Here is a 144179-nt window from a genome sequence, read left to right on the forward strand (position 1 = left end):
AACAACCTAATTTTGACTCTCCGGCTTTTTCCTTTCAGGCATCACACTTCCTGCCAGCAGACCTACGTCTTGTGCATCCTTTTTAGGTCAGATTTTGCACCTTCTATATTAATCCAAATAAATGGGAAAAATGTATGAACTGCTAGTATTTAAAATAGGTAATATTGTTTCATTTTTGTATGTTATCCTCTATCTCATTTGCCAAACAAATATTTTGGCTCAAAGTACAGTCATTCATATACAGTGTATGTGAATAAATAGGAAAAGAAGGAATCTTGCAGAGAAAAAGGTACCACAAGGACGGTTAATTTATTTTAGAGTTCTTTTCCCATTTTATTTAGATGGTCTTATAGCTGAAATCTTATACATACTTAACTCAGGATCTGCTCCCCCCCCCCCTCCGCCCCGGGTGTAGGCCTGATGAAATGGATTTCTTAGAATGGACTGCAGATATTAAAAAGTAATGTAGAATTGGAAGCCTCTTAAAGATCATTAGGAAGGAAAGCCAGCCACCGAAAATGTTATTGCTATATTTTCTGGAAAAGCTTGAATAAGATGTATTTCAGTTTTAGTAATAGATGCTCTTAGAATGAGTGGAAAAAAACAACCCAATTTCTTATTAGAGAAGATATGGATGGGTTTATTTACTAACTGCTGTTGTGCTAACAAGCAAATTTCTGTCTCTCAGAGGTTTTGCTTCCTGGTTAAAACTGAACATATATTTCAGTTTTCCTTTTAATTTGGAAAATGCTTAGGAAAAAAAAAATTAGGTCTGCTTATTCCTTCTAAATGACTAAAAATCCTCTGCAAGAACTTGAGTGTAAAATTATAAACATATGCAAGCATGCCCATGAAGGGAAAGATGTGGATAAATAGTGTGACCATACAAGCTACAATTACTCACTTCTATACTGTAATGCAGCTTCCTCAATAAACTGGAAGTGGAATTACAGTGTTGAATCTACACACTGGGCTAGCCCCTGTCCACAGAACAAATTATAATAGGGTGTGGCATAGTATTTATAAATATATGTAGTATATTACAGATATGAACTAATCACATGTTTTTCCTCATCTGTAAAGATCTGCAGATGTTTCAGTTTGTAGTATTTGCGAAACAATAGAAAAGTGTGCAATCTGAACTATTTAAGCATGGATTGTGGCTCCAAAAACTCAATATGTGGAAACTGCTGTTTCTATCCATATCATTCAGTAACAGTAACAGAGTTGGAAGGGACTTTGGAGGTCCTCTAGTCCAACAAAGCCCCACATACGTCTTTCACTGGAGGCTATGTATGCTTTGCTTTAGTATGTTCATAATATTTATTTTTGCATTGTGTTCTGTAGCACCTAGTCGATACACTCGTTTCTTAAGCCAAGCAGGGTTGGGCATGGCTAGTATTTGGATGGGAGAACATTTAAAAATTTCAAGTCTCTCTAACAAAATCCCAGAAGGCAATTGCACACCACCTCCACGCTGCTGTGAAGAAAAGTGTTATGTTGGCACAACCCTTGGAGGTAGATTGCTAATTCGGAGTGTTTTGTCTCTATCAGCAAGAGACCTCTATGTTAAATAAAAAGAAACCAGCAAGTGCAATATAGCAAATAATGCAATACAAGGAGAGGGGAAAAAATGAGGAAAAAGGCATTCTCTTTTCAAACCTATTATTTCAGACACTATTATGTCATTATGAAACCTCTCAGGAAACTTTCCTCCAAAAGAAAATTAGTCATGTTATTCCCATATACACATTTAATGTTATGTCCATCCTTTAGTTTTTTCGCTTACGGAAAGAGTAACTTTCAATCTGATCTGAAGTCCAAAATAAAATTGCTATAATAGAGCAGGGAAAGATAAAGAGAATTGTTTTGAAAATATAAGGTTCCATTTGTGAATAAAGGGCTATTATAGATGCATCCATTGTAATATGCATGTACTGTCTTACAGGAAAGTAATGCAGTAAGGGCCAAACACATTAGTTGTCCTTCCCACTTTTCATCTTAGTAGCAACTAAATTATTCTGGTGGATGTCTCTGGATATAATTATTGCAGTATTTAACCACAGGAAATTGGAAGCTATTTGTCCTGTTTTGACAAGTGTTGCATTCTGGCAAATAATATCAAAAACACGAAATCTGATTTTCACTTTTTTTTTCATGGGAAAGACAATTACAGTTTTACTTATTTTGAACTAACTGCTAATCATTCACCAAATCCATGTATATTTTAAATATTTATCCGTGATAAAACAACAAGTACTTTCCCAGTAAACAGGCTTGATTTTAGTGGCCAGCAACACATTTTTGTAGGCAGCTGAGTCTCTACTGACGTATCTCCTCCCTTCCCCATTCTTTTTCCTTCACAGATAGCCCAGTCCCTGGCCTACATAGAAGAAAACATGGATTGGGTCTCTGGTTTATTAGTATTCTTATCAAATCTGAAAGAATTCCATATTGGGAATTAAGCAACAGTCTTCCAAGCCATGGAAAAATACCTGAAGTATTTTTTTAGCATGAGTGGTGGGGTTGGTGGCCTTCATATATTCATATTTATTTTGAAAATAGAATATTCTTATTTACCAACTTCAAACAATTTGGAATGCTTGAAGCTCTAGATTCAAATTTGTTCCATCAAACAACAGTAACTAAATATTGTCCATCTTGCAACTACTATATTGAAATAGACAAATGGTTTGCAGGAGGTATCTTAGACCAAAATCAGATCTAACAGGGCAATCATTTATTATTCATCTCATTTACTTATAAAGGATATCGGGTACATTAGCATATAAAAAGATCATGATGGAGAGACTAAATTTTCCCCTTTTCCATGTCTTATCTTTCCTCTCTCTATTTCTGAATTGCTTTCAATAGTGGATCCAATAACAGAGAAGAGACCAAGTATAAGAAGGTTCGACTTAAGACCGAGAGATCATAGTTTTTGAGTCTAATGCATTCACTTACATTTTCAGTTATGTTACATTACTTATATGAAGTGTGAGGGGGAAAGGAAATATGAGTTTAATTAAGTTTCATCCCCAATGCAAGCATCTTTTTTGGCCATGGAATACAACTTAGACATAAGAGTTTTGCCCCCATAATATGAAAGACTGTAAGGTTTTCTCTTTCAGCGAATAAAATTTGTACATTTGTGTGTTTGACAGCAGCAACATTTTTAGCATGTATCTTTCTGCAAGAGAAAAAAAAACCCATACAGATGCTTCCATTCAAAATTAAATGTTTAAGAAAAATATAATAATAATAATAAATTCAAAACAGTTTTCTAAAAATCCACTATATTTGATTTTACAGTGACTGCAGTACCAAAATCCACTGGATTGGAATCAGAGTCTTCATAGTTTTTGCTCTTAAATTAAAAGTGGTGGAATCCAGATTTCCGTTTCCTATGTTAGTAGACAAGCAAAGAAAAGGGGGGGGGGAAGAGTCCATTATTTTTGACAGATTATGAAATGCAAAGAGAAATATTTTGGTTGCATAAGGAGGATTCTACTGTAACGTGGCAAGGTATGTATACCAGGGGTGGGTTCTACTTACCTTTACTACCGGTTCGCATCGTGCCTGTGCATTTCTGCGCATGCACAGATTGCCTATGATAACGTCCAGATCAGTGGGCGGAGCTTCCCGCCGGTTTTACTAGCGATTCTTGCGAAGCGGTCTGAACCAGGGGCAACCCACCACTGGGTTGATGTATACCTCTGAAACCAGGCCTTTGTACATATATCACAACCTATGTGACAGTGGTGAAATTCAAAATTTTCCCTACTGGTTCTGTGGGCGTGGCTTGGTGGTCATGTGATTGGGTGGGTGTGGCTTGGTGGTCATGTGACCGGGAAAACCAACTATCACATTTTACACAAAAATAGCACAAAAGCTACACAACTGATTCACACACAATGCAAAAACAGCTGGACTTCCCACAAACTGGCCCCTGCAACAAGCAGGAACCTCACAGAGTTACAGAGAACTCAGAAACAAACTATCACACTTTACAAAAAATACTGGTTCGGGCAATAGGTGGTAAAAAAAATGCTTTAAAAAGTAAAAAAAAAAGTTATGATGATCGCGTGGCACAGCGATCGCGTGGCACAGAAACAGTAGCTCCCAAAGGTGCTTTTCCAAAAGGCAACTAGACTTCCTTGGTTTTTTCCTTGAAAACATTTTGCTTCTCATCCAAGAAACTTCTTTACTTCTGAAGAAATGAACTAAACTGATAGCCGAAGAAGCTCCCTGGATGAGATGCAAAACGTTTTCAAGGAAAACAACCAAGGAAGTCCAGTTGCCTTTTGGAAAAGCACCTTTGAGTCAACCATGACCTGGATGATTGAAACAGAAATAGGAGCTTTGAACACTGTTCCTTATTTTAAGGGAAAATCTCTTTTTACCAAGCGGCAGCTCAGCACATTCTCCATTAGTTCCAACATATGTTTTGTTCAAAGTGAATATTGAATGGAGCAGAGCTCTGGCTTTAGTTGAACGTATAATAAAGTATATATAAATTGGCATGGGACTAGCATGGACTCATTTTTGGAATTAATATCATGGGTAAATTGTAAATTAAATTAATTAATAACATGGGTAAATTGTAAATGTAAATTGGAGCGAGGCTACCATGGACTCATTTTTGGAATTAATAACATGGGTTGAAATGAGGCCAACACTTCAGGAAAATATCTTGAATTAGACTACTCTGCATCTTTGGTTTCAAGGCTTTCTTCAAGTCAACAGATTCTCTTATAAAAAGCCAGGTCTCCCAGATGTTCTACTGCTAACTAATTCTCTGGGATTAATGCTCAAGTGGGAAATTGCAAGCTGGTCTGCAAGACAGATTGAAAGAGACCAAAAAAGGTGAGTAAAAAAAAATCCCTGGTAGGTTATACATCTCACAAGAAAATGACAAGTATACCTAGAGCAGTCATGTCCAGTCCATGGTGAAGTACAATGGCATCGATTTGGTCGTATACATTTCCCGCCATTTAAGCATGGAGAGTGACAAACAGCTGCATTGGAAGATCATAGAGAGGCATTACCAAATTATGCTCCAACATTTGGGATCACATTTTTTACTGTTTATATAAATAGTACCTAGTAATACTGAAATAGCATAGCTGTTTGTGTTTACCTAATGAGTCAAAATAGCAAAAGATACTACTAGATACTGTACAGTACACAAGGTATTTAAGCAATTCATTTGACAGAAGGTATACAAGGCGAACAGAATACAGATAAGTTTTCATATGCAAATTGAGCTGAAGAATATGAAGAATGTTAAGAAAAAATAGAAAAATATGTCATACTGTCTTTATTGAACAAAATTACCTTTGCAGAAATTGAACTTAGCTATGTATTTTTTAAAGATTCTAATTCTTCATAACTTTCCATTTTAAAATCCTTTGTATTTGCCTTTCAAATATCTCAGAAAACAAGTATGTCCTTTCAAATATGAATGCAAAATAAATATTGTCGGTACACATGGAAATTTTCTGGCATACAGTATTATTTGGCTTTAGAAATAGAAAAAGTTACATATGAAGTAAAATGGTGTCTACATGACACCATGGTACTATTAAGGGCCTTTTTTTTGTCCAACTATTTAGGACTGAAATAGTATTAACAAATAGCTCCTGATTGAAAAATGTATATTGCTTGGCCTGTTTAGCTAGGGAGATGTTCCTGTGAGTGATTTATGGTTTGTGAAAATAATCACATTTTGTGCCAGAGAGCTTATTAAGAGAAAGGTTTCAAACTTTCTCCTAAACCACTGATTTCAAAGAATCGTCTGCTTTAAAATATGTAATGCTTGAAAACCACAGCAATGTATCATAATTGCCTCCAAACGTCCAAATAATATGTAGGTATTATTAGCAAAGACATGCATTTCCAGACCAGACATGTTAAGATATACAGGCAGTCCTCATTCAGAGACCACCACTGGGACCAGCAATTTGGCCATTAAGTGAATGGTCGCTAAGTGAAATTACAACTGTGCTTTTGATCTTATTTCAGCTTTCCTTTGATTGACAAGCCTGCAAAGGTCTTAAATTTAAATTTAAACAAGCTCAGGACCAGGGTACTTACGAGACTGCCTCCTGCCACCAATAGCCTCTCACCGACCAGTTCGCTCCCATAGAGAGGGACTCCTCAGGGTGCAGTCGGCCAAACAATGTCGACTGACGGCCCCCAGGGGGAGAGCCTTTTCTGTGGGGGCACCTACCATCTGGAACGGGCTTCCCCCGGAGTTACGAAACATCCAAGACTTACGCATATTCCGCCGAGCCCTGAAAACATTTCTATTCCAACAAGCTGGTCTGGCCTAACTCTCCCTTTTTAATTGGCTTTTAAACTGTCTTTTAAATTGGGTTTTAAACCTCTTTAGATAAATTTGGATGTTTTTTAATCTTTGAGCCTAAATTACTTAATCTGTTTCTTAATAGTTTTTAACTTCTATATGTATTTGTATTTATTATGGCTGTTCACTGCCCTGAGTCCTTCGGGAGTAGGGCGGTATACAAATATGAAAAATAAATAAATAAATAAATAAATAAAATTGAGGAATGGTTGCAAAAGGGTTCTTTCTGCCATCATTGTAACTGCAAACATCACTAAATGAGGACTATTTGTACTGACTGGTTCTTTTTACTGATTTTTTTCCCCAGAACTCATTGGTTAACCTGCATTTATGCTTTGTACTAAAGTGCTATTGGGAGGTTGTAGGAAATTCTGAATTAAATGTGCTTACCCTGATGGCAACGTGAGCCAGTCCATCCAGATGGGCAATCACATTGGTAAGGGGCCACGCATCGACCTCCATTCAGACAATGCAGGATGCAGATGGCTGAAGGAAAAAAAAAGGAAGTGGGGGTGAAAAGAAGAAGAAAGGTTTCATTCAAATAAATAAACAACCCTGGTCCTATTTCTCAAGAAACTAGAACAATTATCCCCCCCACCCCCAATCACTTTCCAAAGGCTTGGCCATATTGGTCTTCATTAAAAATATCACAAAGAGCCTCCTAGCATCATAAAAATTGATACATTTATTATCACATATAATAAATTGATTCTAATTATTAAGGAGTGACTGTTAGTGTGCCACAAATCTTCTTAATTTTATAAAATTCTTGATATTTCTAATCACTCCAGAATAGATTTTAGGTACAAGTGACACAAAAGAAAAAGAAATTAAAAAAAAAGGCTCTTTGCTTTCAGTCAATGGAGTATTCATTTAATATATTACACTCACAGAAACTCAGTATTCAAAGCATAAATCTTCACATTTTTATTAGAATAATGCCCTGATTTCTGTTTGTTAACAATGTATTTCTTCTTCATTCTATTTTTAAAGTAACACCCTTCAAAATGGAACTCAAAATACATCCTGATTCTGTAAATAATAAATTAGAGGTTTTTGTATGGGTGAGAAAAAAAGTACAGCCTGGGTATAATAGATACTAAGTTTATAAATAAATCTTCAGTTTTCTATACCACAGTGACTACTTTCATAAAGATTTCAATCATTCTACAACTTTTCAGAGCTGCTACTCATCAATATGCTTTCACCTTGGAATATACAATATTTTAAAATTAGATAACAAGATGCTCCTGACCACACTGATTGGAAAGCAGTCCACTTTAAAATTTGTATGATTAGGATCTAATTAACACGTGTAATGTGAGTTTCAAGTTAACTCTATTAAAATAAAGAATGTTTTCCTTAAAGTTCACCCTATTTTCCTTCTTCTAATGGCTTCTACCAATAGGATGTTTCATTATTCTGGATAAAAGACAATATGACATACTGCATTTCTAATATATGACTAACAGAACCCTTAAAGATAATAATAAAAATAAATAACAATGAGGAACATGTCATCTTCCTTTGTCTTTGTAGCTGGAATTCTTAGTGCATGCTAGCAGGTCTCCCTCTGAAATGTAAATTCAGGCTTACATTTTTCAATCCCTTTACATTTTGTATATAATCAGTTTGGCTGTAAAAATACTAGCAAATGAGAATAATGTGGAGCAGATGCTCTTTATATTTTTATGTTACTGTCTATTTCAGTTGAATGTGGTCATAGCAGGAGGTGGAAGAATGGTTTTGACTGTATGTTTTGGACTACCATATTGCATACAATCTCCAAATCAAATTTCTGATGACCACAAATAATGGTAAAGAGGTCAGAACTGAAAAAGTTTCTTGGATCAGAAGCAAAATGTCTGCAAGGAAAAACAAAGACCAGTTGCCTTTTGAAAAAGCACCTTTGGCAACCAGGACCTGGGTGACTGAGAATATATACAATAAACAACATTTATTTGGAGAACTGTGGTGATACTTACTGTTCTATACTTATCTACTCTATGACTATGGGAGGTTCAACTGTGAGAACAAGGAAGATAACAAAGTAATGCAACATTTGAATGCTAATTTGCTAACTATTGCAACGCTCTCTACATGGGACTCCCCTTGAGGAGCACCCGGAGGCTCCAACTGGCGCAGAGTGCGGCCGCGCGGGTAGTTATGGGAGCGACACGGCGCTCCCACATAACACCTCTCCTGCGCGAACTGCACTGGTTCCCGGTGGTCTTCCGGGTGCGCTTCAAGGTTTTGGTCACCACCTTTAGAGCGCTCCATGGCTTAGGACCTGGCTATTTACAGGACCGCCTACTACCACAATCAACCTCCCACCGGCCGGTACGCTCTCATAGAGAGGGGCTCCTCCGGGTGCCATCAGCCAAACAGTGTCGACTGGCGGCCCCCAGGGGGAGGGCCTTCTCTGTGGGGGCACCTACTATCTGGAATGAGCTCCCCCGGAGATACGTAGGATCCCGGACCTGCGCACTTTCCACTGCGCTCTAAAGACCTTTCTATTTCAGGAAGCCGGCCTGGCCTGATCTTTCCCCCCTTTTAATTTTTAAATTTTAAATTTAAATTGGAATCTTAAATCTGTTCTAAATTGTTGGGATGTTTTAAATTGTCTTGGGCTCAAATATTTAATTTGGTTTTAATTTTGCTCTTAACTTTTGTATCTATGTGTTTTATTTTGTGCCTGTTCACTGCCCTGAGTCCTTCGGGAGTAGGGCGGTATACAAATTTGATCAAATAAATAAATAAATAATTTAATTTAATTAATCATATTTCTATGCCGCCCAACTCCCAAGGGACTCTTGGGAGTTGGATATTTAGTCATAAAATATATGACTAAACTCATAGAGGGGATATAAGGAGATATTTGGAGAGCTTCCTGGACTACCTGAACGTCTGATGGAATAATCCTGGGACATAAAAGAACTGTGACTATTGTATTCTTTGAGGAGCAACATTAGACCTGAATATATGGTTTTTGGATTATTGAGTAAGAGTGGACTTTACCAAAACAGAAATGAGTGGAAGTTCAAAAGAAATACTGTTGCTGTTCCAAAGCATTAAGGATACTATGACAAAGAACTTTTGGGAGATAAACAATTTAATGCAAAGCATAGATGGGAAAATAGAAAATATTTTACAAGGGACAATGAATAAAGATCAAGATGTCCAGGAAAGGGAGAAGACAATGGAAAGAATAGAGGAAAAGATAGAACAGACAAATCAGCAAACAAAACAAGAAGATAAAAAGGAGAAAATAAGGATTATAATGACTAATGAAATAAATCAGGGAAAAAGTATTTTAAGAGATTTAAAAATGGAATGGGAAGATACCTTTGAAAGAGAGATAGGGGTTTGGGCAGATACTCTGGAGGCTTGGCAGCATAAGGTGATAGAGATGGGAGGGATACTCAGACTAAATAGTAAAATGTAGATGCAGATAGAGACAAAGATCCAAGAGAGGAGTATGGGAGGCATGCCAAAAAACAAACAAGAATTGAAATATTAAAACGGGTGAGAGATAATGGATAGAAAGAAAATGTTTTTTTAATATAATGGGGGCCTGATTAAAAGTTAGAATAGAAGTAGAAATAAGGTTACACATCTTTAAATAATAGAATAAAAGCAATAATTAGAGGTTGAAAGATGGATTTAATATCTATGTTTAAATATAGATCGATGTCAAGATGGATATTGGGATTATATTTTAATATTGCCCTAAACTTGTAGAGAAAGGATAATTTTCACACCATTTACTTTAACACATGGAAGATAGATGATGAATGACAAGCGATAAGACCAAAGGGGATGGGACAACTGATGCACCTTTTTCTATTATTTATCTCTCCTCACTAAATAGCATGAAAATGAGCAGCTGATTAAGGCTGGAGACCTACAAAATCATACTTAATAATTGCTGATTCTTTCTTGAGATTGTTGGTATTCCAGTCACAGGCACATTTATACGTACAAGTCTTAAAATGATCTCATCATATACAAACTAAGCAGAATCAACCTTTTATTGGTCTTAATGACCAAAATAACTTTTATTGAATAATTTGTCCCACCACTAGGCACACATGACATCTAACTATTTTTAAAGGAAAACTAGGGTCGAGAATCCCAAACGTGTAGAAAAAATGTTTGTCAGCCTAATATATCAGAATTATAAGAAGCTGCAAAAGTGTTACTCTGGATTGCTCAGGAGAACAATTATGAAAGTAAATATTATATTGTTAAATGAGAGATACGTACGCTCTTCACAGAGGCGTCCCATCCAACCTTCAAGACAAGAACAAACATTTGGCCTCTCACAAACACCACCATTCTGACACGGGAACCGGCAAACAGCTAGACAGGGCAAAAAAATCGAGTTTGAACAGGAAATTATAAAACAAAAATTATTCATCAGAAAAATAAACACTATAAGCTGATAAGGAAAAAAACACACAAACGTTTATTGATTATAAGGAAAGCATCTGGTATAGTATTTTAGAATTACTAGGCAAAAATCCCTTAGTTAATGTTACTTCAGCTATGTGATTATGTAGTGCCAAAGTAGGTTGACCTCAGAAGGCAGATTTCCCTTGTTATATTTCTGAGGTTTAATTTTTTTTTAAAAAAATTGTCTATTTCAGGAGTGTCAAACTCATGGCGCCACGTCATGTGACCTATTGCTACTTCCCCTTCGCTAAACCAGAGGTGGGCATGGCCAGCACGTGATGTATCCGGCCCACAGGCTGTGAGTTTGACACCCCTGGTCTATATCATTCTGGATGTGGGAATCCAAGGAATCGACTGCCCCTTGCCCGGCTGCCAAAATATCTGTATCCACAATAGAAATATTTCTGGTAATAAATCTGCATCTGTAACCCTTTTAGAGGCATCCCTGCATCCATCCTCTGCTGCCCACAAGCTCTTGTCTGCCAGCTGGGAGGTGTCTGGGCTCCATGTTAAGCTACCTCACGTAGCCAAGGAGGTAATTGTTTGTTGTGTGTAATATCTAATTGTGGATCCACTGGGCAAATTCTATAATAGGATGAACAGAAGCCTGAATCTGGTATACTGTTTTTACCTAGAAACAGTTCTGGATTATAAGGCTTGAAAACAAAATCTATGCTTATAATTATATAATACTCTTTAATGATATATCTGTAATTGGTTGAGAGCATATTAGTTTCACAAACCCAGGACATCTGCTAATATTGCTCATACTAAAGATTTACATGATCTGCTTTCATGCTGCCTCTGATGTAAGCCCTTCAAAGCAAAATGCTGGAAATCTTTTGTTAGTCAATAAACCTACATTATTTATAACACACTTTTAAAAATGAGTAAGGAGAAGTCCATTATGACATCAATCGGGAAAATACAGGCCATTTCTGCTACTTCTGCTTTTTTCTGCTACCCGCTTTGAGGCAGGAAGATGAGAAAGAATACTATACAATACAAATAGTTATTATTTAAATATAAACTTCTTTTTCTGAATAAGTGGTGTTCGCTAGTGATAAATAATCCATAAGACACTGTACAAATAAGAGTGTTATAACAATATAAAGACTGTTGTCATTGTGTAATCCTATACCATTTGGGAATAGATTAATTACATATTCAATATTATTTGGAACTAGCTCCTATTGATTTTAAATTCAATGGAACTTTTTTCATCCAAGAGGAAATTGTACAAATTGTGGAGAGTGGGATGCACAGCACACCAAGATGAGGCCAAAATTACATACATATAGTAATACTATTATGCAAATACTATTATTATTTATGTCCTGACATTTGATGTATGTAAATCATGATACTTGTAGGACATTACAGCATTAGCATCTGTCCCCCCCCCCAAGGTTATTTTGCCACAAAATGTTTGGTCTACCAACTTGAAATCTACCCACGTTCTGAAAAGAAAAAGTAAGAATATTTATTTTTTCTGTAATAGAACTGAGATTTGCATGTTGTGGATGCTAAATATGGACTATACCTACTTCCCAAATTGCTTGGAACAGTTTTCGACCTCATATGATCAGTTTTTCTCTACTATTCATTAAGGTTTCAGGTTTTTGGGAAAAAGATGATGTTATTTTAAGAGTCACATTCAGAATGGACTTCTTAAAGCAGCAGTATCTTTTTTTTTAAAGCTCATACATACTACCTGAAAAAATAATTATGTTGTAAAGAAAACAGAGAAATGCTGGCCCTCATGGGGTGTCTGAATCGCTTCCTCTGAAACATCTTTGCGGTGTGCACAGCATTAATAAGTACAGAATGTTTCTGGCAAGTCCCCAAGTCCTTTTGCCCTATAAGAATTACATAAGAAGGTCATGTGAGAAGGAAAAAGAAAGTCATGTAACCCCTGTAGGTAGTCAGTGTTATGGGGTAGAAAAACCACTGTTGAAAGACAAGTATGATTGACAGACTTCCCTTTCTTTGAGGTCAGAAAAGGCATCTGCAAATAAACTGCTTACTTTCTGGCTGAAAGAAATTGGGAAGGGCCAGTTCCCCAGCAAGGGATGAAGAGAAGGGAATGACTGGACTCAGCTAGCAGTCTGCTAAATTCCTGGCTGCTGGTTCTGTTTATTGCACCAAACACAACTGTGGATATTTTAGTGTATTAAAATCTAAAATATTTATTAGGGTATAAAAAATTATAAGTTAAGTGTATCTTATGAAGGAGGTCCAGTTCACAAAATCCATACTACAATGCATTTGTTAGTCTTTAAGAGGTCTGTAAATTTCTTTTTAAGGCGTCTCTTTAAGCTGCTAAAATGAATGTTGCATCTCTTTGCCCTGAATCTATAACCCCCTAGGTGTAGAAGTAGAATATGTAGCACAATATTCATAAACCAACCAATATTCAAAACCGGAAGCAAAGGACAAGTAGATTTGTAAAACAGGGTTCCATTTAGAAAAAGGCTCCTAAATGCAAAACATTTGTGACAACAAGAAATAGGGGTACTATGGCAGTCCCCCAAAATATCCTAATATAAAACTAGGTCAGAATTGTCAGATGTTTCAAACTTTTATGTATTTAATAAGCTTTATTTTATCTTATATTATAAGCTCTTCTTTATAATATCTACCTGAAGATTGCAAGTGGTTTAATCTTGCTGTATATTGTTACTCCCTACTAATTATAGAAAGCAGAAGTGGAGCAATATACTAGCACAACAGTGTCACACTATATTGGGAGTTGTGTTTAACAAGATGTTGGTAAATAGAGTTTTAATCCAGAGCTCATATTTAATCTGCCTGCCTGCCTGCCTGCTTTTTCCTTTTCCTTCCTTCCTTCTTTCCTTCCTTCCTTCCTTCCTTCCTTCCTTCCTTCCTTCCTTCCTTCCTTCCCTCCTTCTCCCTTCCTCTTCCTTTTCTTCTTCCTTCCTTCCTTCCTTCCTTCCTTCCTTCCTTCCTTCCTTCCTTCCTTCCTTCCTTCCTTCCTTCCTCTTTCTTTCTCTCTCTCTCTCTCTCTATCATCTCCCTCTCATCTAATTTTTCTTTAATTTTAGGTAGATGTTGGCATTTGCCCAAGAATAACTATTTAATAAAAATAATAATGGCGTACAATAATATAGAGATGTTTTGAAAGAATATAAACACATACACACACACACAAGTCAACATAAGTTATTTCCTGGCAGATGGTTCATTATGGTTCAGGACATCAAAAACATGCATAGTGTTATATGTTGTTTCTTTCAGACTGAATGCCAATTTTGGCAAATTTCTGGAAAATGGTCTTTGAAGGATACCATTAGCCCCGTAGCTCTTGTATGGAACACTGCCTTTGCATAGTTGTTGTTGAAACTGCTAATTTACCTTTGCAAGCTGGTGTTCCCGCCCAGGTTCCATTCTCTAAGCAGACACTTCGAAGGGAGCCCTCTAGCATGTATCCACTGTAGCATGAGTAGGTCACCATATCTCCATATTGATAAAATGTTCCACGTACCAAAGCATGTTCTACATGAGCAGGTGGCCCACAAGAGATTCCTTAATAGAAATGGCAACAAAGAATTTATAATGGTAAGTTGCCTTAAAACACGACATAATGCATAAGACATCACAGACAACAAATAACTACAAAATTGAACTGTGTCAGTCTCTCTATCTTCCAGAAAGCTGTAGATAGACCCCAAAATCTCGATATGTGAGCATGGCTATCTGTAATTTTCTGTAATATCAGCTGGTATATTGGAGCAAGGGAAGATTTTATTATCTCCTTAAATATATACCATTCAGTTACAAGAAAGGGACTGTTGATAAAGAAACCTACAATCAGGAAAAAGGAGGAACAACTGCAGTTATAGTAGCATGAGCCGCAATGGTGCAGTGGTTAGAGTGTAGTATGCAGGTTACTTCTGCTGACTGCTGGCTGCCTGCAATTTGGCAGTTCAAATCTCACCAGGCTCAAGGTTGACTCAGCCTTCCATCCTTCTAAGGTTGGTAAAATGAGGACCCAAATTGTTGGGGTAAATATACTGACTCTGTAAACCGCTTAGAGAGGGCTGTAAACCACTGTAAAGCCTAAGTGCTATTGCTATAGTAGCAGCAGTGCCATCTGATTTGACTGAACATTTTTACCTGAAGGATTGCCCTCCTGTCCTCAAGGATTTTTTCTTGTTAGCCTAAAGGCTGTCCATTTTAAGGCATCTCCAGATGATAGCTGCCCAGCCTTTGCTTGAATTTATTTAGCAATTCAGTACCTCTTCATGTATGAAAATTGCATTTGAATATGTCTGAATGAATATGTGTCCGCTTACAAAACCTCTTATTTCTTGGTTTTGTTTCATAGCTTTCCTGATGACACAAAAAACGATTTTAAACAAAAAAAGCAAAATGAAAGCCATTTTTCATTAACTACTTACTCTCACATTTAGCTCTGGTTGGAGTCCAGACCTCATCGGGATTACAGCTAATCACAGATTGTCCCTGAAGCTGATAGCCTTCTCTGCATTTGATAAATACCTCTTGCCCAACGTAAAATGTTGTTTCTGAGAGGATGGCATTTTCTGGGATTATAATAGGTACGGGGCACGGATTTGCTGCTTAAAGCAAAGAAAAGCGGGGGGGGGGGGGGAGGGAGATAAGATTTTAAAAGATTACTGAAATACATCTCGACTGCCCTTATTTACTTACATATTTCCATTCCTTCTTTTGTTTCTGGGAAATTTACTCATTATTCATTGTACACAATTTCTCCCCTGCCTTTCCTTATCAGAACAAAAAAAAAAAAAAAAGTGAACTTCCAACAGATATTACCAGAGAGGAAAAAAATATATGAGCCATTTGCCACTTTATTGTTTTTCTATTAAAGATTCCTTCTGCTGCTGTTTTATTGTGTGATGGAAAATATAGGAAAACATGGCTCTTTTTATGTTTCTAGAGAAAATGGCTTGAAGGCGAACACAATTTTTAGAAGAAAAAGGTGGAGGAAAAACCTTGAGATAAACCCTGTCTGGAATTCTGCTGTTAATTATTAGGAGATGTGAATGAAAGGGTTTCTGCTGCTTCCACCAACGAGGAATTGCACATGGATGCACCTTTTACTGTTTTATTATTCTGCTTGGTGGGAGTGGGGCAGGAAACAATGCAATACTGTCTCTTCATTCCAGTCATAGCCATCACTGCCAATGCAGCCATTACCTTGCAGGCAGTACTAGCCGATAACAGACATCACAGCCAATCACATCTTCCTGCTTCGCCCTGTATCCCTCCTCCAAACAAAAACTTTAATTTTAGAAAGTTATAAATGGATTAGGGTTCCTGATAAATTTGAAACAAGATTCTGGAACTGATTGTAAAGAATCCTTTCTGTGGGAAAATGCTTTTGTTTGAATTCTTTTATAAAACACACAATAAAACAAGACTATAAAATTGGACCTTAGAAAAAACTCTTAAGGAAATAAAAATTACAATCGAAGAAGAACATTCAAAATTGACTTGTTAATAAAGAATGAAGCAAAATATTTTAGCATTGGAAGAATATTTTTAATATTCTTCCAGAAGTTAGTTTTAAGAGTTTGTGACTCTATAGAAAAACTGTGTAAAAGATGCTATGGAAGAAGAACAAGTTTTAGCTGACATAACTGAGACTGATCTGAAAGTGGATTTAAAAATGACAGGCTACAAAAATGACATGGAGACAAACTGGACATACAAAAGAAACAGGCTGATCTCTTAATTAAAAGGGATATACAAATAACATACCAAGAAAGTGACCTGGATACTTTTAAATATTGTATTTAGAAAAGAGGTTTATTAAAGCTTTGAAGACTTTTATGAGAGGAAACAAAGAAAAATTGGGGAAAAAAATCAATTCTAGGACATTATTTGATGTGTCTAAAGCAGGGGTCTTCAACCTTGGCAACTTTAAGCCTGGAGGACTTCAACTCCTTCTTCTGGGAGCTGAAGTCCTCCAGGCTTAAAGTTGCCAAGGTTGAAGACCCCTGGTCTAAAGATCAAGATCGTTAGAAGTAAAAGGAAGGAATATAAACTTGTTGTACTTGATCAAGGTTAAAATAGATATAATGTTATTTCTGTTAACACTTTATAGAATTTTGCAGACATCAGGACTAAAATGATGAGGCTTTATGGATTTGTTAACAGATAAGATATGGAATATGGGAAGAAGAGATCATTGGCTATATTTCAAAAGAGGGTGATAAGTTACTAAAATTGCTTACATTTGTTATGATGAAGGGGGAGGTCATATATTATTTCCTTTTTCTTTGCTATATTCTTATTTCTTTTCTTTCCAGAAGTTATTAAAATGAGGCTTTTGTGAAGAACATTTGGGGATAATCTGGGGTGATGGCATTTGCAAATTCTTACTGCTCTATACTTACTGGATTTTTAAACACTATTGTTGACCACTGAGAATCCTTGAAAATTATGGCTATATACAAATCAAGCCAATTAATCAACTGGAAGAGGGATTCCATAAATGGGATAAAAGCACTGAAAAGCTCTCAATAGATTTATTACTTGTCTTACATAAGGCAGCAGGCAGCAGAAAATCTCCAAAGATAATCAAAACTTACAGGCAAGTTGACATTATTTTTTTCAAATACTTAGAGACTGTAAACTGGTCAGGGCTTGATATTTAATTCCAGCAATTCAAATGGTATTTGAACACAAAGAAGAATGTCTGAGTATTTTCCCCCTAGTATCAGTGAGATTATGTTCTATCTTGTTCTAATTGAAAAAAAATAGTTTAATTTTTTACTCAGATCTTTTAAATTATTATTCTAAATATTTTTTTTTATGCTGTTGGTTTGCCTTATGGATGTTTGTATGCCACCAATGTCATAAATGTGATTGGATGCATGCATCCACACCTCTCAGGTTTCTGAACAGACCTCAAAAGCTCAATTTTTGATTAAAAATATTGGGTAAAAATTATTTCTGTTTCCTCCTCTAATATTGTTTTTAAATATCTAAATGTTGTATGGGTCTTACAGGAAAAAGAATTACATCATGCCTTGCTTGGTTGTACAATCTGACTCAGTGTATCTTTGCTGCCACCTTAAGGTCAATTAAGACATTTATAGCAAATGTTATTATATAGTAAACACTTTGTCTTTCTCAAAAGTGAAATAAATATTTTAGAAATATGGTTGAAAATTGTAAATATGTAGGATGCATAGAAACAGATGTACACTGTAGACAATTGTCCTACGGTCAGTCAGCAGTATGGTCTTCTACAGAAATAGAAATGATAATTGCTTTACAATAGTCTTCTAAAGAATTGATAGTTATATTACAGCTTCCGCTGTGAGTCTTGGTGACTTAGGACATCTTGAAAAAGCAGAGATGATAACTGCTGTGACTGATGAGTAGACCAACCCTTAGATACTCTCTGGAGGAGGATAGAATGGGAAATCTATAATTGCCCTGAATGGCAGTTCCTGTTTTATGGCAGGGGTGTTATACTGGCGGCCTATGGGCAGATGCGTCATACGCAGGCCACGCCCACCCCAGCTCCACAAAGGGGAAAAACATTGTGATATGTCATGTGATGGCAACGTGACGCCGTGAGTTTGACACCTGTGTTTTATGGTCTCCTGTGGGACTGAGCACCAGGAGCTGAAGGAGTTGATATCGTTGCTAGAGCACTGGAGTTTTAATAAGGACATGAGGCCAGTCAAACTCATTTATTTAATCACATTTGGAAATGTTCAATTTAATCAGTTTATGGATATTAGAAACTTTTAAACAGTGAGCTTAATATGACACCTGATGAGTTTTACCTTCTTTGGATTTAAGAAATTTTAAACAAAGGCACAATAATTTAAAATAATATATAATTGGCAGAAATTAAAAAAAGGATTTAATCAAAATAATACAGTTGGAAGGAACCTTGGAAGTCATCTAGTCCAGTGGTCCCCAACATTTTGGCTGCATGGACCGGTGGTGGTGGTGCATGGTGGGGTTGGGGGGACAGTGGGGGAGGTGATGGGTTTGTGCTCTGAACCTAATCCTGTGCATGTGCAAATGAAGCTTTGTGCATTCACCCACAGCTTGCGCGGCCCAGTTCCCAACGGGCTGCAGCTTGGTACTGGACCATGGCCTGGGGTTGGGGACCCCTGCTGTAGTCCAAACCTCCTCCCCCCATCAAGCAGGAAACTCTATACCATTTCAGACAAATGGCTGTCTAATCTCTTCTTTAAAAACTCCACTGGTGGAGTACCACAACTTCAAGTCATACCATTGATTAATTATTCTGTCAGGAAATTTCTCCTGACAGAATAATTTCCATCAATTGCTGGAAACCAATCATGGAGAGAACCAACCTAGGATTTTGATTTAAGACAGTTCTAAATGGACTGGGTGACCAGAGAGATTTGGAATATCGATTATTTTTGCTCTAAGATTTGAAAAACTACATCATTAAATAACATACTTGGTGGCAAATGACTGAAATGAATTAAATCCATAGAACTGAGGTTTGATGAAGGTTGCAAATGGACACTGGAGGGAGCTAAAGCACAAAGTAGAAAAAAATTAATAATGGCTAAGCCAGCTATAACTTTTTATTATCTTAAAACAGCTGTTGATAACTGAACTGAGATATTAATAAATTATATTTCAGGAAAGATACAGATAAAAGTTTAAATAGATAAACTTTTAGAAGTTTATGAGAAAAAAACCTTAAAATCTTTTATCAGAACATAACAGAGTTTGGAAGCGTGGAAGAGAATAATACTGAGATTACCAAAATGGGAATACAAAAGATAAATCAAAGTCATGTGATAGACCATTGCTGTTTTAACTCGAGGACTACCTCAGGGGTGAAATCCAGCAGGTACTAACAGATTCTGGAGAACTGGTAGTGGAAATTTTGAGTAGTTCGGAGAACCGGCAAATACCACCTCTGGCTGGCTCCAGAGTGGGATGGGAATGGAGATTTTGCAATATCCTTCCCCCAGGAGGAGAGGAAATGGGGATTTTGCAGTATCCTTCCCCTGGAGTGGGGTGGGAATGGAGATTCTGCAATATCCTTCTCCTGCCTTGCCCACCAAGCCACGCCCACAGAACCGGTAGGAAAAAATTTTGGATTTCACCTCTGGACTACCAGTATAATTATTAAAAACTTCAATAAAAAAGGAATAATGGTTATAATGTAATATATATTCCAGAAGTTACTTTCCCGACTTATTGAATTCAAATAGATCTATCTCATGAATTTGAACATTTTGGGGGAAAATAATATCCAGAACTCAGTTTTTGGATGTTTTAAAGTAAAGACTGCTGTCTATTATTAAAAAGTAACATACGTTTGCATGAAGGTGTTGGGTGGCTCCATGTTCCGGCTTCTGTGCATTCTGCAATTGGTTCGCCTTCCAAACTATAACCCCTATTGCAGTAATATGCAGTTCTGCTGCCAACTGTATTATTTTCAGAGACGACGTTTCCATTCTCAATCAATTCTGGATCTTCACATCTGGTTTCTAAAAAGCAGGGTATGATAGTTAAGATAGCTCTTCTCCGTTCAATCACTAATTAATACATGTAGTCCTTAACTTATAACAGTTCGTTTAATGACCATTCAAAATTACAAAAAGGCAGTAAAAAAAGTGAGATATGACCATTTCTCACACTTCCCACCGTTGTAGAATCCTCATGGTCATGTGATCAAAATTCAATGCTTGGCAACTGATTCATATTTATGACGGGTCCCAGGGTCATGAGGATCACCTTTGGCGACCTTCTGACAAGCAAAGTCAATGGGGAAGCCAGATTCACTTAACAACCTTGTCATCAACTTAACAACAACAGTGATAAATAACAACAGTGGCAAGAAAGGTTGTAAAATGGGGCAAAATTTACTTAACGAACAACTCACTTAGCAACGGAAATTGTGGTTGTAAGTCGAGGACTACCTGTAATCAGAGAATCTTCTGGATGAATTTTCATTGTCTAAAAAGGATTTAAAGACCTATAACTACTTTCGATGTGGAATTCTGGGGCATTACTACACATATCTTGGAGTTGGAATAAGGGGTGGTGTATTAAATTTAGGAAATTGGCTCGGAATAGATTCCTGCCACAACAAATCTAGAAGAACCACAAGCCCCAAACAATACCCTATAATCACCCTCACATGTTGGAAAGGGTTGACTCCAGGATCCATTGGCCAAACAGGTGATGTTCTCAGGTCCACGAAAGTGATACCCGAAATTGCATACAAAATATATATTACTTCTCTACATATTTTCTGTGGCTATGGAAAATGCATTTGCTACTGTTGGAGAGGCTTCACATCTTATGTCTACCCCCCCCCAAAAAAAAGAAAGAAAAAAAGAATCCTTATGTCTGTAATTTATTACTTATTCTATTTCTTCTTTGGTTGTATGCTCAGGACATGATTTTCCCCCCCAATGTGCATGGATTATTGTTTATTCACACGTCGGAGCTAATAGCGTCCGCTTCTTGTTAACATGACAGATCGTTCGAGTTGGCCCCTGTAACTCATATCCCTGATTACAACTGTAGAGAACTTCATCTCCAGGTAAAAAGTCTTTGCCAACAACAGATCCATTAATCTATTGGTTTGGGGGAACCCTAGGATATTTCTGAAGAATGAACATATAGATTGTTTTTCTGGCGAAAATGGGATTGTGACAGATTCATCCAAAAGCGTTTTGCAGATATGTGTACAGGTAGTCCTGGCTTAACGAACGCAATTGGGACCGGCACTCCATTGCTAAGTGATGCAGTCATTAAGTGAGATACTATGTGACTGTGATGAACTCACAATGTCGTTTCTCATTTGGTTGTTAAGTCACTCCAAGTCATTAAGCAAGACATAACCCTGATTTACAATTTCACTGCATTTTTTCTCCACTGATTCTACTAATTGGAAGCTAATTGTGAAGCCCGCAAATTGCAATCACTTGAGTGCAGGTCACTATGATAATCATAAACAGATAATGGTTGTGAAGTGCACTAATCTCAATCAAATTTGTCAATGCTGTTGTAAATTTGAACGGTTACTAAACAGGGCAGTTATTAAGTGAGGACTACCTGTAATTACTAAAATCATAACCAATCTATACATTGGATTTGATAGGGGACAGTATAATAGAACTTTTTCCAAAGGTACGTCCTTGTTCAATAGGACCTATAGGTCCTATTTTTTGCTTTCATAGTGGCGCAATAGTTAGAATGCAATATTGCAAGCAAACTCTGCCCACAGTCTGGAGTTCAATCCTATCCGGCTCAAGGTTGACACAGCCTTCCATCTTTCTGAGGCTGATAAAATGAGGACCCAGATTGTTGGGGGCAATATGCTGACTCTGTAAACTGCTTAGAGAGGGCCAGACAGCACTATGAAGTGGTATATAATCTAAGTGCTGTGGTTATTGTTTCTTTGCCACAGGAAAAAACTTTACCACTTCTATTTGCAAGTCTTTGTATTTTTCTCTAATTCTTTCTCTTCTATTATTATTATTATTACAGTTCATTGCACAGTGAGACTGATGTTTAGACTGGATTTGGCATTTTTATCTGTCTAGCATTATTATTATTATATTATTCTCATATAATATAAATATTATTTAAATATAATATTTATATATTTATATATTAAATATTGTTAAACACTGTTCAGCTTCTGCAGGCAAAATCAACAAATACAAAATGTCTTTCTATCTTTCTTTAAATCGTATTCAAGCTAAGCCTGAGAGGAAATAAATGAATGCATCACTTACTTTTACATACTGGTGTTACTCCACTCCATAATTTATCTCCTTGACAGATGCGTTCTGCATCACCCTATCAGACATGAGAATGGTTCAGAAAACACCATGATATATCCATCATATTGTCATACTCTCACAATCTTTAAAAAACAGATATGCCTTTGCTTTACATTTTGCATGATTTAATGAAGAGGAGAAGCCAACATTTGATAATAGGATATCCATTTTTCTCTTAGCTGTTATTTAGCAGTAACTTGATCTGTTCTCTCCTGAATCCACCGTCATAATAAATAAAAAACAGATTTAAAGGTTAAATACAAGCTAAACCTTTGTTGTTTTGTTGAAGCATTGGGGGCAGGGTTTTTCATTTGTATGGGCAGAAAACAATGTCCATTGCTATATTACTTTTAAAAAAACCCACTACAATATAATGACTATTTTTTTTTTTTGATACTACTTACCACTTTGCTGGTCCATGGATAGAAACATGAGGAAAACATAGTATTAATGGTGGAATCACATTTGTATATGAGAAATACAATTTCCTTAAGATAAACCTGATCTTCATTTTTCCTATGGTATTTTCTTAATTTCTTTTATTGAAAAAAGGGCTGGATGATCACAGGTATATGTGACAAATTTCCAAATGAAATGTAACTCTTTCCTATTTCTAGTATGCTATTTTTAAACAACATGTTTTAATTTTTAGAAGTAGATGTTGAAATGCTAAGAATTTGATAACCACCACAGCTCATACTGAAAGCATTCATGCAAGAGCTGCTGCTGTGACAGAATTAACTGGTAGATTTGTATGCAATAATACTAACTTAACACCATTCAGACAAGTATGTAACATGAAAGTAACACTGGGTTGTTCCTTTTTTGGTAAAAAAAGGGATCTTTCATCTTCCATGACTCTTGCTTTACTGCCCCCAATGCTTTACTAGTCACATAATCTCTGTTTTGCTCTCTTTAAGATGCACAATGATTTCATTTAATAAAACAAATCCATGAAAATTAAGGAATGACCATTGCACAATGGAAAATACAGGACCATATTCCTATATTTTATGATCAAGGCTAAATACTTTCTTGTGTCTCTCTTTCCCCCCAACTTCTGAACATAAGCAAGCAATGCTTGAGCATTTTAAACACTGTTCTCCTGAAGGAGTTGCATTCATGGTGACTGTAAATTCAGTGCGATTTTTCTTTTTACATTTTGTTTCTTTAAGATGAGTCGATCTTTTTCTTTAAGTGAGACAAGCAGCAAGTAGAACCTAAATGCACCCTTCATAATCCTGAAGCAAATCTGTATTTTATTTTCAGACTTTCTACCCAAGAATGGAAAAAGCTATCCTAAGAAAAAAATTATTATAGTGAAAAGGTTGATGAATTAACTTTTTCCTGACATGATATTGCATGGATGATACACAAGGGAGCAGACTATAGAAAATATTCCACAGACTTACCTCTAATTCATAACCCAAATTGCATTTATAAAGGACAGTATCTTTGTAATTGTATTGGTTGCCAATCACAACTCCATATTCAGGAGCTTCAGGTTTTCCACAGGAGACCGGAGTGCATATCTCATTAGAAAATAATGGTACCCAGGTCCCATTATGCTGAAAGAAGAGGAAAGTATCTTTGGCTTCGCTAACCAATGAAAATAATTACAAACAAGTTAAATTATACATAAAAGAGCGTGTTTAGTGTAGAGATTATAATGCTGGCCTAAAAACCGTTAAAGATCGCAAGTTCTGATTCTCCCCTAGGCATGAAAACCAGCTGGCTAATTTTGGCCCAGTTATCCTGGAGCCTGGGGAAGGCTCAGACGAGGGCTCTGCATCGGAGGCAGAGATGGGGCCAGGGCCATTTGGGAGTTATGTGCGGACTCCAAAGCCTCCAGAGTCGGACATCAGTGAGACAGAGGAACAGGGGGAGCCTGTTCCCAGTGTGCGCATGCGCAGAGCTGCCAGAAGGCAAGAACAGTTAGAATAAAAGGGTCAACTCGGGAGTAGGGCTTGGAGATGATTGGCCCCTCCCATAAGACATAAAATTGGAGCAAAGGCACGTGGGCCTTTGCAGGAAGCAACTGTTGTTTGTGCTGGCCGGTTTCAAGACAGCAGCTCTGTGTTGACTCTGTGTTCCGTGTGGCCTTGCAAAGTTAATTGCCAATTAGGTCTTGGCAGCGTGTCAAGGGAGATAAAGGTGGGTGTTTATCAGCCTTATCAGAAGGAACTGTGGCAGACTTCTGTCAGACTCTTTACAACTATTTGGGACTCATCTGTGAATGAACAGACTGAGAATGAACAGGCTCTGAATGAGCAGAATTCACAGCCATTGAAATAAAAAGAGGGTTTCTGGGACTCATTGTGTGCTTTTACTGTATCAGGAAGCCTAGGTCAGAACACACATGTTGTATGTGTTGTTACATTTCATAACTGGGTTGTAATGTCAAATAGTGTACTCCAGCTATCTGCACTCCAGCTATAGCCAATGTAGCATGGCATTTGTTTGCTGCCAATTTCTTATATGTTACTTCAATTAAAAGTGCACTGATGGGTTTGGAAAAGGGGAAGAATGCAGAGTTGTATAAGAGGGTATACAAGAATATTTACAGAAACATTGAGGTATTTCAGGAACTATGAATATGCAGCACAGTAATGTACAGAGGTCAAAGATCTACAATAGATTAATACAAAAGGAAGTATGATTTCTGCTTTTCCTGATAGCATACATTTCAGCAGAACAAGATTATTTCACACAAGGTTACTATTGGGTTGAATTATTATTGAAACATTGCAAATGTCAAGTTTTAGAAACAACTAGTCTGCGATCATTAGGAACAAGTTTTCCATTAAATTATTAAATCATATTCTATTTTCTTCTGAATCTTCTGAAGCTTGGGTCATTCCATCCTAAATAATAAACTGGGTAATCAGTAATTTGTTGATAAATGCAGAATCACTACAAAGGATGAAATGCATTGACAGACAAAATGGATTTAAAAAAAAAATCACTGAAGGCAGGCTCATACAATTTTAACCATTTTTATCCCAAAGCAAAATAAACAAATGGCATATATTTTATGGTAAATATGATCTCTGTTACTGAACAAATAGTCCGAGGAATATGACCTTCTGAATGTTCTTGATTTTTAACTGGCTGAAGAGACATTTCAAAATATTCTGTAAGATCTCATGAAACAACAATTGTAGTGAATCCAGCTTTTCTCTTACTGGCATTCAAAAGCTTAAAGGGCAGAATAATTTTGAAAACAGTTTTGTGTTGTCCTTTATAATAAACACAACATTAGTGGCTATACTATTGATATATGGCTATAAGACGGGGCTTTTCATAACCAAAACAAAACAGATTGGAGGAAAAAAAATATTTACCTGGCAAGTGGAGGTGCTGGTACCCATCAAAAGATAGCCTTCTGGACACGATAAGGTGATGCTTTTATTCACAGTAAATTCAGTACCAGAAATAATAACATTGGTTATATTTAGTGGCATTGGACATTTTCTGGGACAACAGGAAATAGTGTTAGGGAACCAATGCCCATCTTCCTGACAGGTGCATATATCCACTTCTGTCTCTATCATATAACCCTCCAGACATCTGAAACAAGGTAAACTTTTGTAACCCATATGAATTGTTGTACATTCCACATTAATCATTCTTCTCCTTTAGTTATGTGCCCAGAGATGCATCAACTAGCAAAAAAATAATAAAAAGAATTTCAGGGAACTGCTCCTGCAAATGTTTGTTTGGTGGAAGAATAAGCTTAGTAATAGTCACCAAAAAAAGGCTCCTGACAATTAATATGACTGTTAACTGGTAACCCATTGACTACATCATTCATAAATTTTATCTTTTAGCTGGACAGAGTATTACAAAACTTCCTGGCTGTCCCTCACTTCTGTTTCAGATAGTGCTCTGCAGAATTGCATCTTATTGATTCAAAAGCTAATTACTGCAAGGCAATTGTGGATAACCTACCATGTTTTCACGAAAATAAGACCCTGCCTTATATTTTTTGAACCCCGAAATAAGTGCTTGGCCTTATTTTTGGGGAGGTCTTATTACTTTGGGGCGCGTGGAGCAAGACGGGGCTCCTCTTGCCGTCTTACCTGATTTCCAGCTCTGTCTCCCTAACCCTAACCAGAGGAAATGGTGGGGACCATCTGTGCATGCAGTTAAATATTTTCAGGGAGGGCTTATTTTTTTTGGGGGGGGCTTATTTTAGCGCATGCGCTCAAATGCCCGATTGGGCTTATTATCAGGGGATGTCTTATTTTCAGGGAAACAGGGTACTTAGTTGTATAAATTCTGATTAATGGAGGGGGGGGAACTCCTGGCAGTGTAATTCAGAAATAATTTTGTAAATTTTATTAGAAATTATTTCATAAGTTTTATTAGAGAACTCTAGATCTCTGTGAAACTCTTAGCCAGCCAGCCTTCTTCCCTCCCTCCCTCCTTCCCTTCTAATGTGAAACTATCAACACTTCTTACCTGTATTGAACTTTACTTCCATAGTCTTGAGATTCTCCAAAAGCAACTGCATGAGGAACAATAGGTGCTGGTCCACAGGTCAGTAATGTGCAATTTGGGTATGGCCTACTCCAGACCCCTTTTTCTGTACAAGTCAATTCCGAGCTTCCTTGCATCACATAACCCATCTCACAATTATAAATTATGGTGTTTTGATCCACTGAACTGCCTCCGTTGATAAATGCATAGGGAATCACAGGTGGAGGGCCACAGGAAATCAGCCCACAATGTGGAAAGCCAGAACTCCATCTGCCAATAGCTTCACATGTGATTTCTGAAGGTCCTAGCAGTTCGAAACCTTCTAGACATTGAAATTCTATCTTCTTACCACAGCCAAAATGGTTACCTATAACTATCCCATTCTGAATGGTGGGTATAGGGCACTCACAAAGCAGGCAAGAAGGGGGTCTTCCACTCCATAAACTATTTGACTGACATTGCCTCACTGGATTACCTTGCAACTCATAACCAGGGAAGCAAACATACTCTACGTATTCCCCAAAACTAAAGACAGAACCATTCAGGAAACCATGAGAGATGTCCTCAGGAGGCCCACAGTTGACAGGTTCACAGAATGGAGGTTCTTTATCCCATGTTCCATTAGCCTGGCAGGTACGAGAGTGTGTGCCACGCAATATATACCCTTCATCACAGAAAAACTTAATTCTCTTTCCAACACCGAATTCTGATCCAATTATCTGGCCATGAACAAGTTTCACTGGTTCAGAACACTGGACTGGCCTACACACTGGAGTGTTCCCGCTCCAGTATCCATCTGCAAGACAAATTCTCTTCCGATCCCCTTCCAACAGGAAACCTTCTTTGCAGCTGTACTCAATATGGTTTTGGAAAGTGTATTCTTCTCCGCTCACTTCACCGTTCTCTAAATAGGGAGCTTGTCCACAGGAAATGGGAATGCACAGTGGCTCATTTCCTTCCCATTTTTGATCAGACTGGCAGGTTCTCTTACGCAATCCATTTAGCTGAAACCCATGATCACAATCATATTGGACCACACTACCATAGGTGTAAGATTCTCCTTTTACTATGCCATTCATGGGTCTGCTAGGCACTGCACATGATATTATCTCGCAGGTTGGTGCTGAATCACTCCACTGCCTACCAGACATACAGTGTCTTGTATCTGATCCAATCAGCTTGTACCCTGGGTTACAGGTATATTTCACTGTACTACCAACAGTGTTCTCTGTAAAATGTACAAAGCCATTTTCTGGGAACAGTGGTAATTCACATTGAATGGAAATGCAAGCAGGAGCACTACCATTCCACATTCCATCTTCTTGGCAAGCTAGCACGGAATTTCCTAAGAGTTCATAGCCCGAATAGCAACTATACAACACTGTAGTCCCATATAAATAGCTCGATAGTGGCAAACTATTAATGGCTTTTGAGGAATGTTGTGTTTCTTTTGGAGATAAATGTGATTGGCTAGCCTTAAGGAAGCTCTCTTCAAATACATCTTCTTGGCCAAAATGCTTTTCTTCACTGCTGATTGTTATATATCCCCCAAAGTCTATATGGGGAGGAAGGCCACAGTCTGTTGGTAGACAAACTGGACTAACACTAGACCATCCTGATTCCTCACAGATCTGCATAGCAAGACCAGAAAGCTGGAATCCTGGAATACAGCTGTATATAACCATGGCACCATAGCTGTAATCTGCACCTTCTACAAACCCATTCTCAATAGGCTGAGGAGGATCACAATTAATTGCTCTACAAGATGGAGCCTTTGTATCCCACTCCCTTGTTTCCAGGCAGGTTAGGACTCTCTGTCCCTCAAGCCGGAATCCTCTGTCACATGAATAGGTAACTGTGTGTGTGTAGTGTAGATCAACATATGAATACCGACCATTCTTAATCTCCCTGGGTTTGGAGCATTCAATGGGCTTGCAAGAAGGCTCTCCTCCAAGCCAATGTCCATCTTCTCCACAAAGAATCGTTGTGTTTCCCATTAATTCAAAACCTGGTTTACAACTATACAGTGCCGTGCTGAGATAGGTGAGGCCTTGCACATCTACAATACCATTCTGAATTTCCTCTGGCTGAGGGCATTCCACAGGAATGCATTCTGGAAGTGGAGAACTCCATGTACCATCTGCTTGGCAAATAATAGTAGATGTTCCCTTGAGCAAAAATCCATCCATACATGTGTAGCTCACTGTGCTACCAAAATGCAGAGAAGACACCACAGGGTCCCCAAAAGGAATATAAGGAGGTCTACGACAGAGAACCAGTTTGCAGACAGGAAAAGAGTCATTCCACTGTTGGGATGACAAACATCTCAGGATGGAAGCACCATACAAAATAAGCCCTTCTCTGCATGACAACTGTACTATCCCTACTTGATCAGCCATCTCCTTCAAGACAAGTTGATTCTCAGTTAATGGTGGCTCTGGACACTTAGTTGGGATGCATTGAGGGCTTTGTTTTTTGCTCCACATTCCTGATTTCTGACAGGTCCACGAAACATCTCCAATTAATTCATAGCCTTCAACACAGAAAAAACTGACTTTGGCTCCCACTTCAAATTTTTTCCCCTTGCTGAATCCATGCTGGAAGGTAGGTGGTTCTCCACAATTGAGGATCACACAAGAAGGTTGTGCTTCACTGTACCATTGACGATTTGACTGGCAAAATAACCTTGAACTTCCGATCAACTGGTAACCTTCATTACATTGGTATGTCACTTCACTTCCAAAGGAACGTCCTGTCATATTCTGTAAAATGGATAAAAGAAATGTTGTATCCGATAAAGTGATATACTATCAAAATCTTAACAATCTGATTTTATGGAACAATACTTACCGTATTTTTCGGAGTATAAGATGCACCTTTTTCCCCCACAAAAGAGGGTGAAAATCTGGGTGCGTCTTATACTCTGAATGTAGCCCCGTCCAGCTTCTCAAACGAAGGTTTCAGAGGCTGCAAAAAGCATCAGAAAAGAAGCTTCAGAAAAGAAGCCCCCAAACAGAGCTTCAGAAAAGAAGCCCCCAAACAGAGCTTCAGAAAAAAAGCCCCCAAACAGAACTTCAGAGGCTTTTTTTTCTGAAGCTCTGTTTCAGAGGCAGGAAAAAATGTTTTTTCTGAAACAGAGTTTCTGAAGTTTCAGAGGCAGAAAAAAAAGCAAAAAAAGGCAAGGCACAGAGCTCACAACCAAGGAACCTGTTGCTAAAATTCACCTCAGGGAACAGCTGATTGGGGGTACTCTGGGAGGCCTATCCACCTGCCAATCAGCTTTTTTCTTATTTTCCTCCCCAAAAACTAAGGTGTGTCTTATACACCAGTGCATCTTTTACTCTGAAAAATACAGTAACTTATCCCACACTTTTAAAAAAATGGCAGAATGTAGGCTTTCTGCCTCCAATTTATGAAATGTTAGTTTACAAAGTTTTGACAGACATGAAATATGTATCTATATTTAAAATGTGTCTCTGTATATGTATATGCATGTGTATACAGACTTAGTTCCCTCTTAGTGCTTATGCCGAATAACCAAATATTTCTGGCACTACTGCAAATCTTTGTTTACCTATTGAAAAGTTTCCCAGATTTGGAAGTATCAGTGCGGTAAATATCGCAGCTATCATATAGCACCAGACTTCTGATTTTCCTTAACATGAATACATTCCCATAATTACAAAAATTAGCTCACTTTTAGTAAGGTTTCGGGATATTAGGATCTATAATAAGCTTTCAGACAGTGTTGACTGCACCTAATGCACAAAACATTATTTTGCTTATGTTCAAGACTGTACCAATACCTTAATCATTCCATTTGCAAGTTTTAGTGGCTCACCACAGGACACTGGATGACAAGTTGGCATAGTACCACTCCAAGTTCCTGTTGCTTCACACGTTCTCTTCTTCTCTCCTTTAATATAGTAGCCTCTAATACAGCTATAAGCCACAATGGCACCAAAACTGTAATTGGTGCCAATTGAATACCCATTTGCAATGCTTGCTGGTTCTCCACAACGAACGGGGATGCACTGGATCGCCAAGGGAGACGGGTTCCACTGACCACCTCGGACACATTCTATTTTAGCAGAAGTGTTTAAAACGAAACCTTCCGTACACTTGAAGCTAACAACTGACCCAGCTGAAAATCTGGCCTTGTTTGAAGATTCCAAGATGCTGTATGATACAGACTCTGGTCTCTCGCAGAAGTCAGCTATGCATTCAGGAATATCTTGGTCTGCAGGGGGCATCCATTTGCCCTGGGCATTACAAAGTAACTGGGAATTGCCAGCCAGACTGTACCCATCAGAACAATAGTAGATTGCTATATCACCAAATAATCGATGACCACTCTCTGGAGAAGCATGTTCCACGGGAGGTGGCTCATCACAGGATACTGCCACACACTGTTGTTGACTGAGGTTCCACTTGCCATTGGACAAACATGACACAGTGTCAGGGCCGAGTAATGTGTAGCTATGGGTTAGAAAAAATAGCAGGGATAGATTCCTAAGGGCTGAGTAGACAACTTTTATTGCCTTGTACAAATAAACTTCTAACTCACAAGACTACAGGGAGAAAGTCACATTTCAAAGTCACTGTCAAATTGGCTAAAATCCAATGTCGTTTTTTTTTAAGTGCACTAGCAAGAACTTTATTTAAGCACTTTGAACTCCAATAAATTTCATAGAACATTTTCAATTGTTTTTAAAGAACTGAGACAACTTTGGCTGCACTATATGTAATTGTCAGCCTTCTCAGATATACCAGACAGGAAACATGACCAGATGAGCTAATTCTACTTTGTTGTAAGGCCGTATTAACAGAATCTTGCAGGTTGGCTTGTACAAATCTCCTGCCATCTTTTACAGTCTGAGAAGTTATGGAGGCTCCTTTCTGAATTTCTTTCTTTGTCCTTTAAGCAGCTGCAAGCTGTGCCCCCCCCTTCCCCATAATTTCCTCTTACCATTACAATAATAATAGAAATTGCAATAAACACACACACACACATATATAGGGGTGTGATTCAGCTGGTTCGGATGAATTGAATGCTAATTTTAGTCTGGTTTGCCAAACCGGTAGTTACAAGGTTTGGTTGACCCCGCCCACCGGGAGCCCGGGGGAGGCCATTTTTGCCCTCCTAGAGGCTTGAGGAAAGCCTCTGGAGGGCGAACCCCCCCCCCCATGGTGCAGGAGGTCACGCCCCCATAGCAACCGGGCAGCGAACTTTACAAAACCTGCCCTAGGTGAATACAGAAATATGGATTTAGAAAAAAAAAAGCCACAATATTATTAATAACATTTCATCAAACGATACGGCTAGAGTTCGAACTTAATGCTGATTTACGTACCCTTCCTTACATGTGTAAGTGACAGTATTCCCAAAGGTAAAGTTGTTTCCAGTAACAGCAGCATCTTTAATTACTGGAGGAAGGCCACAAGAAATGATTTCACAATCTGGAGGTGAGCTGCTCCAGTTACCTAAAGCTTCACATACAAGTACAGATGGCCCTTGTAGACTAAAGAACAAATAAATAAAAAACATAGAGTAGATAGTGGGTAAGATAAAAAGTAGGGGGGGGGGAGCTCTTTCTGTCCGAATAGGACAACAAATATTCTTTTTCATTTAAGGATTCGTTGAAATTGTTCAGCTTTAATTAACAATCAATCCAGGGATATACACAGGTAATTCTCAACTTACAACCATTGATTGAGTGACTGTTCGAAGCTACAACACTGAAAAATGTGACTTATGACCATTTTTCACATTTATGACTATTGCAGCATCGTTAACGGTCATGTGATTAAAATTTGGATGCTTGGCAGCTGGCATGTATTTCTCTTGGTTGCAAGTGTCCTGGGATCATGTGATCACCTTTTGTGACCTTCTGACAAGCAAAGACAATGGGGAAGAAAGAGTCACTATCCACCATATTACTAACTTAACAACTGCAGTACTTCACTTAGCAACCGTGATAAGAAAGGTCACAAAATGAGGCAAAAGTCACTTAAAGTCACTTTCCTTGCTTAGCAACAGGAATGTTGGTCTCAATTGTGGTTGTAGGTCAAGAACTACCTGTGCACCATTTCTGAATTATAAGTAATAACCTTTGGAGCACAAATCTTGAATAACCATGCTGAGTCAGTCAGAATGTGCATGCTTCAAAAATGATTAGGAAACAGTATTTTGAAACTCATTTGCTTTCCACTGTGCAATAATATACGGCACCAAATAATAAAAAGAAGAGCCTTTAGTACAGTGGACTAAAGCACTGTTATTAACATCTGCTGCTTGCAATTACTGCAAGTTCAAATCTCACCAGGCTCAAGGTTGACTCAGCCTTCCATCCTTTCTAAGGTAGGTAAAATGAGGACCCAGATTATGGGGCAATAAGATGACTTTGTATAAATATACAAAAGTATGAAGGCTATTGCTTAACGCATTGTAAGCCACCCTGAGTCTCCGGAGAAGGGCGGCATATAAATTAAAGCAAAAAAAAAAAAAAAGCAGTTTAAGTTCCATATGGAACATTTTGTATATATTTTCAACTCATGAATACATGTTAGTTTTTCTTCTGCAATTTTAACAAGGACGTAGTATATACCAAATAAAATCTGGTTTTCTGATTACCTGTACCCCACGTCACACGTGTAAGATACATTAGAAAGGTACATCACACCGTTCGTGATATATTTTCCATTCTTTATTTCTTTTGGGAGGGAACATTGTACTAATTCACAAAACGGGGAAGAATGGTTCCATCTGCCATTCGCTAGACATGTTGCTTCTGCTTTACCCACTAAAACATATCCTTCTTCACATCTGTAGGTAGACAAAAAAAAAAGATATAAATATATTTTGGTACATGTCTGTTTCACAGTATTTCTCCTGATGTATTAGCATGAATTCTCAAATATAAAGCTGCAACTGAAATAAGATAGCTGTGGTCATTTATCAGCACAAATCACTACACTATCATTCTAACTATGTAAAACATAATATTCTATAGCCAGCAGTTATGTTTTTAAAAGTTTATAATTCTTCCCACTTTTCCAGATTTCTGACCAGCTACAGAGCAATCAGTGCATGAGAGCAAGTATAAAGGCTACCATCTCCTCTGTAATTCCTGCTACAGCAAAATAAAGTATCAAATGAGTATCATGTGATATTTACATGGCATTAACTGTTTGATTTCAATTCTCTGTGAAATATACTGTAGGTTAAGTAGATATTACTGCGTGAAATCTGGATAGTCCCTCATTTAGTTACCACCCATTTAGTGGCTATTTGAAGTTACAACAGCACTGATTGAGGTGATTTATGACTGTTGATTGTAATTCAGATGCCTGGCAACTGGCTGACATTGATGATGGCTGCAGCAGTCACATGATCACAGTTTTCAATCTTTACTGCCAGCTTATGACCAACAAGTCAATGGAGAAGCTGGCAAATGGTGATTATGGGACCATGGGACTCCGTGATCACACAGGATTCACCTAACCACATTAACTGGGGTTGCTGTAACTGTTGTAAGTCATGTGAAATCATGCCTTAAGGCAGGGGTGTCAAACTCATGGTGTCACAGAGGTGTCACGTGACATATTGTGACTTTCCCCACTTTGCTAAACTGGGCATGGCCAGCGTGCGACGCATCTGTCCCGTGGGCTGCAAGTTTGACAGCCCTGCCTTATAGTCATGTAACTTAGCTATGGACTTGCTGGTCCGCATTACTATTGTTAAAAATGGACTACCTCTACTATGTCAAAGATAAGTAACAGACAAAAGTTACTTTCCAAACTGAACTATTTTACAAAAGATAATTATTAAATATTTGTATTTCTCTAACCAAGCCCATTCATATATAGTTTCAAAGCAGGTTAACATTTAGAACACTTAAAATATTTCATAGTCATTGACAGCAATACAATTTCATTGTGTACATTATTATTACAAAGTAGCTATTGCCTTGTTTGCAAGAATTCCCCCCCCCCATGCAAGTATCAATGTCCAGCTTCTTCCCAAATACAAAATATGCGAATTGATAATTTCACAGATGGAAGCAGATAGTTTCCCCAAACTTCTACAAAATGCACTTTGGTATTTTCCCTACTGCAGTCCAACCTACCTCCCAGCTTTGTTGTGGAGAAAATAGGAGAGGAAGGTGTGTTGGATATATTCTCTGCCTTGAGTTATTTGTACAGGTGGGATATAGATAAATAAATACTTTGTAGTATTTCTAATACAGACTAAATGCATTACATACATCCTATTTTTTTTTTCAATGATTATTATATATTTTCCATATTTGTTGCAAGTCCCAGATATAATGATCTCCTACCTGAACGTTACTTTACTACCAAATGTAAATCTGGAGCCATCGATTGCACCATTTTTAGGGTGGGGTGGAAGACCACAGGAAATAGCTTGAAGAAAAAAAAAATTAAAAACATCATTTGGATTATGCAAAATATATTGCTATAACATTACTGCACTCCCAAAACGGAAATGGAAATCACATTAAATGCTAGTATTAAGTAGCTGGAGAGCATAAAAATCTTATGTTATTAGAAGGTAAATTTGGAACAAAAAGGAATGTAGAAATTCATAAAGAATTTCACTGTTACTCCATTTCTGGAATGCAAGAGAGTTGTCCAATATACAATAGTTTTTACATAATCTCAGATAAACTTGTGTTCCATCACCGCTTCACTGAATGACTTATGAATATTTCCCTTTCCTTTATGAGAAGCTCAACCATCTTAAATGTGAATTACTGATATATGTCTGCAACTAAATAATCACAACTGAAAATAACACTGGAAGCCTCTATCATTACAATTCAATTCAATTTATTACAATCATAGACCAGAGACCAGAACAAATAAAAACATTTAATAAATATACAATTAAAAAAAATCTAAAATAAAGTAATAAATAACAATAAAATCTATGATAAAATCCAATCTGTCGATTATACATGGTCTAACTATAGTAAAATTACAATCCATAAATTGTGAGGCCCATGGTCAGTTTATTATTAAAAGGAAAAGGAATAAGCAGTGCAAAGGATTTGCCACATTTGTTGTATAAAATAGCTACAGTGGATTTGACACATGTTACCGACTAATCCCCAGTGCTGCTGCACAGAATCCAGACACCTGTTTTGGACTGTTCTTCCTTAAGCAGCCACTGGAGATAAGCATTGTCTGAATGGCCAGGATATAGTCTCTATCAATAACAACATCTATTTAAGTTACAAATCCAATATTGGCACCTACGGAAGGAAATCTATGAACTCTTAAGTATCATGTTTTGGTACATTTTTTTCCCCTGAATAAGCAATTCCTATAAATTTTATGCTGAACTGCCTACCCCAGGCAGCTATAATTTCTATCTATACAATCATAATAAGTATTCAAAAAAATACCTTCGCAGAATGGTATCAGATGGCTCCATTCCCCAGATTCCAAACATGTAACTTGACTCACTCCTTTTAGCTGGTAGCCCTTTTCACATGAAAACCTGATTTCGCTACCAACAGTGTAGCTGACACCATGCGAGCGACCATGTTCAGGATCTCCCGGGTGTTTGCATTTTACGGGTTCTTTGGAATCAGATATAAGGTAAAACAGAGCTTACTGACATCAGGTGTGGCTCATGTGCTTAAAAATGAAAACAAATCACGCAACATTGAAGTAGGCAACTTGGCAGGGTAAAAGCCCAGACAAAAAAAAAAAAAGCATGGGAATGCTCATCAAACTCTTTGAAGAACAAGTTTAGATCAACCTTTGAGTCATTTTTTCATTACTTGGATTTATACCACTACTGCAAGTTGGTCACCTTGCATCATGAGAAATTTTCTTTACTATTTTCAACACTATTCTAGTGTCAGGCTACAAAACCAAGAAAAACAGTTATTTCTAAGCAGTTTCCTTACCTATAGATAGAACTCTTACCAAACCAAAGCAGCTACTTGCAGCGTTAAAGGTATATTTTGAGAACTTCTAGGAAAGAGCTATCTTAATCCGCTTGCATTTTTTTTTTTGCCTTTTTGCCAATTCTGGGTTATAATGCTAGCTATCTGTGTTAAATTTATGACAATTTCCCCAATCCAAGGGACAAATGAGAAGTTACCAGGTCTGAATTTGCTTGGAAATAGTGTTATTCATTATCCATTGAATATATCATTTAATAGACCATGTAATTTTAGAAAAAAAATATTTAGTTTCAAGATAAATAAGGTGTAATGTGGTCTTAATAAAGGATTACTAATACAAATGTTAATAAAATCTTTAAGTCAGCTCCATTTAAAGCTTATGCTGATTATACTGGTGTGGTGGTGCAATGGTTAGAATGCAGTTCTGCAGGCTACTTCTGCTGACTGCCAACTGCCAGCAGTTCGATCCTGACCGGCTCAAGGTTGATTCAGCCTTCCATTCTTCCAAGGTCAGTAAAAGGAGGACCCAAATTGTTGGGGGCAATATGCTGACTCTATAAACCGCTTAGAGAGGGTTGTAAAGCACTGGGAAATCAAAGTGCTATTGCTATACTACAAATTTTGGAAGGCTGGTAATCTGGAATTTCAGTGATGGATTTCGAGAGGAGGACTAAAATATAGCTATGATTCTATAGAATACAAGCAATTTTTCATATGCCCATCCAAACTGTTCTCCATTCCGGCTTCTTTACCTGCACATTTCTTGCCGTCTCCTGTATATGGGTGAATGCAGGTACATATGTAGGATCCATTTGTGTTAAGGCAAGAAGCATGGGAGTCACAGTCTGAACCAACTGCACATTCATCAACATCTAGAAAAAAATACAGTACTTCATGTTACTAAGAAAATGTAATTCTCTTTCTCCTCATTTTCCTGTACTGCTTCTAACCTCCCTGTATCTTTTTCATTTCAGAATATCTTCTAATCTCCCGAAAGTCTCCTCCCATTCTCTTTTGCTGCCTCTTAAGCCTGGCACTCACAGAAAATACCAAATGCTGCTAACATTTCTCTGTCGCTCTCGGTAAACTTCAGTCCAACTATGTAGCTCGCCTTTTCTAGTTCTCCCTTTGAACCAAACAGCATCTAACTATGTTTTCTCCCATTCATCCATTACTGTCTTTACCCTTTTCTTCTTCACAATTTTTAATTTTCTAGGCCATTCTGATTAAAATCCTGGCCTATCTTGTCTTTCTTATTCTCTGTAATACCATGAATTGATGGCATTAGATTCATAAATCATCTTGCTGTCTGGGCTCATCAGACCCTGGTTTGGAGGATGAGGAGTTGGAACTGGGATAGTCTAACAGGGATGGCACCTCTCCCTTGGTATGATTGGAGAGGCCAGGGGCTGAGGAGGATGCTGTCCCAGGCCCCTCAGGCACTGGGGGAGGTGGTCGACCAGATGGAGAGCTGCCTGCCTGCAGAGATATAGAGGAAGGTCAGCTGCTGACAGGCAGATCACCTTTGAAGAGAAACATCTGCCTCTTTTACTGATCAAAATTCCAATTCCAATTGGGGGTCATAAGTCAAGGACTAACTGTACCAGAACTTAAGTGTTCTACTTCCAGAAATTAGCTTTCTAGGAATGATACTAGCTCTGCTCCCTTACAAAATATTAAAATGCTGATTATTTTAAGATCTTTTGAAAGCAATCTGTGAAAAAAATGTGGATGCCTGCATTTTTCTTTCTTTCTATACAAAGTACACATGGTGCTTTATAAGGATATAATAAAACTTACGAGAAACTGCTGACTGAGGCAGATTCTGAGTGATGACAAAAATGCAAACAGACATTCTTTGTACTGTAAGCAATTCTTGAAAGTTATCAAACCAAGTTCTGTCAAAAAATGTAATTAATGTATATAAACCTATATATGTGGAAAAAAAGCATGAGGGACCACATACCTCCTCCTACCAGAAGAGTCACTGGTGTCCCGCCCCTCCTCTGGCCTGAACCAATGCACCACGCATCAGAGCAACAACTGGAAGATAGTTCAACCTCCCACATAACAATTTTGTTCAAATATGAAGGTTGAATCTGTACACTATTATCTATAGACAGTAACTATTAAAATTTATAACCCTAATGATTGCAGTTTTATTTTTCTTATAATAAAGAGATCATTTCTTTCCTTTTAAGTCACCTATTCCTAAATCTATGTAAGTAAAGGAGTCTGTATAGATTTTACTCTGCTAATCAGTTGACCTTAGGGGGCAGTGCACATCTCCATCTCAAGGTCATTGAGCCAATGTTGTCCAAAGACATTCCCATGGTCATGTAGCCATCATGACATCACGCTGTAGTGTGAAGCGTGCAGCAAAACACAGAGCACTGTTACCTTCCTAGCAAAATGGTACTATTTATCTACTCTCTTTTGCATTCTTTTGAATTGCTAGATTGGCAAGAGCTAAATATATGTAGGGCAGAAGTGATTTTTTTTATCTGTAGGGAATTGGCTGGTACCTTCCTCAAAGATTTGATTGTTTTTGATGTCTACGTAATTTATATATTTAAATGGTTAAACTACTATATATGTTTTAATGTTTGTTGGTTTGGTCTTGGACCATAAATTAATAAATAATGATTTCTCCTTTCTACCAGAATCCAAAGTCCCACAAAACTGTATATACCGCTGAGAACCTGAGCTTTAAACTCCTTCACAAGTTAAGTATTTTTATAAATCCTATGGAACATGTAGGACTTGAGAAATCCCAAGAATCTTTTTAGGTATCCATCGTGATAAAAGAAATGATACTTGCATGCCTGTGGTCACTCATAGTCACAAAATCCTTAGAATTGGACAGGAAAGCATAGATTTAGCTTTTGATATTAACCATGGGGTCTATGTGGACTTACCAAGGCAAGATGGTGAAATAATATTCCAGCTACCATTGTCTGTACATAGCATCCTTGAGTCTCCCAACAAGTAATAACCACTGTTGCACTGGTAGGTTACAGAACTTCCAGCAAAGAAATCCTCAGCCGAATAAAATCCATGTTCTAAAGGTGGAGGTTCTCCACAACTGATTCCTATACCCAAACAGTATATAAATTCACATATAAACCTATTAGGGAATGAGGCATATTTATTTAAACACTTCTTCAAATGGATTTCATGAGCTTAAGTTCTAGTTCCTGGTGGCAATATAATTCTATTTTTAGTTATGTTAATAATACAAACTTCAATGTCTATGGCTGAAATCTAAAGAAGAAAGTGTGCTTGTGTGCTTTCCTTTGCTTTTCGAATTTCATCTTTTGTACCGATTGTAGTCAAGCAGCAACCGCTTCCAAAATTTGCTGCTAAAAATACATTAAAAAGAATGTGGAAACAGTCTCAACAAAACATTGAAAAAGCTACAATGGTCATGAAGAATAAATCCAATAAGCCCTCAAGAATACGATAACATCTCATCTCATGCACCATCTAACACTGCGGTCACCAACTGGTGGTCCATGGACCACTGGTGGTCCATGAGAAAATTTTGGTGGTCCGCAGAAAAATTATTTGCATCTTTTATATTGCACTAAATACTATTTATTTTTTAAAAAAATTCATATTAGTGGTCCGCAGGATTTATAATTATGACTTTAGTGGTCCCTGAGGTCCAAAAGGTTGGTGACCCCTGATCTAACATATACTCATATATATGTATATGCATACACACACACAAATTTATTCTGTAAACTAACAATACATTTAGATTATATGAAAACAATTAAAAAAACTACCTTGGGTGTCCCTAAGTGACATCCATTCAATACTTTTTTTTTTTTTTAGCTTATGTCCAGGAACTTCTGAACAACAGTGCTGTATATCCTTAAGTTAAAACTGTTACAAAAATAGCTGCTTACTTTCACAATGTGGAAGAGGTTGTGCCCACTGTCCTAAATTTAGACAATGCAGGACAGAATTTCCCACTATGTGGAAACCTGGATCACAGTAGAGAGAGATTTTTGATCCTGGCTTTAAAGTAGCGGATGAAGTTTTCAGGTGGGGAATGGATCCTTCTAAAGGTTGACAATCTGTGAACAAATCAACATATATGCACAATTTATATATAATATCCCCATAGAGCAATTGAACCATTTACAGTGGATTTTGCAGGCAACTGACCCAATTTCTGTGATGATAATTTGTGTGATGTTATAAACAATGTAATTTGTGTACTGCAATGATCTAATCTGACACAATTATGTACATTTTTATTTAACAAATCCCCCTTCCATTAGAATGAAATTCCACTACACTGTACTGCCAAATCAACACTCCATTTTTTAGAGAAAGAAGATTCTGAGGATTATATTTTATCTATGTGATAAGAGAGAATAAGGGAAACATGACTGAGTTGTGAATATTTATACACACATACAAAAATCAACTTTAAATCCTGCAATTCTGTACTCATCATTCACGATCCTCATATTGTACTAAATAAGCTACCTGCTTAAATCTCTAAATATTTCTAAGCTCTCTTAAAGTAGGAAGTGTTCTACATTTCAATACTTAAGTTAAAACAATGTTTATATTTAAAAATGACAAAAAAACCCAGTAACAACAAAAATCAAATAATGAATCAAGAAAAAATTGAATGATTGTTTCATGAAGGCCAAGAAATATTTCCCTATGACCCAGTCCTAAATTTCATGCTTTCAACATTCTTAATGCAGGAAACCATAAATATTTTGCTTGAAGTCCCAATGAACACTTATTACACAACACTGGAATTTGAGGAATTAAGACTGAATGTTCCAGTCATTGAATGATCAAGTGTATCCATGCAAGGCCATGGGGATAATTGTATTTTTAGCCTCATGCCTCAGAACTAATACCAGTAAATTTAAAACATTTTTCTATGTGCTATCAGGGAATTATTTTCCCTAACGCTCCTGTTCTGAGAACTCTGTGTAGTATAAGAATGTGGAATGACAGACAGAATTTCAGGATGCATTTTATAGTTAATAGGAACAATTGGAATAATTAAAAACCTACTATGCTAGAATTTATTCTTGAACCACACTTACATGAAATAGAAAATCATATTCATAATTTATGTTATTTTAATTAATTTATTTGAAATTAAATAGCTTATTTCACAAACATTTAACTTAAAACATATTCAACTAAGCTAAATATTTACTACAAACTTTATAGAGGAGTGAATTATATTAAAATGTTATTAGTAATATTTATGTTTTTAAGCTGTTCCCTTAAATATATTAAACTATGTTTCAAAAATATTAATAAATCTTCTTGCCCTTAATAGCTCTCCCTTTCTTCCATTTTTCTACTGTATAACATGACTGGTTTCTTGTTTCCATATGAAATATTGGCTACTCATTATAGTCTAATGAATTAAGAATGTATGCTATTACAGGGGTCCTCAATCCCCAGGCTGCCAACTAGTATTGGGCCGTGGCCCATTCGGAACTGGGCCGCACAAACAGTGGGGCAAACGTCTGTGTCTGAACTCAACTTGCATGAGTGGTGGGTGCACATGCTTGCGCTGAACCATCCAATTTCCCCCTCCCCCTCTGCCGGTCTGCAAAGCCGGAAAGGTTGGGGATTGCTGTCCTAGAATACAGGTAATCCTCAATTTACAACAGTTCATTTAGTGACCGTTCAAAGTGGCACCACCACTGAAAAAAGTAACTTACGATTGTTTTTCAGTTCCGACCTATATAGCATCCCCATGATCATGTGATCAAAATTCAGATGCTTGGCAACTGGGCCATACTTATGACCATTGCAGTGTCCCAGAGTCAAGTGATCTCCTTTTGCGACCTTCTGACAAGCAAAATCAATGGGGAAACCAGATTCACTTAACAGCCAGGTTACTAACCTATCAACTGCAGTGATTCACTTGACAACTGTGTCAAGGAAAGTCGTGAAATCGAGCAAAACTCACTTAACAAATTTCTCACTTAATAACATAAACTTTGGGTGGTCGTACATTGAGGACTACTTGTATGCTTTTTGTTGCAAGGGAAAGTCAGAAATATCAATATTGTTGATTTTCTCTTTCATTATACCTGCCTGTTACAAGATAAATAATTTTCATTACTGATTTTCTGAGACATTCCCGAAATCTTTCATTCAGGGCCACAGTTTTTCTGAACATGGTTTGAATGCAACTGTATGATACTTCTATTAAGGCTTTAAAAGAGAACAAAAGATCTAACCAGCACAGAATATGCTCCTGGGATCTATCTTCACTCTTCCAACAACCCCAGGAAGAAAATCTGGCCAAGCTAATACGTTGCCTTTCTGGAGATCCTCTGGACATGATGTAGCCAAGGACTTCACCTTAGAATTCAAGAAAAAATAAGATACACATGTATTTGTCTGTGTTGTTAGCAATTAGTTGAAGCAAATGCAAAATACACACATACACACAAAATGCTCAGACAGAAACATTTTTCCATTCAAACACTTTGTAGCAGTTTTCAATCTCAGATACGCTTGAAAAACTCTACAACTGAAAACAAATTTCCTGATAAACTGATAGATTTTATTAAGAAAAATGGAGGATTATCATATATGTATGTGTGTATGTGTAGACATCTATATATATACACATACCTAAAGACACATAAGTATATGAAATTAATTTCATTTTAATAATTTATTATTTTAAAATGGCTGATCAGGGTTTTGCAATGACCCTTGCTTTAAGTTTTTACATGTATTATTTTAGAAAAAGATGAAAGATATAAAACTATATTATCATGAACCACTCTGTTTTGCAAAGTATGTTGTGTTTCTCTCACATATCTTAATTCAGTTCAATTCATTTGTTTGCCTTTCTTCCAGAAGCTCAAGGTGATTTAGTTAACCCCTTCTTCTCCGTTTCCATTTCCCCCTTAATAATAGGCCTAGGATTTCTTGCTCCAATGCCATTTAGTGAAAAGCCCTTTTATTGCTAAGAAGTACATCAATAGCAAATTGCTTTTGGTCATATCAGAGGGGCCACAGCTGATCTGGAAGCTATAGAAATTGACAAAATAATTTTCGGTCACTAGTGAATCAGTGGTGGGTTTCAAAAATTTTTACTACCGTTTCTGTGGATGTGGCTTGGTGGGCATGGCATGGCATGTTGGGCGTGGCTTGGTGGGTGTGGCAGGGGAAGGATACTGTAAAATCTCGATTCCCACCACACTCCGGGGGAAGGATACTGCCAAATCCCCATTTCCTCCCGATCAGCTGGGACTTGGGAGGCAAGAATAGATGGAGCGGGGCCAGTTAGAATTTTTACTACCGGTTCTCCGAACTACTCAAAATTTCCACTGCCGGTTCTCCAGAACTGGTCAGAACCTGCTGAAACCCACCTCTGTAGTGAATGTACAGTTGAATGCATCATGAAAAGGAAAATAAGACAAAAAGGCCCATCCTTGTTCTTTTCTGTTTGTAATGTTCACCATGAACACATCCCTTTGAAGAATCTTCATAAATGGATTTACTGATTATTCTGTATTTAATTTTAGTTTTATATAATTCATATAGCTAAAAATTGGTTGTTGGCACGTATACTCCAATACTGTTCGACCCATAGCAGGCAGCTTTAATAAAACAGAACTTTCAGTAAAACCAAATTAGAGTCAATATATTACCTGTTCAGGAGGCAGAGCATAGCCCCAAATGTTTAGCTGGCTAATTGAGCCAACAAAAGATTCAGCTGGATTAAAGCCTTCTCCTCTTTGATCTTGCTCCTGTCCAAGTACTAATGCACCTCCACCTATTTATAAGGAAAGCAGAATAAGGAGCTAGTGCATTTGATAACTAAAAACTTGAATTCAGCACTGTCATTCTAGGAGAAACTTCATACCATAAGGCAGATTGCTGAGGGGGGCAGAATATAGACATTGTATATAAATGTTAAGCTCTTCAGATGTGGTTTTCACAATTCATTCATTTAATCATAGATGTCCATGGGGAGAATAAGCAGGCCAAGAATGAAATTTTGCAATGCAAACTCCTCCCTTATGCCCGTGTTTTCTATGCAATAAGAGAATGGAAAGCTGGAGCTTGTGACGTTACAACACATATTTGTTTATTTTGATATAATCTGTAGTTAGGAATGGGTGCTTTCATGCGTAATTATATAAAATTAGAAGAATGTGTTGCAGTTTGAAATAAAAAAGTTGAGATAACTATTTGTGTCTAAGCAGATAGCAAATGCTGCTTCCTTCTGCATCCTACGATAGCTACGTTTGGATTGATTTCAGATACTACATTTTTCATACAGGTTCACTCACACAAATGCAAGGAATACGGCTATTGATTATTGCTATTGTACATAATAGTTGGCACTAGATGCTTGGGACAATAAACTAGTTTTAATATAGCTTTAAATGATTCATTAATATTGTTAGAATATTACTATGTTGCGTAGGATGTGAATCTTACATCCCTTCAGTCAAATGTCTCTCAGAATAACATGGCAAATAAATACAGCCAGATAAATAATGAAGGGAGACATACCAGGGATTTCTGTTCCCACAGATAAACCATTGCCTCCATCAGACAATTTTCCATCGATGTACACTCCCCAGGCTCCATCTCCACTTGCCCAAGTCACAGCAATATGATGCCAATTGCCATCATTCACAGAAGGGCAATCTGTAATGCTTTCCTTCCCATTAACATACAGAACCCATCTATATCAGAAGAGAAGAAAGAGAAATGGAAGTGACCTGCGTGAAACAGCTTAGCTGCACACCAGATTTAATAGTCTAATGGGGACAAGACAAATAATAATTCGAAATACTTCAGAGTAAGAGTGAATATAATCAAGCAAAGGTTGATGGCTGGCCTGAGCATTAGTGACGTTTCTGAACTTCAATAGAAGAAAAAAAGAAAAGAAAAGAAAGAAAAGAAAAGAAAAGAAAAGAAAAAGAAAGAGGCCAAAAGGATTTGGATGGGCCGTGCAAGATAGTATAAATTGTAAGCTACAGTAGATTTCCCTCTATTGGCATGGACTGGAGGAATAGTTCACAAATCTATAGGTTCCTTGCTTGCTGAATATAGAATGTGTAATGCTCTATTGTGTAACTGGAAAAACAAGTTCTAGAGCAGGGGTGCCAAATTCAAGACCCGCGGGCCGCATTCAGCCCATGGGGTACTTAGATCTGGCCCACAGGGCTGCCCTGGAAACAGCAAAGGACCTGCCCGAGGTGCCTCTGCCAGCAAAAACAGAGCTCGGGAGGGCTTTCACAGCCCTCCCGAGCTCTGTTTTTGCTAGCAGAGTGCTGCAGGAAGCTGTCACAGGGCCCTCCCAAGCTCCGTTTTCACTGGCAGAGTGCTGTATGAGGCCGTTGTAGCCAAAAACGGAGCTCAGGAGGGCCGTTCGTGGTCCTCGGCATCCTGGCCACACCCACCCCGGCCATACCCACTTGGCCCCCCCCCAAAGTCAAACACAACCCTGATGCGGCCCTTAATGAAATCGAGTTTGACACTCCTGCTCTAGAGGTTAGGTTGAAAAAGCAATTAAATACAGTTTGCATCTCTTCCCCAAGCATATGATCTGGAAGCTGTAGCTACTTCATATACCCATTGTAATCTGTAATCAAGAATGCATTGTCACTTCCATTTTCCACTGCATAAGAAATTGGAGTCCCATAATTTGTAGTATCAGAGGATTTCATCCAAAATGCACATGTGATCTCATTGAGTGAGGGGAGGACACCATCAAGCAAAACGTAGCCATAAATTCCAGAGACTTCGAAATCCAAGTTAAATCCAGAAGACTGCTCTGCAACAGATAGGGAAAATGTTTAGTTCTTTGACAATATCAGAATACCTTTATGGTGGCTAGCTGTGTTCCTTCTCCAATTTTATACCCTAAGAACTTGCACAATTCAAATTTCCAAGATCAGCCTTTCAAATCCCAAACTGAAGGGTAGTCTCAAATGGTACCATGAGACTAAAGACCAACTTCATGAAAGTTGAGATTAAAATAAGTCTGACCATAATCATCAATTGACTCAAAGCATCCTTTCCCCCACACTTGGCCTTGTTCCATTAACTTTGAGGGATGATTTCAATCCACAGGGAAATAGGCAGTGGCAACTAAGGTCTCATCTTTTTTTTTGCTACCGGTTCTGTGGGCGTGGTGTGGCTTGGTGGGCGTGGCACGGGAAGGATACTGCAAAATCCCAATTCCCTCCCCACTCCTGGGGGAACGATATTGCAAAATCTCCATTCCCACCCAACTCTGGGGCCAGCCAGAGGTGGTATTTGCCAGTTCTCTGAACTACTCAAAATTTCCACTACCGGTTCTCCAGAATCTGTCAGAACCTGCTGGATTTCACCCCTGGGCCAAAGTACTCACTAAATAGCATATAGCAGAAACAGAACATCAATTGGATCTAGCCAGGACCCCAATCGGTATTGCCAGTGAATACAGATACTCTTCTTCCCTATGGCATACTTAATTAAACTCAAAGTACTCAAACACTGGAGGGCCTTTACTCTACCACAATGTTATGCATTCAATTCAGCTGCCCCTGAACGATATAGGAAGATTCCTTACTTGGAGAAAGAATGCCCCTGTGTCTCTGGATACAAAGAAACAATAGACCATGTGCTTCTCCAGCACCTGTACTGCAGAGACATTCTGTAGCTTCATCTCACCACTGCTGAATAAATATCGAGGGCACATAGGACAATTCTATACCTCCCCATTTTTAGATACCAACCTTGCTATAACATAGAATATTGCCAGGTTCTGCACAATAGCACTCAAAGTTCCTTGAATTATAATCTCTGCCATAAACAAGCCTTGATGAATATCTAGTTTGCCATATTAGAGTGCTCTACAATTGGTCAAATATAGACTTCTACATCTTTAATGCTCTCTTATAATCAGCTAATGCTACCACTTCTTTTAGAGTCTTTTAAACTAATATTTTTATGTCTACTTTCCATTTTAATACATATATCTTTTCTATCTTCTAGTTCTGATTACCTTCTAAGCTTTTCAATTGACTATACTCCACCTTCCTTCCTGGGCTAGGACCAGGGGTTAAATCCAGCAGGTTCTGACAGGTTCTGGAGAACCGGTAGTGGAAATTTTGAGCAGTTCGGCGAACTGGTAGCAGAAATTTTGAGTAGTTCAGAGAACCAGCAAATATCACCTCTGGCTGGCCCCAGAGTGGGGTGGGATGGAGATTTTGCAATATCCTTCCCCCAGGAGTGTGGAGAGAATGAGGATTTTGCAGTATCATTCCCCTGGAGTGGGGTGGGAATGGAGATTTTACAGTAGCCTTTCCCTGCCACGCCCACCAAGCCACACCATGCCCACCAAGCCACACCCACAGAACAGGTAGTAAAAAAAATTGGATTTCACCACTGTCTAGGACAGTAATAAATATTTGATTTAAATGATTCAGTTCTTTGAGCTATGTTTTCCCATTGCACTGGTTCAGAATAAAAATGCTTATTTTTAAACTGAGCAAGACAGAATTTGGGAGGCTCTTGTTTTTCCAATTATATAGCCATGTTAAACAAAATAGACAGGTTAGTTCTAAGAAAATACTAAGCATCACGTTTCTATAAAAATGATTTATATAGAAATGTCCAATGTAAAATATCCACTATTCTTCTGTCTAAAGACACTTGAATCTTAGAAGATATACCATATAATTGGATACTTAACCCTGATGGATGAAAACCATTCCATCTGCCCTCAAATCTCTAGTGCCGTCATGTGATATTAACATTCCATGGTGCACAGTATTACCACATAGCAACTAAAATGCGTGAACTTGCTCTTTAATATTTTTTTTTACATTTGCTCCAACTTTTATTCAGGAGTTAAGCAAACCTATCTCTTCCAGTTTACTATAGACAAAAGGAGAGCTTCAGTAGAATCTAGTTCAGTAAGGAAAATTAAGTTAAATTAAAATCAACATATCTTTGAATTCCATTGGATTCCAACACAGTTCATGAAACAAAATATTTTATGACAGCGAATTAGAGAAAACTTTTCCCATTCAAAATACCACTAAAAATGGTAGGAGATTTAACATGCTTTAGTGATGAGAATATTTAGTACACTGACAATAAACTTTTCTCTTCTCCAGAGCCAGGACAAACTATATTAATTTTACAACTGATAGAATATCTACCTCAAGCCAGTGTTGACTCTTAAAAACCACATTAGGTAATATAGTCTGACAGAAAATCAGCATGGATTGATTTTCTGCATGACTATATTATTTTTAGTATTTTTGAACAATAAAGTATTTAGTTTAAAAAATAATAATAATATATTATTTTTAATGATTTGCTAGTTGGCCACAAACGTTGCTACAATTCTTTAGCATAAAGCAAGGAATGAAGAAAATCTTTTCCATCTGATTAACAAGTACTTGAAGAACACACAAGAAATACTCTGTAACTTTATAGAAAATGAAATTGCAATTTAGGAAATAGTAAGATTCTAAATATTATTATTTATTTAAATTTAGTGGTCACCCAACTCTAATGGATTCTGGACAACATTCAAAATATGTTTTTTCAGTGTCACATTTATATTATTGGTTTAAAATTGAATTTATAATAATAAATCCAATATTGAATTACTGTAGTTATTTACTCTATACTGGGATTTGCAAAGTCTGCTATATTCTTGGGAGTCATCTGGTTTCGGTTTAAGTCTGCAGAATTGTTGCCAAGATAGGTTTGCTATTGTATGCTAATACTTTGATCCTGGGTACCTGTTTCACACCTGTTGCCTGTAAAGCCAGGAGGACATTTACAAACGTACGAGCTCAAGGCATCCATACAGGTTCCTTGATTTTCACAGGGATTGGATTCACATTCATTGATGTTCACTTCACATTGGGGCCCTGTATATCCTGTAACACAGTGACACCTTTGAGAAGACAAAAGAGAACGAATAAGTTTTCTTCACTACAGTCTGAACAATTACATTTTAGCTGTCTTGAAATATGAAGTAAGTTACTTAAGTGAAATGAAGAACCAATATGAGGATAAGTGAAAAGCTTAAGTAAGTAAGAAGTTGAAAAAAAAAGATCAATTGTGGAGTCTGAATTTGAAATGCTTACAAGTTCTGGCAATTCTGGATCTTGTTTATTTTTGCAACCCTAAAGAATGTTGGAAAGACATTGCATAAAGCGGCTGAGGAGCCTGCCTTGCCCATCTGTCTGTCAACAGGATAACTCTCTGAAAGCAAAACAGAATTGGACCTAATTTGATGTGGAGAAAAAGCTGGCAAAAGAAAGACTGAGTTAAAAATGGCTGAATCCCCAGCCAAGGACTATGGAGAGAAAAAAAAATCCAGAACAAATCCCCCAAATGCATTTCTGTGGAAGAGACAGTTAGGCAGAGTTAGACTTTTTAATCCAATTACTGTATATGGAAGTAATCTGTGACTGGAATGACATGTAAGCCAGAGTAAATAAATAAAAAGTGAAAATACAATAACCTAGAGTGCCAAAAAATTGGATAGAAAAAAGAATGTAGACTCAGTCAGTAGAGACCATAGCTCCTGGATTAAGGCACTAATAGTGTTGGAGATATGTTCACTTACAGAAGTACATACTTATAAGACAAAAGGAAAAGTTCATGTATGAAGATTAAAACAGAGAAATAGGATTACAAAAGCAGTTATTCTGTTATAGTTTAGGCCCTAAGGCAGGGGTGTCAAACTTGTGTCATCACGTGATGTATCACGACTTTCTCCCCTTCGCTAAAACGGGGGTGGGTGTGGCCAGCCCATGATGCATCTGGCCCTCCTGCCCTAAGGGATAGCTACTTTGGTTCTTTAGCAAGCAAGCAAGTGAACAAACAAACAAATACACTGTATTAGCATTCTTAAATCTTTATATATCTTCAGAGCTATATGCATACATCTTTTTACCTATAGCCATTGATTCCATCTTTGCACGTGGCTCCGTTTTTACAAGGTCTACTGAGACATTCATTAATGTTTTTTTCGCATAGAGCACCAATAAATCCAGGCAAGCACTTGCAATGGAAACCTGCAACCTGATCTTCACAGGTAGCTTTGTTGAAGCAGGGATTTGAAAGACATTCATTTACCTCTGCTTCACAGTGAGTACCTGAGAAGGAAGAAAGGGATAAAGACGTTATCAGCACCAGGTAATTTCTGAACTTTATAGATTCTGGATACATTAAAAAGAATGAAAATGAAAAAGTTAATTAGTCAAATACATTTTTAAACAACCCTGAAGTAGGTACTCAATATAACACATTGGCTGGAGATCGAAGAATCAACTTTGCTAATATATTAAATTAATTGCTAAAAATATTGTCCTTTTTTAAAATGTCACAGACTTCTCCTTTATACCGATAAGGAAAGTCACACATGATAACACCTAACTATGTGATCCTTTTTTTTTTTACTGGAAAATTAAAATTCCCTCTTTCTTTGACGATCTTGGAAGCAATACAAAACATCTTGAGAGCTATATGAAATATTAGAAGAAGGTCATCAATAAAATAGACCAACCTGTGAAGCCTTCTGGACACAAGCAGTGGTAAGAGTTAATATCATCTACACAGACTGCTTTATTCAGACAAGGATTTGAACTACATTCATTTACATCTTCTTCACATAGTAAGCCTTCAAGTAATAAAGATTAGAGAACATTAATAGTGTATACATGCAGATTTACAAGTTCACACAATGGACTTACACATAGAAGATAAAATCCTAAGAACAGTGAGGTATAAATTTCCAGGACAGCAATTAGTAATAAATTTTCAACTTTATTCATTCTTGTTTCATTTCTCTAGCTGTGGTCCCTAGCTTTCATGGCAAGTGCCCTTTGGAAAATTGTTACCCCCCTCCCCAAATTCATATGGCTCCCACCCCAGCCCTACTTAAACAAGCCCTAAAAAGATGGCATAGAGCCAGAGTAGGGAATAGATCCCTTGTGTGAAATTTGAGTTTCCTGAATGATGGTTGTATTTTTCCAGACTTTTTTTTTATTTGGACAATGGGATTCTTTGTTTTAATCTTTGCTTTTTTATTATTTTATTTTGCAAGTTCCCCAGTCATAAAAGATTGGCGGGGCCTATAAAATAAATAAATAAATAAATAAATAAATAAATAAATAAATAAATAAATAGCTGTTTCCATTCATGTTACCAATTTGGAAACGAGGGTTCATCATGCTATTTACATTATAAACTTTTCTAATTAGGAAAATTGCAAGCAGAACCTGGTACTGTTATCAATTGCAGGAATTTTGTATTGAACGAAAGACTGAAACGAAAGATTGAAAGAAATAATATAGATTTTAGTGTACCATGTCCTTCAGCTTTTATCAAGAGGACATACATTCATTTACAAAGTGTGGACACAATCCAGAGCTGTACTTAATTACTACAGCAAAAAGCCCAAATAAACAAATGAAACAATCTAGTTAGTCACCTTTAGAACAATCTGCACCAAGCTTCCTCTAATTGAGAGGTTTATATCATTCCCTTTTTATTTTAATGGTAAGCCGCCATCTTGCCCTAGGTGCATAATAATTACACTTTGGCTGTTGAATTCAACCAACATTATAGGAGAAGACCCATACAATCCTGATAAGATCAAATGATGACATTTATCCATTTCCTTCCATTCATAGACACCTCAGTGACTTTCCATTCAACTTCAGCTACAAAAGCTTAGCCAGATGTATTGTTACTTTGCAACAAGACCCAATTTTCCCCATATTGTAAAGGGAAATAGGACAGCCAATGACAGCCCACTCTTACTCATCCCCTAATATCAAGGCAATCCATAGAGAACTTGCTTTCAGAAGTTGTGGGTCTCCATCACTGGAGGTTTTAAAAACGACACTGGACAACCATTTGTCTGAAATGGTATAGGGTCTCCTGCTTGAGCAAGGGGTTGGACAAGAAGGTTCCTTCCAACTCTTTTATTCTATGTTCTAACTAATGCGCTTCATACTGGAGGTGGTGTCATAAGTATATTCAGAATGCAGCCATTTAAGAAATATTTATGCAGATATTTTTTATATAATTAGAATGTTATAATCAAACGATTATCATTTCCCATGCCCAGCATACAACAGCAATAAAATTTATTTTGAACTGTTTCTCACAGTTCACCAAAAAAATCCCCCAACAATCCCTCAATCTCTATGAAATCAGCAAAACACAGAAGGCAAGATATTCACAAGCTCAATAAATATGAGCCGTAACTTTTTTTTTTTAAAGTTTGCAACCTGGAGATGATGCTTTACTGCTTTAGTTCATTTGTCACCTGAGTAGCCCTGCTGACACTGGCAAATGAATGCTGCAGTGCCATCCTTGCAAATCCCTTTGTTGAGACAGGGAGATGACCTGCATTCATCAATCTCTTTTTCACATTTTAATCCTAGAACACAACCCAAAAGAACACAAAGAAAAATAAATCGGGATAGGCCAAAAGTGCAAAACACATCAAATAAATATCAAGTAATAGAAAAAATAAAAAGTGATTTTTGTGGAGGAGGGGAATTTGAATCTATTTACACTTAGGTTAGAAACAGATATGAAACTGGGATATATGAAAACCGCACAACTAATGCATCTGAGTCTATTTAATTCTAGTTGCTACTGAGCTTGTTGACAGGCAGGCATTAGGCTATTGTTTAATCAAAAGCTCAAAAGATATTCTGTTTCAATTAAATATTCTAACTGATCTGAATACTAAAACAAAATTGAGTTTGTGATAAAACAGACAAATCCACCAGTGATGCTGGTTACTTTTTAAAAATCTCACGTTTTTTCTCTGCTTTTCCTCTGTAAATGTGTAATTTTTGGTGAAAGATAAACTCGGTGAAATTTGTATCCATCTCTATTGTCAAATTTTTCACACAGAGAAGAGTATGGTTAAACCTGTACTTGCCTCTCATTTTATTGTTAAATGAGTAGACTGCCAAAAAGGACTGGCAAATCTAATTCAGCACCAAGAAATATGTCTGGGTATACAAAGATTCAAACATAGACTTTTAAGGACCAAATGTCTAAAATCTGTCCTGAATGAATAAATCTGTTTGCTTTCCTTTATATTTGTTTTCTTTTCAGCCCTCAGTTTCTCCCTATTCCCAGCACATAGCTCTTTACTATAAAAAAATTCACTTATTTATTTCCAGCTAACTTTTGCAATATTCAAGGTCTATGTGACCTTTTAGTGATACATTTTTAAACAACAGAAATTGAAATATTTTGCTAAACTGTTAAGTCTCCTGCAAAATGCATAGATAGATTCTGTTCTGTTTCACTCATTCTTGATGTATGAGTACAGATCAAGCTAATAATTCCATACACTTTTATTAGATTATAAGCAGGGTTTGCAAGGACTCATTATCTGAATATGCACAAGATCAATCTATACTTAGAACTCAGGGGGCGAGTTTCACTATTTCCACTATAGTTAAGTTACAAAGTTTTTGAAGGGTCCATTAGAGCTATCAGTCTAAAGAAAAAATATCCAGAGAGGCTAGTATAACTAGTGATGTATAGTTTTAACAATAGCAAAATTCGTATTTAATATAAATGATGCTAACCCGCTTAGACCTACAAAAATTGTTCATTTATAACGGAACAGGATAAAAGAAGACTAATAGCTGCAAAATACATAAAAATGATATCAAAATAACCATGTGGCAATGAAAAGATATACTTAAACGAAGGGGAAAAATCAGATAAGTATTGCTACAAAACAGAAGTTAAAAAGCAATAACAAGAAGTCAACAAATCCCTTTAAAAATTTATTTCATTGACAGACCACTTCATGTAGCCAGAGACACTCCAATATGTTTACAGGATACCTCCCAAACTTTTTATTTAACATTTTTTTAGGCTACAACCAACATTTTGTTCTTTCACAATTTTTAGGCTCTAGTCCCTCATAGGAAAAAGTGGGCCTGCTTTTCAAGAAATGTTTCTATTCCTTGTTTGAATATTCATGGAACACTTCTTAATATATTTCTTTTTCTTCAAAGGCAATATATCTGTCAAAGCATGATATTTAGGGAGGATTGCAACTGTATTACTTACCTGCATATCCTGGTGGGCATATGCAAATATAACCACTTCCAACCTGTTTGCAAGTTCCACTGTTATGACATGGTTGCAGGAAACATTCATGGAATATCTGTTGTCAATGGAAGAAAAGACAAAGCAAAAATATAGGCAAGGAAAATTCAAAAGCAGATTGCAGTTCAGGTTTCCTATCCGGTCTCTAAATGTTAAGTCTTATTAGATGTTATAAACGCACCCTGGTTTCAAATACTGTGTGGTGAAAATAAAATGGCGGGGGGAAGGAATGTATACTATGTTAAATTTCTTGAATCAAATACAGGTAACCCTCAATTTACAACCATGTGTTTAGTGATTGTTCAAAGATAGAATGGCACTGGAAAAAGTGACTTACAACTAGTCCTCGCACTTATGATACTGACAGCATTTCCGTGGTCATGTAATCAAAACTCAGGAACTTGGTAACTGGCAAGTATTTACGATTATCACAGCATGCTGAGGTCATGTGATCACCCTTTGCCAGCTGGCTTCTGACAAGCAGAGTCAATGAAGAAAGTTGGCCTTAATAAATGGCTGATTCAGTGTAGAACTGCCATGATTCATTTAACAATTGTGGCAAAAAAAGATAAAATCAGGCATGGCTCACTTAACAAACAACCACTTTGGTTAGCAATGGAAATTACTGTGGTCATAAATCAAGGACGACCCATATGAGATCACCAGCATTTGCAGGGGGCAGAGAGGAGGAGAGTGATGAAGACAACTTTATGACATTATAGCACAGGATCTACCCTTTGTCTACATGCACCATGCCACTGCACCCATACCAAGGAGGGGTGGGATTTGCAGTGCAATGCCAGGATCCCTCTTTCATCATTCCAAAAAAGTAATGAGCTGTCACAGACACTGGTTCATGGGGCACAAATGAAATAAAGAACACTACGAGAGGCAGCAACCGTTTAACTTTCAAACCCATCGTTTTCAATGTTTTTTTTAATTTCACCAGTTTTCTACTTTCTCTGTAATTGAACACCCTGGGAAATCACGATGGCTGTTCTTGCCTGGCTGCTGACTTTAGGGTCCTTGCTGATATTTTCTGGAGCAACTGGAAGCACCACACTCTCCTCCGCTGCAGAAAAAGTAGAGCCAAAACCTAAATGGGATTGACATGAAATCAAATGTAAAAAAAATCCCACTGACGAAATCCTCTAAGTCAAGACTCTAATAGTATAAAAGTTGCAATACCAGAAAAGGAATATACCATATTTTTCGGAGTGTAAAACACACTTTTTTCCCCCTTAAAAGAAGGTGAAAATTTGGGTGTGTCTTATGCACCAAATGTAACCCCGCCAACCCCCACCCTTCGGCCTCCATGCATCTTCTCATACAGAGCTTTTGGAGGCTGCAAATGCAGCTTCCCAAACAGAGAACCTCTTAAACAGCTTCCAAAAGGTCCATTTAAGAGTCTGGCTTTGCAAAGAGAAGATCCTTTGCAAACGGAGCTTTTGCAGCCTCTCAAACGGAGAGCCTCTCAAGCAGAATTTTTTTTTTCTTATTTTCTTACTTCTTTTCAAAATAAGGTGTGTCTTATACGCCGGAGCATCTTATACCGCAAAAAATACAGTAGCTGCTGAGTATATACCCGTGATGGTGAACCTATGGCACGGGTGCCACAGGTGGCACATGGAGCCATATCTGTGGGTACGCGAGCGTTGCCCTAGCTCAGCTCCAGCCAGCTGATTTTCGGATTTTCTGGGCCCACCAGAAGTCGGGAAATGGGCCATTTCCGGCCTCTGGAGGGCCTCGGGGGGGGGGGGGGGAGGGAGGCCGTTTTTGCCCTCCCCAGGCTCCAAGAAAGCCTCTGGAGCCTGGGGAGGGTGAAAAACGGGCCTACCAGGCCCACAGTGCCATCGTGTGCCAAAAGCAGAGAGACCACGGGGGGGAGGGTTAATTTGATTTATATGCCGCCCTTCTCCGGAGACTCAGGGCGGCTTACAATGTGCTAAGCAATAGCCTTCATACTTTTGTATATTTATACAAAGTCAGCTTATTTCCCCCACAACTGGGTCCTCAATTTACCTACCTTAGAAAGGATGGAAGGCTGAGTCAACCTTGAGCCTGGTGAGGGTTCACACGTGCATGCATGGGGGCGGGGCACATTGAATTCTGGGTGGGGGAACGCACGTGTACGACACCCTCCCGCGCTCCCCCCGCCTTTGGCACGCGACGGCAAAAAGGTTAGCCATCACTGGTATATGCCATACAGAGAGATCTAACCATATCCATTTAAAGCATGAGTATCAAAATGTGTTATATTTCTTCAGATGGACTCCAGTTTCTACTATTGATGAGGCACTGAACTCTTTCTGTCAGATATCTTTTCAAAATAAGGTGTGTCTTATACGCCGGAGCATCTTATACCGCAAAAAATACAGTAGCTGCTGAGTATATACCCGTGATGGTGAACCTATGGCACGGGTGCCACAGGTGGCACATGGAGCCATATCTGTGGGTACGCGAGCGTTGCCCTAGGTATATGCCATACAGAGAGATCTAACCATATCCATTTAAAGCATGAGTATCAAAATGTGTTATATTTCTTCAGATGGACTCCAGTTTCTACTATTGATGAGGCACTGAACTCTTTCTGTCAGATATCTTTTCAAAATAAGGTGTGTCTTATACGCCGGAGCATCTTATACCGCAAAAAATACAGTAGCTGCTGAGTATATACCCGTGATGGTGAACCTATGGCACGGGTGCCACAGGTGGCACATGGAGCCATATCTGTGGGTACGCGAGCGTTGCCCTAGCTCAGCTCCAGCCAGCTGATTTTCGGATTTTCTGGGCCCACCAGAAGTCGGGAAATGGGCCATTTCCGGCCTCTGGAGGGCCTCGGGGGGGGGGGAGGGAGGCCGTTTTTGCCCTCCCCAGGCTCCAAGAAAGCCTCTGGAGCCTGGGGAGGGTGAAAAACGGGCCTACCAGGCCCACAGTGCCATCGTGTGCCAAAAGCAGAGAGACCACGGGGGGGAGGGTTAATTTGATTTATATGCCGCCCTTCTCCGGAGACTCAGGGCGGCTTACAATGTGCTAAGCAATAGCCTTCATACTTTTGTATATTTATACAAAGTCAGCTTATTTCCCCCACAACTGGGTCCTCAATTTACCTACCTTAGAAAGGATGGAAGGCTGAGTCAACCTTGAGCCTGGTGAGGGTTCACACGTGCATGCATGGGGGCGGGGCACATTGAATTCTGGGTGGGGGAACGCACGTGTACGACACCCTCCCGCGCTCCCCCCGCCTTTGGCACGCGACGGCAAAAAGGTTAGCCATCACTGGTATATGCCATACAGAGAGATCTAACCATATCCATTTAAAGCATGAGTATCAAAATGTGTTATATTTCTTCAGATGGACTCCAGTTTCTACTATTGATGAGGCACTGAACTCTTTCTGTCAGATATCCTGTCTTGATCAGAATCAGTATGGTTTTTCAGAGTTTTAGTATAAAATCTTAGTATTTTAACCGCCAGCATACTTCATCCATGCAAACTCAATTCAGATCTTGTGCTAACCAGGAGATCTGGCAGTGACAATGTAAGAACCCATAGTTAAGAGAAAAGGTAGTTAAATTCAAGAATAGAATATTTTTCTGCCCATTCCTCATCAAGGTCTAGAACTGGCTATCAGGATTGTAACATTGGAGGTGTAACCATAAGACCCACACTATCCTATGTTACTATGCTATTTTATATATTAAACCATCTACATTGAACTGAACTCAAATGAGGTTATTGAGGAAAATTTAGAAAGCAAAGGAGACCTACATATGTGTCATTGTAGCTTGTGTATGGATCATCTTTCCCCAGAAAACGGATGTTTAAGACGATGAAAAGAATTGTTCAGAATTCATCTGAGACAGTGATGGCTAACTCTTTTCTCTTTGTGTGCCAAAAGTACGTGCACATAATGCAATGTGCGCCGCCCCCGTGCATGCGCACACAACGCCCCCCGCACATGCACACGCGACCCCCCATACTCCTCTGCCCCCCTGCGAATTAAAATTTTTAGCAACCAGTTCTCTGCCTGGTTGCTAGGTGGGCATGGCCATGGTGGGCGTGGCCTACTTGGCCTCCTGCATCATGGCGGGGAAAGGCGCCTCTTTGTCTAGAGCTTTTCTTGAGCCTCTGGGAGGGCGAAAATGGCCTCTCCCGGGCTCTGGAGGTCCTCTGGAGGCTAGAAATGGGCCCGTTTCCAGATTTCTGGTACTTTTGGTAGGCCTATTTTCGCCCTCTCAGGCTTTCCTCCCCTGTGCATGCATGCACATTTCCTGTATGCACCCTGCCCCTTGCGCATCCCAAAAAAAAGCTGGTCGGTGGGAGGCGTGCACGCGCAGGGGAGCTGAGCTGGGCGACAGCTTGCATGCCCAAGAGGGCGCTGTGTGTCAACTATGGCACGCATGCCATAGGTTCGCCATCACGGGTCTGACAGATGGGGCTCTTAATCACAGGATGGGTCTGCCTCTCCCAAAGTACTATTGTGATATAAAGAGGCTCTGTTCTGTTCATTGAGATCTCTTTCCTTGTCATTTTTGTTCCATGTGAGCTGTGTAATGGTATCTCGACAGCTGTTTCCTGTCTATATTCTCTTAGCAAAGACGCAACCTAACTCCTCTTTAAGCATGAGACAGCCATTTGTAAATAGGTACATGAAGAGTCAAGCTCTTCCGACCCTTAGGATTATTGCCGATCATTTTCATACCCTTTAGAGAATATAACCTACTTGAGCAGTCTGCTATAGATCTGGCTCCAATGATTGTTGTTGTTCCATAAAATGGACAAGATAAGCAATAGGACTTTCCTGGATCAGGTTGGTAATAGTCCCTGGGACAAGGATGGCACGGCATTAAACCAGAACGTGAGAATTCTCCAGCTGGGCAAGGAACTGCAAAGCACACAACAGAATCTTCTTTTATGCACTGATATATCATTTTAACATCGTTTTACAAAAGAGAAAAGACCTGTTTCAATCAATGGAAAGCTTTGGATGGATGCGAACCATATCATCAACCGAGTGGATTTAAATGTTCCAGAACCAGATTATTGTACCAAATCTCTGTCATCTAGATAACATTTTCCAAATTCCAATCTTATAGGCATAAGTTTATTCAGAAATGTCACTGGGTTTGTAACACAGTGCAAGATTAATTTAAAATAAAATCAAGAGATCATATAAAAAAAGACAATTAAACAAGTATCCATTTGTACTCTGGGAATTCCAAATTTCTTATCTTACAGTCGCAATCTTAAATTTTCAAACGCCAGAGGCCAAAATATCAGAAAAAGAGAATAGACATATTTTTCAATGTTTTGCAAACCTTGAAGTCACAAATGATGATTCCAAAAATGCTATCTCCAAAAGGCAATTGGACTTTTTTGTTTTTTGGGTTTTTTTTGAAAACATTTCATTTCTCATTCAAGAGGTTTCTTCAGTTCTCCCTCTTGAATGAGAAGTGACACATTTTCAAAGGAAAAAAAAAACCCAAGAAAGTCCATTCGTCTTTTGGAAAAAGGACCTTTGGGACAAACATGACCTGGATGATTGAGAATCTCCATAGACATATGACCCCAAAACGGCACCAAATGTCAAATACTTGATATTTGCCAAATAATATGGTCTGTTTGTTTATTTGTTAGATTTATATCCCACTTTTCCTCATATTTCTAATTCTGCACTGGCAACAGAAACAGATTTATTTCTCAGGGGACAAGCAAAACTATTTTCAAGTTTAGCCAGAAATTGGCAAAAAGTAATATTGCTTTTCCCCATGTTTATATTATGCAAGAAACAAAGAAAAGCACTAATAACATATGGAAATAATCTGCTATTGTTACTAGCACACTGTTGGAAACCGCAAACTAATATTTGCTAACATAAACAAGTACTCTGTCTAAACAGAGGTCTCAGGAGGTTATTTCTTTAAAGTATGGCTACAGTTCAAATCCTTTGTGCAGAAAATTAAGGTTCACTAGATAAATAAGATAGACTACAGACATAATGCATGCTACTACTTAAAAATATTTCAGTTATGCAGGGATCAGGGAAAGGGAGTGATAGATACTGCATGGTATTTAGCAACATGCTGTTTCCTGGAATCTAGATGTCACAAACCTCCACATGCTGATATATCCACAGCTCCTCTTTTGACTGTTGACATATTTTCTGGACAAGAAATGCAGTGCTTAGATCCAGTGGTAGGCTGATATTTGCCAAAGGGACATGATTCACAGATCTCAAGGCCGTTTGGAGAAGAAGTTCCCGGCTTGCACTGAGCTGAGTATATGAGAACAGTACAACCTAATTAAGAATCTCTAATTTTAAAAAAATGCATATCAATTCCAAGCAGCTAAAAAATAGGAGCAAAAATAAACCCAGCAATTCAACGCAGAACAACAGCATCTGCAATGAGGTGTAACTGGCAATTTAGAAGCCTAGAGCAAGCTAAGTGTATTAGCTTGCAAAATACAATTTGTAAAGTGGATCTGTCACAAATATGGATATGTTTATTGCAAAAGCTAGGTCCGTGATGGAGAACCTTTGGCACATGTGCCAGAAGTGGCATGCAGCGCCCTCTCTGTGGGCACGTGAGCTGTCGCCCCAGCTCAGATCCGCTGTGCATGCGCAAGTGCCTCTCACCGGCCAGCTGGTTTTCAGGTCTCTGCCACGCATGCCTGGGGGACAGGGCGCATGCAGGGGGCCACGTCTGCATGTCGGGGGGTGGGGTGCATGCACGGGGACTGTGCACGCATTGCATTTGGGGGGTCTGAGCGTGCACACGTGCATTCGCATACACGCTTTGGGGCACTTGGTCTGGAAAAGGTTAGCCATCACTGAGCTAGGTGTTTTGTTTAGAACACTCCATTGAAACCATAAACTAGTCGACTATAAAAATGCAAAGAACGGAGAATAAAGAAGCTTTTTTTTGATGATTGGCATTCTGTTATAATAAAACTGATATATTAGCTTCACTGAAAAGACCACATAATTACTGAGATAAAAAAAGAAGAAAAAGTATAAATTATAAAAACTGTGAAAAGCATGCAAATTATTATTAGGATCTTATTGTAATTGTTTTAGTCTGTCATTCTAACTTCCTGATTTAACAATTTCATTCATATTTCAAGCTGTTGTGTTTCAACTGCTATTTTTATTGTCCTTAACTGTTTTGGGAGCCATTTCTGTAAAAATAGTTATTTAAACAAATGTATTTATGCAGGAACACTGATTCTAATGCAATTTATTACAGAACCACAATAAAAGAATTGCTTTCATTTCCACTGCAGCTTTCTTCTCCAGAAATATTACATTGTGAAATATTATTATACATTATATATTATAATGTATATGACTGCAAATTTCCTACCTTTGCATTCTGACACGCTTCTGGAATGGAGATATTCAGTATAGGTGTTAGATGGACAATTTTTACATTCTAGCTGTCCTTCCTCATCTTGATATGATCCAATCCAGCAACTTTCACATGCATGATGTTCCAGAGAATAGTAAGTACCCAAAGGACAGTTAACTGGAATTTAATTAGATAAAATATGAATAAAACGTTGGGTGTGGATCAATGATTGTTTTAACATATATTCTGACCTAATTCTCAAACTGCAGATGGCAATGTAAACTGTATCTGCATGATCACAGACACAGTTCCTACGTGTGCAAAAACTATATGAGCTATGTGATTGGTTGAACAGATAATTACAGATTACCTGATGTGTTAAAATAGTCATAACTGCTGAAATCCAATTGTGTCCTACTGATGAAAATCTTCTCTGGGTGAAGGAGAAAGAAGCAATTCTGAGTAACTCTTCTTCCTTCGTGTCTCTAGGCTCCACCAAAGCTATTCTGGAGGATTTGTGGAACTTCATGCAGTACAAGAATTTATTAGTATTGTAGAAAAACAGAAGAGCCACGGTGGCGCAGTGGTTAGAGTGCAGTACTGCAGGCTACTTCTGCTGCCTGCCGGCTGCCTGCAATTTGGCAGTTCAAATCTCACCAGGCTCAAGGTTGACTCAGCCTTCCATCCTTCCAAGAACAGTAAAATGAGGATCCAAATTTATGGGGGCAATATGCTAACTCTGTAAACTGCTTAGAGAGGGCTGTGAAGCACCGTGAAGCGGTATATAAGTCTAAGTGCTATTGCTATTGCTATGTTCCCACCCCTCCCCCATCCTATTGAAGGAAGCCTTCCCCAAGAGGGAATGAAATTAGTTGAGGAGCCAAACTATTCCAAAGTGAAAATAAATAAAGATAGCATTAACAGCGAATTTAAGCTTGTCATTATATGATTCTTTTGATTCTTCCTTGAAAGTTGACATATGCAATAACTCCAAACTGATAGCCTTCCAAAAATAATAAATTAAATTAACTGAGATTAAAATTACCTACCACACATTCGCCCCCGTAGAACAGAGCCCGGTTTGCAGAAGAGAAAAGCCTTTTCAGCTTCTAGAGAATTGATGTCAGCTATAAGCAACTCAGAAGACAACTGAAAAGAATACATGGGATGCTTGTTGAGAGTTCTTTTCAATCTATTTGTGATCCTCTCTAGTGTTTTTAGAAGGCGCTGTTGGTTTTCTGCTTCCAGAGAATCATTGCGTTTGTCAGGCAGTGGTACAGTAGCTATGATTAAAAAACAATCATCTTATGCAAAAGACAGAGGCATTACAAAGTTAATTAGCATAGTGCTCTTTAGAAGCATGCAGAAGAATAGAAAAATTCTTCAACCTGTGAAGTGTTCAACATAATTCCTAGGGATGTTCTATTTACAAAACACTCAAAATATGCTCCATTTTAAAAAGGTGTACTCCATATTCCTAAATAATAAAAAGACAAACGTTTTCATACCAGTGATATTAAAAATTAACTTTATTTTGTGGTCTGACATGGGCATATTTATTTTTTTGTGTCTTTTGACCCGGGAGTTTGCCACATCCATCGAATCAGATGGCAATTTAGGTTGTTGTTCTTCAGAATCTACTTCAACAAAATCATCGTAAGAGTAATCCAGCCGATTTATGGCACCCCAGCCACCCGGACCTGTTGGTAAAAGAGAGAGAGAGAAAAAATAAAGAAACATCCCACGAGAAACAAATAACATTTATGAATGGTAACAAGCTGTTCAAGCACAATTGCATTTTTTAGAAGAGAAAGGGGTAAGCAACTGCTACTGACTTGACAATTTGCAGGATAGGATGCAGACATGAAAGGTCAACTCCTACCCCAAAGGTTAAACAGAGAGGTAAAGTATGAATGAATACAGACCTGACACTGCTGTTTCTAGGAAAGGAAACACAGTGGGAAGGGAGGGAAAAATAAATGATGGAAGGAGGTGTCAATTGTTTATTCTTTTTTTCCTGGCAATTTTTCTATTTTTCTTCTTCTAATGTGCTTACCCGGGTTTACCAGGAGCACTAGTCTGACTCAGTTTATACAGGCAGTCCTCAATTTATAACAGTTCACTTAGTGACTGCTCAAAGTTACAACGTCAATGAAAAAAGTGACTTGTGACTGTTTTTCACAGTTACGACCTTTGTAGCATCCCCATGATCATGTGATCAAATTTCAGATGCTTGGCAAGTTGGCTCATACTTATGACCGTTGCTGTGTTCCAAGGTCATGTGACCCCCCTTTGGGATCTTCTGACAAGCAAAGTCAATGGAGAAGCCAGATTCACTCAACAACTGGGTTACTAACTCATCAACTGCAGTGATTCACCTAAGAACTGTGGCAAGAAAGGTCGTAAAATGGGACAAAACTCCCTTAACAAACGTCTCATTTAACAACATAAATTTTGGGCTCAACTGTGATTGTAAGTCGAGGACTACCTGTAGTCAGAATTACTATAGGAGACAAGCTGAATATTTCTTTCTTCGGAGCTTATAGACGATAAAGGGCAAGTCGCTTCACTTACCAATTGCAAAGCCATTTTCATAGTCGTAATTATATTCTAAGCAATGTTTCTGTGGCAGATCCTCAAGCCTGCAGTCAATGTCATCAACGTCATTGCAAAACGATGGAACCTATAAAGCCATCAGGAAAGAGCAGTAACAAAAATAATTATTTCACCACAGGGTGACGCTACACAATTTGGCTTAACTCCCTTTCTTGTCTCACTTGTCATAATAAACTTGTCATTTATTATGACACATAAATCTAATTTCTAGCTTGTGGATTAGAAAGATGGCTTCCCTTTCTCTTCCCTGCCGTGGTTTTCCTTGTGTCTGTGTGCTCTGACTATTTTGGCAGAAGGCAGAGCTGACACCCAGGAACCATTTCTCCCTTTGTCCATTGTTGCCTCAGAAAGCTAAGCGTAATAATCTGACACCCATAACAACCACAGTGATCAGTCTGCAATCTCTATCTTCAGACTGTTGTTAAAACATATGGCACAAGCTTTGGGTTTTTTTATGCCTTCCCCATATCTAGGGTTTTTTATTTTTTGAAAAAAAAAATCAATGGCTGCCACATTTTTTTGTGACTCTCTAGTTGGCATGATAAGATTACAGGTAGTTCTCGACTTATGACCACAATTGGGGCCAGAATTTCTGTTGCTAAGCAAGACGGTTGTTAAATGAGTTTTGCCCAATTTTGCAACCATTTTTGTCACGGCTGTGAAGCGAATCTCTACAGCTATTAAATGAATCAAATGGTTGCTAAGCACATCCGGCTTCCCCCACTGACTTTGCTTGTTAGAAGCTGAGTTTGCGGGCGGTCACAAATGGTGATCACATGACCTTGGGATGCTGCAAGGTTATAAATACATGCTGGTTGCCAAGCACCTGAATTTTGATCATGTCATCTTGGGGGATGCTGCAATGGTTTGTAAGTGTGAAGACTGGCCATATTTTCAGTGCCAGTGTGACTTCGAATGGTTGCTAAATGAATGGTTGTAAGTAGAGGACTTCCTGTACACAATTATTTATTTATTTATTTATTTATTTATTTATTCATTTATTTAATGAGATTTATATGCCGCCCTATCTCCAGCCGGACTCAGGGCGGCTCACAGCAGTAAAAAACATCTAATGAAAAAGTTAAAAAAAAATTAAATCCAAATCTCATAATTTAACAGTTAAAAGTGCAATTAAGACTAACAAGTTAAAAATTAAAACCCTATCAGTCCAGGCCAGCCAAACGAAACAGCCACGTTTTCAGGTCGTGACGGAAAGAGCGGAGGTCGGGGGCCACCCGGAGCTCCAGGGGCAGTTGATTCCAAAGGGTAGGTGCGCCCACAGAGAAAGCTTTCCCCCTGGGGGTCGCCGACACTGTCTGGCCGACGGCACCCTGAGGAGGCCCTCTCTGTGGGAACGCATTGGGCAAAGGGCAGCTGTTGCTGGCTGCAGATGGCCCCCCAAATATCCCGGGCCTAAGCCATATAGGACATTTACCTTTTCTCATGGAAAACATACTGGGTTTCCATATACCCATTTAATTTATTTATTTAAACATTTTTATGGCTATCTATCTTGTGGCTATACCATTGCGGTGGCGCAATGATTAGAATGCAGTACTGCAGCTAATTCTGCTGATTGCTGTCTGCCAGCAGTTTGGTAGTTCAAATCTCACCAGGCTCAAGGTTGATTAAGCTTTCCATCCTTCTGAGGTCAGTAAAATGAGGAGCCAGATTGTTGGGGGCAATATGCTGACTCTGTAAACCGCTTACAGAGGGATGTAAAGCATGGTGAAGCGGTATATACAGTAGTGGCCAAAATTGTGAAAACCTTTAGGGAAAAGTGCATTTTTGAGGTTTGATGGCTAATAACACCACTTTGTTTTTGGAATTTCAAGATAATCATATTCCACTGCTGGAATGGCCTGGGAATAGCCCAGACCTTAACCCAATTGAAAATCTATGGAGCCGACTAAAGAAACTTGTTAGTCAGAAGCGACCCAGCAATAAAACCCAGTTAATAGAAACCATCATTCAATCTTGGTTTCACATCATAACAGCTGCAGAACTAAAAGACTTGGTTCACTCCATGGGAAGACGTTGTAAGGCCGAAATTCATGCTAAAGGTTACCCAACTAAGTATTAACTGACACGGTGATAATTTTTGCATATCTCGTTTTTTTCTATGGTGATAATTTTTGTATATCTCTTTTTTTCTACATGTTTCACTTTTCTTCTTTATACTGTTACTGCTATTCTAATAGCAAATCCTTCATAAAAGTTATTGCATTACATTCTTGATTAAATTATCTTTCCATTGTTATATAATTTTATGGTACTACTCCAAAAAAAGTGGTGTTATTAGCTAGTTTTAGGAAATACACTTTTCCCAAAAGGTTTCCACAATTTTGGCCACTACTGTAAGTCTAAGTGCTATTGCAATCTCATATAGTGATCTTGGACACCTCACAATAATCAGTAAAAACAGAATAAAAATCATAGTTGTTCCTCCAGGTGCCTGACTAATTAAATTATTAACCTCCTGACTCAAACCCAACCTTGCCCAACATTGGAGGAGAAGCCTTCATGGCCTTCCAGAAGGCTAAAAGAGTAGGAACCTCTCAAATCTGTACAGGTAACCTTTGACTTACAACCACAATTGAGCCCAAAATTTCTGTTGCTCAGTGAGATAGTTGTTAAATGAATTTTGAAACTCATTTTATGACCCTTCTTGCCACATTAGTTGAGGGAATCACTGCAGTTGTTAAGTTAATAACATGAATCTAGCTACGCGAATCTAGCTTCTTCACTGACTTTGCTTGTCAGAAGGTTGCAAAATCACATGACCTCAGGACATGACTGCAACCACCGTAACTATCAGTCAATTGCCAAGCATCTGAATTTTTATCATGTGACCATGGGCATGCTGCAACGGTCGTAAGTGTGAAAATGGTCATATCACATTTTTTTCAGTGCTGTTGTAACTTCGAAAGTGACTAAACAAATTCTTGTAAGTCGAGGACTATTTATACTTCTCTGTTAGTTAAAAACACAACTTTTCTGCCATTTGTCTAATTTAGATTGTCCAACTCACTTCTGAAATAGATATCCTTGTTTCAATAGCCTTTACAAACTGTATGGTAATAAAAGAATGTTTGACTAGGAAAAATAGTACATAATACAAGTAACACGAATTATTACATTCAGTAGTTCTCTATTTAAATTAGTAACAGATTATTTAACTCTGTATTCAGAGACATTGGGTTCTTTTTTTACTGAGTGGTCTACCAAGGGGTAGGTGGGGGGTGGTCTGCCCTAGACGTGGGCAATCAGAGGGGTGCTACTGAAGACCCAGGGAGGCTAATGGTGGGTATGAAATTGGGTTGCACAATCAGCTGTTCGGGTTTTGGCAGAGGTGTAGCAGAGACAGAAGAAGAAAAAATATGCTTTCAATTAATTTTAAATCTTGAAAACTGCCTGAAAGTTTTCTTGGAAGCATTTTTTCAGAAGTGGCTTGCCAGTTCTTTCTTCTTATGGCTGACAGAAATGATTGGCCCAAGATCACTCAACTAGCATTGTGGCTAAAGAGGACTAAAACTCAGAGTCTCCTGTCACTGCACCCACCTGGTTTTCAGCAATGAAGGGCAAAGGTTGCTAAAAATATCCTTTCCAGTTTTCAAATATAGCAGGCATGCCAAAGTCTCTACTAGTCACACTTTTATGTTTTTGTCACATTAGGATCTTATAATGATTTACCATTAACTCACCATTTTACCAAGTGCACTTTGAAAAACTTCCACAAAATTTTTAAGCAGATTATTGTCATCACATCGTGTTGCTTTATACAACATTTCAAAGGATTTAAAACCGTGATTTGCCAAACGATTCACTGAAAAACATTATATGATTATTAGCATATTGTTACCAAAATGTACAGGCGGAATTGTACTAAATTATGTTAAAGTGTTAAACATTATATTAATGTGAAAGCTAGTAGGTACCAGATTATTTATATATATATATTTATATATATATATATATATATGTATGTATGTATGTATGTATGTATGTATGTATGTATGATACAACATAGGTAGTCCTTGTTTATTGACTGCTTCATTTAGTGACTATTCAGTTATGATGATGAAAAAGTAACTTTAAAACCAATCCTTGTAATTATAACCTTTTGTGAATCTGTAAAGCAAACAAAGTAAGAACATAAGCATAGTTGCAGTTTCACTTAGTGACCGCTTTGCTTACCAACCGAGTCACCAGTCTCAACTTTCATTGCCAAATGAGGACTATCCATATCGTATCATATTGTATCATATCAATCATATCATATCATATCATATCATATCATATCATATCATATCATATATCATACAATGAAATCCTAAGTGTACTGAAGTGGCAAAATATGTGTTGCTTTTAAAAATGTATCCAAGTCAATATGACTTTTCTCCCCAAAATAAATAAGTTATGTAGCAAAATATCTATTTTTCTATCTGATTAGTGGACTTTTTAATATTTGCTTTATAGTTAAAGATTCAGATTTATTCCTGGACCTGTTTCTAGAGATGTTGGTAAGAAAGAGAAAGAATGGTTCTAGGGATGGGAGAATCCTCTTTATCTCCATTTAATAACAGCCCCAAGGCGGTTATTCAAATAGAAATAATTTCATCTCAGGAACTAACACCATAAACCAGGTTAATTTAGAACTAAGTGTCATTAAAACAAATGCCCTCAATTAATGCCGTTCACTTTTGGGAAAGAATTAAAATGTCCACTTGGTTTTCTTAAAGCTGTAACACAACACCTAACAAAGACTCAAGAAAGAAAAGCAACTTAGGTCCCAAACTAAAGTTTAGGGTCATTGGCATCTCCCTACCTCCCAGCAAAATAATGATTTCTGAGATCACTCAAACATTCAAATATAGAGACATGTTACAGGCAGATGTGAATCACCAACACACAAATGGGTAATGGATGGGTACATAATGATTGTAATAATGACCAAACAGGTAACAGTGTGGACAGAAATAGGGCTATGGTGTAAAGCTGGCTATTTTTGTGTATGTGTGTGTATGACCCAACTCTTATTAGTTGGATTATATTTTTTTTAGTTCTCATTACTTGTTGTGGCCCGCCAGCGGCCAGCAGAGTTGGCAGCAGATTCAGATAGTGAGGAGGTTGGGGAGGAACGTGGGCCAGTCCTGGAGTCTGGGGAAGGCTCGGATGATGGCTCTGTGTCGGAGGCAGAGAGGGGGCCAAGGCCATCTGGTAGGTCTTTGCTGCCGCTGGAATCTCCTGAGTCTGACATCAGCGAGGCAGAAGAACAATGTGAGCCTGTTCCCAGTGTGTGCATGCATAGAGCTGCCAGGAGATAGGAACAATTAAGAAAACAGGGTCGACTTGAGAGTAAGGCTTGGAGATGATTGGCCCCTCCCATAAGACATAAAAAAGAAGCGAACGGGACGTGAGCTTTTGCAGGAAGCAATTAGTTCATCCGGTTGGTAAAAGCTGTGGAAAAGTTCCGTTTGACTCTGTGCTAAGTTTGGTCTTGCCCTGTGTATGGCAATTAGTTCACTGGCAGCATTCCAAGGGACATAAGGTGAGTGTTTGTAAACACTCCCCTGCAAGACTGTTTGATAAGCCTTTTGACTGGGAATGACAATAATTCACAGACGTCTGAATTAAAGAGGTTGGCTGGGACTAAGTTTGTGCTGTATTCTGTCTAAGGAAGCCTAAGTCAGAACATTACTTAACTTCTAGGAGGACAAAACATATCAGTCAATTGAAAAATATTTGAATGTTTTATGTACAGAATACTCTGTATAAAATTAAGTCTTTAAGAAAGAAGAATAGATAAACCTTACAAGAACAGTCAGGCCACTGATTGGAGTAAGGAGGATTCCAGATACCATCTGCATAGGCACAGTAGTAATTTTCATTGGAACCTGTTGTGAAATCATATCCCTCCATGCAAAATAATGTGCAATTAACTCCTGACTCATTTTCAGTGCATTTAAAATCACCATTCAGTGGAGTAAAGGGAATTTCACAAGGAGAACCTGAAAAATAAGATTTTTAGATTAAGGTTTGCATGATTCCTCTTCCTGATGCATAGTGAACCTATGGTGTACTAGGGGTGAGTGTATTTTCCCAGTTTGTCTCATTTATAAGTCGCTCCATTAAAAAACAAAACAAAATTCTTGCTCAGTTTGCACATATGCTGACATTACAACTGACTTTTTAAACAAAATCTAAAATCTCTTGTATTATATGTACAGAATACTCTGCATAAAAGCAAGTTTTCTTTAAAAAAAGAATAAAGCCAGTGTAATGGAGAACTGTAAATTAATTGGATTCTCTGGATGTAACATTGTAAAATTTGAAGTTCCAAAATCAGAATTCACAGGAGGAATATTCTTCAGAGCTCTTCAATAGTACAAATAATTTCAAGTATAAGCACTACAAAAACAAACCTCTTATGACAATGTTAATCTCACAGGTCCTGTTATTTCCAGCTAAGTCAGTGGCTGTATACCGAACCAGTGTTTCTCCTTTGGGAAAGATATCTCCAGGTGAGTGAGTTTTAGTTATTATTAAGGCAGATCCTGAAGTAGTCAGAAACAAAGAGGGAAACAGAGGTAATTTCATTTCCAATATTCTTCAAAGCTACATACTTCACATTTATAACCTGGAACCCCAAATAATGGTTCTGAGCCTTAAAGTATCTGAAATATAATTTACAGGCTGTAATTTGATTTTATAAAATTCATTCTATTAGGCATTAATGCCTTTGTATATCTCAGCCTTAATATAATAAGGGGCCTGGTGGCTCAGCAGACTGAAAGCATTGTGATTAACACCAGCTGTCTGCAATTATTGTAAGTTCGAATCTCACCCGGCTCAAGGTTGACTCAGCCTTCCATCCTTTGTAAGGTAGGTAAATTGAGGACCCAGTTTGTGGGGGCAATAAGCTGACTTTGTATAAATATACAAAAAGTATGAAGGCTATTGCTTAACGCATTGTAATATATATATATATATATTTGTTTTTTCAGGTTTTCGCGGGTGTTTGTATGTAGGTCTTTGGTTATTCGAGTCTTCTCCCACGTAAAATTGGAAGTGTCTTGGCGACTTCGTCGAAACGTCGCCAAGACACTTCCAATTTTACGTGGGAGAAGACCCGAATAACCAAAGACTTACATATATATATATATATATATATATATATATATATATATATATATATATATATATATATATATGATTTAATTAGTCCTCAAATTCTTTTTATTTACCAGGATAATACAATGAATGGAACAACTTGTTCTACTCTTCTATTGCATTTTGCGGAACATACCGTAATAAATGATCGAGTTTTGTAAGAAAAATATTAAATATGGATTAAAACCTTCCTCTAAATAGTAAAGTAATGGAAAAATTCATTGTTCTTTATTAGTGTTATTTGGCAATCCTTTAATGTGTTTCAAATATTAATGCACTTTAAACATTTGTACTTAAAATATCCTGAATTTTCTATTTTAATTCATGCTAGTTAGGATACAAATTAAAGAAAGATGCAATTTCTTAGCTTCATCCTGAGATGATAGCATTTCCTACAGGAACACTTCAAACTGATTGTCAAAATTCATCCAAATGAAATCCAAAACAATGCACAAAATAGGTAGAAAAAAACCCAAACCTATGAAAAAAAGAGTCACTCACCTGAATTGTCTGAAAATTGTGGCTCATCCCACGTTACTTTGTGCTCCTTCTCAGTGATCTGAATTGGTAGTGGAGATCTACATTCATCAATTACTGGGGCTTCAATGTCTGAATATTTGAAGTTATAAAGAACATTGAATCACAGAAAGGAAGGAAGGAAGGAAGAAAGGATCAAATTGATTTTCCATACAAGTTTCTCCTTTTAGACTTGAGTGAAACATAAACATTTTCATATCAGTATCCAGCATGGATATTTAGATCATGCTTAAGACTGTGTTAAAATATTTAAAGAGCTTGCTATGCAGCTTCCATCACAGCAGATATTTATCTGTTCTCCACAAGCTTTCAACCATCAGACACTGTGCAGGCCACAGTTGATCTTAAGCATATGTACCCTGGAAAGAAGCTCCATGAAGTTAATGGATAGTACATGTTTGCAGAGGGCAAGCTTTTAACTTCAGACATATGTATTCAATAATTCTATTTACCTGATAAGAATCAGAATAGTGCTTTAATAGTATGCAATTATGGAGCTGTAGTGCAGATAAAACATGGCCAGGAGGTTCAACAGCCCATAGATGTCCCACTATTATCTTAAAGGACTTATTCATAAAATCTTACAAAATAAGAAATAACTGTGCTTTACCCTAAACAAAAGAGAACTGAGAACTGCAGGAGCGTGGGGCTTAAACAAATATAAAATGGATGATAAAAATGTAAACTGAAAAGCAAAAATATGTTTATGATATCTTTAGAATAGCAAAAGAAACATGTATTAAATATCTGTTATAAAGAGTAAAAAAATCTGAGGCACAAAAGAACCCCCAGACTCAAGAGTGACTCTGGGAACTGGAAAGTCAACAAAAACTGTAGAAAGTCAGCAGTAGGATTTCTTGCCATTTTGAGACAATAGTGTAAGCACCAATATAATGAAAGTGCTATTTTACGCTTTCATGTGCAAGTCCAGCATTTGATTCAACACAATCTTTTTAACCATTAAAGTTCATCAAATTTCTAAATGTGTGTGTGTGTGTGGGGGGGGGGGGAAACCAAAAAGTTATCCATCGTTGCTTTATCAAAATGCAAATTTTGACCTTATGCCCAAGGCAGACCTGTCTATTATTGTTAACCTTCCTCATGGTCCAAGAATATAACAGAGGTAATCCTTGATTTATGACGACAAAGGGGACCAGAATTTCTTAAGCAAGGCAGTTATTAAGTGAGTCACACCTGAATTTTACGATCTCTTTCACCACAGTTGCTAAGCAAATCACTGCCATTGTTAAATGAACTACAGGTAGTCCTCAATTTACAACCACAACTGAACCCAAAATTTATGTTGCTAAGTGAGAAATCTGTTAAGTGAGTTTTGCCCCATTTTATGACTTTTTTGGCCATATTTGTTAAGTGAATCACTGCAGTTGTTAAATTAGTAACACCGTTGTTAAGTGAATCCGGCTTTCCCATTGACTTTGCATGTCAGATGGCCACAAAAAGGATCACAACCCCAAGACACTGCAACTGTCATAAATATGAACCAGTTGTCAAGCATCTGAATGTAAATCACATGATTACGGGGATACTACAAAGCTTGCAACTGTGAAAAATGGTCATAATTCACTTTCTTCAGTGCCATTATAAATCTGAACGGTCACTAAATGAACTGTTGTAAGTCAAGGACTACCTGTATGTGGCTATTCAGTGAATCCAGCTTCCCCATTGATTTTGCTTGTCAGAAACCAGCTGGGAAACTGCAAATGACAATCATATAACCTCAGGATGCTGCATTGTCATAAATACATGATAGTTGCCAAACGACTAAAATTTGACCCCATGCTCACATGATCATAAGTCAACTTTTTTCAGTGCTGTTATAATTTCAAACGGTTGGTAAATGAATAGTTGTTAAGTCGAGGACTTCTTGTAAAATATGCACATAATATAATATGCAAAGCTCCTATGGCAATTCTAAAGTCAGGGCTTATTTATATGAAACCTAGAGGTTCTTAAAGTAAGAAATACACCCGGATTTTTTTTTAAACGGTTAACTAATTCAATTGAAAGACGATCAGCATTACATTATTTAATTGGCTGCTGTATTTGAATCAATTTAAAGACTCTTTCTAAAGAGAGATTTTTAGCTTCTTTGCTCTTAAAAGGGAAAATAATTTTGCATGAGTATATTAATAACAGCTTTCAACCCAAGGTGGTTTTGCATACTGACAGGATGCTTAAAAATCTGGAATTTGATTTCCTTACAGATGTAACAAAATGCAAGACTGAGCTGTTTTCAGGTATACGTATGACCACTTAGTGCTAGGGTGGGGTGGGGGCTGGCCAGCAAATCTAATCTAAGATACTAAGGTATATATATATATATTTTCAAATCAAAAAGAAAAAAAAAATTCAATAGCACTCACCAATCACTTTGATCTTGAAAGAGCAGCTTGCCTCATTGCCAGCTCTGTCAGTTGCTGTATATGTAATGTCAACTTCTCCAATTGGGAAAAGGTAGGGTGGTATAAAGGCTGGAGTAACCTGAACTAACACCTGTAACAGGATCAGTTTTAGTAAAGATAAATGAAATATTGCAGTAAATTCTTAGCAAAAACTCAACTTAAGTATCAAGAACTAGTGATCTGGTTCTTGATCCTAACCAGAGGTGGGTTTCAGCAGGTTCTGACCAGTTCTGGAGAACAGGTAGCGGAAATTTTGAGTAGTTCAGAGAACTGTAGTAAAAATTCTGACTGGCCCCGCCCCCATCTATTCTCTGCCTCCAGAGTTCCAGCTGATCAGGAGGAAATGGGGATTTTACAGTATCCTTCCCCTGCCACACCCACCAAGCCACACCCACAGAACTAGTAGTAAATTTTTTTGAAACCCACCACTGATCCTAACCCTAATCTCAATATCCTGTCAGAGCTGAAGAAGCTTCTTGGATGAGAAGCAGTTGCCTCCTGAAAAAGCACCTTTGGGACATCCTTGCAAATGCTTTCAGCTCCTCCTTAATTCAAAGATGATGTTTGGCGACAATGTTGCCATACTTCATGAAATATTGTAGCATATACTGATTAAAAAGCAATTTGAATGCTACATAAAATACATACAACTTGCATTTAAGAAGGATGAAGGCAGACTACTTGCCCTGATGAAAAAAATCCATCTAGATTGGTGAAGCAAATCCATGCAGCTATTTTATTTAGCCACAAACATAAAAGAAACACTTTTCAACAAAAAAAAAATTAAAAATTCTCTTCTTCTGTCATTATCCTCCTGTACTGATGAACTATACAATTCACAAATGACTCAAATCAAGAGCAAAAAAGAAAATTGTTGGCTTAATCATCTTCATCATCATTTGCAATTAATGTAGTAATTTATGAAAGTGCAAAGTTTATTTATGTTATTTCAATAATGACTAACATACACGCTGATGCAAAACATAGTTTGCATTCTAATGTTTGCTTACCTCGTCTCTAGAATTATCAACTGCATCTGGAATCTGCCAGCTAATATTTGCTGAATTCTGGTTTTCCAGAGTTGATGTTTCAATATCATTTGGACAGCTAATTTGTGGAGGTTCAACGTCTGCATACGATACATAAGACAAATTTGAGCATCTGCATTTAAAAGTATTTTCAATGATCTATTGAAAGACATTGAAATGAATAGTAAAATTCTACACATATTATACTGAGCTAATTATTCATAACCTGAACAGAGATTTCTGAAATTCAGATCCATTATTTTTTATTTTAATGTAAGAGCAGTCCTTGTACTGTTTTTAATCATACCGGTATGTCAATAACATTTTGTCTGCTTACAGAAGCGAGAATTATATCTACAAGCAAAAATTGTTCATAAATGATCAATTACATGACAAACAATGTATCTGCCTAGAGACACTGTGGGTGAATAGGCAACTATATAAATTTTCTACAATAAATAAATAAATCCTATGATCTAAGACAGGGGTCAGCAACCCGCGGCTCTGGAGCCGCATGTGGCTCTTTCATCTCTCTGCTGCGGCTCCCTGTTGCTGGTCGGCGCCACAATTTTGAGAGGAGCTTCCAGTTAGGGAGGGGGGAAGCGTGCTGTGCCAGGAGGAGACTCTATGGCAAGGGGAGGGTTTTCCTGTCGGTTCCACAATTGATAGGGCTTTTGGTTAGGACAGGTAGAGGAAAAAGGACACCATACTAGGAGGAGACTTTATGGTGGGGGAACCAGATTTCCGGTCGGGCTCCAGAATTGAATGGGGACTTCTGGTTAGGACTTTTGTGGCTCATTGAGGGTTTAAGGTTGCTGACCCGTGATCTACGATATCTGCAGAAATAGGTATAAGCATTTTATGTTTAAAGATGTAAGATTACCTTACAGTAATTAGAAATAACTGGATTTTGCTTGGGATAATTTCTTAAATTTTAAAATACATCAACAATATTATCAGCCATTAAACAATTTATCTCTCCGGCACTCAGATTTTTAAAATTTTGCAATTATTATATCAATGATTTCCATTTCTATTAGGCAAGAACATACAGTAATCACATAATTCATACAGCTCATGTTATTGATCCAAAATCCAATTGTATCACAATACACATATGATCAAGTATGTAGCAGAATTCATAATCTTTCTAGTCAAAAAAGAAAAAAAATCAATTTAATTTACACTGCATTATGCTTGTGGCAAAAAAAAAATGTTGATATGAAATGGCTTAACTTATTTGATTTTCCTTCTTTCTTAAATTGTCCAAGGAACATTTGTCTGATTCAGATTGTCTGTTTAAAATGGATACTATTTAACCCAAATATCAAATGATAAAAGAACTGGAAAGAGATTCTGAGAGTTGAGAATGTACTATAAAGCAGAGTTCCCCAATCCCCAGGCTGCGGACCAGTACCAGCCATGGCCAGTTAGGAATTGGGCCATGTAAGTGGCAGGCGAATGAGCAAAGTTTCATTTATGTGTGCACATTATCTACCTAGGTTGTGTGTGAAACCTTCCCTCCCCATCTGTGGAAAAATTGTCTTCCATGAATCTAATCCCTGATGCCAGAAAGGTTGGAGATCACTGCTATAAAGGACAGGAAGCCCAGAATACTGACGAAAGACTGTACAAAATAAAGTTAATGCCAAAGGAACCCAGGGTTAGGATAGAATTAGCTAATTTAGATTTATATTCCACTTTGTAGTGCTTTACAGCCCCTCTCTAAGAGGTTTACAGTCAGCATATTGCCCGGGAACAATCTGGCTCCTCATTTTACCAACTTTGGAAGGATGGAAGGCTGAGTCAACCTTGAGCCGGTCAGGATCAAACTCCTGGCAGTGGGCAGAATTAGCCTGCAATACTGCATTCTAACCACTGCGCCACCAATTAAATTCTCTAGTCATATAGGGGAATGTCAGGAAGAAATGGAAGCAAAAAAGTGTCGATCAACCAGAGAGCTATGAAGAACTGATATAGTATGTAAGAATGTATCATGCTCTAAAACAGTGGGTTTTTTTTATATTGGGTAACTTTTAAGATGTGAGGACTTCAAATGCTGGCTAGAAAATTCTGCGAGTTGAAGTCCATACATCTTACAGTTGCCAAGGCTGAAAATCACCTCTCTAAAAGGCTCAAGAAACTGGGCAAACAAAATAGGTAGCAACATTCCACATGTCAATGAAGCACTGGGTAACAGCATAGCATTTAGACTTAAATACCACTTCATAGTGTTTTACAGCCCTCTCTAAGCGATTTACAGAGTCAGTATATTGCCCCCAATAATCTGGCTCCTCATTTATCTGACCCCGGAAGGATGGAAGGCTGAGTCAACCTTGAGCCTGGTAATAAAGACTTGTGCAGAATAGATAAGGTCTAGAAAGTCGTGAAATACCACGTGATGGCAACGTGATGCCGTGAATTTCAACACCCGTGGTCTAGAGAATATATATAACTGCCTTAAGTGAAGTAAGACCATTAATTAGTCCACTAGTGTGGACTAAGTAATATATAACACCTGTATTAAATTTCTCTGCAATTCTGCAAGGCCACATTCATCACAGAAGTTAATACATTCAAACTTAATTGTGATTTTGTCTTAATACCCATCAAATGCTATTTTAAATGAGCCAAAAGAGTAATGATGTCTAGGATTAACTCTACTACAAATGTATCATTTTACCACAGCCAAGGCTAAAAAGGGAAGGAGGAATTTCACTTCATTCATCCTGTAACTGAGGCATTGAAAAACATCATTTCTGTTACATGCCGGATGTTGCTCTCATAAATTTGTGTGGCTTTTAGCTGAAATAAACAGTGCTACTACAAATGTATAATTTCAGGCCAATATTTATACTGTGTACTGATGAAGCTTTACTTCTATTATATCTCTGGCTTTATCCAGTTTAGTTTTCTCTCCCTCAAATAACAATTTAAGTTTATTTCAAACCACAAGCATAATAAAAACAAAGGTATCTGAAATAAGAACCAAAATGTAGGTTATGAAATGTTTAAACTGTTTCCATATCTTCCATTCCTTTCACATGTACACGAAGACAGATATTTTTTATTGATAATATTATTGCTAATTATCTCAATCTTGGTTTCTCTAATCTTGACATTATTTACTACATCTTTCTCCAAAACATTTAAAAAACTCTCCTCTTTTTAATGAGATCAAATTATTATCAAAATCCATACCTTTACAAACAGCTATCTGCACATTTTCACTCCATTTTCCAGTGTGTAAACACCTCAGGTCTTCTGTTACACCAGACAAAAGGAATCCATTTGGACAACTGAGCCTGCACACGGTTCCATATTTTGATTGTTCAAGCCCACAAATATAAGGGTGAACAATAACACCTTTTGGTTTTAGGAAGGCAGGACAGTGCAACTCTAGAAAAAGGAAGTACATTACTGTCAACATGCACAAATGGAAAACACATTTCATACAGTATACAAATGCAAATAGATAAAGATTTCCCCCGTTTAGTCATCTCTGGCTCTAGGGGGTGGTGCTTATCTCAGTTCAGCACTGTCTGTGGCCAGCAAAACTATATGCCGAGGTGCAAGGAACCGACCCACCAAAGTGGTACCTAATTATCTACTCACATTTGCATGCTTTCTAACTGCTAGGTGGGCAAGACTGGGGCAAATAATGGGACCTGTCATGCAATGCTCGGGTCTCGAACCCAGGCTGTCAGCTTTCCAGTTGACAAGCTAGCATCAGCATTGTGTCCCCTTACAAATGCAAATATTTACATCAAAACTTGAGTATTTATTTATTATCTTTTATTTATTTATTATCGGACTTATATGCCGCCCTTTCTCCACAAGGACTCAGGGCGGCTCACAGCAATAAACAACAAGTCCAATTAAAATTCAACAATAAAAACTAAAATTCCCATTAAAACCCCATTTAGTCCAGGCCAGCTTGGCGAAACAGCCATGTTTTAAGGTCACGGCGGAAGGAGCGAAGGTCGGGGGCTACCCTGAGTTCCAAGGGGAGCTGGTTCCAGAGGGTAGGTGCGCCCACAGAGAAGGCTCGTTCCCTAGGGGCCATCAGCCGACATTGTTTGGCCGACGGGACCCCAAGTAGGCCCTCTCTATGTGAGTGCACGGGGCAATGGGGAGCTGGAGTAAATGTTGCATATGAAGTATAAGAGAAAATCAACATAACCACTTATTCTAATTTGTTATAATTTTTATGTTTTTTATAACATACAATAATCAGCAATTATGTTTGGAAAGTTCCTCTCTGGAAAAAAAATCAAGAAATTTTTCTTCTGACTTGTACAATATAACAAGCATCCACAGTTTTCTTATACCAACATGTACCCTATGTAATACATTTTTAAAAAGTGATTGTGGAAGGACATAAAGGAAGTCTGCTGAAGGCTGTATGGTAAATTATTTAGAGACAGCAACCAAACAAACTTTGTTACAAAATAAAGGGAACAAAAGATGTATATTGTGCATTTGAAACATACCAACACATTTTGGTTCCTTCCCATCCCACTGAGAGTTGCCTTGACAGGTAAGTTTGGTGTGGCCTTCCAGTTCGTAGCCTTCGTTGCAAGTGAATAAGCACACAGTCTTATAAGAGATCTCACTTAATGAGCAATTAATATGGCCATTTTGAGGGGTTGAGAGTTTGGGGCATGTGCGAACTGCAGAGGTTAAAATACATGTGTAAGCATTTTTAGCAAGAGTAAGTAACAGATTCTAAAAGTAAGCTGAGTAAGATATACATATCATGTCCATCTTTTTGGTAAATACACACACACTTCAATTGAACTATATGCAACAGATTTAGAGTGAAGATTGGAATATTATATCTTCAACTGCAATCTTGGGAGATATTCACAGGGTAACAACTGCAATAGAGAACTATAGCTATATATTATCCTAGGAATATCAGACTGTCAGGCAGGACAAGTATCTTACCTTGGAGTATTATTCTCACACCTAAGATCCTAGAACCTGGACAGTGAGAACAAATCTTCACTTCCTCCCCGCCCCCATTACTTTTTCTTTTTAACTACCGTGTTTCCCCGAAAATAAGACTCTGTCTTATTTTTTTTGAACCCTGAAATAAGTGCTTGGTCTTATTGCCATGCGCTCAAAATTGGCTTATTATCAGGGGATGTCTTATTTTGGGGAAAACAAGGTATCTCCATCTATACTGGAATATTTTTTAAAAATCCAATCTCTTTTTCTACTTTTACTCACATCCTTTCTATTTTCTCTCTCTCTAGCTCTGCTATGTTCTTTCACCTTTGTTTTCTTGTAATTTTAAAACACATCTTTGAATCTTGAGATTTTTTTTAAAATTAGCCTTACTTCTACAATACTTGGCACTTCATTCTTTGGGGAAATGATAAAAATAGTGCATTAAAGTGACTTTTGCCTCATAAATTTGTGGCAAATGATCCTTCGTAAACTTTTGAAAGAAGCATCTTTTAATTCTGAAATGAAGGAAGACAGATCAAAACCTGTTTGTTGCCTTTTCCAAGTAGAGACCCTATTTCCAAGAAATGTCATAAAAAGCAAACTTCAAGTTTCCTTTAAAAAAAAAAACCCAAGAGTTTAGAAACCAAGATACATAAAAAAAAAAAAAAGAAGCCACATAGTGCAAGGAACATAAGCAGCATCCAAGATAAGAAAACTCCTCCCCATAGGGAGACCTTGTTCAAGTGAAAGTGAAAATGTTGGTCACTTCCAGTAAAATAAATGCATAAATAAGGAGCAACAAGCCAAACCTCAGCACAAGAATGTCTGCTTAAAGCATCACTGGAGTTTATTCCCCACTCCCAAATGGCTGAAGAATGTCCTGAAATACTTCCAAATATTAAAAAAAAATAATTCTGGGAAAACACTCATCATTGACTACTTAACAGAAATAATTTTTTTCACTATTACTTCAAAACAGAATGGAGGTTTTTCATAGGAATAAGGGGTTTCAGAAATCAGGATATTAGAAAAAGACGTGATGTAAGATGATGCTGTATAATTTTTTAGTGCAACAGAGACCACACAGCACACACAGCCATTTCACTTTGAGTATACAGGGATGGCTCTGAACAATTGCAGGAGCCTGGGAAAACACATAGATGCTTTAAAGCTTCAAAAAGAACTGTATCATGCGCCCATGTTCTACAAAGCATCTTTTCTGAAGTATCTCCACAAGTGAGTATATGCATGTGGGAGAACAATGACAGGTTGCTAAATTCTTTGTCACAGTTTTGCCTGGCCTTTGTTCTGTGTTCTTTAGTGTGCTAAGTAGTGCTTAGTGACATACGTGTGCCATATTTTGCTAAAAGAGCAAACAAAATGAAACTATACAAATTCAACAACACAGTCTAATACTGCCTGAAGAAATTCATATTTTTCTGTTTCCTTTCATGACCGTATGTGATCAAAATCTGGGAGAAAGGCTTTTGTTGGAATTAATGTGATGGTCCATAAACTATTCCTTTGATTTCCCATTTGCTCAAAACATGTTATATTAATGTATAGGTGGAGAAGAGCCACATTTTAAAGTTGAGAATAACAGTACTAAAACTATACATACTGCTGGAAAACCAAGATCAGAGAGGATAAAACCGTTATCTTTCAGACTCTTCCAAGGAAATTAATGGAATAAAGAAGCAAGAGCATTAGACACTAGCTGTTAAGGCCAAAACATATGAAATCTTTTACCAATTTATTTCCATTAACTCAACAAATGAGAAGAAAACACAATTTCTATAGAAATAATGAAGAGAAAGCAATTTAATGGATACACTTGGGTAGCTACATAACTGAACTGAATCCATTTGCCTGATAAAATCTGGAAGGGAAGGCTTGCCACAGGGACTGATCTTAAAGGAACACTGTCATCAGGGAACTACAGGAAGGGACTTTCTCTGCTCCAGCCCTTCCCCATCCAGAGCAGCATATCCTAAGATATCACAATAGTTCTAACCTTGCTAGAGGATTCCAAAAGGCCATGAAGGCTTGGCTCTTTGGGGTTGGGATGGGGATGAGATTTCTAACTATCTTGACATATGGCCCCTGTGACATTATATACTGGTATTAGTGCTATACTTACTAGGTTTCAATTGAACTACACTATGGAATGTAAACATCAGAGTAGCTTATGTTTGGAATATCATATAAATTTCAGAAAGTAAGGTAAGGTTTGGAATAGTGGTTAAAAGCATTGGGCTAGAAACCAGGAGGTTGCAAATTCTGTCTTAGACATAAAGCCAGCTGGGTGACTTTGGACCAGGCACTTTCTCTCAGCCCCAGGAAGAAGGCAATGGCAAACTATTTCCAAAAATGTCGCCAAGGAAACTCAGAGACTAGTCCAGGCAGTTGTTAGGAATCAAGACTGACTTAAACGCATTACCAAAAAATGTAAGGTAGACCAAGTCTGTACTGACTGCAATATTGTCTGAATCCATTATTATTTATTAAAAATATAATGTTAATATACATGTCCTCTAAATAGTTATGTATACCTATTTACTTGCAGATATACGGAACACTGTTTTATTGATATCCCTATTACCCTGTTTCCCCCAAAATAAGACATCCCCTGATAATAAGCCCAATCGGGCTTTTGAGCACATGGCAATAAGGCCAAGCGCTTATTTCAGGGTTCAAAAAAATATAAGACAGGGTATTATTTTCATGGAAACATGGTATTTAATAACTAATTAAACATAGGAGCTTGGGAGAAAATCCTCCCATTAAAGTAAATACAGGAAGAATGCAGTAATATAGGTAGTTCTCAACTTACGACCACAATTGAGCCCAAAATTTTTGTTGTTAAGTGAGACATTTGTTAAGTGAGCTTTAACCCCATTTTACAAACTTTCTTGGCACAGTTGTTGTGAATCAATGCAACTGATAAAATTAGTAACCGGATTGTTAAGTGAACCTGGCTTCCCCAATGACTTTGCTGGTCAGAAGGATGCAAAAGGGGATCGTGTGACCCTGGGACATAGCAACAGCCATAAATATGAGTCCCTTGCCAAGCGTCTGAAATTGGATCACGTGACCATGGGGATGCTGCAAAGTTCGTAACTGTGAAAAACGGTCATAAGTCCGTATTTTTTAAAAGTGCCATTGTAACTTTGAATGGTCACTAAATGAACTGTTGTAAGTTGAGGACTATCTGTATAGAAAAACTCTGCAATGGTAATTATTGACAATGATTTCCACAAAGTTGACATTTTTAATAAGGATGTTGCGGTAGATGTTTCTTCATGGCCTGTGTTGTGCTGGTGTGTGTCAGCAAACAGAGAGAAGAAAGGGAGAAGCAGCTCGATTCTACCCTTGAGGTCCAGGTATACTATCACAAAGGCCAGTGAACTGACCTGGTTACTAGCCAGCACTGTCGTGGGGTAGAGACAGTCAGCATTCCCATTGGTCTACCCTTATATATAGGTTTTGAGGACTATAACTTCTAGTCTACCCAAAAATGGAGACAGAGGAGAAGAGAAAAAAAACAGGAGAGAAATGAGAAAAAATATGAGAAATATAAAGACTATTGTAGAAGGGAATGCTTGTAGAGCACTGAACAGCAGAGTTAATGTGAGTGTGTGAAGCAGGGATTGGTTCCTGGTCAGAGAGGGAGAAGAAAAATAAATGGATTGGCTTCCCTGAAAAAAGAGAAGCAAAATCCCAACAAGGTCATCTTTATCAAGGGCCAAGACCAGAGAGAGGGAGACAGCTAGTATGGATAGAGGGTAATACTCTTTGGTGAAGCCCTAGTTTCTGGGAAAGGTTTGGGTAGAAGACTTCCAAGAGAGGTGTTTTTTTTCCCCCCAACGAAGGAAAACATAGACAATGATTGGCTTAGTGGAGCCAAGGAAAGGAGATGAACAGCACTGAGCACACTCATTGGTAAACTCAACACGCATGCTTGTTCCTTTTATTCTCTCTTGGTAATCTTGGAAATGGAGGAGGGAGAAGTGAAGGCAGAAAGTTAGAGGAAAATGGTCTCTGGGAGACAGATTGAAGAAGAAACCCAGCACTGGGTAGAAGCTGGGATCTTGTTGTAAATATCTTCTGAAAATAGTTTTGCTATAATTGATAAAGAAGAATAAAAACTCCTCACTGACTTGGGTTTTCTATGTCAATTGCTATCTTTGTACTGCTCAAGACACATCCAGTCATACTGTGACAACTGCTTACATTTGTTGATTGATGTTTTGTATATACTCAGATTTTAGAAGTATTAGACGGGGGGAAGATTATTGGCGCAAGCAGTATTTTCAATTTCCTACTGAATGTTTATTCTCCTATTCATTCTTATGCCAAAAGTTATTAACAAGTAACTAAATTAATTAATTAACAAATTAACGAACACTTCCTCGTTTAGATCATAGTAGGCAATCTCCCTGCCCAGAGGTCAATATAAAAAATAGTATAAGGTTGGGGGCACAGGCAAGCAAGCCACTGAGGACAAATACACAAAAAAATGTTTTCCAGAATTCTTCACACTTCAGACATATAGAAAGATGTGGAAATGGATGTGCAATATTTCCCTGGCCACACAAAGTGTAGATTAACTTGCTGATTCTAGTTCTAGTGAAGTTAAGATAACTGCTTGGTAATTCCCTCTGCAGCAGTGGTGGGTTGTCCCCGGTTCACACCAGTTCTATAGAACTGGTAGTAAAACTGGCAGGAGGCTCCGCCCACCGACCCCAACGTCATGAAAATGCTTCTGTGCATGTGCAGAAGCTTCTACGCTTGCACAGAAGAGCGCACGCACAGCCCCGCTGCGAACCAGTAGTAAAGGTAAGTAGAACCCACACCTGCTCTGCAGCAGTCCTTTTGGGAGAAGTAACCAATCGCATAAAATATTTCCTAAACTATCCAGAATTAAATGGCTGAATTTTTATTCCTGGTCACATGTTCATATAACTTTAAAGTTGTATCCAAACATATGCATAAAATATACACATAAAAAGTAATATTCCAAATATGATTAATGACATAGAAAACTGATATTTAATACTCTATATCCCTGATGGCGAACCTATGGCATACGTGCTAGAAGTGGCACGCAGAACCATTTCTCCAGGCACGCAAGCCGTCACCCGTTGCTCCTCTGGGTTCTGGCACACCGGCCAAGTGGTCTTCACGTGTATGGGAGCACCGGAAACCAGATGAGGAGCCGCCCAGTGTGCATGCACACGCCGGGTAGCTGCTCTTCCGGTTTCCAGTGCGCGCGTGCCTTATAGACCACCTGGTCTTGTTTTTTGGCACGCATGCAAGAATGAAGACCAGCTGGTGGGTGTGCATGCATGCACTAGAAACCAGAAGATCACCTTCCTGGCGCATGCATGCATGCCGGCCAGCTGGTCTTCGCGGGCATATGCACCAGCGAGCTGGTCTTCGTGCACGCATGTATGCCAGAAACCTGAAGAGCAGCTGCCCGGGATGTGCATGTGCACTGGGCAGCTGCTCTTCAGGTTTCTGGCACACTTGTGCGTGGGCACTCCCATTTCGGCACTCGATGCCAAAAAGGTTTACCAACACTGCTCTATATCGATTCTACTGCGTGCATGAATGAAGTGACATATTAAGCAAATAAGACAGAAAAAAACATCTTCTTCCCAATTAGAATTTTTTTTAAAAAAAGCCAACCCAACATCAGAGAGGCAAGATAAAATTTCCTACCCCTGCAAGTCGTCTCTGAACCAGACCAGGCACCATTTGGCTGGCAAAGTCGTATGCTACTTCCAACAAGATCAAATCCTGTTTTACATCGAATTCCACAAGCGGCATTGAAGTAATTGTTGCAGACATTCTGGATAAAATAACCATTTTCTGGAGGGTGCAGCTCAGGGCAGTGGACCACTAATTAGAATACACAACAGTAAGGAAGTAATTCACAACACATTTCTATTTTATTCAGAACTTCAGAACCACAGTGAGTTCAACAGGGTTTTCTCCCAGATATTAAAGAAATATCTTCTTTAAGATACAGTATTCACTTAACCTAAAGACTATAACTTTATTGTCCTTCATGCTATTCCTAAACTGATTATAGAAAACAAAAGTTGGAAAAAAAATGTTTGCACTATTTTTAAATCAATATCCATTGATTGCGTATGTGATTTTGTAATCAATAAATTATTCTATTTCATCAATGTCTTTTTCTGTTTCAAAGGGCAATTGAAGTGTGTGCCTAAAAATCTTGAAGTTTTTGGAAAGACCCTGAAAGTATCTTAAAAATAATGCAACAAATGAAAGAAAACTGCCTAACATAATTTTTATCCACTCCTTCTGTACAATGTATAGCCATGTGCATTGGAAACCATGAACATCTGCAAAGGACAAGGGAGATATGCAAATTGGCAATCAATACACTTGAGGAAATCCTCCTATAAATGATGTGATGTACATCCTTGGATCAGATATCCAGAAGCAAGAGGGCATTTCTGTGATAACATCATCACATATGTGTCATTATTGTGTTACTGTGGTTTGCCACATGCACTTCTGACACGAAGGAAAATATAACTTTATAGATTTCCTGGAAATACCTACTGATTTCCCAGTGGACAAATTCAAGCAGGAAATATTGCTCGTGATGTTAAATTTTTAACTGAGCTGTTTCTTTAAGAAGTAGCTTACCTTCACACGATTTACCTCTAGGACGATACCCTTCCTTGCATATACAGTCCTCCATAGAAGTACTTCCTGGTGGAGAAGTGTGATTCTCATCAGGACACGAGGTGCAGGTGCTGATCCCACCTGGTGATCCTTCAGGCTTGTAAGTTCCAGATGGGCAGGCTATAAAGCAAAATGTATATATAATAAAGGCAAGCCAGTATTAGGCTAGTAAAACACACAGCTATGCAATATCTGCACTTTTACTCCCTGATTTCCAAAACTGATGATAGAGGGGGTCCTATGTAGTTTATTCACAGCTTGCATCAATGTGTATGCTACTTCATGATACCTTTGTATCAAAATTAAGTCAGTCATTCTTTGGGGGGAAAAACAGTAGGAAGTTTCTATTATACAAACTCTTTTCGGCTTTTAGATTTTATGTCTCAAATTACTGTAATAATATTTCTTTATTTCATCTTGTCTATCTGGTCCCAATGTATTATATTTTAAATCTTCTTCAGCTTCATTTTAAAAAAACCATTTCAGTGTGAAGGGAAAATCAATATAAAGGAAACATATGCTTCTATTTAGGGAACTCAATTAGAAGTAGGAAATAATCTGTATATGTCATTTTCCTCCCCATCAAGTACTAATAGCTGGTCACATTAAAGACTTTTGAATCTCCTTTGCTTTGCTTTAGATCCTTAAGAGCCTATTATGTGTTCTGTTATACTATATCTCTCTTTTGCAGAGTGGAGTTGCTACATCAAAAATGTCAAGAGATTTTTACTACCAGTTCTGGTGGAGAGGTTCAAAGGAAAAAAGTTATTTAATTGCTTAGAGCGATCAGCAAATTCACATGTGTGTTTGTGTGCGTGCATGCGCACCCACACGCAAACGTACAAAAAGGTAGAAAAATCACTGGAAAAGCTCATTAATAATTTCTAAAATTAAGGTTGAAACAAGAAAATAAAAATTTTAACAACATGTATAAAATAAAATAATGAAACATTAAAATGTCCCAATGAGTGAAGCCCAGCTTATTTTACCATCTGCTTTGGAATAGATTTTTTTTTAATTAAAATGAACAAAAAAAGCTTAAACCTAAAAAACAGAATTTGAGAAAATAACAAATGACTATAATATAATAAAATATAGTTAGGAAATGATGAACAGTTTTTAATAAACTATTAAAATTATTGTATTAATTGGTCAAAGCAAATTTCCCATTTTGATTCAATGCTTCTGCTCCCATTATTACAAAGTGTTTTGTAATAATAGACCTAGGGGTTGGATTTTTTTAAATTAAAAAATGCTACATTTTTATAAAGTAAAGGTAAAGGTTTCCCTTGTCCAGTCATGTTAGACTCTAGGAGGTGCTGCTCATCTCCATTTCTTTGCTGAGGGCGCCAGCATGGCCTGAAGACATTTCGGTGTCATGTGGCCAGCATGTCTAAATGCCAAGATGCATATAATGCTGTTACCTTCCCACCAAAGTGGTATCTATTGTTCTGTCCCCATCTCACACACGCACACAAACAGTCAGCCAGGAGTTAAATAAAACTTGCAGACAATAAATTCCTTTGATAACAGGATTGGCAGCAACCCAGTAGCTGCTTGCCAAGAACTTTACTCACAGAGGGAGGTGTTCCTCCTCTGTCAGATAAACCAAAACAAATACACAAAGCCACAGAATTGTCAAGTCCAGTCCGTATTAAATCCAAGGCAGGCAGATAACGTAGTTTCAGAGATACAATGCAACTCGCTAGTTGTTTAGTTTTGTCCATCACAGAGCCTGAATGGCCACCACACCTCCTTTTATCCCCTATGGGGTGTGGTCCAGTGACTCAGCTTAATCTCTGGCACGCCTCCTTTTTTGCTGCGTGCACTTGTCTCTACGACGCTGGCGTGGATCCAGCCAAGACTTATCTCCGTCACTGTCTGACTGCGACTGTTCGGAGATACATGGCTCCTGGCCAATCTCTTCTCCTTCGGGAGACACCTGAGGCATTGCCAGAGAGGAGGGTCCTGGAGAGGGAGGCCTGGCCACTCCTCTCCTTCACTTTCGGAGCCTTCTCCCTCCGATAAGACGGGCTCGGAGGTCGGAGTCACAACACCTATTTATATACTTGCATTTGCATGCTTTTAAACTGCTACGTAGGCAGGAGCTGGGGCAAGTAACAGGAGCTCCCCCCATCTCATGGCACTCAGGTCTTTCCAGCTGACAAGGTCAGCGTATTTAACTGCTGAGCCATCGTGCCCCCTTAATAGCAATAGCACTTAGACTTATATACCGCTTTACACAGTGCTTTACAGCCCAAACTGCTTTACAGAGTCAGTATATTGCCCCCCAACAATCTAGGTTCTCATTTTACCGACCTCAGAAGGATGGAAGATTGAGTCAACCTTGAGCCAGTGAGAATCGAACTGCCGACAGCTGGCAGTCAGAAGTAGTAGCTTGCAGTTCTGCATTCTAATCACTGTGCCACCATGGCTCTTAAATTTAGTTTAGTTTAGTTTAGTTCATTTGATTTGAATACCGCCCTACTCCCGAAGGACTCAGGGCGGTGAACAGCCACAGGATAAAAACACATAAATAACAAAATTTAAAACTGAATAAAACCGAATTAAACAATTTGGCCGAAGACAGATTTAAAACACCCCGATATTAAGAATAAGGGGATGATAATAACTCAGCAAAACATGATTTCATTATCAAAGTTCGTTGGATGATTTTCCCAATTTCTTCACAAACATTTGACCAAAATTTAGGACCAACTAAGCATTGCTACCAAATATGGTAACTCAGGCAGTTATACAAGAGTTCTGTTCTAGGAATTTATGAATAAGCTGATGTTTTCCATATTAGATTCTGTGCGGCACTTGCACAAAATGGAAGCTGTTGTTTCGCGAACCTACACAAATCGTGGCCACAATCTTTGCATATTTGCATTAAGACAGATTTACCCAAGTCAATGCTTTTGTTATCCAGGTTCTTGCAGCATATACCAAGTTGTTTACAATCCCTTTAATATTGTTTATAAAAAAATATTTAATTCAGTTTTAGCAGAATGTAAATTAGGATTATCTTCATGGGCTTGATTCTATGCTTAGATTTAAAAATAAATTTTACATTAGAATGCCAATACGATTTACCGTATATACAATAAGCTAAATGGCAGAATCGATTTCAAATGAATTAATCCAAAATTGAATATCATCAGTTTCTGGAGTGATCACATTAGCAAAAACAGATGCTGTAGTAGACAATTTATTACATACATACCTATTTTACAATATACTAGTTACAGTTAGCTTAATCCCCATGTCTTTTTTTTTTTTTTTTACAAAATTTCATCCTATCTTACTTTTTCAATCTATATAATGATTTTCAAAGGTTTTTTTAATGTTCTGTGGCCATTCAGCAAAGATAGTTATCGCTACATTGTATTAATTTTGCCCCGCAGTTAGGGTAGTGCCCCAGCCACGCCAACTATTGAGATATCTACAAATCTTATAATCCAAGTTGCATGTTCTCCAAATGATTGGCGTTTTAGTTTTCACTTCTGTTAAGAGTTAAGAAGTTTCAGAAACAGTTCTGCCATATGTTGAATAATCACACATTCCTTGGATTCAGCAATAGCAATAAGCGAAAGAGTAAAATCTTTTGGTAGCATAATGACTTCAATTCAATTGTAAATTACCAAATGTAAGAGTGGGTTTATGCCCTATAATTCTTTTGCTTTGAAGTGCACTGATTTTTTAAAATAGTTTCAGTCTGTATAAAGAAGATTGACTTTAAATTTTTCAAGTCTTTCTAAAATTAGATAACATATTCTTGAGAAAAAAAATTAAACAGTGCTAACTAGCTAGCACTTCCATGTATTCATTCATAATGCAAACTGAGACCATTTAAAATTTGTTGTTGATGTTACTCGCAAGTCATGTCCAACTCATTGCAACCCCATGGACAACGTTCCTCCAGACCTTCCTGTCCTCTACTATACTCTGGAGTCCATTAAAGCTCACGCCGACTGCTTCAGTGACTCCATCCAGCCACCTCATTTTCTGTCGTCCCATTCTTCTTTTACCCTCAATCATTCCCAACATTAGGCTCTTCTTCACTGAGTTCTTCCTTCTCATTAGGTGGCCAAAGTATTTGAGTTTCATCTTCAGGATCTGGCCTTCTAAAGAGCAGTCGGGGTTGATCTCCTCTAGGACTGACTGGTTTGATCACCTTGTAGACCAAGGGACTTGCAGGAGTCTTCTCCAGCACATTCAAGGGCCTCAATTCTTTGGCGGGAGCCCCAATCCCCAGGCCACAGACCTGTACCGGTCCTTGGCCTGTTAGGAACCCCCAGTTTGTGGAAAAAATTGTCTTCCATGAAACTGGTCCCTGATGACAAAATGATTAGGGAACGCTGATTGAAAAGACCAGCAAAACGAACAGTTCCAAGTATGATGGCTTAACTTTCCTGCTACTCCAAGGACTAGAGGAAAGTATCTCTGAATACGTCGCTCCTTGTCTGAGTATTTCTTTCTTCTCTTTTCCTCTACCATCTGGACAGAAAGCTCAGAGATGTAATTTCCTTGAACTTTAATTGCTCTTTTGGATCGCCCTCTATTTACAGTAGTTTTAATAGGATTATTTCTATGAATGTATGATGTATTAAATATCATTCATTACAGTGAATGAGCTGGAAGGTTCCAACTAGGATTACTTCAATTTTCCCTATGGAAAAGTTCATACTGTCTATGTGTAAAGAATACTATTTTAGAAATTTGATCTTTATATACATATTTTCTCAATGACACTAATATTTAATACAAATTTGTAAAGTATTACAGATTATAAAATAAGATTGATACGTTCATATAAAGACACAGTGAAAAATATATCATAACTTGTGACAAAAAGTCTTATTTCTGTGGCCTGGAAGCATATTCCTCAAGCTTAATTAAATCTGTGACGGCTGTGACAGCTAAGAAAATAAAAATTAACATTTTAACCCTAACCCTAACCCTAACCCCTACAAACATTTGTAAGTCTATGTCTCTAGAGATTGGAAATATTGATTCAAAGTAATGTATACACTTGTTAAAAAGCTTATTTATGAAATCAAGAGAAGTTACTGAAGCAATCGGAAAGTTTTGAGAGCATGTTTTGGTCAATGTGGTTGCCATGAAGGGCATTGCGTATTCATGCAATGATGGCCATGGCAGCATGAATAGGTACTTAAAAATCTCAGGCGCCGCACCAATAGAATTAAAGCCCCCCCCCATGTAGAAAAACATCAAAATAGTAATATTTCAGATTCTTCAAAGGAATTTACTAGAATAAAGGGACAACAGTATAAGATTCTGTATGGACTATGAAGGAACAATCCAAGAAAGGTTATTTAACAGAAAATCAAAGATATCCAATTCAAGGTGTTGGTCCTTAGCTTTAAAGCCCTTCAATGACATTATCTGAGGAACCATTTTATCCCAATGGGATTAGGCCGCCCTGCGACCCCATGGACACTTTCTGCACAGGCAGAAAGAGCATGCATTGGACCCCACCAGTCAAGGAATTCCAATTGGTGGGCCCAGAAAAGAAGCCTTTTCTGATATGGAGCCCACCCTCTGGAACATCGGACACCCCACAGTAAGATTTTGACCTTCTGAAAGGACCTGCATACCTGGCCTGGGGACCCAATGGGGTATGTCATTCTGGAGGTAGTGAATGGACTAAGGTAAGATCCCACCTTCTCCCCATTGCATCTTGTCTCTTCCTCCCAATTTTTGTCAATTGTCAAGAAAGCTATTTTTTGGAGAAGAAGAGTAAATATCACAGCCCTTGTTGCATAATTCATAATGCATTTCTTAAACTGATAATTCAATTTTCTTTTAATCAGAGCTGTAATTTCCTAATCGAGTGCATAACCTCCTTCAAAGGTTTTAAAATATATCTGTTTTCAGTTAGCAGGATTCATAAAAGTATTGCTTTTCAATTCATTTTATGTTATAAATACATCATTTTTCTGGAGTATTGTTATGCCCTTTGGGACAAAATTGAAGCTAAAGATCTCTAAGTTAATGATAAAAATAGATTTTTCCTAATGATTATGAATGGCCCAAAGTTGACACTGAAACTATACCAACATTTCTAATTCTAGACATGATTTAAATAACAGCTGTATGCCAGAAGAGCCAAAAGAATGATTAAACTACTGATAAGGAAAAATAAACTTAAAATTTTGCTTTAAAGGGTTTTTCTGTTTATTTTAGATGGTATTTTATCTCTGAAAAACTGTAACTGACCTTGTAAGCATACTAGGCAAAATGCGGTACATAAAAAAAATTAGAGAGAAAATATCTATAAGCCCCTCACATCCTGGACATAAACTCTTTGAAATTCTCCCCTCAGGACATCACTATAGGGCATTGCATACCAAAACAACTAGACATAAAGATAGTTTCTTCCCCCATACCATCATTCTGTAAACACCTAACTCCCATAATACTGTCTTATGTCTAAAGATATTTACCCATAATGTATAGCTATAGTATTATTAATATCCTCATTTTTCTTTACCACCCTCTCTTATTGGTATCATTATGATTACTACTCTGTTGCTTTGTATGTACACTGAGAGCTTCTGCTCCAGAGACAAATTCCTTGTGTGTCTAATCATGTCTTGCCAATAAAGAATATTCTATTCTATTCTATTCTATTCTATTCTGTTCTGTTCTGTTCTGTTCTGTTCTGTTCTGTTCTATTCTTAATTTGTACTGGTATTCTCCTTAACAACTGCACAATGTCCTGTGATTGACTTGAATTTTTCACTTAACACAAGGAAAAGGGCTGCTTTGACAAACTAACTTCTCTATTTAATCTCACAAGCTGTCAGATAACAAATTTCCCATTTTAACTCCAGTTAGATAATTATTTCCCACATTTTTCTTTTTCCACTAGACACCTTATAACTGTTAGATACCTAACAATATACCCGTATTTTTCGAAGGATTAAATGTATTTGTGAAAAATTACTAAAATGAGTCATGTAAACTTTGTTAATTACTTTAGCTTGCATCATTTTTTTCTTTGGAATTCTTATTTCATTCCCAAATACCTATGAATTATAACTCTGCAAACTGAAATCCTTTTATTGCTTTACTGAATATTGTGGAAGTTAAGTCTCACACAGTCAGCAAAAAGCAAAACAGCAAATCTGATCATTATAAAAACAAAGGACAGATGGAGACAAGAGGAGCTCATTCAAACCAGGGACAAAGTACAGTAATCCTTTAGAATGAAAAACTAAACACAAAGGGATACGGACATTGCTTCTATATCCAGTTTGCTTTAAATATTCCTTAGCTGAAATTTATGGATTGCTTAAGTGGTTCATTCCTGCTTGTAGATGTGCAGTTAATTTAGTATGCTGATTTGAGTTACTAAAATCTAGGTGGCAAAAAATTGTTTGCAAACAGATGGTCCTCACCTTATGGTGGCAATTGGGAATTTATGTTGCTAAGTGATACAGTTGTACAGCTTGATATCACCTGACCACAGTGCTTGGTGATGGCAATCCTGCAGTCCTGGTTGCAGTTGTAAATCCAGAACCACACAGGCTATTAAGTGGAGGAGGCAGGAGACCCAGGCAAGCAAGTTGGCAGGTACACAGATGCTGCCCGGAAGTGCCGCAAGCAGGTACTAGAGTGTAGACAGGTGTGTGGGTACTGTGGAGGGTGCCATGGGCAGGTGCTACAGAGTACAGGTGGTTGCTACAAGTAGGCACTATGAAGTACAACCATAAACACAACTGCAGTGGGGGAGTAGAGATACCATGGACAAGTGCTATGAAGCGTGGGTGAGCAGAAAAGTGGCAGAAACAGGAGTGAATTCTGTTTTCCTCCCAGCTTCTCTATTTGTGAAATGATGGTGGAGAATGTTGGAAATGATGGTGAAATTACTGCATCTTACTGCAATGTTATAATCACAAGCCGGACGTCAAGTAACCAAAGCCACATGAGAACTAAGTACAACCCTCTTTGATTGCTGTTGACCCTTCTCTAACTCTAAGCAGGTGCCCACAATTAGTTGAGAAGATTTCTGTACATAGGCTATTAGCAATACATTTAATTGAACCTTCATGTCTTGATCTGGTTTTTCCCATCTTACAGTGTATTTAAGAGAAAGTCCTTAAGAATTTTCCCCTCTACTTGAAGAAGTTGCATTCAGTTGGAGAAAGAAAAGAAGGAGGAGGAGCACAAAGAGGAGGAAGAATTCTAGTCTTCTCTTCCATTGATAGTCTCTTAAAATTGAAAATGAAGTAATAGAAGTCGGCAATTCTTAAGCATATAGATTCAAATAGTTGGGAATGTTTAGCCCTGGTTAAAGAACACTGAAGAAATATTGTCAAAGAAGAAACCTGCTTTCTCTTGCTCTAGAGTGCAGGACATGTAATAATGATTTCAAGGTACAGAAAGGGAATTTTTGATAACATCTTAGAAACAATTTCCTAACAATGTTGTAAATCAATTCAACAAAGAGGAGTCAGTCTATCAGTCATTGGATATGTTCAAGGGCAGGCTACGTTTGTGAAGGATTCTTCAGGTTTGGATTTCTGCAAAAGTTAGACTTGGTTATTAAAATGGCACCCTGTAGTCAATGTTCTTGCTCAAAGAGACATTCTGTGTTAGGGGAGAAGAACTGTAATCTTTGCGCCATAATTCTTTAAAAGACAACAATACAATTTGCTAGCCTTGTTCTTTATAAGCTATAGGGGAAAATGACGCCACACGCAAAAAAACAACTTAGGTTCTTTCTGTATCCTGCTCAAAAATAAAACTTTATTGCAGTTCAGTTATAATGGAAAAATGTAATTATATCAAACCCAGGTGCAGCTATAGTTTGTCCAGAGAGTGCCTAATGTATGTCATTGTCACCTATAGTTGGCAATAACCCATAGTAATTTTAGTCTCAATTGTGTAAAACTGATGTGCTATGCTTCCATTTTTAATTCTGGGGGAAAACAAGTTTTATCAGAAATTTGGAAAACTTTTTATCTAAATCTTACTGCTTTCATAAAAGCTGGATAAATTTCACTTACACCAAGAAAATGTCAATGTGAGAGTATTAGCAGGCATATCGCTTAATTTTTATCCAAGCTATTCATAATAAATCAAAGAGAAAAGGGAGAGATCAAAGCAGAGTACTATTAGAATGTAATCAAGGGTTTAAGGTTAAGCCAGTACTTAATTATACAATACAGCCTATGATTAAAAGCAGGAGTCAAACGTATTGGTTTATCTGGATTTCTAAAAAGGAAGACTTATTCCTAAATAAGCTTCCATTTAGTCATTGAGTTGCAACATAAATGTTGAACTACATCCTAAGCACACATAAATACACTGACCGCAAATGATCACAGCGCAATTTGTTAAAAATTTGGCTCCTCCTGAGCTGTACAGCTACAAACCATCCATTTGCTTTAAGATTGTCATATGAACCAAATATTCTCCTGGTTAAAAAAAAAGTTAGAGATGGAACCTATGAACAAAACCAATTATATTTTATATAATTTTTGGCATTTTTTCTTTACAGAAAAAAAACACATAACTTCATGGTACAGTGATCTTAAATAAAAATCAGTGTTCTACAGTCCAAATGGAAGAAGCCAACCAAAGCATTTGTAGATGTTAGAGTTGTCTCAACCATATCACTGGAATCTGCCTATACTAGTTCTATTTTAACTGATGGTGGCCAGGCCCCTTCCAAAAGTCTTTGCTTCCTATTTTGTAAACTGTGAATGTGCAGCAATACAACACAGAAACAGCAGAAGTGTCCTGGATCACCCTGAGAATAGATCCAGCTTCTGAATTGGAGAGCTAAATGCTTACAAATGAGATCATTTTCATCCACCAGCTTGGTGATGGCTTCCATGAGGGAAACTTCATAGGCAAATAATTTTAGTTTCTTCATTTTTTGGACATACTTTACATATGTAATGATCTATAAACATACAGTACCATCCACAGATTTTTCCATCATAAAGGGGCTATTTTTCTGTCTTCCAGGAAGAATCTCTCTATAAGAAATGAGAAGCGAAAGATAACAGCAAAGATTCAAGTATTCTTTAATTGAATCTTTGCCCTTCCCTAATTTCTTGTACAGATTTTCTTTCCGGAAGGCAGGTAAATAGCCCCTTTATGATGGAAGCTTTGGAATAGTACCCAATGTCTACAGATCATTATATATGTGAAGTATGTCTAGAAAAGGAAGAAACTAAAATTACTTCCTTAATTATCAGAAGGAATTGTGTAAGAATTGTGCAAAGAAGGAATTCATTTCTCAGTCTGAAAATCAATGTGGAGACTTAAGTGGCTTGTTTTTCAAATTGTGGCCTTTAACAGGTTAGAACAGAGCTCTTCAAATTTGGCAGCTTTAAGACTTGTGGACTTCAACTCTACAACTCATAGCTGGCTGGAGAATTCTGGGAGTTGAAGTCCATAAGTCTTAAAGCTGCCAAGTTTGGGGACTCCTAGGTTAGAAGAAGAATAGTTTAGATCTGGATGTTTCTCTTTTTGTAGAAATTCAACAAAACATAGGTATTTATTTCCACAACCCAAAGTTGCTATCATTTCATTCTAATCAGCTTCATTCCATTCTGCTGTATGAAGATAATAACAATTCAAAACAACTTAATTGTTGTTTTACATCTTAAAAAAAGGTCAAGAGAAATAATTTTTTTGTAACCTGTAAAACACTGATTACATTCAACCATATAATGTAAATTCCCCTGCTAGTCTCACTTAACTACCTAAGTATTTTGACAAAAATATGCTCATATGTACATCCTGAAGTACAATTACTCAAAGTGAGAGTATCCATTACAGATGTTTCCTCCAGCATGCATGTATATTCTCTGGAGCCTTTTGGTCTACATAGATTGCAATTTATCCCAATATAATATATCCAGTAGCTAAAAATATACAAGTGTATGCTCTCAGTTACTAGAACCCATATGCTGAAAGACAAGAGGGAGAAAGTGTTCTTAACAAATAAAGACTGTCTTGAATTCAGACTCAACTCTTGATGACTTCATAGTCAATGCACATCTAGTTTTTTTGGCAAAAGAATGAAAAAGTATTTTTTTTAAAAAAAATTGACTTCCCAATCCATCCTACAATCCTGATATTGCCAGGTGATTTCTGGTCCAAATTTTAACTAAACCTGTTTAATCTAATTTAGCTTTTGAATTCAGCCAAGATCAGTTGGGTGCTGCCACCTGGCTGGATAGAACTTCTGTTAGGAGCAGATAAAATAAACCGGTACCTAAGCATTGGTTAAAGAAACATTCACATTCCAAACACTAAAATTCTAGCTCTAGATTTGGAGGGACAATTATTTTATTCCCAGTATTGAATTGAATTTAATATTTTATTTGGTCAAGTGTGATTAGACACACAAGAAATTCGTTTCTGGTTCATAAGCTCTCAGTGTACATGCAAAGCAACAGAATAATAATAATGCCATCAATAAAAGATAAGATAATAAGAAGGATAAATAATAGTAGTCACAATACATGGGTAAGGTATACATAGATATTAAGGCAGCACTGTGAGAATTGTAGGATATTTGTATACCATAACGACATTGCACCAGCAGAACTTTTTTTTTTTTTTTAGTGAAGGATACATAGACATGTTGCCCAAACCACATTCCAAACAATTATCAATATTGTTAACAACGTTTGCTTATGTACACTGAAAATGATGGTTTGGGAATGCCAGCTTTCCAATGATAATTGTGAGCAGTTTGAAACAACAGAAAAAAAATTTCTGCTCAATTTTCTGATGAGCAATTTTTTAAAAACTGTGTTTTATCTCTCCTGCCAAAAAGAGTCATTTTGGCCTAATCCTGATTTAGTTGGTTGGTTCTTTTTACAGTAGCTCATGAGAACTGCCAGCATTATCTTATCTCCATTTGCATATAAGAAATCAGGATCATGTAACTTGAAGAGAAACACATTTATCTACTGGACTTTATGGAACTCACCATAAGGAGGAATATGAATGTTTTACTTACCCTGCCTACAGTAAAAGGGTTAAAATATAAAATTGATATAAATGGGAAATAAAAATAAAAAATAGTAGCAACTAAAGAAACTAATGCTGCTGTGAAAATTTATAAACCCAATTTGGATGGGTATTCTATTTTATATTAGTTCTCCTTGTAAGGCTTTCTTAAAAAGCCATACATATTTATTAAATGCTATTTAGCAGTTGGCTATTGGTAACTGCATTTAGACAACTGAAGTCCAAAATAAAATGTCAAATGATTTACTTTTAAGTCTTGTGTTACAAACAGAAGCATTCTAAAACTTTTCTTAAAACTTCAGCTCCTTTAATTTTGCTATCTGTGGATGATGGGGATTGTAATCAGGCACATCTGGAAAGCAGTAGGCTAATTTACTACATTAAGTCACTCTTGAAAAAAGAAAAGAGAGAAAAACAATTTCTAGGCAGTTGAATGATTACATTCTTTGGATAAGATACAGAAATATTATTTGATACGTCTTGCCATATTACAACAAAAGGCAGTTATAAAAGTCATCAAAAGTTCAAGCAAAGACAATTATTGGTTTCCATCCAGTAACATGGACTCATCCATCAGATTTTTAAGAAGTATTATTATTTTAAGTTTTAAAGATTCAAAACACTGCTAAAAAGCTGGTATCAAGCCAGCCTATATATGCAAGAAATTATGCAGATGTATGTTTTCTGAAAATAATATGTAAAGTGATAAAATGCCTGTTTTTCATTTCCTATCAGTGATCTTTGTATACTTATGACAAAATTTATCAACAAAATTTGTGTTCACCATAAAATGTGTTGGTTTGCAGTCTAAACACCAATGATTGAGGCTTCCAGAGTACATACACCACACAGCCAAACTGCAGTGCATCTGGTGTACTTATTTATTACAAAATATTTCTCTAACCCCTCTAACTGAAACCACTAGTGGTACACTCAATAGAAGAGTAGGCAATAATCTGAGGGCTTCAACTCCCAGAATTCCTGAGCAGCATAGGGCCAAAGATGCCCACTGCTGGTCTATATTACTGAAAGGCAAACTTAGCTGTGAGTAATTTCAGTGTTGTCCCACCTCATCTTTGGATTTTATTTTTTATAATAACAAAAACATAATATTAAAGGATGTTACCACCCTGTGGATGTGCAGTGGTGGAAAGGATCAGTTAGAGATGGAATCAGAATTTTAATTGGAGAGGATGAGGACAAGCTCTTATTAATGTTTCAAAATAATGCTATATTAATTAACTGGTGCAGACTAGCTGGGATAAGATTAACATACTTTTGCAACAATGGTGATGACCGTGATTCCAGAGACTTGTGATGGATGTTGGGAAACTATTATCTAATAAACATCTCAGAAAAAGCAATGTATTTTTATGTGGAGGCCCTGAGGCAGTTGCTTTTAATAAAGATCTTCAATTAGGATTAGTGGATTTATATGCTAGAGCAGGGGGTGGAGAACGATGGCCCTTTTATGACTCGTGGACATGGTGGCTCAGGAATTCTGGGAGTTGAAGTCCAGAAGTCATGAAAGGGCCATCGTTCCCCCCACCTCTGTACTAGAGAAAGAGTGGGCGACTGAGATGCAAATGACCATCTTATAAATGAATTAGGAAAAGAGCTATAAGAAATTCATGAAACTGAACAATTGGTATCAGCATCATGCTACTAATGGAGACCTTCAATTGGATGTTATGAGCTACATTATGAAAGTTGATAAATGAATATTCTAATGACTGGATTTGATGCAGAATTTTCTCCTTTTAAACTGGTGTACTACCGGGAAATCTAGGGCGAATTAGAATTGATTTGGTATGAGTAGGAATAAGAAGAATATTTTTTTTGAATTCATTCTTCTGGACTTCAAGGATCAGCTACAGACCAATCTCCAGGACACCTGCTAACTGATTAAGAAAACCTTTAGGAGATACAAGGTAACTAGGAGAAGGTAGGGATCTAAGAGATTTAAGAAGGTCTGAGGGATTCTTAAAACTGGGTGCTTTGGCTGGAACAAGCAGACATACTTTCTGATTTTTAAAGAAAACATTGTGATTTTTCTCCTGATAACTGGGAAGGTTATAAAGGTTATAAATAGGTTATAAAGCAGGGGTCCTCAAACTTTTTAAACAGGGGGCCAATTCATGGTCCCTCAGACTGTTCGGGGGGCCAGACCAGCTGGGTGGGCATGGCTAGGTGGTCATGTGACTGGGTAGGTGTGGCCAATTTAGCAGTCCGAACAATACACACAAATTAAACTTTAATTTGTTATGCTCCTGAGGGTGGAAAGCAGGATAGTGAAGGGATGTGGCTGCCTTGGGGTGTGTATGAGGGACTTCTGTTTGTCTCTCTCTCTCTCCCCCCCCTCTCTCTCTCTCTCTCTCTCGGCTGGGGAGGCCAAAAAGGGGGGCGTTTTTGGCCTCCCCAGCCTCTAGTACCTCTCTGCTGCCCAAAAATGGGCCCATTTTTGGCCTCCAGAGCCCTCCGCATGTCCCGTTTTTGGCCTCCCCAGCCTCCAGAAAGCGGGTAGGGGCCAGTGGGTAGGAGGAGCAATGTGGGCGGGGCAGCCTCATGGTCCTCCGTGTCCCAGATTATTGACTTTGGTGGGCCATATCCGGCCCCCGGGCTGTAGTTTGAGGACCCCTGTTATAAAGTGATGGGACATCCTTATAATAGATAGTTTAAAATCAGGTTTGCTTTCTGGGTTAAAATCAGGTTCTTATTTAAATGGGCAAAGTAGTGTTTCTCCTCAGAAACCCAAAGTAGATGCCCCTGACCACTCCCGTTTGTAAGACCAACCATTTCACGTGATTGTTTGGCATTGTCTACACATTATTAGAATTCTGTACCTGACTAGATTATCCAGGTACAAAAATGAACTTGGTGAAGCGAACAGAAAAACATTAGCCAATGTTTGATCAATAGTATGTACTGCTGTGTATTGATCCTTCCATTGTATAAGACCTTTATCATGACAACAGATGCATCTGATTAAGAGGTAAAGAATGTGTTAGAGTAGAGGATACCTACACTTATCTAATCAGCAACATAATAAAGAAACTGAAGAAAAATGGATTTCCTCACCTGAACTTCAGTTTATAGTAAGTTCACAGGCTTAAAATCTATGTTGATGCCATGGGTGGGTGGGTAGGTTTGTTTGTTTTTTTCTTATATTGTGTTTTTATTGTTTGTAAACTGCCTAGAGTTGCTGTGAGCGAGTAGGCAGCTATATACATTCTTTAAAATAAATAAAATCTATTTAGGATGAATAGGAGACCTTGCTAATGGTCTAAAGCCATCAATCAGCCACAACAGTTTTCAGTGTTACCTCTGAGGTACAGCAGTAGCTTTCAAATTGTAGAACTTTTATAAGGGAGATTTTCTATATTTAGCAACTTTTAATGTATACGCTTGATTTTAGCTGATAGGGTCTAGGGAAGGTTTATTTTGTTTCTATTTGCAAAAACATCTTGATTTTAGTTATATTTTGAGATTAGATTATCCAGTTTAATGTAGTATGTGATTTTTGGTGGATTGATTTTGGCTTTGTTTTTGTTGGTGTTTTTTTTTTTTTTGGTAGTTAAGTTTCTTGTGTTATCAGATAACATTTCAATACATAAAAAGAGAAAGTAAAATGTCCAAAAGTTATGAAAGGATATAGAAGACTTTCCTTTCTGCCAAGAGTGCAAAATTTAGAGCAGCTGCTAGAATATAAAAAAAGAGCTGCTAAAAAGAGACTTCACCAAAATCTTTCTTAAAAATAAACTGTTGTTTACAGTTTTGCTAGATTTGTTTCTCATCTTTCTAGAAAATAGAGCTCAAGATAGCTTGACAGAACATGAAGGAAAAGTCCATTGAGATGATTCCTAAAATATGTACCACTACATTGTCCAAGACTTCCCCAGACAACCCCCAACAAATCTAAATGAGCCACCACAGCCTCTGCGTTTGGAAGATGCAGACATATTTTAGGCACAGAGTCAGCCTAGTTCCTTGATATACTAAGCTGATCACACAATCCAAATATCTTTTTCGATACACTTTTTAACACAGTATTGCACAACTGCCTTGTGTTTTAAACGTGATCTCAATCTCTTTCCTCCCCCTCATTTTATCCCTCATCCCCCCAGTATTGGTTCAAACATCTACTACTCCTTTTAAATAAAATTGGCTGTCCTGCTTTATTTGGAATGAGATGTTTTTGAACAAAATCTAAAAGCAGAAACAAAAAAAGATAATACAGCAGAGAGAAAGAACTCACAGTCCTCCAATTGTTGGACTGCAATCCCAATCAGCACTGCTGATGTTCAGGAGTGATGGAGGTTATAATTCCATGCTTAGTGGAGAACTAACCTCTGCTTTATTATAGTAGATATTTTCATAAGTAAAATATCACTTACAAATCAGTTAAACTTTGGTCCAATGCACAATAGCCTTATCTGTTCTAGACAGGATCTATGAAGACTATAGCAATGCCAGTAGAATCAAGTACCGTATTCCATCATCTTTTAGCCAAAAGAAATTAACTTTGCTGCTTCTATATAGTAAATAGATTCTTAACCATGCAGTCTGTGAAATAATAATTTAGTTTGGTATGATTGGGAAAGTGTACATAGTATTGTCAGGAATGCATTCATCTGATTATTCAATTGTGTAAAAGCCAAGAACCATATATGCTTCTTTCATCACCACTATCTATAGGTTGCTTTATAACGGAGAGTCAAAATGCCATGTTAAGATTACTAGGAAAGTGATGCATGTGTTTACTTCAGAGGCACAATATCAATTTTTCTGAATCTGCTATGAAACAAACAAAAAATATATAGATTTTTTTTCTACAGTTAGTCATTGACTTACAACCAAAATTGAGCCCAAAATTTCTGTTGTTAAGTGAAACATTTGTTAAGTGAGTTTTGCCCTATTTTATGCCTTTCTTGCTACAGTTGTTAAGTGAATGACTGCAATTATTAAGTTGGTAACATGGCTGTTGAGTGAATCTGACATCCTCATTGTGTTTGCATGTCAGGAGGTTGCAAAAGGTGATCACATGACCCCGGGACAGGACACTGCAACCATCATAAATATGAACTCGCTGCCAAGCATCTGTATTTTGATCATGTGACTGTGGGAATGCTGCAGTGGTTGTAAGTGTGAAAACCAGTTCTAAGTCACTGTTTTCAGGGCTGTTGTAACTTAGGTCACTATATGAACTCTTCTAAGTTGAGAACTATCTGTATTCTATTTTACTATATTTACTAGTGTCAGAAATACCTCATTTAACTGGAGATTTTGACATCCCATCTTTTTGGATTCAGTCATACCCCATTACTATGCTTTGCAACAAATAAGGTATAGGAAAATTCAAAGCAGTATGATTGCAGCATCTTAATGAGCCATTCAGTTCTTTGCTTACTATTGCCCTGCAGTATTACCAGTTCATTAGAAGACCTCCAAGCAGTTTTCCCTGCTAAGGGTCACTAGTGGTTTTCCAATTTTTTTAAGGAACTGTAGCAATTGGAGAAATACTGCTATGTTTGCAAGAAACATAGGTGGCAATTGCAGATAGGAGAGCCTTTGCACAATTTATTGTATGCCAATTGCTGCCTCTCCTGGATCAGGAGTCCCTGGACTCAGCCATTTAAGTCCTAATCATCTCATGGCTGGACTATTGTAACACGCTCTCCGTGGGGCTACCCTTGAAGAGCTTTCGGAAGGTACAGCTGGTGCAGTGTGCAGTGGCGCAGGCAGTTCTTGGGACGTAACACCACTGCTCTACAAGCTGCACTGGCTGCCAGTTTGCTTCTGTGTACAATTCAAGGTGCTGGTAATCATCTTTAAAGCACTTCAAGGCATGCTGTCACGCTACTTGAGGGACCATCTCATGTCACTGGGATTGGCCCACCCCACCTATGCTGACAGAGGAGGCATGCTGCAGCCCCATCGGTTAGGATATTCCAGCTGGCGGGATCCAGGGTAAGAGATTTCCCTGCCATCGCTCCTACCCTTTGGAACATCTTGCCCCTCCAGAGTGAGGTCAGCACCAACTTTTGTAACATGCGCTTTAAGCTCATGTAACATGAGCTTAAAGATCTGGCTCTGGGGGAATTTCACATGGGGGAGTGGTTGATAGATTAATAGCAGATCCCACTTCCCTCCCTATCCCCCCCACTCATCCTACTCCCTCCCTTCCCATCTTTTAGCTAGGTCTATGTATTGTACTTTGTATTTTTGTAGTATCTTATTTATATAGTTTTATCTTTTTAATATTTAGGCTGCCTAAAGTTACCCTGTGGTAAGATGGATGGCCAATAAATTTAATAAATAATAAAATAAACAATCAATTCCTTGGGCCAAATGTTATTTGTGTGTGCAACTTTGACTCCAATCCTTCAAATACACACAAAGTAGGTGGCAAATTTTCAGATGTTAATGTTAACATGCGCCACCCTTAAAAATTTTCTATTTGCTGAAGTATGACAGATCATTTTCTTTATCTAAATCAGCACGTATTTCTTATCAACCTGCTGATGAGCAAAAATTCAGTTTGTCTACCCCTTGCTGAGCATAAAGCCACATTGCTCTTCCCAAATCTTAGCTGTCATTATCTCTTTCAACTAGATTTCTTTTTATTCAACACCTATCCAGGCACACTTATACGTGAATCCTCTGGTAGTTTTTGCATTTCCTCTTGCTGCCTTTCTCTTTGTACAAGGGAATAATAATCACATTTTCCCAATAAGTGCAACCTTCACAAATGTTAAACAAGTTGCACAATTAATTGTTAAACAAACATATAATAAAGTGGTACCTTGGTACTCAACTGCTTTTAAACTCATTGAATTTGGTACTCAAAACATTTTGACACAAAAATTTCATCCCAATACTTACAGTTTGTTTGGTACAAGCCAGAATTTATCAGTGTTGGCTGCCTTGTAACTAATTACCTTGTTCCTTGTGGGAAAAATTTGTTTGGTACATCATTTTTGGTACTCATCACACCTCCAGGAACCAATTAACGATGTGTAACAAGGTACCACTGCAGTTTAACTTTTTTCTAGTTGTACCATCTATAACAGCAGCCTTATCATTTCCCAAATCTGACAACATTCATATAATTATTTTTATTCATTTACACACACACACACACATACACAATCTCCATACAGACAGAAATTAATGTAGCATTTGATTCAATTCCATTTTTCCACATGCAGCTACTATCAATACTTTAAACAAATTCTTCCAGCATTTCCTCATTTCCATTTCATTCCAAATAATTTCATCACTTTTATTTTAATTCCTTTCACTCTCTTGGGGACTCTTTATTTAGCAATCTTCAGCCTTTCCAAAACAATTGTTTAATTCCATCAACATGCCCCTGCATTTTCTCTGCTTCTTTTCATCTTAACCATTCCTTGCTCTCTTTCATTTGTTTTTTGCAAATATCTTTTTTCTCTATATACAGTGTTATACTTTTATAGAAAACTTTCTCAGATTTGGAAGCATTCATTCTCTTCTATACATTTTTCTCTTATCTACAGCATCTTTCATTTCATCATTTTTTACCAAGCATCCTTTTTCATACTCTGTTAATATAATTACACATACACTCCACATGCTCTGTTACACAATTCTTTCCACTGTATATAAGCATTTTCCACACTATCTTTCTTTAGATCTTTCCAACTTTGTTGGGAGATAACTATTCTTCTGTTTCATATAAGATTCCTACTTTCTGCAGTCATTTGATTTGCATTTTAGTTCATAATACTTCTTTCCTTTTCTTCCATGTTCATTTTCTTCTGCAAAAAACCCCCAAATCTAGAATTCCTCATCACTTTTATATCCTATGCTTGTTCTTTCTCTTTTATTATGTATAGTGAGATTCATCATGCTTTTTAATTCATTCCTTTTCCACGGTGTCTACTTGAACAAATATAGCTTACTACACTTGTTTGAAACAGTATTTTCCTTAAGGAGACAGTCACCAAAGAGTCAGCATTTATTTTTGGCTTTCAGAATGGCCCATTCCACTTTTTATTTTTCTTACTACTATCTTGTCCATCAGCTAGGATAACATTTTCTCTTCTGGATTGCATTCATTCAGAAAACTGGACAAATTTCCCCAGAACTCCTTCTACCATTATCACAATTAACTGGAGCATATCATATAACTTTTTCTAACCTATAGATTTCTACTTTCATGTACACCCATAACAACCTAGATAAAACCTAGATACTTGTCACATCACACATTTTAACTAGAAGTACAAAGTTTTGCCCCAAGTATGGTTATATTATTTTATGCTATCTAAGATCTCTACTGTGGAGAGAACCTTGCAAGGTAACATATTGGTACTGGTATCTAGCCAGTTAGGAAATCTATGATGTGTACTGACTCTCAAAATATATCCAATTACATACTAACAATATTTACAAGAAAATGCAAATTATATAAAACCAACAATTATATATTCAGCTAAATAAAAAACTGAATCTGAATGATGGTTTGGGTCTACTGATGTCCAAGATGGGGCACTTGAAAGATGACAATTTCTCACAATTTCCACAAATAAGAAACCCAAGTTTTCCATCAACATACTCACTAGACACTACAGTATACACAAATTCTTTGATGGATATTTATATTATGAGTGGGGCTTTTGTGGGATTATATGCATTACATGTAATTTGTGAAGTCAAATTTAACACATCGAAACTCTAAGCATGGAAATTGCATACAAAAACAAGGAGCTATGAGCCATTTGGCTAGCTAAATATTCACATTTGGACTTTGGCTATCACAGACATTTCTTGAATATGTTATAAATTCTGTAAAACCATTCAATCTATTGGTGCAATAAGTATGGTGCTGGGATATACAGCATTGGGAAGCTGTGAACAACCTTGCCCAAACCCAAGCCTGATATAAAATATAATAAAAGAAAATAGTTACTAACCTGTACATTCATGCTGTAGTCCTTTGCCATAGTATCCCTTTTCACAGATACACTCAAAGTGTCCTGTGTGAGTACCACACTTGCAACTTGCCATGGTATCACAACAATTTTCAGTCCCCTCACAAAGATAGGAGCAATATGCTATATCTTCCTGAATGTAACTTCCAGAAGGCAGATCTGTAATTAGGATATTTGGGAGGACAGGATAGGGGTTCCAAATAAATAAGCAAATAAATAGTTAGAGACATCTACTCATCTAGAGTTTTTTTTTTTTTTAAAGTAGGCATTTCATTGAAATGCAAAAGTAAGCTAAATCCTAATAGTTAAAATTACTGAAACAATGCTAATTATTTTTAAATCCATTTATCTTTCCTGTTCAAGCAGATACTTGATGAGAATAAGAGATCAATTAATTTCCAATGATAGTTCTGCTCCATTTCGTTAACACTTGGAAATCTGCATCTGCGAATTAATTTCCATGGATATAATGGAATTATTATCCTATGCAAACTTTATTATAATAAAACTGAGATAGAGAAGTCCTCTCATTCAAACATTATTGTGTCTATCTAGAAAGCATTGTTCTATCCTTAAAAGATGGAAAATAATCATTAAACTATACATTTTAATATTTCCAATTTTATCTGACAACGTTACCCAGTAAATTAATCAGGTAAAGTCTCTTGAACATACGGTTAAAATGAGTTCTGTAGACTTTAATACAAACATTTATTCTCTAATCAAGATATTCAAAGAGAAAATTCCAAAAGTCTCTGACTTTTTATAAAATGCAATTCAATTTTTAATTTTTGTATTTATAAAATGCAATTCATTTTCTTACAATTCTGAAAACCTACACAAGTTTAAAAACATGTATAGTTCATTTATTCAATGTAGAAATATTGTATATTGAGTAAAGGAGGAGGCATGATTTAATGTGCCGCTTAAGTCTCTACATAAGTGTAAGACATAGAGGCAAAAATAAAGTGAATGGATTGTTCAGAAGTACAAACATAAGGTGTCCTGAAAACTTCATTTTAACTATATGAGATTGGGGTGATTGGTCACAAATATTCTTCTTGAACCTGCCACACACACATTAAATTTTCATGTGTAATGAAAGACATTGAATCACAATCAGAAGAATTATTTTAAAATCAAAATGAACATCTTTCTTTGAAAATAACTACAGTAGTTGGGCAAGGGATACGGTCGAGTTTCACAATGTTATGCTTGCATAATGAATATCTTCCAGTTAATCTATTACAGGTAATCCTCGACTTGTAACAGTTCATTTAGTGACTGTTCAAAGTAACAATGGCACTGATAAAAGTGACTTATGATCATTTTTCACACTTACAACACTGCAGTATCTCCATGGCCACATGATTAAAATGTGGACACTTGGCAACTGGCTGATACTTATGACTGTTGCAGTGTTGCAACAGTCAAATGACCTGTTGCAGGTCAAATGATTTCCTTTTGCGACCTTTTGGCAAGCAAAGTCAATGGGAAAGCCAGATTCACTTAACAACCATATTACTAACTTAAGAACTGCAGTAATTTGCTTAATAGCTGTGGCAAGAAAGGTTGTAAAATGGGGCAAAACTCACTTAACTGTCTCGCTGAGCAACAGAAATGTCAGGATCAATTGTGGTCTTAAGTCGAGGACTACCTGTACTGGTGTAACGGCCATATATTTCAAATTCAGATCATATATTATCCCTGAACTTGAAAACACACAGGTAATCAAAGCCAGATCTAGATCCAATACCTTCATGGAGAGCTCTGCGCGCTAAAGCTTCAAACTCTGCAAAACTGTGGAGCAAGTAGCAGTGTTCCTCCTTTGGATGAGAAGCCATGTCATTCAGCTCTCTGATATTGCCTTGCCATATCCCAAATGTGAAGATTTCTACTCCAAATTCACGCAAGGATGCTGCAATGGGACGAGGATCCCCTCCATTGGAATATCCATCCGTAATCAAAAATATTACTTTGGTAGCATTTACGCGGGAATGAACCAATATTTGCTAGAAAAAGGAAAAAAAAAAAAAAAGAGGGGGGAGGGAAAAAATCAAGCAGAACTATCAAGGTGGTGATCTGCTCACAGGTTCTTCTACCAACATTCGCTGTTTTCTTATACAATTTAGTTTTTTGAAGGACTACTGTAAGATCAACATTTCTGTATGAGACAGGGTATATAATACAGAATGGAATAATGCTTTTTGGATATTGGTGAAAGCTTTTTTCTGCCACCCCTGGTGGTGGTCTACTCCTTTCCCTTTTCTGATCACACCACAGCAAGGCAACAATACAAAAATTATTTGACACTGACTTTGTCTGGAATGGGTTTTTTTTTTTTCCAGTTTCCCACTACAGTTTATACATTTCTGGTGATTATCCATTTAAGCTAAATATATTCAAATGATTTAACCTTTAAAGACCAAGTTATGCATATTTCAAGTTACAGCAAGCTTTTAAAAATTATTTCTAAAGGAAAATATTATCCTATTTTCTTTACTAGCATAATTAATTTCATCACTTCCACTGCTTTTCCTGGAAGGCTCTTGTGACTTGTCATTTGAACCCATGGGGGTGGCGGGTAACTAAAATGGCAGTGATATGGGGCAAACAGGCAGGTGGGGAGAATTGGAGGCAGTCTCTTGCCTTGGGGCTGGGAAGGGACCAAGATGGGAATGGCTTGAATTAGGGTAGGTCCTTGCTTAACAGTCATATAGGACTCCCAATGACAGCAACAGGGACTAGCCAAATTGCTATCATTTAAGCACAGCGGTCATGTGATATTTCATTTAACAACTATTTCGTTTAGCAATGGAGTTGCTAGTTCCATTGCTAAATGATCATTAAGAGGACTACCTATACAGTTCATTTGTTTTGGATCCATATTGAAATGGATAGCCAGCTACATAAATTTGAATAATAAAGTAAAATAAATAAATTACCAAAGAAACTTTTCTTCTTTTCTTTTCCAAATTATTTCTATATCCAAACTCTTTCTGTCACCTCAGATTTTTTTTGTCCTACTGCTGTTTCTTAAGAACAAAAGGCATTTTTTTTCTGTAGAAATCATACAGAATTACATATTACTTCATTTTTCATTTGATTTAAGTTTTAGGTTAGGCAAATAAGTTTTGGATATTGGGTAAATATGTGTTTTACTAAATTTAATTTGATCTAAATAAAAACTAAAAACTGTAACCCATCAAACTACTCCTGTTTTTAAAAAAGAATAAATTTAAACATGTAGCAATGCTTAACAATTGTGAAGTTTTGAGGTTAAACATGTCTGAACCAGTTTTGTGCTTATTCAACAATTTATATATACATCTCTCTCTCTCTTTTAAGAGATTTATTGGAAGTTTTAGTAGGTATGAGCAGAGATATTTTGGAGAAGATACTTCATGTTAAACATGATTGCCAAAATCTACACATATGAAGAATTGAGAAAGAGCTTCAAAATGCTTGAGGCCTCTTCAAACATGGAATAAAATGTAGTTTGCCTTTTTAAAAAAAAACAGCAATCATTTCATGTGTATTAGGATTTATCTAAAGCTTTCATTGGTTTCTAATCTCAAAATGTTAGGAAACTGTGCTTTCAGTTGTAACAGCCATAGCTATAGGAGGTTTTGAGGGGTGTAAGGGGATTTGGCATTGTCTCTGTAGTCATAATTTAGTCATCCTAAATTTTAACTGCAAAATAAAGAGACAGATATTATAATTATTTAAACATATTTGATGGGTATTCGCTCATACAGAATGCTGTATTTACCAGATAAATTTTCAAATAGATCAAGAAGTAGTTTTCATGCCATTCAAATTGGTCAGAGATAGTCTTTGGAGAGGGGGCTTTCCTGAAATAACTCTGTTAGTGTATAAAGTATTTATTTATTAAATAAGTATGCATCCACACACTTCTTGACTGTCAGTATACTTACTGACATTGTTGGTGGGATGCAGGAAATTACTTAGGGGCATAGTATGAAGGCCCCCTTTAATTTTACCTATCCCCCACCCCCCAAATGCTGTTTTCTTCAAAAATAGTTGAACAACATTTTTTGTAACTTGTAGTGTCTGCTTCTTTCATGGTACTGCAAATTGTAGGAAGTAAACAATTTAGGAAAGGATCTCTTCATAGGCAAGGCCATGGTGGAGAGCAGTGGTGGGTTTCAATATTTTTTACTACCGGTTCTGTGGGTGTGGCTTGGTGGGCATGGCATGACTTGGTGGGCGTGGCTCGTGGACATGGCAGGGGAAGGATACTGTAAAATCTCCATTCCCATCCCACTCCAGGGGAAGATTACTACAAAATCCCCATTTCCTCCCTATCAGCTGGGACTTGGGAGGCAGAGAATAGATGGGGGCGGGGCCAGTCAGAATTTTTACTACTGGTTCTCTGAACTACTCAAAATTTCCGCTACCGGTTCTCCAGAACTGGTCAGAACCTGCTGAAACCCACCTCTGGTGGAGAGAAGAGTAAAGGAAATAAGATCATGGAAATGTGCAAGAATCTTAGAAAATAGAAAGTAAGAACAAATATCTGAAGAAAGACATCACACACCGAGTACATTTTTGCACAGTAGAATTATTGCAAGGGCAAAAAGCCTGATCTATGACATGAGCAGGTGATATAAAGCAAGTTAGAGTAATCAAAATCACAGGGGATCATGCATGAGCCAGAGGACACATTCACGTGGTTTAGTATGCTAAAATGTTTTAGGTTTGTATTCTCTAGCTAGTAAAGGTAGAAACTATAATCATAAAATAACCCTATATAAACTCTAAAGCAAATAATATGCTCAGCTGTAGGGAATAGATAGGATGTATGATACAAGGAATTTATAATAAACTATGAACCTGGTTGAGTATATCATCTAAAAGTGTCCATCAACAAAGGACAGAAAGGAGCAAAAAATGAGCAATTTATCCCATGAATAAATTATTACCCATCAAGCACATAAGAAAGGGTTTATTGAGAATGATTATTCTGAAGAAAAGAAAAACATGTCCACAATAAAAAAAAACGCATGTATGCTTACAGTATTCTGGCTAAGAGACACTTTATTAAATATATATTAAACTGAACCAAGTGGGGAAAATATATTTTTGTGGCTGGCTGTTTCCAATGTGATAATATTAACATATGAACATATTTAAAAAAAATGATTACCACAGTTTTATAAATAAATCAAGCAAATAATTCCTATGAATTTTTGTTCATTTTGTTCAGTTCATTATATCCTCTTTGGCCTAAGGCTTTCAGTCCTATGGAAGATAAAGAGAGTTGCAAACTAGAAAAAAGATATGAATACTAGTATTGTTATTATGGCTGTTGATCAATATTCTGTTTGTTGAACAATCCTGCTGACTACAGCTCTCAGCAAGCCAATAAAAAAATTGCTGGGTGTATATACACATATTTATAGATAAGCATGTTTACAGGTACTCATATAAACAGTGAGGTGGAGGGGCTTCAGTAAGGATTTTAACTGGAGTTGACCATTTACACTGATAAATTAGGGAATCTTGTTGCTGCGAAAAAATTATGGGCATTTGTACTTTTTTCTTTATTTGATTTTCCTTTTCGGTTGGACCATCTTAAATTTACAGTTCTATTTCTTTCTGAAGAATAAGGTACTTAAAATGCTGAAGCAATGTTTAAAATTTCCTTCAAAATTCTTCTTAGACAGTCATCTCTTTTACAATTAATTAACCGTGCAATTAAGTTCCTCTATCATCATGTAATTGATTAACCTGTCAGGACAAAGTCTATTTTTTCAGTAAATATTTCTCTTAACCCAAAGTGGAAAAACTGAAATATTTTCCTTTCTAATGCCACTTAAAAAGATAACTAATTGCAGTTGTCTTTAGCTGGACCACTAAGCAATAATAAAATCAGGGCCTTTGTTTCTTTTATTGTAGAATGTAATTATACTTTCCAGGAAGGAAGTGCTAAAATAACTCAGGGGCTCTCCTTGGCCTCTAAAGACAAATTTCTTAAAAAGCAAAAACCAGTCAATCTACAAATTAAAGTTGGATTTAGAACAAGGGTGGATAACTGATCATAGTGATATCATAAATCACAATTCTGCAGCAAATGTATATATTTAATTAGTAATCAATTATCTTAGCCACTTTGTGTTTCCTGACAAATTTTGGCTAAGGTCATTCACATATCCAAATAACATTATCCTTTCTTTCATCTTGTGTGTAAATTTTAACTAAAAGAGCACTGCTCTGTGAACTTCTTTCTTCTCTACTGAAGTATTTATAATACTTACATGACTTCTAGAGCTGTGCATGCTTTGAACATTCTTTGGAAGAGATGGTTCTTTATAACCTGGGTGACTGAGAAAAAAGCAGCTGCTTTACATGAGTCAACTCATTAAAGGAGCTTTCGCTTTAAAGAGTCACATAAAAAGCAAGTGCATTTTTCTCAGGAATCTGTACAAGACTGAAGCTGTAATCTGGCCTGCAAAAAATAATCAGTCTTATTTGGCTTGAATAACAGTGGAATCTTTCCCATCAAAAAGATAAATGTAGTTTGAGCTTGAAAATAGAAGACAATGGTGCAATTTTTCATAGGAAGAAAATAAAGATGATCATTAAAATGTAAGTTCCTCTATTTCCTCAGTAATTTTAGTATAATAATAGTATTATTTGGTCAGTAAATATAGCAAACTTTGCAAAACAGCTGTATTATCTTAATTATTGCAATATGCTATTAATGTTACACCTCTCTATACAAACTGAGCACATTGGTATGTTATGATAAACGAAGTTACTTTTTAATTGGGATCCTTGGCTTCTTCCTCTCCTCATAAAACTGAGTCAAAACCTAATTTGAAAATAATACTACATTAGTTTGATTTTGTTCTGCAAGTCCCTCTGCCATGAGAAAGCAAGCAGCACGCTTGCTCTTTCCTTATGCCTAAAACAAGACAATCTATAAAATACACCATTACAAAAACAAATAATTTCTATTATCGTATTTTCCAGGTCTACGTATTTCTTTTAATTTGTCATTATCCAACCTACAAAATTCTGCACAGCCAGAACTGATTTCTGAAAAAGGCTTCTTCTGTGTTCTATCCTGCATAGATGGCATCCTCCCATAAAGTATGAATAATTTTAAAATTAGTTCTCTATTATCTTCTTTCCTGGATTAGTATATATAAAAGATTGTGTGTGTGCGTGTGCGTGCGTATGTATATGTATATGTATATGTATATGTATATGTATATGTATATGTATATGTATATGTATATGTATATGTATATGTATGTGTGTGTGTATGTATGTATGTATGTGTATATAGAAGCCAAACCAATAAACACATACTGGGACTCCCAACCAATCAGAATGAAAAGGTGGAGCCATCCCAGAATACCAACACCAGATTTGAAATTCCAACGTCAGTTAGTGCAAAATGACTACTGGCATAAGCCTGATGATGGCAGATGGGATTCTGCCGAAACGTCGCTTCTACCCTTTTAGGGATATATCCACAATTACACGGGAAGAAACCCGAAATATTAACTATACACACATACATACCCGTGAAAACTTACATAAACATATATATATATATATATATATATATATATATATATATATATATATATATATACACACATACATACATACATATATATATATATAGGATATATCTTTTTGAATTTGTTCATGGAACATATTTGTTTCATAATCAATTTCCCCTTCAGGATCAAGGACTACCTGTATCCATCATTTGACTCTGAGTCTAGTTCAAACACTGAATTTCAGACCTTAATTTACAGATTCGTTTTTGCTATTTAATTTCTTTATTTTTTATGCCTGGCATATGAGGTCAACACACAGACCCTGTCATTTAAATAAGAATGGTCAACCAGCATCTATATCTATAGTCCTCTAAAAGTTGCTGAATTCCCATAATTTCTCACAACTGATTGTGTTAGCTAAGCTGATGGAAGCTAAATATCTGTAGGACAATATATGGTTTATCCTGCCAAAGACAATACAGTATGCAAAGCACTTCAGAATGCATTGACCATATACAAAGCAATTCAGCACTTGGCAGTGAAGAAGGAGGTACTCAAAACCTCTTGACAACTTTTTTTTTCTTTTAAAGTCTTTGTAACCACTTTATACCCCCCAGTATCCCTTCTATATCCATATGTATTTCACTCATATTGGTGTGAAACTTGATGGAAGAAACATTTGGGAAAAACATTTCTCTGTGAAGAACAGCTGTGATGGAATGGATGAGACATCCTGTTACATTATGCTGTGGAGAAAATAAATGCAGTTATGTGGTTTGGCTCTGAATATATGAAATTAGGGTCAAATTTTATATTTGTGGGATATCTGAGATCAGAACTTCCAGGATAATTCTCTGGGACTAAAAACATATGTGAGAAGTTTGATTTAGATTAGGGCTTTTTCCATGAATGTTGGGAGAAAGAGGTGTTTTTCCTTACTAGTTTTTGATAATATAAACTGACCTATCCCTCAAACTTCATTAATAGTCAACCAGAAAAAAAATATGGATACCTCTGTTGTATGTTTTTTCAGCAGAGCATCTGCGATGAAATAGAGATCCATGACAATTTATTTGATAATATGCTTATTAGTTTCTAAACTGTCACTGTATTTGCTTTTTTTGCTTCCATACTTAATAGCATACAGGAGATTCTAATTAGGGAAGATGAGTGGAGAAAGTATTATATTGTCTCTTCTTGTATGATAGGAATTCTGTATGACATCATTACAAATCACCCAATCCACCATCATTTTTTTTCATTAAAAAAGAAAAGACACTGAAAAACCACAAACTGCCAATGTCACAGCTTGTTCTACTCAAGTTCTCCTGGAAAAACACTACATTCTTACAAATGTAAAAATGTATAGAAGTTTTGTATTATCTGGAATGACCCATTCAATCCTTTAATAGTGCTGCTGTCAGGAAGCCACATGGGGACACTTGGCCATCTTTACCCATCTCACAAGTGTCTCTAAAGATGGACTTTTCTGACCTAATTTTCCAAAATATATTACACATTCAAGTTGCAAATAAATATGGTATCCTAGAATGACCATTTTCTTCAAGCTGGTACCATCTAGTTTGAGAGTACACTGTCAGAATCCCCAAGTATTGATCATGCTGTGTGGAAATTTACTGAGTCTATCAAGCATGGAAAAAGCAGCTATAGAAAATGCTTGGTGTATGCCCTGCACAGCTTTTTTGAGCAAAAAGCATTCAAAAGTGGCAGCCAAAATTGTGTTAGGGAAGCCCACGCCATTTTTTCAAACTATTTAATTAGCAAGAACCAGACAGTCGCATGGAAAATGTTAATTTGCAGTTTTAGTTATTATGTCAAGCTGACTCGACCAAGGCCACAAAAGGAGTACAGGTAGTCCTTGACTTACAACAGTTCATTTAGCGACTGTTCAAAGTTACAACATCACTAAAAAAGTGACTTATGACCATTTTTCACACTTATGGCCATTGCAGCATTCCCCACAGTCATGTGATCAAAATTTGGATGCTGGGTAACTGCTTCACACTTGCAGTGTCCCTGGGTCATTTGATCACCTTTTGCAACTTCCTGTGACATGCAAAGTCAATGGGGAAGCCTGATTCACTTAACAACCCTGTTACTAACTTAACAACTGCAGTGATTCACTTAACAACTGTGGCAAGGAAGGTCGTAAAATGGGGGCAAAATGCACTTGACAACTGTCTCACTTAGCAACAGAAAATCTGGCCTCAATTGTGGTCCTAGTAGAGGACTACCTGTAATCAGAACTTGGCAGTGACTGGAACCCAAGTCTCCGTGGGTTCTAGTCCAGCCCCGGAACAGATCACTAACGCACGCCTGAATAAACTGCGAGTTTTTATCCGGAGCTGGTAAATTAATTCCACATTAACCTCAACCAACTTACCGCGGCTTGCTGGAAAGCCCCCTTGGTGTAGGTGCCGCCCCCTCGGTAGCCGATGGCCGGGATTTCGCGGCTGAGTAGGGCGCACTTGTGCTGCCGCTGCTGCGCTCGAGTGGGAGGCGAGATGTAGTCCACGCGTGGCACCACGTTGTTCTTGGAGGAGAAGGTCACGATGGCCACCCGCGTGGCCGTGGGCACGACCGGGAAGTCGGAGAGCAGCTTCTTGACGAAGCGCAGCTCGCTGAGAAAGTTAGCCTGGCCCACGCTCGACGACTCGTCCACCAAGAAGACCAGCTCCAAGCGGTCGCTCTTCTCCCGCAGCTGCCTCACCTGCCGCTTGAAAGCCCGCCCGAGTTTCTCCACTTTGTTGCTCGTCGCCGCCGCCCCGGGCGACTCCGGCAACAACGTCCCGGAGGCGGCCGGCTTGAATGGAGCCGAGAGCGCCGCTAGAGAACTCAAGTTGAAGGGGCGATACAGGCTGCGGGGCTGCACGGGCGCCCACGCCAGAGCCCCGCCGACCCACAAACACAGCCCCGCGAGCCACATCCCTCCGGGGGCTCGTCCGCCCGTCTACAATTAAGTCTTTTTTTTTTCCCCCACGGGTTTGCTCCCTCCTCTCACGCCCGGCCCGGCCTTTTTTTTTCCCCCCCGACGGCTGAGTTTAAGTCTCCCACTCGCTTCACCGCGGCGCGCACGTGGCGAGGGCTGCGCGCGTTTGTCTCGGTTTGGCGCGTCCCTGCTAAAAAAATTATTCTCCTTTCGCCGCCGCCGCCGCCCCCTCGGCAAGCCCTTCCCCGCAGCGCTCAAAAGGCAAAAAAAAAAAAGGGAGATACGAGTGTCTCTGCCCTCCCTTCCCTCCGCTTCTTCTTCCCCCGTCCTCTTCCTCGCTCTGCCGAAGTTTGTTGCTGCCTGAGATTCCTTGTCACCAGAGCCCCGCCGGTGTCTGCCAGGCTGTCAACATTCCCAACGCAAACACATCGGCACCGAGGCTTAAGCTCTGATTGATCCCATATGTCTGGCAGACAGCACCGGACGGAGAAAAGGGAGGGGACGCGAGAAAGGGGAGGGGGGGGAGGGTGGAGAAGGCCCGCGACTCGATGGATGGATCCAGATACCAGGAGGGCCACGGTAATTGGAAACACTTTGTGCAACAATAACGCGCTGCGGGAGACGCGGGGTGGGGTGGCGGGCGTGCTTGGATGAGGGAAAAGTGGGGTGGGGGGGTGAGAATTGTTTTCGGGAATCCTCGGTTGCTTCCCCGACGTCTCTTTATTGTAAGGGAGCCGAAGAATGGAATGTTACTTTCTTATCTGCACCGAGGGGAATACCAGGTCAATTCAGTACTTCACTCGAGACTTTTTAACAGCCCAGCATTTCAGGATATTTTTCTTCTCTTACCTGACTTAGAAGGCTTATCTGCACATGGGCTATTCATTCTTGGTACATTAGCCAGAACCTGCCACAGGAAAAGAAAAATGGACAAAGTAGGTCCCTCCCTATTTGCTGCTGTCTCCTCTTGCAACTTTCTAGCTCTGGAACCTGTACTGACAAAAGAGATCACAGTACAGGTAGTCCTTGACTTAACAACAGTTCGTTTAGTGACCGTTCGAAGTGACAACAGCACTGAAAAAAAAAAGCGATGTAAGACCATTTTTCACACTTATGACCGTCGCAACATGCACATGGTCATGTGATTTACATTCGGATGCTTGGCAACTGGTTCGTATTTTATGACGGTTGCAGTGTCCCAGGGTGATGTGATCATCTTTTGCGACCTTCTGACAAGCAAAGTCAATGGGGAAGCCAGATTTACTTAACAACCATGTTACTAAACAGCTGCAGGTTTCAATGGCCAGGGCCCCTTCCCATAGTTATGTGACTGCATTTTGGGCTCTTGGTAACCGGCCTGCATTTATGACGGTTTGTAGTCTCCTATAGTCGTGTGACTTCAATTTATGACTTTTTGTCAGAAACTATCATTTACTTTTGGCTTTCGGCATACTGTACGGTATACTGAACACTGGATTTGCTTAACAACTGTGGTGTTTGCTAAATAATTGCAACAAAAAAGATCATACAATCGGGTGGGTCACTACTAACCCACTTAACAATTGCTACAATTTATGAACAAAATTTCAGTTATGGAGGACTACCTGTAGTACCATACTGCACATTTAAAGATTTGGGAAGTTAGTTCACCAACTTCCATAAGCAAGCAGTGCTATCTACGTCTCCTCGAGTGGGCTCTCCTGGAAGAGTGCATAATAAAATATAACATTTGCTGCCCTCAATGCTAATCCATGTCCTGTTTCTTCAGAATCATTGCTGAAGGTGACTGATTTTTCCCATTCAGCACATCACTAGTCAGTGGTAAAATATCTGCCAGTCTGGACATTGTGGCAGGAATACGTGGATGGATCTCACTTCAGGATTTTGCCTCTGCCTGTATTCTCTCTAGGCTGATTTTTCTTGCTTTCTTCTGGATCCCATTTGAGCACTTTGAGGAATGTTGGTGGGGCGGAGTCAAGATGACAGCTACAACCATGCAGTCAAGGCCTGCTACATTTTTTTACGAGTATCAATGTACATAAAATGGCTGGGGCTTTAGTTGCATACCTATGGCTGCCATCTTGACTTTCTTAATGCACGTAAAAATGATTGGGGGTTTGATTACATGATTGTTGCCACCATTTTGATGAGCCATGGTGGCTCAGTGGTTAAGAGTGCAGTACTGCAGGCTACTTCTGCGGACTGCTGGCTTCTTGCAATTTGGCAGTTCAAATCTCATCAGACTCAAAGTTGACTCAGCTTTCCATCCTTCCAAGGTGGGTAAAATGAGGATCCAAATTGTTGGAGGCAATATGCTGACTGTAAACTGCTTAGAGAGGGCTGTAAAAGTACTGTGAAGCAGTATATAAGTGTAAGTGCTATTGCTATTTTGGCTTTTTTAACCCCTGTGGGACACCTCTGGGCTCTTCCTCCATTAACGCAGAAGTGAAAAAGGAAAGATAAGGAAAAAGAGCAGGGTAGAAATATCCCAGAGGGAAGGGAGATATTGTAGATCTGGCTAATTGAATTTCACAAGCTGGATAGGTGGTGGGTGCAAATGAAACTGACAAATACATAGAAAGTGACATGATTCTTTTTCTTCCCCAAATGCAATTGTGGAAATCTGCTGTGCTCTGTCTCTGTCCCTACCTTGTTAGAGAGAGAGAAGCTGATGTCAGAAGAGAGAGGAAAGGAGGTGATGGATATGAAAGGAATTCAATAAATAAAGTGCCAAGGGAAAAGGGAGAGACGGAGGAAAACGGCTCACTACCTCAAGATAATGAGTGAGAAAGTCTTGCAGATTTAACACAATGTAAAGCTGTTTGGGAACAATATCAGATTCAGGGGGGAAAAGACTACCCATGTACATGTATATTGGTACACAAAATGATGGCATAAAGCTGTTTAACTCCTGGGCTGGAGAAAAATTGAAGCCAGCATTGTGTGATCAAGAGATTGTCAGTACGTGACATAAGCTGCAACTGAGGAGTAGGCCTCATAACCTGTATCTTTTCAGTCCTTTCTCCTACCTTAGCTAGTTTGCTTGTATTTAGGATGCAATTCAATGCTGCTATCATTTGTGAAATATCTTGATTGTTTTGGAATTATAAAATGACTGTATGACAATATATACCTTGAAATTTTCACATTAAATAGCCTGTAACTCTCCAGAAATTACTGATTTCCAACATAGCTAACCTTTTTTTCAAACTTTGCTAGAAATATTTGCAGTAAAATGCATCCAAAAAGCACGTATCCAACACAGCCTATTTTTTAGTTTAATAATAAAACCACATATCTAGCATACCTGTAGAAGTTTAAATATTGTAAGACAACACCCCCCCCCCTCTTCATAGCGTGAACTATTCATGAACAGAAATGAGATCAGTTTACCTTCCAGGATTTGCAAAGAGGAAGTAGAGATTCCATTACATTAGAAGAGGCTGGTGAAATTTATCTTTCCTTTTTTAAAACCCACACAACCACACACATTCCCACTGTGGTTTGTAACTCTTTGCTTGTAAATTCTTTCCAGGAAATACTCACCTGATCACAAAGATCGCCATGCAGCTTTGAATGGCTAGGTGATCATTCTCAGAGAAAAAAATGTAAGGTGAAGAAAATTCTTAGATCAATGAAAATGAGCCAGCAGACATTTAAAATTTTTTTTTAAAGAAGTTAAAGACAGATAAAGCAAGCTCCCATTCTTAATTCTTTTTACAGAAATGCTCTACATAAAATGGAAGCGGAATGTTCCCGTTGCAATGGTGAAAAGTTTGCAAACACAAAGGATTAAACAACTTTAATAGCAGGTTACACCCCTCTCCCCCCTCCCCCCCCAAAAAAAGTATACTGCAATGACAATTCAAAGATACAACTGTATGGATTTCTGAAATACTATAATTTGGACTCAACTTCACTATACTTTTCTTTAACATCTATTCATTTATGGTAGTTGCACAATAGAGTGGCTAATCAATTGGACCATTTATTAGTCAGTTAAAATATATGGCCTGCCACACCATTAAACAGTTCTGCAGATTATAGCTCCATGTTTCACAGTTACTTACTGTCAGTTCATGACAAGCTAATGCTGAACATCAACTAACTATGAAAGTACAATTTATTTAAATCTTAGCAACTTCCCTGTATGTGTGAAGTTGGACATCTAAGAAGCAATTATATATTAATCCTTCTCATACTGAGATTAATGAATATTCACGTTTGCTGAATGACAGAATTCTCATCTTGCTGATCCTACCATCATTCAGCTCTTCATAGTTAAACCAGTAGTATTCAATGTCAAAAAGCTGATGGCTCAGCAAGCCACATGATAAAATAAGATTTATATGTATACATACTATTAGTTGGAGAACATGCTGTTTTTGAAATAAGACTGAATTGTAAAATAGGGCGTATGATTCTGAAGGAAGTAAGAATGAGACATTCCATTAAGACCGACCTAGTGTGTATCACAAGAAAATGGCTGTGAAATTAAGAATTTAACATCAGAACCGAATTACTGGTGTGTTTTGTGAAAAATAGGAACTATGGGCAGTTTTGTTTTCTGTGAAAATATGATCACCTTTATTTCAAATAAATTATATTTGTAATTAGTGTCCATGCAATGTCATTGTACACCTAATACTCAAAATACCTAAGAAAGGGAGTATTTCAGAGGTGGTATTCAGCTGGTTTGCACCGGTTTGTGCGAACCATTGGAAATTTGGCCAAGGTCGCCGAACTGGTAGCGATGGCCGGCTGGCCATGCCCCTGAACCGGTCCCCCCAGTTGCCGATGCTGGAAAGTATCTCTGGTACTTTTCAGCAGCCTGCAGCCAGCCACCACCTCTTTGAGAGCTGCTTGTGGTTGTAGCGGCTGGCCACAGGCTGCTGAAAAATACCGGAGCTGCTGCCATCGCCGCCATGTTCTTTGCACACACACATCCCATTGCCTTGCAAGTCACCAGCTTCTTTGCCAGCCATTTTCCAGCAGCGGCAGCTGACTGGGGGCTGCCAAAAACTCCAGTCAGCTTCCCTTCCAGACTCTGGACCAGTTGCCACGGAAGGTAAGCAGCTCAAACAAAGAGGCGGTGGTGGGGGAGGTAGTGGGGCTAGGGCCGGGGCTACTAAAGGAGGGGAAACGGGGGTGACTGGCGAAGGGAGGGCAGGAGGAGATAGGTGGAAATTCCAAAAATTTTCCTATCTTTTCTTGTGGGCGTGGCTAGGTGGGGGGGTCATGTGACTGAGTGGGGGTGGTGTGAGCGATGTCAAGTTGGCCATCCCCACTCAGTCACATGCCCCCCACCTAGCCACGCTCACTGAACCGGTAGCAAAAATTTTTGAAACCCACCACTGGAGTATTTCACTTAAAGGGCATAGAGAATGCCAAAGGAGATTGAATCATCTCTGAATTCTTTTTGAAGAGGCTACATCTCCCATTTCCTGACCTCTGATTGGGTTGGTGGCAGTTTTCTTCTCCTCAATATGACCCTTCTGTTCTTCAAGCAGGAGCATCAAATAAAGATCAGACAGAAACACACATATTTTTACCGCCAACTATATACAGGTAGTCCTCGATTTATAACAGTTCATTTAGTGACCGTTTGAAGTTACAACGGCATTGTAAAGAGTGACTTATGTCCGTTTTCATACTTAACCATTGTAGAATCCTCATGGTCATGTGATCAAAATTCAGACACTTGGTAACTGACTCATCTATGATGTTTGCAATATCCTAGGGTCATGTGATCACCTTTTGTGACCATCTGACAAAGTCAGTGGGGAAGCCAGATTCACTTAACAACCCTGTTACTAACTTAACAACTGCAGTGATTCACTTAACAACTGTAGCAAGGAAGGTCATAAAATGGGGGCAAAATGCATTTGACAACTGTCTCACTTAGCACCAGAAAATCTGGCCTCAATTGTGGTCCTAGTAGAGGACTACCTGTAATCAGAACTTGCCAGTGATTGGAACCCAAGTCTCCGTGGGTTCCAATCCAGCACCGGAACAGGTCTCTAACGCACTCCTGAATAAATTCACTTGACAACCATGGCTAGAAAGGTCATAAAATAAGACAAAACTCATTTAACAAATGTTTCACTTAGTAATAGAAATTTTGGACTCAGTTGGACTCAGTTTTTCCAACCTTATAAATTCTGGGAAGAAATGCCTAGTAGGAGAAGAACAATGATATGACAAAGTTATTTATAACTAAAATCCACTAAACCACACCTCTAAATAAAAGAGCCTTAATATTTTGTTTTCTGACTAAGTTGCATAATACATCTGCCTATTGCCATGCTCCTGAATTCATAATGTTAGATCTTCCTGCGTGTATTGGCTGCTATAATTCAGATATTGTGAAATCATAGAAATCCTTCAATTGAAAGTAATCTTAAAACTACATCTGAGTTTACTTGCTTGGAATCAACTTTTAGTAGAGTTAATGGGACTTGCGCCAGTTGTAAATATTTATGACTGAAACATAAGAGAACAGCATTAATCTTGGCTGCATTTCAGAGCTTGACAGGTTGTAAGCATGCATTCCTATATTAATGCCAGATATCTGAAATGTAATGCTGAGCCAGTACTTCCTGTAGACCTAGGATAATCTGAGAAGCTTCAGACCATAAGAGACTTGAAATATGGCTTCTTAGCAGAACTACTTTTTATCCTGGAATGGGAAGGCCCCTAATATGAATCTTTTAGTGTATTGTCTACCTCAAAATGGGTGCCTTCCAGGTGCAAGAGCCCATCCCAGTTCAGGTCCAACATTTTGACAACTATTATATAAATTACGTAATACACCTGGTGTCCATGTTGGCCTTTATTAAACTTGATTGGGATGGACACACAAAGCTTGTATCTTTTTTTCCGATGCTAGGACTTCAACAGAACCTATGTGCCAATATTTTTTTTTTAAAAAAATAAAGTAATTAAACAAGTGACTGAATTAACCAAAGGCAATCATTCAGATCTTTATGTTGAGAGGTGCAGCAGCTTTGCCTCTAAAGGTAATCCTTGAGTAAAAAGGACCTGGAATTTCAGTCACTAAGTGATACAGTCAGTGGTGGAATTCAATTTTTTTTACTACCGGTTCTGTGGGCGCGGCTTGGTGGGCGTGGGTTGGATGTGGCAGGGAAAGGATACTGCAAAATCCCCATTCCCTCCCCACTCCTGGGGAAAGGATATTGCAAAATCTCCATTCCCACCCCACTCGGGCCAGCCAGAGGTGGTATTTGCCAGTTGTCCGAACTACTCAAAATTTCCGCTACCAGTTCTCCAGAACCTGTCAGAACCTGCTGAATTTCACCCCTGGATATGGTCATTAAGCACATTATCACATACCTGGAACCGATTTTACAATAGTTTTTACCACATTTCTTCGGTGAATCATGCAGTTGTTAAGTGAATCTAGCTTTCTCCATTGACTTTGTTTCTTGGAAAACAGCTGGGAAAGCTGCAAGATGCTGCAACTACTGTAAAAGCATCCAAATTGTGATTATATGATCACAATGGTGGTACAATGATTGGTATTTACGGGACTGCCTTCTGCCGCAAACGGCCTCCCACCGGCCGGTACCCTCTCACAGAGAGGGACTCCTCCGGGTGCCGTCGGCCAAACAATGTCGGCTGGCGGCCCCCAGGGGGAGAGCCTTCTCTGTGGGGGCACCTACAATCTGGAACGAGCTCTCCCCTGGAGATACGGAAGATCCTGGATCTACGCACCTTCCGCAGCGCTCTCAAGACCTTTTTATTTCACCAGGCTGGTCTGGCCTAACCTCTCCCATTCTCTTTTAAATGTAATTTTTAATGTAAATTTTAATTTGTTCTTAACCTGGGGTTTTAAATTTGTCTTAGGCTAAATTGATTTATTTCGATTTTACTTCTGCTCTTAAATTTTTGTATTCTATGTGTTTTATCTTGTGCCTATTCACCGCCCTGAGTCCTTCGGGAGTAGGGCGGTATATAAATCAAGTAAAATGAAAATGAAAAATGAAAATGGTAATTTTGAGGACAGCCAGTGGTGGGTTCTTCCCGGTTCGCCCCGGTTCTCCCGAGCCGGTAGCGGTGATGATATGATGTCACCGAACCGGTTCTGCCCCCCTGCGCCCCCCCATGCCCCCCCACCCCCCACATTATTCTTACCTTTTATTTGGCCCCATCCCCAATCTATTGCTGCCTCCTGAGTCCCAGCTGATGGCTAGAGGGAAAAAAACTGTTTAAACTCTTGCCATGGGACTTCAAAGGGCCGCCCTACAGCTGATCAGTGTTAAAAGAAAATAAATGAGTAGACCTGTGCCTGCAAAAATACATGAGTAGATTAGTGCCTGCAAAAATACATGAGTAGATCAGTGCCTGCAAAAATAAACGGGTAGATCGGTACACTTCTGCAAGCAGTTAAAAGCCTGGTAGACTAGTACCTCTGCTAAATCCTAAATAATTATCACATGACAATCAAGCCACGCCCACAACATAAGCCATGCCCACAGAACGGTAGTAAAAAATTTTAGAACCCACCCCTGAGGACAGGTCATAGATCACTTATTCTGAAGCTGCTGTAACTTTGAACCATTTTAAATGAATGGTCCTAAACCAAGGGCTACCTGTACCTTAAATAGAGCTTGGTTAAAAAGACAACCTTGGATCCGTTAATAACAGCCGAGAGATATATACAGCATAATTTCTATAAAGAGCTTGTAATTTGCTTCCAAAATTTTAGAATTCTCAAGGGTTGCTTTTCATAACTTCATCGTTAGCATTCAGGTTTTGTATTGTCAATATGTGCTTGCAGAGAGAGTTTATCATGATCCTGAAATATACAGTTGTACAGGAAAAAAATGTAGACATATTGACCAATATGGATCCAGACTATTGGTAAAACATCTTGGCCTTTTGAAAACAGGATGATTGCTGAAAACAGGATTGAAATCTCTGCTATCCTTATTGTCACATAAATAATATTGCAAGAGAAATTTGAAGAGGAAAGCACAAGGAATGAATTTGGAGATCCATTCTCAATGAATATTTCCATCAATCATTCCATAGCTGCAGGGAAAGCAACAAACCACTTGTAAATAGGCAGAGAGCAAACCCATAGACAGAGAGCAAACCCTACTCCCTTCTAGCATTGATACCTAGTTGGGTAATGAAACATTTGCAAGAAAACAACCCAGTTCAGAAAACACCAAGGAGCCCACAGTTCAATCCTGAGCTACAAATATTCTCTTCTATATGTTCCTAACCATTTATCATTTTTCCTGTTGTTCTGTATCAGGGCTGTCAAACTCCTGGCCTGTGGGCCAGATGCATCATGTGCTGGCCATGCCCATGCCCAGTTCAGTGAAGGGTGGGGGGGAAAGTTCTGATACGTCACGTGATGCTGCCATGACAATGTGAGTTTGACACCCCTGTTCTATATGAACAGTGGTACAATTCTGGTATCAAGTGTGATTTGAATAGAATAGAATAACAGTTGGAAGGGACCTTGTAATGTAGAACTTCTAGTCCAACCCCCTGCTCAGGCTGGAAACCCGGCTTATACCATTTCAGACAAATGGTTGTCTGAAATTTGTATCTCCAAACTAATGAATTCTTCATTGCATTTGTTGAGATTAAAAAAAGGGAAGGCTGATGCATATAAAAACAGCCATTCAGAAATGTCCTATAAGATTTACCAGGGACATGATCCATCCTACTATGCATCAAAAACTGCTTTTTTGTTAGTAATCTTTTGTTGACTCAATGTGTTTTACAAGTTGAGTCTGTGCGATCAGAAGTGTTGGTTAGACAGATATAAACCAAAATGGTCATAAAAATTATAATCATAGCCTGTAACTTTAACTGCAATGATTTATTAGAGGTTGGTTGCTTTAAAATAGATTGTTATTTGGTGGTTTCAGCAGAATAGTAGTATGAATGAGTATGCCAAGTCAATATATTTTGTTTATTTTAATGTTATTTATATACTTTTTGTTCCATTTTCTCATTTTTCAAAACAGTCTCTCCACAGAGACAGAGATATATAATGCAATGTGACTAAGGATTCTCCTTGATGTGATTATGGGGGATCTTATAATAAATGCCTTCCAATTAAAAAAAATATTATTGCATCCTTTTGAAGTTTATGTGTGTCCTGGGAAATAATGCTTGGGCACTAATAGATAGGCAATGAAATATGTAATCTCATGAAAGATTGGCCCACCTCGTAAATGTTACATAGACGCTGAGCCCTATCAGTGGTTAGATTTCAGACAAATTTAATCTCTGCTCCTCTCCTAGGAGAACCGATTCGCCAGAAGTTGATTGCTCTTCAATTCGGAATGGTGAAATGAATGGGTTTTAAGTTCATAGTAAAAGTTGGTATCCCTGTTAAATTGGTTTTATATGTCATTTGAACTGCCTTTTTTATAGTGGCCTACAGCTGTAGATGGAGAATTTTCCATTTACAACTTTTCCAAATCTAGTGCCATAGCCAATTGCCAGAAACAACATCTGGAGAGGGGAGGTTATAGGTTTTCTTCCCCTATTTTAGGAAGTGATGCAAAGGTCAACCTGTTTAATTCATAACTTTTCCTAGAGATATTTTTAAACCATATCCATTTTGATTGTACTTGGACCTGTAATACGCAATTTCAAAACAGAGCAAACAAATAGAAAAAAATGGAAGCCACTTTGGGATGGAGAATGATGGAGCTGCATGACGCAACTTGATTTGCAAGGTTAAAATTACAGCCAGAATTTGTCTTGATGTTTATTATTTCCAGTATGACTTTTGTCTAGAAACCAACTTTTTTTTGCCAAGGACATAAATTTGATCTGACAAAGATATACCACATAATCTTCTTTATGGGGCATCTTGAGATAAACAACCTTAGAAGTGGTCTTGGGTCACGCTGTTCAACCGCAAATGAATTTTAACAGGGTGTTCTTATTACCAAGACTCTTAAAATGGAGCAGGAGCATGCCTGCATACCACTTGACATAGTTTAAACATTTTTGGTGCCAAATGTGGGGATTTGGTTTCCATTTCTCCTCATATGTTTATGATTGGACTTGCTTTGTAAATGGTTTCAAATCCATTTACTGTAGACATCCTATATGTATATATTTAGTGGCATTTTATATAGCATGCTCACCCTTCCCTTCTTAAAAATAAATAAAGAAAGAAATAGCTTGGTCCTATAATCATATGCTATTCCCCAAAAACCATATTATAAACTTTGTATTGTTTTATTTTTTATCTGGGTTTCCCCAGAAACTAGGGGCCTTCCCCATACTCCTAGCAATGGGCTCTTCTCTCCTTCTTGTCACAGGAGGAACGTATGAAACCATCCTTTCCCTAAAAAAATTTTTTACACTCCCCCAGGAGTGATTTTATTGGGGTTGGATGGCAGCCATTAGCTTCCTTAGCGGCAGCTGACTGACTACTGATTCTCTATTTCCTGGGCGGCTTCATGCTACTGTGGCTGCCACCCCTCTCTTTTGGGTCCTTCCCCACAAGGCCTTGGCCAGCAGCTTGTGGTGCTAAGGCAGCAGGAGGCACTTGGAAGATCTGGAAGACAAGGGGGTATTTGTGGAGGATTGCAGTAGCTGCTCAGAGAAGCATCAGTGTTGATGCAAGGCAAAGAGACAAAAAGAATAACAGCATAAGGTACCAGACCTAGGACAAAGAATGGGCCATTCCCCCCACCCCTCCGGTTTTACACTGATGAAACATAACACCTCCACAAGGTCAGTCTTCCCCTGGCAAAATAAAGACTTTGGTTGTGGTGAAGGGCGGTCCAGTTGTTCTGGTAGCACAGAGATGGTATTCAGCCGGTTCAGACCAGTTCGGGCGAACCGGTAGCTCCAACGATCAGCTGCCCCTGCCCACCAGCCCCCGCCCTATCCTGTTTTTTATTTCCTGCTTTCTACTCATCTCAATTGCGTGCCACAGCTGATTTCTTCCCCCCCTCTCGCTGTTCTACTTACCATTGCTGATTTGGAAGGTAAGCAGCTGAGCTTCTAAATGTTCCATTTTCAGCGCGAAGCACATGCTCGCCGAACCAGTTTGGATTTGAATCCCACCACTGCACAGAGCCCTATGTTCAGATGACAGTGAGTGGTTCTACAGTGGGCCACTGGAGCACTATAGGCCCCTATCTCCCTCAGGTTCCTTCTTCACATTTAACAGAGAAGAGATTGCTTAATTTTTTATTGGAAATTTTCTGCTGGATTATTCTGATCCAACTTCAGCCCCAGTCAGCGGCAGGCTGGCCCTGAGATGGAGACTGTACTATGAGGAAACATCCTCCACAAAGGGTAAGCAGCCCATTTTGGGGTTTGGGTCATGGGTGTGCAAATGAGTATGTCCTTGCTTTGTCTTCGCAAGGGGTTCTTCTAACACACCAACTGACTTTGTCCTTGAGATGAGAAGAAAGTACAGGTAGTCTTTGACTTACAACAGTTCATTTAGTGACCGATTGAAGTTACAACGGCTCTGAAAATAGTAACTGATGACCATTTTTCACACTTATGACTATTGCAGCATCTCCATGGTCAGGTGATCAAAATTAAAATGCTTGGCAACTGGTTCATATTTATGACAGTGGCAGTGTCATAAATCTGGGGTGGGTGGGTGTCATGTGATCCTCTTTGGCGAGCTTCTGACGAGCGAAGTCAATGGGGAAACCAGATTCATTTAACAACCGTTTGACTAATTTGACAACTGCAGTGATTCACTTAACAACAACGGCAAGGCAGATCATCAAATGGGGCAAAACTCACTCACCTGTCTCGCTTAGCATCATAAATTTTGAATTAACTCTCTCTTTTTTTTCCTGACCTAGAAGAAGCAAATTCTATGTGGAATGGCTGCATTGGCAAAAGACTCTGCTCTGTGCAGCAGCTGCCAGAGCAGAAGAACAGAGTCTCAGGGCCAGATGGGAGGGGCAATTCTGCAGAGGACCATTTGAAAACTTTGAGATTGTTAGGCTCTACCACCTTTTGACACAGAGTGTCCACATAAAGGTTCCACAGGTAGTCCTTGACTTACCACCACAATCGAGTCCATAATTTACGTTGCTAAGCGAGACAGTTGCTAAGTGAATTGTGCCCCATTTTATCACCTTTTTTGCCACACTTGTGAAGTGAATCACTGTGGTTGTTAAGTTAGTAACACGGTTGTTAAGAGAATCAAGTTCTCTTGACTTGGCTTGTCAGAAGGCGATCACATGATCTTGGGACACTAACCATCATAAATATGAACCACTTGCCAAGCATTCGCATTTTGATCATGTGACCATGGGGTTGCTGAACTGTCGTAAGTGTGAAAAGTGGTCATAAGTCATTTTTCTCAGTGATGCTGTAACCGTGAATGGTCACTAAATGAGCTGTTGTAAGTTAAGGACTATCTGTATTGCGTTATGGGTCGAAAACCACACTTTTCTCCTGAATCATCAGAGATAGCTTCAGCCTCCCACTGTGTCTGGCTGGCAATGAGATAGAGGCTCCAGTGCACAATTTAGAGAGGGGAAAGAGTCAAATTGACGTGGAATGACTTGCCTTCAGAAGTGGTGGATGCTCTTATCACTGCAGGTTTTTAAGAAGAGATTGGACAACCATTTGTCTGAAATGGTATAGGGTTTCCTGCTTGAGCCGTGGGTTGGACTAGAAGACCTCCAAGGTCCCTTCCAACTCTTTTATTCTATAAAAAGCAAGGGGCTGTCTCAGAGTCTAATGTGTAATGGAATGGGTGGATGACCTTTGGGAATGAAGGGAAGAGAATTTTTTTAAGGAAGGATCAATCCACAAGGAACAAACAGTTAAAATTGACAATGGGAAGTTTGTACTTTCAGATTTGCGAGACTGATGTCAGTCCTCCCAGCTAAACTAGACAGGAAACACGATAAGATGAACTACTTCTACTTTATTGTATGGCTACATAAAGAGAATCTTGCACGGCTGAAAGTACAAACTTCCTGTTCCATCACTTTTAACTGCTTGATCAATTAACATGGGTCCTTCCTGACCATTAAGCCATTGGGGGCTCCTGCCTCTCTTGTCAACAGTTTCCCAGGCAGCATCTCTTCCCCTCTTTCCAAGGTCATCCATGACACATTCCATTACATTATGGCCACCAGTCCCTAGTGATGAGAAATAGGATGAGCAGGAGAACACAGCCCTACATGAGTTTAATATACACTGCTCAAAAAAATAAAGCGAACACAAGCAGAAGACATCTGAGATCTGAATGAATGAAATAGCCTTATTAAATACTTTGTTCGTTACATACAGTAGTTTTGTGTTCCCTTTAGTTGTTTGAGCAGTGTATAAACTACTGTATGCGACGAACAAAGTATTTAATAAGGCTATTTCATTCGTTCAGATCTCGGATGTCTTCTGCTTGTGTTCCCTTTATTTTTTTGAGCAGTATATTTATTATTAGTATTATTCCTTTATTTCACAAGGGGCAGGCTGACTAAACCTTGTTCAAGTTGCTTTAGTCTCCCCCAAGGATCTTCACTGCCTCTGAGGTGGGCCACCTGAGGAATTCCTTCCAATGTCATGTTACAGATACAACTAAAGTTAAGGACAGCTCTTAGATTGTGTAGTATTTTACATTTCAAGAGAAGGCTCAGATTTGTAGTCTTCTTAGTTTTAATTCAAGTTGTAAGCTCTTTGATAGGAATCTGTCTGTTCTTGCCTACAAGACTTTGTGTAGTGCCATATAGTGTATGCTGTACACTGAAAGTGTAGCTAGATACTGTACCTAAATTACACAAAAACATCCCTGCTGGAGGAGACCAAGATATTGTTAAGTCTAGCACCGTGATGGTGAACCTATGGCACGCGTGCCGGAAGTGGCATGCAGAGCCATCTCTTTGGGCATGCCAGCCGTTGCTCGTTGCTTTTTCAGATTCCGGTGTGCATATACGCATTGGCCAGATGGTCTTTGCGTGCGGGGGAGTACCAGAAACCAAAAGAGCACCTCCCTGACACGCATGTGCGTGCAGGGAAGCACGCACATGCACGCCAGCCAGCTGGTCTTCGCGTGCGCATGCTCCTGTTTCGGCATTTGGTGCCAAAAAGGTTCACCAAAACTGGCTAGCATATCCAGTTTATTGTCTTCTGAAGTTGTTGGACTTTAACAATCTCAAGGTCCATTAGCCATGGATCTTGGCACCGAGATTCATCAAAACTGGAGCTTTGGAAGATGGAGTTGCATTCTGTTTCCAATTGTGGCCAACCAGAAACACAAGGAAAAAACAAACATCACAATTCCTCCCAGCTGCTTGGACCAAAAGCATCCAAGACATGAAGGCTAGCTTTACCCACTTCTTGATTCCAAGAAGCATTTTTGTACTGCCTTGTAAATATTCTTATTGTTATTGCTATCTTCATAAATGCTGATGTTCACTAACTTGGGTTCCCTCCAACACCATGGGGGAGTGCAAAGCTGATCATTCTTGCCAATCCCTGGTTCTTGTTGTGCTTTGCTGGATTTATTATTAAGGGATGAAAAAAAAATTCCACTTTTAAAAACATATGCAATGGAGGCAAGCATTGTGGCTTCAGCAGGAGACTGGGAGTACAGAGCAGCTGGGAGGAAGATGAGGTGAGGGATTTTGCAAAGCGTAACCAGTCGACACAGCTGCACAACTCCAATGCTGAAGAGCTCCTGAGTTGTGAAGTTAGCTAGAAATGTACGTATCTGTTGAGGCCACTCAGCTGCCAGAGAGCCATTAGACCTGTCCTGAATATGACAATAATGTCTATAATGCTTCCTCCATGCTATTCAAAATCTCCTCAGACACTGTCACTCAATTGTTAAAAAACATAGAAGTTTCATGCATTCTCAGTTTGTGTGCTATACTTTCTTTCACTAACTAATGCACTGCAGTGGGGAGATTCCTCCACTAGGGAAGGGGTTGGACTAAATGATCTCCATGGCTCCTTCCAGGGATTAAATCCAACGAGTTTTTGAATTATATCACCTCTAATCTACAATCAGTGCAACATGAAGAGAGGTACTCGGTTTGTCTATTACATTGATCTAGCTACTATAGAGAGAAATCTTGGTTAAAAATAAGCATAAATTTGCCCTGTAGCTTCGGCTCTTATACCCCCAAATGCACTTCTTTTAGTAAGAAGTCAATAAACCCTAGAACATGGAAGAGAACAGCTGCTGTGCCTTTAAAATAACATTTATACAATTATTTTGTAAGTTCTTGACATAGATCCAGACCAAATAAAACAAAGAAGAGGGGGTCATTTCACATTTAGTATGGTAATGTGTTATTAGGACTAACAGTTGGAATCAATGGGAGTCAACAAGAAAAAACGTGATGAAATACATATTGTCAAATTTAAATATCACTCAGCCAAGAAAATATTTCAATAATAGTGGACTTAGTCCCTATTTATAAACATATCTCCAAAATTATTATAACAGCTAATGATTTCAACCTAAACTCCCTGGGAAAAATGTAGGCTCCATATTTAATTCATTAATAAGAATTAATTATTTTAAGTTAAATCATGCATGCCCATACAAAGAAAGCAAATTTTAATTTGCATTTACAGTAAAACACTAATTCTGTTGAGGGATACTAGTATACATTGACTCTTAATTAATTTTTCTTCAACATGCTGGTTATGAACCAAGGGATTCGGGCATCAAAGGAATATTATACAATGACATATGCTACTCTGAATTTGAAGACATGGCTTGCAGTTAAAAGTGACTGTGTGATTAGAAAAAAACTACATGGTTATTTTTCTCCTCCTCCTTTCCTACTTTTATTTCCACTAAGATATCCAGATATGGGGCTTGCTGTTAAAGATGTTTCTTTTTTGATAACCGTTTGAATTGTCTAGCCTAGGAGCTTGACTGCAGAATTAATTCCTACCCTTAGCCTTTGCTGTCCAAACTTATTTATTTCTCCTTTTGTCTTTTTTTTTTTTAAGTCAAGGGAGCAAAACTGAAATTTAACACTGTCCTTTGGTCATCATTTGGCAGCATGGTGGCTCAGTGGTTAAGATGTTGGGCTTATTGACTAAAAAGGTGGCAACCCATGTTCGAGACCCGAGTGCCACACAATGCCCCAGCTCCTGCCAACCTAGCAGTTTGAAAGCCTGCGAGTAAATAATGTAAGTAGATAAATAGGTACCACTTTGGTGGGAAGGTAACATCATGCTGGCCACATGACTGTGGAAATGTCTTCGGACAGTACTGGCTCAATGTCCTTGAAACAGAGATGAGCATTGCCCTTACAGTTGATGACTAGAGGAGTAAAATCTGCAGAGGTTCCTTTATCCTTTACTTTTGGTCATCTACCTATTTTCATGGACCTCATCTTTCCATTGCAGGAAAATCCCAATAGAGGGATCCCAGTTTCTCTTGCATCGATCCCAGATGCAAATGTAAAAAATGAGTTGCTATCTGTGCTTGTTTTACCAGACTGTATTTTCTAAAGTGTCTGAAATTCAGTCATTGTGCAAAAGTCAGTTAAAAGGATCTTGGAGAGAAAAGTTCAGAAATTAGCCGCATTTGTTTCATGAGGGATTCACAAGAGCTTATTTTTATGAGCTGTCATGGAAGGCTTGTAGAATCCTGTTCAAGAACAGAGACAGGAAACTCCCAACCCCCATTCAGAAGAGAATAAATCTGTCCTTTTCTGAAGCAAGGCTTTTGGGTGGAGTTTCAAGGGCCAAATTTGATATATAAAGGGTAAAGCAAGATAGCAACTACATTCGATTTAATTTCATTAAGTTAACATTAGAGATGTAGAAAAACAAAAGGTTCTTGGAACAGACATCCCATAGAATCCAGGTCAACATATGTTGGAGGAATAAATCTTTCAGGGAATTCTGAACAGTTTTTCCCCTTGTTTCAGGTCATGTTGATCTCGCTGTTTTGGGGTGGTCTGGTGATTTTCCAGAAGTTCATCCTCCAATTCAGAAATATTCATGGTGTTCTGAACACACTCTGGCCCTAAACACCACATCCAGAACACTACAAGTCATTCCCAATTTGAAAGATTAATTGATGGGAAATGGTTGATCATCCCTGGAGCAGCCTGGCATATTCTGTAGGAAGAACTAATTGTTTGGTTTTACACATCTTTAATATGCTGACACTCCAGTCATACATTTAAATAGATTTCCTTACATCACATTAAAAATTACATTTTGGGGGAAAATTTTGGAGGTCTTTGTGTTTCCCATCCAAAGTTGCAACGGGCTATATGGAATTCTGGCCCCAGCTTCAAAATGCTCTGATTTTCACCACAGCATTGGATCCTAAAAAACAATGGTTTTTAAAATGTAAATAATAAATGAGGCCAACATTAGCAAGTATGGCCCCTCTAAGACCAAAAGCCCCAGCATTTGCTCCAACATCTGATTCTTAGCCTGCTTGTCGTGTTGATAAACAAGAACAAATGAATGAATTTTCCCTCATGTATAAAATGATTACTAGAACTACCCGGATATATGTTTGTAATATGGTCATTTGCCTGTCTTTTCTCTCCTCAGGTTTATTTTTATGTTTCTTAAAACCAAACAAAAACCTTTGCAAAATAAGTCTGCAGCTGCTTTTGTTGTTGCTATGTAATCTGTTTGGTGTTTGATTTGGGCTGCATGTCGCCAGGCCAAGATTTTCTTTCCCTCATTACCAACTGCAGCTTGAGGAGTTTGTCTTCTGAGTCACTGAAATAATATCTCAAGAATGAATTTCAGAGGTAGGTTATCATTATGACTCTTTTTTTCGTTCCACACTGTCCCCCTGATCCCCAAAGCTTTAGATTCTATTATCCCAATTGCATAGGATTGCAAAAGGTAATGATTGTATCGAGCTGAGTTTTCCTCATTTCCTGACACCATCCATATCATTTTTTTTCTGGCAGTAAAATGGAAATGATTTCTCATTGTTTTCTTCAATGTTTTCTTGACTTGTACAAGGGTTTACACCAGGGGTGGGTTCTAAAATTTTTTGCTATCGGTTCTGTGGGCATGTCTTATTTTGTGGGCATGGCTTGGTGGGGGGGGTAATGTGACGGTGGGCGTGGCCAACTTTTTTAAAAAAACTTTTAAAAGCCTTAAGAGGTTGCAGAAAAAAATGCTTTTAAAAGCCTCTGACGATCAAGCAACTCAGCTGGGATCGCCAGAGGCTTTTATAGGCTTTTTTCCCCTATAATCTCTTTGGCTGAAGAAGTTGTAGAAAAAATGCTTTTAAAAGCCTCTGACGATCTCAGTTGAGCCGCACAATCATCAGAGGCTTTTTTTTTTTTTAAATTTGATTTATATGCCGCCCTTCTCCGGAGACTTAGGGCGGCTTACAATGCGTTAAGCAATAGCCTTCATACTTTTGTATATTTATACAAAGTCAGCTTATTGCCCCCACAAACTGGGTCCTCAATTTACCTACCTTAGAAAGGATGGAAGGCTGAGTCAACCTTGAGCCTGGGGAGATTCGAACATGCAGTAATTGCAGGCAGCTGAATGTTAATAACAGGCTATTAGTCTGCTGTGCCACCAGGTTTCTTTTTCTTTTAAAAGCATTGGTAAGCGAGCGGGGACCGGTTCGGGGGCCTGGCCAGCCAATTACAGGTTCTCCGAACTACTACAAATTTTTACTACCGGTTCTTGCAAACCGGTGCAAACCGGGAGCAACCTGCCACTGGTTTACACAAACACACAGACACACATGCACAAACCACTCCACAGAGCAGGTAATCCCTTTTTGTTGTTGTTCTTGTTTTTGATAATGTCTAGCCTCATTTTTTTTCAATAAATGTCCTTTGTAAGTGCAAACCAAGGCAGGAGTACAACTATACTTACAGTGGAGGACAAGTAGCAAGGCTAACCTGAGATCTGTAGAAATACAACTAGAACCATGCAATTAGAGTAGAGGTTCCCAGGGACTGTGTGTGTGTGGGGGTGGTGGGTTCCACCAGGTAGCCCACTATAATCTCACTATATAAATAGATTACAATACAGCAGAAATATTTTGCTGCACTTATTGCATACACTGTACACTCCCAGCAGCCTTTTCAAGGCAACTCATCCTCTCACATCAAAATGATACTCATGATGACCATGTGAGCAAAGCCCTACCGCCATGTAACTCCGGCATCTGCTTCATGGGCGTTTGCTTAGTAGACCGGAATTTCTTGTCCCCTAAAGATTCCAACAGTCCAGTTTTTAATTCTTGCAATACAGTAGATTATTTTTCTAGCATCAGTTGTTGACCAGAAGAAATAAAACCAAGCGCGATCCCCTTTTGATCCCACATGAACTGCTTTTGGCAAACTTCACAGAGATGTCAGCATTCTCTCTTACACCACAGGAGTGGAACAGCAAGAGATTTGCAGATTGAACGGCAAAGGGGTCATGCTAATTGCCTGTATCAGCGGTCAGGCCCTGTAGGATTATCGTCCAGTTTCAACCACCTATAATGCAATGAAAGGTTATGCAGTTTAGTGAATTAACATGCATGAATGAGAAATGCAGTTCACAGCCTAAGTGAATAAAAATCATGCTGACAACCACCATTGAAAAAACCCTCCATGTTTGCTTTCGGAAAACAATTGTCTCTAAAAGCAAACTTCACCCATTACAATGCTCATAATTCCCAGTCATTTGCATAACTCAATGAGCCCTGATTTTGCCCGGAATTGGCCTGACAAGTTGCGATTTTTATACATTTCTTTACTTGACATGATTTAATTAATAATCCAAGTTAAGTTTAAATTAAATTTACTTTATTGTCATTGCACCTCGTACAACGAAATTAAATGCCATCTTCAGTGTACATCATACATAAGAAAACTATTAAAAAATAAAACAAAAACATACATCCTTCACATTCTACACATTTGGTTGATAGTAGGTTGATACATAGCTGATCAAGTGACTGGTTTGATTGAATTTGTTGCTTCCTTGGGGGGGAGAGAAAGTAAGAGTTTTAGATTGTGGATTTTTAATGTTGTAAGCCGCCTAGAAACACTGTGTGTGAGTTAGGCGGCCATATATACTGTTCAAAAAAATAAAGGGAACACAAGCAGAAGACATCCGAGATCTGAATGAATGAAATAGCCGTATTAAATACTTTGTTCGTTACATACAGTAGTTTATACACTGCTCAAACAACTAAAGGGAGCACAAAACTACTATATGTAACGAACAAAGTATTTAATAAGGCTATTTCATTCATTCAGATCTCGGATGTCTTCTGCTTGTGTTCCCTTTATTTTTTTAAGCAGTGTATATGTGTTTAATAAATAACAAAATAAAGAATTGGGAACAGCATAGTTTAGAGTTTTGTTTATCACTTTGCTGGTCTCTAAAATCATCTGGATTTTAATTCCTGGATGGGACCTCAACTCTTGTGATGAATGACTGGGTGGCATAGGAACTACCCAAGTTGTTTCTGGGCATTAAAGTTTAGAAAAACAGCTTTGGGATTAGAGGCCATTGCAAATTTATAAGGAATAGAATCCCGGGTATACAGTGGGACTACATTAAATTCCAGTTTCCATAAATATTAATTAAGAAACATGCTCTCTTAACATCTAAATTCTTTCTAAACAGTTCACTAATAATTTTGTAAGAAAAATTCAAATATACAGCATTATAAGAAGAACAAAGCTCCATGCTTCCCTCTAATGGTAATTTAATGCAAGTGCCCACAGAACAAAATTATTATACCAACATTGGCTTTTTCTTGCCTTATTAAATCTCTGACAAACATCATCTTCTTCAGTCATTACATTTTATAGTCTATCAAGATATTGGCTTTACCCACTGAGCATACAATTTTGTTAATAGAAAATATATACAATGGAGACAGGTGAATGAAGTTATTGGATGTCCTAATTCCTTAGGTGGCTGTCACAGTTTTGTGGTGAAATTTGCTTGTATCACAAAATAAATCCTGGCAATTTAGCTTCTTTTGGGGTTTATTTTTTAATATTATAGTTTTCAATCAATAAGATGCATAGAATATTATTTATATGTTCTACATGTACATAGTATCTGTCAAATAAATATACCTGGATCTGAACAATACAGATAGCCATTGAGATTCGACTGTAATGGAGCCTGCCCGTTAATGTCACATGTCGTGATGGCTGTTAAGCAAGACAGCCCCGCTTAATAACCCCCACCCCCTGCTCTTTCTCATGAGGCTGTTAAATGAATGTGTTAGTTGTTAAGCAGAGCACAAATGCCTCATCAGTTGTAGAGACCCTGGAAGATCTAGTGCTTTTAAGGTCTCTAGGCCTCAACCTGCTTTCCATCCAGCCACCCAAGGTAGCCTAAAACCAGGCAGGAGTATGTGCAGTAATTTCCTGCACTAAAAGAGCCTGTAGGGGGCTCTTTTTTTTATGACTGCAATTGAGCCCAACATTTATGTTGCTAAGTGAGAAATTTGTTAAGTGAGTTTTGCCCCATTTTACGACTTTTCTTGCCACCTTTGTTAAGTGTATCACTGCAGTTGTTATGTTAGTAACACGGTTGTTAAGTGAAGCTGGCTTCCCCATTGGCTTTGCTTGTCAGAAGGACGCAAAAGGGGATCACATTACTCCAGGACACTGCAGTTGTCATAAATATGAACCACTTGTCAAGCATCTGAATGTAAATCATGTGACCATGTGGGATTCGTAAGTGTGAAAAATGTTTGTAAGTCACTTTTTTTCAGTGCCGTTGTAACTTTGAACGGTCATTAACGAACTGTTGTAAGTCGAGGGCTTCCTTAAAAAATGGGCTCATGAGAATACTACCTGCTTGAAGAATAGCACAAAGCAGGATTTATCAACTTCTTTATATTCATAATAACACATAAAGTAAATTTACAATACCAACAGTGGTTCTTTCGGGACAGATCAGTTTCATTTTAGCTCAGATCAGCAGACAAGTTGAGACACACAGCTTCACAGCTCAGAACTTAACACACACACTGTGCTGGTTTCAGTTTCATTTCTCTGCACAGAACCAGAAGCTGCAGACTAAGACACGCCCTGGCTCCAGTCTGTCTCAGCTCCCAATTGGCTGATTTAGTTGCTATGCCTATTCATTGGCTGACCTTGTTACCATGTCTTCCCAGTCATGAATATTCTGACAAAGCTGCCATGAGCTGTAAGAAAGCTGAGCCTCGCATCACATCAATTGGGAGCTTCTGCAAAAAACAGAAAACTAAGTTGGATGGTGTTGGGCCTTGGAGCTGGCTGAGGAGTAGGCCGAGTCCTGCAAGTCGCTTGGGCAGCTGGGTGGGAAGTAGGCCTACTTGACCAAATATGATGAGAGCCACCCAATCCAGGAAGAACTGTAACTGGCACACGACATGAAGCTGCGCAAAGCTGCAGTTGAGATTTGGGAAATATCTCAAATTCTTAGCCGTTTTGACAGAACGTTAGTCCCCTGGAAAATGAAATATTTTTTCCATTCATTTTAGAATAATTTGAAATTTTAAGTTATTTAATTAATAATTGTAGGAAGTTAGCACCCACCCCTTTCCTGGAAGAGTGAAATATTTTAGGAAATATGAAAAAGGCAGAATATTATATTTCCCTGGATGAGAAATATGAGAAGCATATTTTACAGACAAAGCAGCTCCCACCTTCCTGCCCCCCACCCTTTGTCAATGGGCCATTAAGGCCTGGGCCAGTCTATTCTACATAACAAAGATCTGCCTCCTTCAGGCAGAGCCATAGTAGGAATTGCCAAAGATGGGATTAGCCCTCTACACAATAGCAGCAGAAACTCACCACATGTGACCTGGGAAGCACATGTGACCATCAGCCAGCAAGGCCCCCACCCCCTGGGAGTCTGACAACCAATCAGGATACTCTTTTGGGGCCCCAAGAAATGCAGAGCCAGAGAGAGCATAAAAACCCGAGGATTTACTGTATCTGCCCCTTTTCTGTTCAGGAACTCAAGCCATGTGATCCTGTCCACCATTAAACCATCTTTCCAAGCAGTCTCCATGTTTCCAGTGTCTGTTTCCCCACTTGGAGCAGAACCTAGAAGGATGTTTCTTCCAACAATTGGCGACCACGAAGGGACTCCAAGCTAACCTAACCAATGGACCAGGCCCAGGTAAGCCTCCCTTGCTAGCAGCAGACCCATTGAGTCTGTGGGTATGTTTTCCTGGACCTTGGCCATTTGGAACTAGGTTTTAAAGGGGTTTTGAGTTTGAGCTCAAAGGCTGCTTGGAAAGAAGGTGAGTACCTCTAAATTTTGATCTTAAAGTATGGAAAAGCATGGGAAATTTGTGTATGCCTGCATGTGTGTGAGTGAAGGCCCTTCTCCCAAGTACAGCTGGATCTTGCTTCCTCTGTGCATTTCCTAACCGCAGAAAGACTAACAGTCTGGAGAGCATGGGGGTTTTGCCAGAGCACAGGACCTTCTGTTAGGGAAGGAGGATGTTTGTGTGTGGGATTCCACCTGGAAAACAGTCTGATTTCACCTCTTTGAGCGACCTCTAGCCGCACCTCTGCCTACTGCTAGCTCCACTGAGCCATGACCGGTAGGATAGAGAAAGCAAGGGGGGGTTGCCAAATGTGGAACTTTGTGTTTAAAAGGAATGGAAGCCGAGTGAAAGCCAAACGTGTGAAGGGGGGAAATAAATTGTGAAAGGGAAACCCGGTTTTGTCCAGCCCAGACACGGGGCGAGCGTGTGTGT

The 144179-nt window shown here is 38.2% G+C and overlaps 1 protein-coding gene across 1 annotated transcript; it reads right to left on the reverse strand.

Annotated features, from left to right (window-relative positions):
- Nucleotides 1-3349: 3349 nt before the first annotated feature.
- Nucleotides 3350-119700, reverse strand: SVEP1 (sushi, von Willebrand factor type A, EGF and pentraxin domain containing 1). The gene is made up of 48 exons (XM_070938573.1): nucleotides 118961-119700; nucleotides 110772-111027; nucleotides 108998-109174; nucleotides 87978-88136; nucleotides 87018-87197; nucleotides 80831-81010; nucleotides 79539-79736; nucleotides 76320-76438; nucleotides 75271-75400; nucleotides 72851-72958; nucleotides 71602-71733; nucleotides 70993-71187; nucleotides 68881-69002; nucleotides 65135-65243; nucleotides 64069-64260; nucleotides 63610-63843; nucleotides 62576-62737; nucleotides 61324-61485; nucleotides 59935-60096; nucleotides 56213-56304; nucleotides 55170-55266; nucleotides 53389-53502; nucleotides 51619-51732; nucleotides 51007-51208; nucleotides 49841-49998; nucleotides 46671-46872; nucleotides 45603-45778; nucleotides 44732-44856; nucleotides 43304-43427; nucleotides 40976-41146; nucleotides 39980-40153; nucleotides 37814-37933; nucleotides 36552-36728; nucleotides 35463-35547; nucleotides 33755-33946; nucleotides 32475-32642; nucleotides 30927-31599; nucleotides 27103-29882; nucleotides 25983-26208; nucleotides 24051-24206; nucleotides 22591-22654; nucleotides 20155-20328; nucleotides 15244-15420; nucleotides 14198-14368; nucleotides 10634-10729; nucleotides 6758-6853; nucleotides 4925-5018; nucleotides 3350-3404 (listed from the first exon to the last, which is right to left on the reverse strand). Exons 1-48 carry the CDS (start codon nucleotides 119501-119503, stop codon nucleotides 3374-3376), a joined length of 10749 nt encoding a protein of 3582 aa, XP_070794674.1. The 5' UTR covers nucleotides 119504-119700; the 3' UTR covers nucleotides 3350-3373.
- Nucleotides 119701-144179: the final 24479 nt, after the last annotated feature.

This window comes from Pituophis catenifer, unplaced genomic scaffold (genome assembly GCF_029215685.1).
Source record: "Pituophis catenifer annectens isolate HBS135680 unplaced genomic scaffold, rPitCat1.0.hap2 SCAF_2, whole genome shotgun sequence".
Classification (NCBI taxonomy): domain Eukaryota; kingdom Metazoa; phylum Chordata; class Lepidosauria; order Squamata; family Colubridae; genus Pituophis; species Pituophis catenifer.

Coding starts and splice junctions, on each gene's coding strand:
- SVEP1 (XM_070938573.1), bottom strand. CDS start 119,503: ATGTGGCTCGCGGGGCTGTGTTTGTGGGTCGGCGGGGCTCTGGCGTGG. Junction 63,844..64,068: donor GTTAATTTTTAATATCACTG/GTATGAAAACGT, acceptor TTTTAATCATAG/CTACTGTACCACTGCCTGAC. Junction 56,305..59,934: donor ATCTATAGCAGACTGCTCAA/GTAGGTTATATT, acceptor AATCCCATTTAG/GTTTTGGCTCTACTTTTTCT.